The sequence below is a fragment of the Condylostylus longicornis genome, unplaced genomic scaffold, assembly GCF_029603195.1.
Source record: "Condylostylus longicornis isolate FDR11 unplaced genomic scaffold, ASM2960319v2 ptg000107l, whole genome shotgun sequence".
Taxonomy (NCBI): Eukaryota; Metazoa; Arthropoda; class Insecta; order Diptera; family Dolichopodidae; genus Condylostylus; species Condylostylus longicornis.
Window position 1 is genome coordinate 3,010,082 of NW_026578075.1, and position 144,179 is coordinate 3,154,260.

The 144,179-nt window shown below is 24.7% G+C and overlaps 3 protein-coding genes across 5 annotated transcripts; 1 reads left to right on the forward strand and 2 right to left on the reverse strand.

The window, feature by feature from the left end:
- Positions 1-15,562: 15,562 nt before the first annotated feature.
- On the reverse strand, positions 15,563-100,154 carry LOC129614271 (cytoplasmic polyadenylation element-binding protein). 3 transcript variants are annotated; one of them, XM_055528800.1, is made up of 13 exons: positions 99,518-100,154; positions 95,067-95,471; positions 30,620-30,761; positions 18,499-18,671; positions 18,261-18,403; positions 17,635-18,196; positions 17,487-17,574; positions 17,273-17,426; positions 17,041-17,221; positions 16,815-16,980; positions 16,530-16,749; positions 16,329-16,450; positions 15,563-16,274 (listed from the first exon to the last, which is right to left on the reverse strand). In XM_055528800.1, the coding sequence occupies exons 2-13, from the start codon at positions 95,082-95,084 to the stop codon at positions 16,099-16,101; spliced, it is 2,145 nt and encodes a 714-aa protein (XP_055384775.1). In that variant the 5' UTR covers positions 95,085-95,471; positions 99,518-100,154; the 3' UTR covers positions 15,563-16,098. The 3 variants fall into 3 exon arrangements, with proteins under 3 accessions (XP_055384775.1, XP_055384774.1, XP_055384773.1); XM_055528799.1 differs by having other exon boundaries at positions 15,564-16,450; positions 99,518-99,727; positions 99,811-100,154; XM_055528798.1 differs by having other exon boundaries at positions 15,564-16,450.
- A 2,273-nt stretch (positions 100,155-102,427) lies between these two features.
- LOC129614351 (cell division cycle protein 16 homolog) lies at positions 102,428-105,252 on the reverse strand. The gene is made up of 10 exons (XM_055528924.1): positions 105,014-105,252; positions 104,644-104,952; positions 104,425-104,587; positions 104,251-104,366; positions 104,035-104,195; positions 103,726-103,983; positions 103,587-103,666; positions 103,133-103,532; positions 102,904-103,072; positions 102,428-102,816 (listed from the first exon to the last, which is right to left on the reverse strand). Exons 1-10 carry the CDS (start codon positions 105,110-105,112, stop codon positions 102,472-102,474), a joined length of 2,100 nt encoding a protein of 699 aa, XP_055384899.1. The 5' UTR covers positions 105,113-105,252; the 3' UTR covers positions 102,428-102,471.
- Positions 105,253-106,189: 937 nt separating this feature from the next.
- Positions 106,190-106,932, forward strand: LOC129614413 (thioredoxin-2-like). Its single transcript, XM_055529002.1, has 2 exons — positions 106,190-106,345; positions 106,738-106,932. Exons 1-2 carry the CDS (start codon positions 106,190-106,192, stop codon positions 106,930-106,932), a joined length of 351 nt encoding a protein of 116 aa, XP_055384977.1.
- Positions 106,933-144,179: the final 37,247 nt, after the last annotated feature.

Here is a 144,179-nt window from a genome sequence, read left to right on the forward strand (position 1 = left end):
TGGGATGCGTGTGGGATAATTTTTATTGATTATCTTCAGAAGGGAAAAACAATCAACGGCGAGTATTATGCAAACTTATTGCAGCATTTAAGTGAAGAAATCAAAGTAAAACGTCCACATTTGTCGAAGAAAAAAGTATTGTTTCATCAAGACAATGCACCAGTTCACACATGTGCAATCGCCATGGCAAAAATTAATGAATTGAAGTTTTTTTATTCACCAGATTTAGCCTCCTCAGATTACTTTCTAAAAATGGCTTGGTGGAAAAAGATTTTTTACACATGAAGAGGTAGAGTTTGGCGTTGATGGCTATTTTGCAGAGTTTCCCAGTTCTTACTATAAAAATGGTATCGAATCAATTCAACACCGCTGGCAAAAGTGTATCAACATAAAAGGGGACTATGTTGAGAAATAAAAATAAATTTTATCAATATTTTTGTGTTTTCTTGGTTAGGCTACTTAATTCTGGAACAGCCCTCGTAGATTTACAAAAATTTCAAAATAGAAATGACATTTCGAGTAGATAATTTTACTTAAGCTTATATAAGTTAATTCATGACAACTCAAATGTCAGAATTGAGTTTTAGATGAAAGTAAAAAATGTGTACTAAAAGTTTTTTTTTTTTGATTATAAAAGGAAGAAAGAGGTAAATGTGATAAACTCATTTGTGTCTATGAAAGGTTCTTACTCATAAGCAATATAAGCGTGAAAATTACAAAAAAAAAGTGGAAAAAATAAAAGTTCAAATTTTTTTATGCTAATAGTGGATTTTTGCTGTTATGCAAGTTGCTTATATACTGACGCGACTGTATTTATTTTGCAACTTTTAATTATGCTTAAACATATGCTATATGTGATTGTAACAAATTTATGTTCTATAAAATTTCATATTTTAATCGTAATTTTTAGTTCACTTTAATAGGAGTCTGACCAAGTCAAACAATTTCGTAACGAAAGAACATGAAAGAAGATTTCTTGAGAACTTCATATGTTTAATTAAATGTCTAAATAATTGCGTATTTTACCACATTTTGTTTATTCTTTAAGTAATTTTAACTTAAGAAAAAAATGTTTTAAGTCAGAAAAACATCATAAAAGGTAAATGTCAGACTTTGAGAACATAACAAATCTTCAAAAATAAAATATTTAATATTTGCAAATTTGCAATTATACGAAAAGATTTTTAAGATTTAAATTAAAAATTCAAAGACATACTCAAATTATCAAAAACCGCCAAAGAAGATCCCTTGGACTTTCAGTAATTATCACTGCAATTTCATCAAACTTTTTATAGAACAACAAGTTGAAGACCTCATAAATTGAGTACTTTTAATTTGGCAACAAAAAATGTAATAAAACAATAATTAAATTAATTTCATTTTCCTATTCGGAAGTATATGCCTGTAAACTCTTCACATCCGTTGTTCTTTACTTACCTCAACTTAATTTCATTAATCAATTAAAAATATAAAAATAATTTTACCTTTACACATTATTTATACCACCCACATATATAAATATACATTTTTCATCCATACATACAAAAGCTTTTGAATATAACACGTACTGTACAACTTAGTAATTCCTGTTATTCGATCTGAATTCCGTTAAGCATTATATTACCTTTTGTTTGGTTTTTTTTTTTTCAATTGAAATCAAAACGTAATTTATAAATATGGCTAAAAAAGAAACATAGGTAGGTCAGAATACAAAGACAAAAAAAAAATAAATATGATGAAAATCATAATAAGGCAACAATTTGATTGCAATTGAGTACATTGAAAGTGTAAGTGATTTCTAGTATAGAAAAAAAAAGCATAAAAGTACAAATTTTTATAAGCATTTTTGGTATAGGCCAATAATATTTTTTATTATTTATAAAATTATCGTTGACCATAGATTCATCAAAAGATTCTACTTTCTACACAGTAACGTTCATATATAGCAACATGAACTTCAATATGAAATAGAAATCCAAAAATAATTTTTAAAGAATTTGTATTGTGACAAAAAAAAAATTAAGATTTCATTCGAGAAAGTTAAATTTTAATAAATATTTTCTTTTTAAATTGAAATAATTTTTAATTTATGGTTTAGAACTATATTGTACATTAAATAAATATGGAGCAATTTTTAAAATATGGCATCTTATTATAAATGTAATTTATATCTTAAAATAGGAAAGATAGATTATATTTAACCGGATGCAAACTGACCTTTCTGTAAAAATTAGTTCACTATACTTAAATAAATATTTAAATATTAAGTGACGAAAATTAAATTATTAAAAGTGTGGCCTACATTAGTGCAAATAATTAGTACACGATTTCATCTAGCAACTTAACATCCAGGGGAATCTAATATAATTTAATGCACTAAAGCGTACTAATTTCTATTTAAAATATAATATAAGATACTATTTTGTGTGTAATTTAATAAATTTGCCCTTTATTTTTAGTAATTAGTAGTGCATTATTCATATATTGGAATTATAAGGCCTTTTTTTCATAAATGCAGTATATTGCGATATATAGTGAAAACTACGCTATATTTGTGTTCATAAACAATTGTTGCTAATCAAGTTTGTTCATAAACATTGCTAAAATATCACAAAAATATATCTACATATATAATTATTATTTAAAAAAAAGAATAGCGCAGTTAAATCAGCTTAATTTTAAGATGTCTGACTCTGATCCGATTGAAATTCAATTAAGGTAAAAAAACGTAATTACAATGAAATTTAATTTTCATTTGAAATAGAATTTTCAACTATTTGGCCAAAAATAAATAAATTTTTTTTTGTTAACGACATTTTTTTTTTCATGAACACAATACTGCAAATTCAAAATGAAAAAGTTTTTATACAACTGTCAAAAACATATTGCGTATTTATCACATTATTGTGTTTATGAAAATGCCTATACTTTTATCGCTTCAAATAATTGCAAGTTAGGTTGAAAATTTTCAAATTTAATTATAAATAAAGTTGGAAACAAAATGGTTTGCATACATTTCGGATGGGCCATAAATTATTGCATACATTTGGGATGGGACACAAAAAAAAAATTGAAAGAAGTGTTAGCATAATGGTCGAATTCAGGCGTTGAGTGAGTTAAGATAAATAATTATATTTTTTAATAGCATTGTATTTTCTATTAGCTTCCTTCATTCATAGAAATTTGGAAAAGCTTGTAGTTTCTAAAATCTAAGGTGCCAATAATTCAAATTTAATTATTTTCTAACGAAATAAACTATTATTAGTATTCAAAGACTTAGAATACGGTTAATTTTAGAAGCCATTTTGTCGTTTCCATAATCAAGTATGCTACGCCGCAGTATAACAGTTTGCACTGTAGATTTAAATAAAAAAAAATACAATATTAAAACAACAAAATATGGTTTTTGTTTAAAAACAATAATTATATTTATTGTTATTTTTAGAATAATGTTTTCATGTAATTCATAATATGTTAATACATAATTTAAGCAATTTTTTTTTTTTCAATAATTTAATTAAGTTTTTCATTTTCCTTAAAATTTTTTTTATTTTTCCTTTATATTTTGTTCTTCAATATTTTCGACTTGATCGATTTTTGATTTTTTTTTTTACCTTTTTCCATTTAATATTGTTTTTTTAATAATTGTTTAATGTTTATTTCAACTAAATTTACATAATTTTGTTTTTGTTTTAAATGCTAAATACAGTTTTGAATTTACGGAACCTATTGTTTTTTTTTTGTTTTTTTTTCTTGCTCTTGTTTTAAACGTTTATTAATTTTTTTGTTTTTTTGGGTTTTTTTTTTGTCTATAAGAATAATGATTAATGAAAAATGAATTTTTAGGAAATGAATATTAGTTTATTCAAATTCCAAATTTTATAGTTTTAGTTATATAAGTATATAGTTAAATTTAATATAAGTAATTCCTTGATACAGTCGAAACCAATAATATTTTATTTATTTTATTTAATTTTTTTCTTTTAGTATCGAATATTATTCTTTTCTTTTTTAAGTACATTTTTTTTTATTTTATTGTTCTTATTACAATTCATTACACATTATTACAAATTTTGAACTATTGAAGTATAACAAAGGATGAAACCTATACATTTAATGTATAGATTAAATAAAAAGGTTTGTATTTAAATATTAAAAAAAAATTATTAAGTAATTCATTAAATATAAAATTCAAATTAATTTAATATTTTATTAAGAATTTTTAATTGATAATAAGAGATTTTCTAAATAAATAACCTATATGTAATTTCAATTATTTATTATCAAAATTCATTCAGCACATCTACTAGACGACACATTAAAATGTGTGAGGTGACAAATTTGTTATTTAACTAGACCCGCGTCTCAATATTTGTTACAAAAAGCGTTGTTTTTGTTACATTTAGTCGCATTTAGTCGAAATGAAGAAATTGTAAATATAATTAGATATTTTAATAGCAATATTAATATTAGTTTTGTTAATTTTAGTGTAAAAATCATTTTATTTATTTTCTTTAATAGTCTCGATTCTTCTATCACCTCACATGTTTCGTCTAGTAGAATACAAAACAAAATGCGATGTGCAAAAAAAAAAATTTTAAGGTCTAGCAGAATAAGGCTGATTAAAAGATTGTATTAATATATTGTTGACCGGAAATTTTACTGAAAATTTATCTTATATCATCGGCTATTATTTTGTAATTAGATGTGGAATTAAAACAATAAAAATTAACTTTAATAAATTTTATTTCATCATCTTTTTAAAATTTTATAAATTATTAATTAATATTTTTTACAACAAAAGATTTGGCGGGTCTTATAAGTGAGAAAAACAGATTGTGTTATACTGATCAACAATTCAGAAAAAGAGAAAACAACAGCGCGTGCGAAAAAAAAAACGCATCACAAGTTTACTCGTTGCCGATCAACAACGTTCGGCCATAAAAAAATGAGTTAACTCGTGACCAGTTAACAATGTGTTAACCTGTTAAGAAATTATGTCGTATATGTGCGTCAATTTTAAAAGTTCATTTTTAGTTAATGTCGAAAATGCATTTTAAAAGAAAATTACATTTGCTATGAAATACGCGTCTTCGCTTGAAATTAATTCAGCACAGTAAATCGAGCTGTTTAAGAAAAACTAATCGCTTAACAGATTAATAATTTTTGTCATTAATAAACTTCTAAATTGATTTTATATGAACAGTGACTATCATAAAAAAAAATTCGTTTTTGAGTATTTTGAGTGTAAAATTAGTTTTGATAAAATTAACACTTTTCTTGAAATTAGAATAATAGTAGTTTTCAATTGTAATATAAAATTTAGTAACTTGAAAATTAAAGAATTAAATTTTATTGAAATGTGTATTAAATTTCAATGTATTTTTCTTGTTTTCATTTTTAAATTTAGTCTAATTTTGCATAATTACCGCGTTTTGTTAATTATACGTTTTGTTTATTTGTTTTTTTTTTTTTTTGTCGGTTTTCATTCTTACAAAATATTTAATTTAGTTGTAATATACTCTGTTTTACATATACATATAATATATAATATATTATTTTTATATAATATTTAAATAATATAATATGTATACAATACTGTATATATAATTTTGTTTTTATAATAAATAATATATTTTGATAATTGGTCGATTGAATAATTTTGTTGTATATTTTTTTTTTTTTGTTTTTTTTTTTTTAATATTTACCCTTATTATTTTTTTGTATATAATTTTTTTTTTTCTTATAACAAATTTTCATTAAAACTGTTTTATATATATACATATATATATTTGTATATATATTTATATATTATATTTATATATTTCATTAAAATCAAATTAAAACAAATGTTTTTCTTTTATTAAAATTACATTTTTTACCATACGAATTTTTTGTTTTTTTTTTTTTTTATTTTGTAAAATGTATTTTCTTAATTTTATTATTTAAAATCAAAGTAAAATTTTTTGTGTTTTTTTTTTTATTCCACCCTCATGATTTTATTGAATAATTATAATTTTTTTTTTTTAATTTCAAAGGTGATTTCTTATAAAAGAATTAAAAAAAATTCTAAAATTAATAAAATGAAATTCTTAAATATTAATTAAATAATTTATAAGAAAAATTTTGTTAAGAAAAAGTACTGAAATTTTGCTTAGTTTTTTTCTTTTGCGGGGGGGGGATATTGAATACATACAATTAAATAATAAATAATATATAATTAAATAAATATTACAAAAAAATAAATAAATAATACGATTTTTGTATAAATCAATATAATATTAATTAAATTTGGGGATTTTCGATAATACAGGCATGCACTGAAAGTTCTGAAACAATCACATACAAATCTGCACAAAACTTAATATTTTACTTTTGCAAATCGGTAACATACTCGAGTAATTCTTTAACACTAATCATACCAAGACTTAATAATATATACCTATTTCTACCATAGCGGATCAAATGACCCGTTGTGGTAGATATCGGTATACAACAAGAATTACTCAGAATAAACAAAACAAAACAAACAAAAAAAAATTGTTATAACTGTACATTAAAATACTTAGAAAAAGTCATGAAGTCAAATGTGCAAACGCAATAAAATTATACGTGCATTTTCAATGCAAAAGTTCAAAATGGGTCATTTGACCTAATATCTAATAATATTTTTTTGCTGTAGTTATAAAAAAATTTTTTTTTTTACAAATTCTTTAAGAATTTTAAATACAACAGTCTTGTGTTCGAACATGGTATGTTTGCATGTTGGATTTATCGAAAATGCTGCGTATTAAGGCCTAAATTAGAAATGAATTATCGAAAAACCTCTTCTCCCATTTTTTTTAATTAACAGAGGAGAGTTTTAATTAAATTTAGTAGTTAAATGAATAAAATAATAAATAAAATTAATTTTAGAATTAAAAAAATAATTTTATATGAAAAAACCTTTGAAACGCATACATAAAATTAATTTTTTTTTTTTAAATTTAAATTTCGATTAGAGTTCTTTCAAATTTTTAATTTTAATTTAAAATTTCAATTTATATTTATGTATTTTATTAATTTATTTAATTTTGTTTTTGTTTTCTTTTTTTTTTTTTTTGTGAATAAAACCTTGTTTTTTGTTTAAAATTTGAATTTCAAAATTCGTATATTGTAGAAAAAATTTTTGTATGTATTTTTTTTTTTTTTTGCTTCCTTTTAAATTTTTTTTTGTTTTAGAATAAAAAAGAGTTAAAATTTTAAATTAGCAGGAATATAGAAATAGAATTTAAGTTAAAAATTTTTGTTTTTGGATTATTTGAGCTAAAAACTTTCTTAAGATTTTTAATGTTATTTTTTTTTTTTTTGTTTTTTAGTTTCTTAGAGTTTTTGTTTTGTTATTTTATTTTTGTTTGATTTGTTATTCAACAATGTAAAAATATAATACATAAATTTATTAATTTAATCTTAAGTGATATTTAAAGTTCATTTGTTTTTTTTAATTTTATTTTTTTTTTAATTTCTGTTTATTAAAGGAGATTAATTTTTAAACGAACACGGCAAGTTAAAAAATATAGTTTTTCAAGATAAGCAAGTTAAGGTTATGTTTTTCATTTTTTTTTTGTTTTTTGGTATTATTTTCCAAAGATATTTATAATAAATTTATTCAAGATTTGAATTTTTATTGAATACAATCAAGAAATATTATGTAAAAATGACGCGAAAAATGATTGTTATGATAATGATTTAGATGATATTGATAATGATAGTTTGATGATTATTTTTTTTTTTTGTTTTATAACATTAAATAATAATTACATACATACATTTTTTTTATCTAATTTTAAAAACACAATTATATTTAATTAAATTAATTATTATAAACTATTGTCTTATATAATATCTACGATTCTATAATAATACACTAAATGAATAATATTTCAATAACAAAATGATTTTATATAAATTTATAATTTAAATGTACAGCTTTTGCCCGCCTGTTTAATCATTCAATTATTCTTGATCTTTGCTGAAAATTTACTTAAATGTTGCAAAATATGTTCATAAATTTGAAACAATCAAAATGACTGTATAATTTTTTTTTTCAAAAATTATTCTTTCCATAAATTTTTTTATTTTGTCTTCTGTTAAATATTAATCCAGAACTGTTAATATAATTTAAATATATATTAAATAAAATTTATACAACATAGCTCTTTCTTTAATAAAAATCAAAAAACAAAATTGTTGACAATGAATTTGAATGAAATTTTTTCTTAAAGAAATTTTGAAAAAAATTATTAAAGTTTGTCAAACAAAATTTAATATTTTTTAGAATAGGAACTTTTTAGTAATCTTAGTATTTAATAGTATACGTAAAATGCATTTTAAATAGAAATTTCCAAAAACATTTGGAAAATATTGTATTCCGAAATATAAATAAATATTTTAGAAGTGTTATACATTTAAGTTACAGTTTAAATTAAATTGAAAATTAAAAATTATTATCAAATTAAATATTATCAAATAAAATTTTAAAATAAAATAAAAAAAATCAAAAAAAAATTTATATTTTTAACAGAGGACTTTAAAAATATTTTGAATTTACAATAATTTGTATTAAGAAATGTATGTACATAAAAAACTTTTTTTTTTAAAACAAAATTAATATTTTTGCTTGTTATTAATTTTTTTTTTTATTAAATTATAATTTTTTTTTTCTTTTTTTTTTTTTTTGATTTTGAGATTCTATGTATATATATATATGATTATTGTAGTTGAATTAAAATCTATATTATATTTATATATATATATATATATATAATAATATTTTAAAACTATTCCATTGTAGTTCTATAAATTAGACCTATTTACTATCCCTGTTATGTTAAATTTGACAATTATGCTACAAATGCTCAAATATTAATTTTCTTACTTATTTTATTTCATTAAATCAAATTTCAAAAACAAAAACCAGAATAGAATAAATTGAATAATCATAATTATTTATTTGTGTTTTAAAGTAAAAGTAAATGCTAAATAAATTTAAATTAAAAATATTTTAATGATAATACAAAATAAAATAAAAAGAAAATTTAGAAAAGCTTAGATTTTTTACTTCTTTTTTTTTTAAATTTAGCGAGTATGATAGTTCAATGAGATTTTTCTTTTTTTTTAAGATACATTTATATTAAGCTAAGTATTAATTTTCGCATATAACTTTCATCTTAATTTTTTTTTTATTGATATATAATATTTGTATTATTTTTAATTTAATATAATATTTTTATTGTGTAATTTTCTCAATATTATTATTTCTTTATTATATAATTATTTTATTTTAAATACATATAATTATTGCTAAAGCACCAATTTTATTATTATATTTTTTTGCTTACAAATTTTTTATACATTTCTAAAAATCAACAAAATATTTCTTTACATACCTATCATGTGTATGTAATTATACTGAGTATATATTATACGTGTATATATTTTAATATATTATTTTTGTTAGTATTGATATTATTTTCAAAAAAAAAGAATTAAGAACATTTACAAGAAAAATTTGATTTATTTTATAAGTTAGTAGAAATTTTTTTACGTATAAAGTCAAATAAAATGCTAAATATTAATTTATTTTTTAATCTGATTTAGAAAATCAATTCAAAAATGGACATAAGTCATAAGAGACGAAATTATTAACATATTTTAAAAATGTAATATAATTTAGCTTAATTTCTACCTTTTAAACTAGCTGTAATCTAATCCTATTGTAATTTAATTATCTCAAAATTAAATTGTTATACATTTTAACTTTTAAGAAATCTATGTAATTTATAATACCAGCAAAGAAGACTTCTCTAACATCAACACTTGATCCATGAAATAATTATAAAAAAAAAATTTTAAATTAATAATAATTCTAATTTTCTCTTGTAAATGAAATTAATTTTTCTTTTTTTTTCTTTATTTTTTCTTTTTAAAAAGAGTGCTGTGCTCACCTGTAATGTTTGTACTTTTGAGCTTAAAATCTTTTGTTTTTCATCCTATAGTTTTCTCTCCATTTCAAATACATATTTATATAATTTTTAAGCATATTTAGAGTGCTATATTGTTTTTTTTTTCTAAATTTTTTATTCTTTTCAATATTTTTTGTATTTTAAATGCCATCGCTAAACAAATGAAAAAATAAACAAACTAGGCACCAATGATAAGATTCTTATTATCTTTTATTAACAGCTTTTGCAATTTTTCTAAGCAGTCATTTTTTATAAATTTTATTTATAAACAAATAGAGAGAGTCATCGTTAACACTTAATTTGATAAAATTTCATTTGCAAATATCATGATTTTATATGCAATTAATAAAATGTTATTTAACAATTTTAAATTTTATTGAAATGATTTATATAAAAGATGTATAACAGAATACATATAATGAGAAAGTTATTTAAACACAATATAATTATTCAAGTTTGTTATTATAATAGGAGTACATTTTTTAATTATATTAACAAAATAATGTGTACCGAATAAAAATAAAAATAGTTTTTCTAATTATAAAGCATTTTAAAATTTTGAAAATTTTGTATGCTTATTAATGTTATATTGATGAAATTAACGATTTATTAATGCATATAAAATAGATTTGATACAAAACAAACAAAAAATTATCTTATTTAAAGTGCACTATTAAGATTTTTAAACATTATTATAATATTATTATAATCATAATATGAAACTGTTCTAAATAGAACAATTAATTACGGTTATATTTGATTATACCGTTAAGTAAAATATTAAGCGAAATTTGCATTTTTTTTTTTTTTAAATTTTATTTAATACACAAAAATATAACGCATATATGTGTTTATTTATTTTTATGTATATATGCATTAATCTTAAACATTACAATATTTTTACTTACAAATATATTCTTAATCGTAAAGTTAATTTTTATTAGGCTTTAATATTATTTTATTTTGAATTATTCCTTTTTTTTTTTTTATTGTTACAATAAGTATAAGTAACATATAAAACAAAAACGTCTAAAAATCGCATATTATATTGACTATAAAAAATATATTTTATTTTATTTTTTTTTTGTATTTTTATTTGTTTTTTTTTTCTAATCATTTATTATTTAATTGAACAATATTTATTTTATGTAAAATTTAATTTATTTTTATATTATATATGTATTAATATATATAATAATATTGTAACGTTTTATATTGTCCAAATAAATTTCGTATACGCACATAGTTCAATTTATTTTCTTTTATATTTAATTAATATTTAATGTTAGTTATTTACGCATATATAATTTGTGTATAAAACATGTAAAGCATAAAGCGTAAAATATTTTCAGGTATATTTTGGGATTTTTAAAAATGTTTTTTTTTTTATTTTGTTTCAATTACAATTATTGGTAAAGTATATTCAAAATGAAAGCAAAAACAAAAAAAAATTTTTGGAAGCTCATAATTACTTTTTAAATAATTTAATGTTTACAATAGAAAATAATAATTAAGCAAAATGGAAATAACAAAGCCTATTTAAATCTAATATATTTTGTATTATACTATAAATAAACAGAAACAGGAACAAGAAACGAAGCTTTGTAAAAAATTTTACATTAATAAATTAAGGTTTTAAATGTCTTTCAAATATATTCTTAAATTTCTCTTAAGATTTTTGAGAACAGTAATCCGAAACTGAAATATTTAGAATAAAGGATATCTCTTTAGTTAGGAATTAAATTTGCTTATCAACAAGTTCATAAATAATGTATTGTTCAAATAATGTTTATGTATTATAAAGTATTTTTCAATTCGAAATTGTTTTTAGACTCATAATCAAATCTCTTTTAAAGGAAAATAATTTTAAATTTCAATTTAATTGATATTCAATTCTTTAATTTTCATTAATATGCAGAAATATCTCCATTTTATTTTTAAATTTATGGTATATTTTAAGGCACGGGGCAACAATAAAAAAAAAAACTTAAAAATAAAAAACAAATAAGTTTTTTTTTTTTTCTTTTCAAAACAAAAATATTATTTATTCATATTATAATTTTCTAATTCAATAAAAAACAAAAAAAAATGGAATTTTGTATTTCAAATACTGTAAAATAAAATTATAAAAATCATGCTCTAAAACTAAAATCAATAATATTATAGGTATATAAATAAAAAAAAAATATAAAATTTTTAATAAACAAAATGTCATTTTGCTAAAAAAATAAATAAAAAATTTATATATATATATATTTTATATATTATATTATATTATTATTCATATTGTCTTCAAAATTAAAATAGATTTCTATAAAACTCATTAAAATTTTTTTTTGTTTTTAAATCTTAAAGAGAAAATAATTCAATTATGAATTCAGAAAAGAACCTAAAATATTTTATTTTAAAATATAAAATATTTAAAATTTTGAAGTTAAAATGTTTTTTTTTTTCCTAAAAATTAAAATAACGTATACAGTAAACTTTTTGTTTTTTGTTTTTTTTTTGGTATAATATGATAAAATTAAGAAATAGTTTACAGTCGAATATAAAAAAAAAAAAACAATTAATTTTTTAACATCACTGAATAATTAAAAAACAAAATTGCAATACTTTGTCAAACTGAATAAAAAAATTCTGAAAAAATTTTGCATTATTAATCTTAATTAAGTTTTTTGTTTTTTTTTTATTTAATTCATATTATTTGATCATACTTTTTTCATTTATGTTAACGATATGCAAATAAAAAATATTATAATTTTTAATATAAATTTTCTTTCTTATGATTTTAATTAGGTCGTGTAATTCGCCGAAATATTTCTAATGCAAAATATTTTTTTTTTTGCGAGAAATTCAAATAATTGTTTAATAAATTCAAAATTTTGAGTAATTTATAAAAATATTATATTTTTTTTTTTATATTATTCAAATTTTTCGTCTTCTTAATAAACAATTGAAAGTTATTATCGTGTTATCGCCGACTTCAATAGCGGTATAATGAAGTTACAAATTAAAAAAAAAATTATATATAATTAAAAAAATTTTACTTCATACGAATCTAAAATTTTTTTTTGTTCTAATTTTATTTTTTTTTTTTGTCAATTAAATCTTTCAAAATTGTTCAATAATTAAAAGAAGGAAATGAAAAATTTTTTTCAACTTTTTGCTGAGTTTTCTTTACGCCCTAATATAATTCAGTTTTGTCTATGTTAAATAGTACACTTAATTTAACTAATTTAAGTACAATACATGATATTAAACAAAATGAATTTTTAATTTATTGTGCAAAAAGAAAAAATTGTTTTAACAATCTCTGATGTTGTAGCAAAAACAAATGTTTTTTTCAAAGAAAAAAAAAAAGCCTATTATTTTATGTCATGATATTTATGACATGATTCCAATTTCAAATTATTTTCTGATTAATCAAAATCCAAAATGTTGGTGAAATAATAATTCTATATTAACATTTTTCGGCTGTCTCTCTTTTTTTTTTTTAAGTTTATTTATTTTAGCGAGATTATTTTTAAATATGCTTAATACTTTTAATAATAATTAAGCATTCACTATTGTCATTTTTATTTTAGCATTTATTATATTTTGTATAATAGGTACTTTTTTTTTTTAATTACATTTTATACGGTTATACGTTTTAATTTTATTTCAATAAAACTCTTTTCCATTTCTTTTTTTAACTCTATATTTCTGTGCTGCTTCAAATTAATAATTGAATAATGAATGATTTTTCATCAAAGATGTTAATGTTTTCGACAGATTAAAATAATTTTTTTTTTATTTCTTAAAGCAATTTTGAACAATAAATATGAATCTTTGAAAAATGGTTATTAATTTGAATTCAAATATTAAAAATTTATCTTAAAAACTATGTGATATTAGCCAATAATTTTAGCATGTTTTATGCACATTGAAAAAACAAATTATATTTATGGATTTTAAATAGGATATTTAATGAAATTCGTTTAAGGAGCTAAATTTTTTTAAAATATTCAACTTTTCGCTTCAAGTTCAAAAAATACTAATAATGGGTAATCTGTCAAAAACAAGAAATCTTTTTGCAGTTAATTCAATTATGCCCATTTAATTTAAATCATTTGCGATAATAATTTCAGTTTTTTTGTAAAATCTGGAATTAAAGATTTTGCTTTTGAAATAACATATATAAAATGATGTGTTATTCGAAATTAATAACTAAAAAATCATATTTTTCTTATTCAATATAGAATAACTAAATTAAAATTAATAAAAATTTTTTAAACAAAATAATTTCTTTTAAATGTGTACAAATATAAATCGTTTTCTTTTTTTTTTTATTTCAAACTTAATATAACAACAAAAAATAACATAAAATTTTCTTTTTTTTTTGTTTTTTTTTTTTGAAATTTAATATAACAAAAATTATATAAAGTGTTACAAAAAATTAAAAAAAGAAATATAATATCTGTATACATAATAATATAATAGAAATTTTTTTTTAAATTTTTTTTTTTACAAAATATAAAAATGTAAAACGAAAAAAAAAAAAACAAAATCCGAAAAAAAAAGAATATAACATAAAATTTTTCGTCAACAAAAAGAAAAAATAAAGTTAATTAAACTAATCAATAGTTTAATTATAGTAGCCTAATAACAATTTATTTGTAATTGTTATCAAATAAAGTTAGGCATTTTATTCATTTATTTTTTTTTTTTAATATAAATAACAAAAACAGTGAAAATATTACGATTATTGCTTAGCATAAAACACAAAAAAAAAAAAAAAAACAAATCAAAATATTGATTCAATAGTGTATGTATATATATATATATATATTCTTTTTTTGTTTATTTTAAATACTCACTAAAAAGTAATTTGGATTATTTAAAAAAAAGATAATATTTTTGCAATAATTTATATATATATATATATTTTTTTTCGAATGATATGATACTGAATACATAAAACCATATAATAGGCATATAAAACTGCATATTGTATTTAATATAAATTTATTTTTAGATGAGAATTATGTTATGATATACATATATATATATATATATATCTGTAAATATTTATATGAATTAAAAATATATAAATTAAGAAGCAGCAATGCCTTGATATGCATTTAAAAGAAAATATTATTATTTTTTTTTTTGAAATTGCGTAACGAATCACTTAAAACTAAGAACAAAATATTGAATATATATTATTTGCATATACACATATATACAAATTACATTTACATACCAATATTATACGGTTTTCCTGATATTTTATCATATGATATTTCATAAGAATAATGTTTCATTTACATATATATCTTTGATTTATAAATAATAAATTCATTAATATTATTATATATAAATGAATTCATTATATATTGTATTATAAAGTGTACATAAATGTTTTACATAGATTGTACTATTATAAATTATAAAAATTAATACTATAAATAAACATACATAAAATATTATTGCTTTTAGAAATTTATCTTGAAGAAAATTTCAAACAATTTTATGTTGAAACATATTATTTGGTATTTATATGATATTTTATTATTCATTTTGTTGACTTGAATATTTAAAACATTATGATAATATCATCTGCTAAAAAGTCAGGATTATGATAATATAACATTTGTTTTTTAAAAAAATTTTTTAAAATATTTAAATTTTTTATTTTATTTATTTTTATTTAAATAAAAAAAAAAAATAAATCTTTATTATGTATTATTCTTGCTTGACAACTTGGTGCTTTCTATTAAAATAATTAAAAAAAAAAAAAATAAAGAAAAAACAAAAAACGAAATAAATATTCTTCATTTTTTTTTTATAATTTACTTAAATTTTGATTTTTTTCTTTTTTTTTCCGTTATATTGCATTTATTAAAACTTTATATTTTTTAATAACGTATTTTTATTCACTGGGTTTTTATTTGTTAAATTTTCTACTAATGATTTTAGTATTTATTCAAATAATTTTCTACATGTATTTTATAGTCTTTATTTATTAAAATGCTGTTTTTTTTTATTCTTTATTTATTAAGTTTAAGTCTATATTTGTTTTTTATTGTTTTATATATATATATATATTTTTTTTTTAATTGAAAATTGGTGAGAAAGATACACCACAGTCATTTGTTATATTATTATTGTTATTATCGTTATTATTACAGTTATTGAACGCTTGTGGTATAAATGTTGTGGAAATATCATTATTCAATTGTTGAATAGCTGCAAGCGAATTTCGATTTGTTTGACCTGAAGATGTTAAATCTGAAATATCATTATTTTGTTGGTTAGATCCTAATAAAGATGTTGTTGAAATACCAGTTGTAGATTGTGGTCCAACACCAACTAATTGTTGTGATTTTGAATTACGTGTCATTGGTTTATGATTTTTAAAAGAAACAGATGAATGTTGCCATTGCCAGCAAGAGCGACAAAAATATCTAAAAAAAATTTTCAATAATAATTAAATAAATTTTTAACATAATATACATTTAAAAGTATAAATATTAATATATTTACCTAAAACATGATAATTCTCTGCAAAAATATGGTCCATGTTGAACACCACACACAGAGCATAAAGAATCTTCGAGATATGGATCTACTTGAACTTTTTTTGTAAATTTCATAGTTTTGATTTCGATAAAGGCAGCCGATACAGCTTTCATATAAGAACGGTTATTATTGAAAGTAACCCTACCAGATCCAATTGGATATTTATATTTATCAGTATCTATGCCTTAAATAATAATATGAAAAACAAAAACTAGGATATTAAATTGAAATCATTAAATTATTTGTTACCAGCATAAACAACTCCATCAAACAAATCGTTCATGATATTTGAAAGACCTTCAGCAGTCAATTTGCCATGAAGTGCTCCGACAAATACTGTTTTTGTTGGATCAAGCTTTTGCGATGCTGATTTAACATAATTTGAATCAGCAATTATCCAAGGGATGACTTCAACCTATAATGAAAAATAATGTTTTTTTTTTAAACGATGTTTTTTGAAATGCAGATAATTTACTTGTTTTGATTTTATTCTTTTGGAGGATATTTTAAAGTAGTAATTTCCAGCAGTAGCAGAAGACTCATCATGAAGAACGCAAGCAGATAACAAAGCTTTAACTTGTTTTTCTGATTCAAATACAACATAAACATAACCTTTAGGTTGTGTAGCTTGTTGTTCTTTTCCGGGCCATTCGACTCTACAACAAACTTTCATATTAAATAATATATTATTAACTATATTTTTTTACCTTATTGGACCAAATGGTTTAAATATTTGTATCAAAGATTGTTCATTTATGTCCCATGGAATACCGCCAAGGAAAACTTTTGGAGAATAGTTAACAATCTTATGGGTTCGAAGAGGTAAAACACCTCTCCAAGTACATGTTGCATCATAAAGTGCTTCAAAAAATTAATTAAAATATGTATATTGACATTAAAAAATTCTGAGTATTTAATTACCAGCGGAACTCCGATGGAATCTAGCCACACGATCTAAATGTGCATCATTGCTTCCAGTTTGAGTTCTTTGAATTTGCCAATTTTTTATCTGAAAAATAAATTGAATATTTTAATTATAAAATTTTTGAACCCAAACATTGTGGATTACCTGATTTGAATTACAATTTTGAAGGTATTGACTTATTCCAAGTATTGGCACTGGTACAGATGATTGTGATTGAGCTTGTACCTGTGCTTGTGCCAATTTCAGAACACAAGCTTGTAAATTTTGTAGTTTAGCCAACTGTAAATCAGTTGATGTAATATTATTGGTGTTGTTGTTGTTATTATTGTTTATTATATTTTGATTGTTAACATTTGGGATATGTAAATTCGTCTGGTTTGCATGAAGTTGTTGTTGCTGTTGTTGCTGTGGTTGTTGTAAATTGCTTATAGACGATTGCAATTGATGTTGGGGGAAATTTTGATTTGAAAATTGTTGAGACAAATTTAAATATAATTGCTGTTGTTGTTGTTGTTGCTGTTGTCTTTTAATTTGATTATTTGGTTGTTCCTGTTGTTGATTTAATGTCATATAATTCATAATATCAATAATACTGATCTTTTCCAGGTTCGATTGGTTACTCTTATCACTTTCTGGTGAATTTGATCTGCTTGAAGTAATTACAGCATGATTACGATCAGAAACTCCTGAGCTGCTACTTGATTCACTGTAATATTAATTAAAGAAATTAACATTTTTCTAAATTTTTTAGTATCAAATTATTTTATTACTCATTAAATTGCGTTTGTGGAGAACTATGAAATGATCGATTATATATAGATGTTGGTGTACCCGGTGACATTGGTGCTGAACAATCAAAGCTAATATTCCTTTGTAATGCGGACAAAGGTGAGTTCTGCCCAATATTGTCGAACTGAAAATTTAATAGAAATAAAGATTTTGAACATATTTTTACAATCATTTTCATTTGATTACAAATTTAATTGAAAAATTATAATGAATACTTACATGAAAGCTCTCGAAATTTCTTCCTAAGCTATTTCCAGGTGACATTGAAGATTGTGTTGAGCTTGGTGTAAGAGGTGTGTATGCAGGTAAAGGAGATATTGATTCTGAATGTGAACCAATCACAGAATCTCTAGAATTTGCCGAGAGTCCAAGTAAATCAATTATTGTCTCCCCTGAAAAAAAAATCAAACGAAATCAAAAATCAAATCAAAATTAATGTGAAGAATGTAATTGTAAAATTATAAATGTGATCGTAAAAGAAACACATTTACTATATGAGCTTTTAAAGTATAAATTCAGTTGCATATCCATTTAATAAATCAAAATGAATTCTTAATATGAGCAAAATTTCAAAAAAATTAAATAATAGATAATTAAGGATGCGGAGTAAAAAAAACCCTAATTTTTTTTAATATCGAATCCGCAGTGGGATTTGCCGTCAAATTTGAAATTTTGTACAAAATCACGAAAAAATAATGAAAAGTCGCAAATATTTAAATCAAAATTTCACCTTCTTGGTTTTGGGAGCAATGTTAATTTTTTAAAAAATTAGATTAGAGCCTATAATTTACGAAATTTTATGAAAGAATTTTCTGGTTCTTTTTTTTTTTGAAGGGAAACGGAAATTAACAATTTGACTGACAACAAATTATGTTTATTAACACTGGTGTTCCATTGTAAAATTTTCATTTAAAATGTAATTTTTTTTTCGTATATGAATAACCCATTTTTTTGTAAAAATTCTTAATTTTCTTCTTTCGCGTACTAAAAATTTATTCTTCAAAAATTTATCAAGTTTACATGAATTTGACTTCATTTTGACAATATGATACTCTAGTAAAATCAATTCTTCCTTACCTACGTTAGATTCTACCAAAAATTCAAATTAGCCAAATAGACGTCAAATCTTTTAATTTGGTAGACGCTCTAATTTTATAACTTTTTCGATAAAATAAACGTGTTGTATTCAAAATTAAGATTTATATATTTTTAAATTAATTCACAATTAAAATTAAAATAATTTAGTGTTTATTGATAACTTATTTTGTTGAAAAGAATTTCTTATATTCTTACTGAATTATTTGTAAAACTGTACAATTTTAAAGAAATTATAGCATATAGTCGGCCATTTCCGTCGGTAATGGCCGACTATATGCTATAATTTCGGTAATTATTAAAATAATTAATATTTTGGCTATTTATCAATTTTTATGACAACAATTTATTTATTAAACCTTTGTCAATTTATGAAAATTGGGTTCATCTGGATTCGGGTAAAAATTGTTTAAAAAATTTTGCGGATGGTACTTCTTTTTTTCTATAAAATATTATTGAAATGTAATTAAAGTAAAATTTTTCTAAATTATTATTATTTTTACCCTATAATTATAAAAAATTCAAACAAGAATATGAAATCCTCTATTAAAAAATATGATTTTATCAAATTTTTTCTTCCCCATTTTTAAATTTCATTGGAATTGAATTTATAACTTGTTTTAAAAATATTTTTCTATACGCATTAAAAATAAAATAAAATAACTGCAATAATATGATAAATTAGCATCTCATCGCATAGGTTTTCAAAAAGTTCTCAATTACAACAAGAAAAGCTATATACTTATGATTTCTTTAACCCCAAAAAATATTAAGAAAAATTTTGGCAAATGCAAAATATGATTTGTTTTTTATTTTTGTTATTGTTATGGCACTTTAAATGATCTATGAAGGCATTAATCATTACCAATTGCTATTTTTTATAGTCATAAAAATATTAGCGAATTTTATTTACTTAGTTACATAATGTAAATATATAAATACAATATTCTAAATTAAGTAATAACTCTTTTCTGCAGTTCTTAACTATATTGTCAAAATTAATGTTATTGCTACAATAAAGAGAGAAAAAAAAGAAAAATAATAAGAATAAGAAATCTTAAATTCAAACTTTTTTTTTTCTTCTTCAAACTTAAAAAAAAAATTTTAAACACAGAAATGCTTTTTTCCCTCTTTGTGTAAGAGATGTTTGGAGGCCTTTTTTTTTGTGAAAAGAAAAAAAAAAACAAATATAAAGCATGAAATAAAATTTTTTTTTAGTTTCAATAATTGTTATTATATAAGTACATACTTTAAATATTTTTATGTAATTACATACATACTGTTATTATATATGAAAAGAAATTTAAAGATGAATTTTAATTTAATGATAAGCTCATAACAATAAAAAATCTGATGTGATCGGGATATAACCGACCGAAAGTGGTTCAGAAGATTATAAAAACGCGTTTTAAACACTCCTTTAATTGTAAATTTGGCTCTTTCATTTTATGTTACCCGAACTCCCTGAAAAGCTCGGTAATTAGTTTTGGTAATAATCAGAACTCAAATATAAAGTTCCAAGAAATTTTATCAATCCGTTCCGTAAATGTAAATTTGGTCCCCAGATCCGTTTCCGAGCCCTGGTCTTTTCAAAAAAAGACCGGCTGACTGGCCGACAGACCAACATTTTTCTAAAAATAGTTTATTTACGCTACTATAGAGAAGTGCGTTCTCACTGAAAACTCGACATCCAAAATTTGAAGACATCACATAACCTATACAATACGATGCGGTCGGTAAAAAGTTGATGCTGACAATTTTTTTCATGATGCCAAATGTATTGTAATTTTATTTAAAAAACCAAATCATTGATGAAATAGGAATAGTTCTTTAAATTGTAATAACATTGCGCATAAACCTTAGCGATGCAATGAGCTATACAATTTAATTAAATTTTGTTGTTAAACAAACAAATTATACTTTAAAATTAAAAATTTCATATGTTCACACAATGTTTTCGAATTAAAAAATCAAATTATTCTGTGCGCAATATGGATAATTTTTTTAATAATAAATAAATTTTAATATTATATAATAATTTTAAACATTTTTTTATTTTACATTTTACAATATTTGAAGAAAGAGCCTCTTATAATTGCAATATTTAATAACAATTTTGAAATTTTGAATTTTAGTGTGAATAAATTTTATAAATGAAAAAATTAAATTTTGACTTATGAGTTTTAAATTATGGAAAAGTGTTTTCACTATACAAGAATGAATTTACTAAATTAGGAACAAACAAAATATTTTTGATAATTGAAAGTGTGGCGCGAATAATGTTCTAAATAACAAATGTTAAATATTACAGGAGGAAGAAAAAACTGTTTTAAGCAGTTCAAATTTTAAATTGTATTAAAACATTAATTGAAATGAATAAATTAAATGAATTTTTTAATTTTTTGCTTTAAAAATAATTAAGTATTATAAAAATTCCGATGATCTTTTGTTACATAGTCAGACATAGCTTTAAGAACATTAATATTTTCCTCTGAGGTTCTTTTAAATCAATTAAAAAAGTCAAATATATAGTTTTTTCATTATGATTCATATTGTAGAGTTTAGTGAACAGAGAATTTAGTTTGCGGCACTTAAATTGACATTTACAAGTGGCCAAATAATTTTATTAAATTTAATAAATATTAATAATACGACAGAAATTACAGTTAGAAGATTTTTCCAGGAACCTGTTCAGTAGCTTTTTGATGAAACAACATGACCTTTTCTAGTCACATAACTTTTTCCACCATATTGCTTTATTGCTTTTCCAATTTTAGGCATTTATTTTTCGTTTTTTGCCTCTATTGTCCTGGTTTACCAAACAATCTTCACAATTTTCGGACATGGCATTCTTACTTTAGAACGTTATTCCACAAACTGCCAGCTTTGGAGGCCAAAAACAATGTTTTAGAAGTATGGGAGACCGTTATAATGTTTGAGAGAAATATTTTTCTATTAAAACATAACATTCGAAATTTTGTAATTTATAACGTTATTCGCGCCGCACATTCAATTGTAGCTTTACTGTGGGAGTTATGCAAAGAATAACCTGTAAATATTTTATAATTCCAAATTTCTCCGCTTTTACTTATATTAGTTCTAAATTACTTTAATATTAAATATAAAATATATTTTATGGCTAATTAAATAAAATACTTTACTGATCGGCTTTTAAAGTTTTAAGTATTAACATTTTTCATTCAAAAATCTTAAAAACGAATGACGTCTTAGCAAATGTTTTAATGAAATATTGACGTAAAACTATAGAACATACTAAATAACAATAACAACATAAAAATAAAAAATGAAAAGAAATGCTACCAAATGTCCTTTCTTATAAAAATAAATAATAAAAAAAAAATTTAATTGCAATTCGTTATTTTTTTGTGATTTTTTTTTTTTTGTTTTTCTTATATTGTTTTTATCTTTGTGTTTAGAAGGGAAAAGTTTTATTGTAGCTTGTTCTTTTTCTCATAAATAAACGAGTATGAGATGAGATAAGAACTTTAAAAGTAAAAACACCATATTTCGCTTTTCACTTTTTACATGCTGCGAATATTTATTAAGCGATATGTTACGAAATATGTGATTCTTTCAATATAATTTACGTTTTTCTTCTTCTTATTTTTGTTTTATTTTTCTGTTTCTTGTTTATTTGTTGGTTAGTTTTATATCATCTTAGTTTCTGGATGGACGGAGAATAGGAGTAAAAAAAAAAAATAAAGGAAAACTCTGAAAATTTCATTTCTGCAATATTTTTTTTCTACCCTTCTCACCCACTTTATGTCCTTAAGCTAAAGAAATTATTTTTCATGTTTCAATTTTTTTTTTTTATTGCTTCTTAAGTTCAAAATTTTCCCACCAAAAAATTTATAAATTTTTTTTTATTATTAGTTTACTGTTAGCAGACACTTTCATTTGAATCGGGACACATTGAAAAAAAATCGCTTTTAATCGGCGTACAGCCTCGAAAAATCTCTAAGGAAATAAAATTTTTTAAAAATTTATTTTTAATATTGAAATTTTGTTTTATTAAGATTTTAATATTTAACGAAAAATGAACACGTTTTGTGTGAAACTGATTTCTTACACGTTATAGAAAACAAAATTCCGAATTGTATTTCTTTGTAGGAGACAACCTTACTGATTCTTTTTTTCCGAAAAATTTTTTAAGTACTTATTTATATTTCAGTGTATAAGAACATTGAACAGCAAAATAAGAACTAATTTTGAGTTTCTTGTTTCTTAAAATTAAGATGTTAGAAGATAATTTTTGACTTCTTTGTTCACTACTCCTATTCATAAGTATATTAATGACTAGCTTTCTGATTTGAATATGAGAACAAATAACCGTTTATTAAAGCAAATAATTTTACACTAAACATTTAGAAACTTTTATTATAAAAAAACAAGTGAAATAGTTACATTAATGAGAACCGTAGTAGTTTTAAAGCATTAAATATATGTTAGAACAAATTTTACAGTTTCAATAATAAATTTCACGCTGTTGAATTCAATTATTTGTTTGTTCAGAATTTAATGAGAAAGATATACTGCATTTACGAAGTTTCAATTATCAACTTCCGATTGTACTCCTTTTTATATTTTGACACATTAAATTTATTGATACCTTAAGGTTTTTTAGATTAAGATATTTATATATAAACGTACAAATAAATTATGATCAAATTCGAATATGAAGCCGCTTTTTTTAAATAATAATACAAACTGCACGAAAAATGAACACATTTTGTGTGAAACTGATTTCTAACACGTTAAAGAAAACAAAAATAACTTTGTGGAACAAATTAAGTTTCTGGAGGCTGATTTATGGAAAAAAGGGCTACCGCATATTTGTCCTTGTTAAAAATATTCAGTTTTTTACGTTTATCAATAGCACGAAAAGCTAAACTTCTGTTATAACTAAATATCTGAAATTTAGTTTAAACATAATTTGGTTTGCCTAATTTTGTAACGACTTGGTTTAACTTACTTTCCTTATTGCATGTAATATACTGCGTGTAGTACATGTAATATGAGTGCAAAAACTACGTCTGTCAATAATTATTTAAAGTATTTTATACACCAGTGTTTTTCTTTTAGAAAAAAGTGATACTATTCAAGTTATAGGTATTGTGTACACCCAAGACAAATTAGATATATTAAATTTTATAGTTGTATGTTTTATAGGGAATAAGTTTATTAGCAGTATGTTGTCGTTGTGGTAGGAAAAGCCAATAATGATAGTTTAGAAATTTTGGAAAAACTTTTTCTCTTTTGTTCCATATTTTTATATATTTTTAGCAAATTTTAACAACAATTATAAAAGCGATATTGAACAATTGTGATGATTAAAATTCTTGATTGATGTTTGGTTTCAAACAAAAAAATTTTTTTTTTTGTTTCATAAAAATAAAATCTATTACGATATTAAGATAACAATCAAATAAAATTGTAAATAAAAAGATATTATTGCTAATGATTTGTAATTTAATAATTTTATTTAAGAATTCAATTAAGCATAAGACGCTCCCGCGCTGCACTGCACTGTGTCTTATGCGTAAACAATATTTCAATAATATTTTAATATGTAGGATAAATAACTGTTATAAAATAAAAACCTATTAATAAATAACAAGAAGTTTTTGTTTACAAAGAATTTTTTTTTGAATTATTCTTATTGGAAACGTAATTTAACAAATTCAGCTGAATATTATAGCATTTACAACGTCACTAACAAAAAATCATATAATCGTTCTACATTTTTTTATGATAGGAACTCAGTTTACAATTTGTTTTCGACCATAGTTGTTTTATGATCGGAACTCAGTTTACAATTTGTTTTCGACTTTAGTTGTTTTATGATCGGAACTCAGTTTACAATTTGTTTTCGACTTTAGTTGTCGAAAACAAATTGTAAACTGAGTTCCGATCATAAAAAAATGTAGAACGATTATACGATTTTTTGTTAGTGACATTGTAAAAGCAATTTTTGTATTAGCACATTATGAGACAATTTTAGGAGAATTGGCAGCAATATATAAAGAAATATAAGGCAAAATTTTTTTAATTATTGACATTGGTTCAATAAAGCAAATTGCATTTTTCATAATTCCGATCATATTCCAAAAACATCAACACTTCAAAAATTACTTCCAACAGACTAATCTGAGGGGCAAAAGCATAAAGAACATGTACTAAGGTTAGACTATAACATTTAAAATATTAAATATTATGAATTGTCGGTAATTTTCAAAACTTATAATATTAAGTCAAAATTTACAATTGCGAGGAATGTCTTAAGTTCGTGAATTCAAATCTAAACTTGTCAGTCAATTTTAATAATTTATAAATTGCTTAATAAAGAAGCTTTCGAACTAGTTTTCAATTTAGGTAAATAATCAAATTATAACAGAAATGTGTCAAAGATTTACAAGACAATTTGATTAACAAAGAAAAAAATTAAAGAATCTGTATATAATTAATTTATAAATCATAGAACTTGAATCATATTAGTAGATTTTTGGAAAAATTTCAAACTTTTCATAAATAAATTAATTTATATATGTATATGAACAAAATAGATTAATGCGGAATATTATTTATTTTTGAACAATAATTCTTAAAATATGTTAAAAAACCAATTTATTTTACATGAATAATAAAATATGGACGTATACATATATACCCATATGTATAATGTTATATATAAAATGAAAATAAATTGTATGTATAGATATCCCGATGTGGGACAGAATTACTAAATATATTTGTATAAAGATATTAATTTTAATAGTGCATCACATATAATTATGAAATTATTTCAGAATACATGCATAGTTCTATTATAGGAAAATAAATTTTTTTTTTGTTGTTGTTCAAGTTATTCACATTATTGTTATTATTATTAAAGACTGTCGAAAAGATTCCAACCAATCAAATTGCATTTTATAAATAATATTATGAAAAAATAAGAACGAAAAAAACAAAATTGGAAAAATAAGATTTGTTGGATTTTTAATGGGCGACGAAGATATTTTTTTTTTATATAAAATACAATATAAAAAAAAAAAATTTGAAAATTGTACATTGATGTATAAAACATGAAATATTTTTTATGATTATATAGTTTTAAATTTTGCTGATATTTGTGTATTCGATACAAATACAATAATAATAAGAAATAAAAAATATGTTAGCCAACAACTATTTACAAAAGATTTCACAATTACTGAGTGCATTATTCAACCATTTAAGAAAATAAATTATAAGATTTTAGCACATAAAAATGGTTTATTGCTCTTTTAGAACGAAAAAAATAAAACTAAAATCAGAAAAAGAAAAAAACATGAAATTCTTTTATTCCTCAAATCGGGAAGCAAAATTCTTTAAAAATTATAAGAAAAAAAATATAAGTTCGCAGAAGTAAAGGACATAATTTTATTTATTTAGTCCTTCCTCTCTACTTACAACAACATATATTATGTACATATCAATGTACTATATGTATATGAACCTATAATACATTAGAAAAAAAAAATTGTCATAATATTCTAAAGTTCTTAGAGTACAATTTATATACAGGGTGACTCAGAAAGGTAACAACAACTACATATACCATTGATTAAAAGATCAAAAATGGGTAAAACGTTTGTTCAGAACTAGGACTCAAATGTCAAGTGTTTACGAATTACAGGGATTTTAATGAATTTTCACAAAATTTTTATTTGCTCAAATTTTTGGCTTATAATTTCAGTTCTGAAAAAGATGAGGGTTTCAAAAAAACAATTTTTGAAAGGCATGTTATAGGGTTTAAAATCAACATGTTGATTTTGTATTTTGTGTACTTCCGGATTACGAAACATTCAAACTTGAAGCTTTCAGAAAAAATCAAGCTTTTCCTCTGTTTTATTTTTGTAGTTTCATCTAATCCGATTAATTTCGTGCGGAGTTTTTTGTAATTTTCAAATATTTTTGCTCAGCTCCTGACTATTAATTTAAGTTCTCAACGTAAATCTTCTATAATGCAGAAGATATAGCACAAAAACCATTCTAATCTCAACATTTCAAAGGCCTTAGTAAAATGTAGAAACTTAAAAAACTGTCACAATTTTTGGTTTTGTAGTGATATTATGTGCTGTAATTATTAACTATTTATAATTGTTTTTGTTTGAAGCTCCTATCTTTTTCAAAACGAAAATTATAAGCAAAAAGAATAAGCAGAAGTTTCGTGAAAATTCGTTAAAATTTCTGTGACTCGAAAGCCCTTGAGATTTGGCACTTAGTCCGGAACAAAAGTTTTACCCATATTTGGCCCTCTAATGAATGATGTACATATGTTGATGTACACTTTTCTGAATCACCCTGTATATCCATATATTTATTATATATGTACATGTTTTGCAAATGTATACTTGTAGGCTAAAAAAAAAACCCACATCCATATACAATTACAGGGCGATTCTGTGAATCGTACTTATAATTCGTGGAATTAAGAATGAATAAAACATTTTGTTTACAAATAGATTTTGAAAATTTTAATAAATACCTGGCTCATATTTTCAGAAAATAAAAATATTTACGTGTTAAAATTTTTAATATACCTAAAACTATTTTCTTTCCAAAAGAAATAGGTCTTTTATACAACAGGTTTTAAAAAATTGTTTAGAAAGGCATTAAAGGTTTCGCAATTTTGTGTTGCATTTGCTTTTAAGATGGTTGGGGCTAAAAGTTCTGAAAAATTGAGAAATTTCTTCTCGATTTCAGAAATTCACCAGGAATGCAATTTCAAAAATTAATGTAAAGTACAAATATTGTAAATTTAGTGAAATAAAGAGCTTCAAAACTCTAATTCTAAGCAAAAATTTCAACCATTTTTTGATTATAATACTCGTACTTGTACTCTTTTACGAAATCACCCTAGATATACATTTTTTCCGCCGATTATCTTTACAAATATTCTATAATCGAGCATAAACATACCCATATATAATTTTATTGTATTTTAATATCTTTTCAAATATAAAAATTGAATATTTTTTTTTTATTTTATTCTGTTAAACATTTATTGTATACTCGTATAATATATAAAATTACAATTTTTTTTTTCTTTAAAATAAATATACATAAATCCATGTGCATATATACATATTCGTATATTTAGGACATAAATTTAATATAGACCCAGGGAAAACTGATTTTTTATTAGTTTCGTTAAAACGCTTTTGAAATCAGCATTGTCCATTTTACATCCATTAAACTGGTAAAACGTTTAATATAAATGTATATATGGTAATGAAAGATACAAGAGAAGACTAAGTAGTGTGATGAATACGAGAATAAGATTTTTTTTTTATTTTAATCCGTATAATTTAAAATGAGAAAAAATAGTTAGTAAATTGCACTCATTGCTCCTTTTAAAATCATTTTTAACTAATACACAATTTATGGAAAATTTCTTTATTCTAAAAATAAAGCACAATTTACTACACGTTCTCATTGCTTTTCCTTCATCTTTTAATATAAGGATTTTACACCGCAGTAATAATTTGATTCATCTTTGTTTTTTCTTTTCTCATTTTTTTATGTTTTTGTTTTCTCAAGTAAAACTACTAGTTATTCTATATTCAATAGAAAGAATTTTATATAAAATAAGAAGAAAGATATAAAAATTACTTAGAAGGTTTTTTTTTTACTATAAAATATAATAATGAGAAAATTAGAAAAAAAAAATAATAAAAATAAAAAAAAAAGGATAAAAATTATTTATGATATTGTAATTACTTTTCCTCCTCCTGTTCTACAAATATATAAGAAGGTGATTAAATACTAAGTAATTAAATAAGCTAGGAAAATTTTATGCTATGCTGAAAATGAAGAAAATTTTCTAATAATCTACAACCAAACTAAAAATTTTTTTGATAAAATGCAGGATATTTGGATTAAGAATTGTGATTAAAATAACAAAAAAAAATATTCGTAGTAATTATAATTTATCGCATCCCTGCAGCAAAGGTGTATATACTCCAAAAATGGGATTTTTAGGGTTTCAATATAATTAAAAACTTCAAATATTAATTTATCAGTTGTATAAAATGCGTTGAGAGAAACAACCAGACATGCAGGGCGACTATGCTCAGAATATTCCGGTCATATGTGAAAACAGTTCTGATATATGGTACATAAAAAGATAACGGACAGAGGCTCAAAATAGTATGCTAAATATTCTGGGCAAAAACTATTACTAATGAAGAGCTCTGGATAATAATAGGCGAGAAGCTTGTCGTCAAAAAAATACGAAGGAAAAACACTTTAAGGAAACCCATATTACCCGAATTACCTTAAAGCATAGGGCTAGACTCGAAATACCCTCAAATGTGCCATATCGTAATTATAAAAAACTAAAAAAAGAGGCATGTTTTTAACATCTTTGCGAACAACTGGCTCTATTTCAAACCAGAAATTTCGGCCAAGCGAAAACGACAGAGCTATAGAATTAGCATAGAAAACTAAATAACTTCAATTTACAAAGATTCCTTTGGAAAACTGATTGCCTTAGATGGGTTACCAATAATCGTTGAATACAACAATGAAGTGTTTCTCTTAGTAGCAAAATTAGTGCAATACTACTAATTAGATGTTACACTAATGATTACTATATGATATAGATCCTGCCTTCAAACATTCAAGATCTATACTACTCTAAAAGTTTTATATTTATTTATAAAAATATTCAGTTTTTACAACACGCAATATATAGGCAATCCAAATAAAAAGTGTCGTTCTCATTCGAATCCATAATATTATAATCGAGAAAAACTATATTGATTGTTAACGTTAATATACACATTATTTACAAGAATTTTATAAAAATTTCAATCTTGCTTATCTATATTAATAAATTTTTTCCAATTTTATTGTCTTTTTTTTCATATAATATAAAATACAACTCTACCTTTAATTCTCTTGTGGCTTTGAGCGTCTTGTGACACAAAATTCAATTTCATGGTTTAATTGAAAAATATCAGAAAAGAAATATAAAAATTCTTTAACTAAAAACACAAGTCTTGAATAAAATAGTTTTAACAAGAAAAAAAAAATAATGAGAATTTTTTGTTTTTAATATTATAAAAACCACCATCTTATATATTTAGAAAAAAAAATCACTACCAAGAATAGAATACAAAAAAAACAATAGGAAAAAATGACAAAAAAAAGAAAAATTTTTTTTTTTGTTTTGCCTTACCTTCTGTGGGGGATGAAAATCTTCCATTTCTATTAATTAAGTCATGCTGTTGTTCTAATAATGAATTAATTGAAAGTCTGTGGAGAATGTCTGCACCAGTAAGTGATCGAACATCAGAACTTTGGCAATCATTTTGATTGAACTAAAAATATACAAATAAAATGAAAAAGTTTATTTTTTATATATTATTATAAAAAAAAAAATTAAAGATTTATTTTTGCTTAATATTTGCTTAATAACGTTTTTATATTAAGTAATTTTTTTAAATATCTTAGAAAATACAGAAAAATTCAATATGATTTTGGATGAGTGGCGAATTTTTTAATAAAACACGCTTCAATGAACGTTTCAGGTTTATTGCTTATAGAAAATTTCTGAATAAACAACCCAAGTTACCCTTACAAATTGAATTTATTTTGAAAAGCTTTATGTGAATCTATCCAGAACATTTAATACTGAGTTTTTGGGTGTTAAATGAATTTTATATGAAAATTGTAAAAACATACTTTATTCAATTAGCGAAGTTGTTCAAAAATTTTTAAGGATTTTTATATTATTATTACAACAAAATAATCAGGGCTTGTAAGTTTAACATAGATAACGAATGTGACAGTTTGGTGTTATGAATGGCGAATTCGCCAGTTACTTTGCGAATTTCACAAAATCTACAGAATGAAAATATGCTTTGTCAAGTGATCAATTTTGTCAAAACTAGAAAATTAAATGTATTTTGACTACTATTTCGTAAAAAAAAAATTGCGAATATATCTATTCGCCATACATAGTACAAAATGTTCATAAATTCACAAACTCAAAAGAAAAACAGAAATTAGCGGCGAATTCGAAATAAAAAACAAGCCATACTACAATTAATGTGAAATTTTATGATGCAAGTATTATATGTTCTCCTATAAGTATGCAATAAATTATTAACATGTACACATTTCATTGAAATACCCGTAAATATTTTTTTTACATTAACAACTATTTAAAAATTTTTAATTGTTACATTTTTTTTTTATTCGTTCCCTATTTCCGTCAAATTAATTTGAGTTCTATACAAAATTGCCCCAGTTTTTCATTAAAAAAATATTCTTAAATATTTTAATTTTTACATTCTATATATTTACAAAAAGTTAATGATAATTTATATAAAAGTGAATCACATATAAAATTAGTCGTGATTGTTACGATGAAATGAGGGTCAAGTAGGTTTTATTTTCACTAGAATATTATATACAGTGTATAGTGATGATAATATTGTCAATAATTATAATGAGAGAAAGAGAACAAAATACACATAAGTGACAATTACCTGTTCTATTCAAATTGAATTGCAATTGTAAAACAAAAAAAAAAAACAAATAAAAACAAAATATTTTTTTTTTTATATTTAATTTCCATATGACATACGAAGGTAAAAATCACTATACAATCGAAAGTATTTACAATTTACACATATAGAATATTATTTGTAATGTGTAAAAATTAAGAAGATTTGATTTCTGTTATTTCTCCTTCAATAAAAAAATATTGATTTTCAGGAGCACAAAAACAAAATGAACAAGAAAGCAGTAATGATTCTAAATAGAATACAATACCTTTCTAGTTAATTTCCTTGAATTATAAACATGCATTTGAAAAATATTAAAAAAAATAATGGTAAAAATTAAAAACAATAGAATCTAAATATATGCACTCATTTCCCCCCTTGTACAAATTTACAACCTACTCTTATATTATACTGAAAGAGATGACCTTAATTCAAGTCAATGATTAAGAACTAAAAAATTAAGTGTGCATTGAAAATATTAATATGAATTTGTTTTTTATTTTTATTTTTAACATGCAAATTCATAGTGCAATTTTTAACATTTTATTTTTAAATTTATTTACAAAAAAAAAAAAAGATGATGAAAATTTTCACAAGAAAAATAAATAGGAAAAATTTGTTGCATTTAATGTAAAATTATTGAATTTAAATAAATTATGTTTTGTATATTTTGGAAGTTATTTAATAATTTTTATATTTGCAGATAACAAAATGTGAATTACAATAATTTCCGATTGACTACTTATCCTGTTGATAAAATTTGGGCAGCTACGAAAGTACCAAATTTTTAATTGATCCTGTTATAATTGAGCTATAACAAACAATTATGTATAATATTTTGTAAACCCATACACTTGACATACAAAAAATTATTCTAATTCAAAAAAAAAATTCGAACAATAACAAAACACAAAGACTATATTGAAAGGGTGAACATTAATTGGACTATATTTGTAGACACGATATTCCTGAAACTTTTGGAAATATTTTGTGGAGAAATAAAAGTAATGCAAAAGTCTTTCATTTTGGAAAAGAAAAGGTACATGTTAATAAAGCACAATACTGCGTAATAAAGATTAAAAAAGTTTGTTTTTGCTTAAAAAGTACTTTGTTTTAGTTAATTTTCTAAGGTTTTGACCGCAGTTTTCGCTTGATAGACATGTTATTTCTAAAATTTTTATGTTATATCAAATTGAAGGGCAGAATATGGGGCTCCTTTTCCTGTGAAAAAAACGATATGTTAATATTATGGAATTATCAGTAAATGACGGTTAAACGAAAATGTAGAAAACAAATTTTTAACAAATTTTGACTTTGCACTTGAATATCTCTGAAACTAAAAACATCTTTGCAACCGCTAGTAAACCATTAGAATGAGGATTTCACTAGCTTTAAAATGTGTACAAGATTGGATTTAGCTGTTACATTTCCTGAGTTATAAATAAAAATGTGAAAATCAGACGGTTTTTGCATGTTTCAACTTTGAGGCGCCATATCTCGAGAACAAGGGCCAAAAAAGAAAAATGTCATTAGGTGTTTTTTGTTCGTCTGCATGCATTCTATCACCTTGCTTCGGGAATACCACTGAGTCCCGGAAACCCTGTATATTATCATTGTGTATATAATGTATAGTCCTATACAGAAGACAATTTTTATAATTAAACAACAAACAACTTTTTTGAGGGTCGCTAGTAATTATAAATTTTTTAATTTAAAACAGCGCTTACTCAAAAAAAGTAGTTATATTGTGTAATTAGAAGTTGCCTTCTGTATAGCATACTATAAAATTATGTATGCATGTATGCATGAATGTGACATTAAATGTCAAATTTCTGTGTTTTATTTAACGCTTTCTTATTGTCATAATATCTTCTTTACACAGAATTTTCAATTATTTCTCAAAAATCTTTTTATGTATTTTCGGGAAAAAGATGCCGAAATATTGAAAATAATCGGATTGCAACTTTGAATTCGCATATAAAACGGGATGTTTTGATCGCATATTTCCTTGACATATTAAGAAGACGCTAAAGCTGGTTTTCTAATTAAATTCATAATATTTAGTATAGTGATTAATCTATAAAACACAACACAAAAATTTAAAAATGGGGGAGGTTTTTAATGAAATTCATTAACCTTATCCTTTTTGAATGAATAAATCTAATTTTATACATAGATGGTCATCAAAAGATCATTTTATTTAACATACTTTTTTGTGTTTTTAAATCTTAAACATTCTTAAATTTTGTTTTTATTTTACGTTACTTTCAACATATGCTGTATAGGCTGAACGTGTGCCTATAAAAGCTAAGCACATAAAGGTTAAAATTTTGTGTCTGCTCAAAAATAAAATTTCGTAACAGTTAGCTTCGTATAACTATAAATTTGATTTATTTGACAAAGTAAATCAATTTATAGTTATAGTTAAAGCGTGCTTATTTGACTATAAAAAAAAAACAAATATATAGGGGAAAAATAGTGATCGCGTTATTTTGCGGAAATTTTATTTTTAACAGTTAATTTTTTAAATGTATTTAATTGTACTATATGTTTTCTTCTGCTTCTTTCTAACTAGAATGTCGGAAGTAGAAGCAAAAGTTCGTTTTAATTAATTTTTAACGAGCGCTATAAACTCATTTATAAAAAAAAAATATTGCAATTGTAAATTATGAATTTTTGTATATGTTTTCATATACCATGAAGAATTATTTTTTACTCTTTATAAAATCAAAATATTAAATCAAATTTAACAGTAAGATGGTGGTGTACAAAAAGGTATTGAAGCGTTTATTTCTTACATTAACTTTTTATTTAATTCTTTTCTTTTTTCTATAATGCAAAATAATCTCTTCTAAAATATTTGTTATTTTTATATGTGCTCATAGAAAGAAAATAAATTTGTGCAAATACTGTAATTTAATTAGATCACGATCAATGTTTCAATGTTATGAAGATTTACAATATATATATACATATATATATATATGTATATATACATTATATATATATATATAATGTGAATGTGTATACAAAATTTGTTCATTTTAACACAATATACTAGCTAATAAAAAGTACAGAGTAATTAACAGACTTCTTGGTCTATAACATTTCATTCATTAATTAAAGCGTGCGTGACATTACGGATATATGGGGTGCATATAAAATTACAAAAAAAAAGAAAATAATCTGCCTTAATTCAGTATATTTTTATAGTATAGTTCTGTGAGCTATATAATATTTAATATTATTTATACATGATACACCTATAAATTAATTGACGCTTCTTTAAGGTGCTATGAGCTTATTTGCAACATGATCAATGCAAATTATTAAGCATTCAGTTTATCAAATGCCATACAATCTAATATACAACTTATACAAAATAATATAGTTCATAAATAATATTAAAATTAGAGATTTAGTAAGAAAATTATGATTGTAATCGTCTTTCACGAAATTTCACGGTTAATAATTCACCCATATATTTAAGAAAAAAAAAATTAAAAAAAAAAAAACCGTTATATTTATTAAATTATTAATTTATAACTGTTTATTTTCATATTTAACAGTTTGATAATTAGAAACGATGAAAAATGGTGAACGTATTCTTATTTTTCAATTATAGTACATATATGTGTGTAATGTATGTATACTTTTCTTCAATTTTCATTATTTTATCTATGTTAAAAATACTAAAGTTTTCCATAAATATTTGAAAATTTTAAGATGTTGTAGATTTTGTATGCTTACATTTCTAAAAAATAACTTTAACATTACAGGAAATTTTGTTTGAATCAAAAAGCGTTGAATCAAACCAGTGTTTTGTGAAGTAACACTTTTCCCTAGAACAGGTGAAAATATTTAAAATCTAGCTATTATTTAAATTCTTTTCTTAATATAAAATTATTGCATACATTCAGGATTAGGAAAAGGGTTATTGCATACATTTAGGATTAGGATAAAATAAAAGCGAATTAAAATAACTAATTGCATTTCATTCAGAATCCAAATACATTTCGTCCAATAGTGTATATTTTTTGTAAGAACTATGACGCAGACGTTTGAAAATTTGGAGAAAATCTGAAATTTTACCATGAAAGGGTTCCCGATTCTAAGAAAGTATTAAAAATTTTTATATGAAACAATTTTAAACAGGTTTAAGCTATTTAATATTGAAATGATAAGCAATTAATAATATTAGAGCTTGAATTTCAAAAAAATTTTGATATACATACAATTTTTATTTGCTTTTAAGTCAAAATTCTCCGTTTTTCAATTACCGACTTTTGCATTTTTTCTCAAACTATCGACTGAACGTCCCACTTTCAAAAACAAAGTGAATATATTTTGTATACATTTTAGAAGAAAAGGAGATACAAAATACCGAATAATTCTTCTCACTATGAGATATAATAGAGACAGTACTCAAATATATGATAATTACTCAAACTCTTCTCACTTACCAAGTAAAATAGCGAAATAGACGATCAGGCCCATAATTATTTAAATTAAACCAATTTTTAAATTCACAAAATATACTCGTATTAATTTAATATTGAGGGTTCATATTACGAGTATTTCAATGAGAATAAAAAGTTAAAATAAAATTGCGATCATTGGTGGATCATCTTCCGAAAACTCTAACGTTTCTATGCAATCTGATTTACAAAATCATTCTTACTTAAACGCATTTTTTATCAGATTATTAATTTTAATTTTGATATTGAAAACAAATCTGGGATTGAAGGAGAAAATATTTATCCGATTTAAATCTTGCTCAAATCATAATATCCAACACATACGCATAGGTCTATTTTTATAAAATAGGCTTTATTTTTTATTTTAATAAAATATTTTTTTTTTTAAATAAAATTCAATTTATTTTTTATTTTTCCATTCTTATTTTTTTTCCGGAAAAGAAGAAAAAATCCTTTCACTTCATCTATTCTGATTATCTTCGGTTTTTCCTTTAATATTATTATTTTGCCTTTTTGAGATAACACTAAACATCAACACCAGAAAATATTTTCAATCCAAAAAAAAAAAAAAACAGAGGAAATATATAATTGGAAGAGTACCTATACTTCATATATTTTAACCATAAGTGCAAAAGAGAGATAAATATTGTAGAAAAAAAATCCAATTTCAAGACTATTTGGAAAATCTTTAATTACATTACATCACATGACAACTTAATATAAAAGAATTGAATTCCAAGGATTTTTGGACATATTCTTGTGTCTTGACTTTTCTACTCAATCTTTCAGCAATTTTATTTTATTTTTTTTTTTTTACAATATAACATTATATAACAGCTACATAGTAGACTAGATAGGAAGGGAAACAATTTTTCAGCTCATATGCATGTAAACCGTAGGAAATTTTTTTCTTTTTCTAAATTTTGTTTTTATTTTTTTTTTTTCAATTTTTTATCAGTGTCGTTTCACACAATTTCTATATATGGTGCATTTTATTTAAATATTGAATTTAATAGCAGCAGTTTTACATTTACAGTTTATAAAGGAAGCAATAATTAAATTTAAATTAACTCTAATTATGGTATTGGAAAGGAAACTAAACATATCGTTTATATAGAATTATATCGGGAATGTTAAAATGAAACAGCGTAATATACTAAATTTATTATATGAATATAAAAATGTGAACTTTTGTTGACTAAACGACTTAATACTCATATAACCATTTAAAGAGGGAACAAAATTTTTAAAACCAAACCAAATAATGTAACGTCGTATATCCACTGATTATTCTCATATTGGGACCTCAGAATACTGTACAGAATCAATTTTCAAGCATATCACTAAGTAAATGTTGCAAAGTTTTAGAACACATTTTCAGCTATATATCATACAATATTTTCAAAAAAAATTTTCGAACAAATATTATAAGACTCTTTTCTTCGATTTGCAATGGAAAAAATATATATTTCTGAATTTGATTACGTTCAATAAGAAACTTGCAGCTAGTTTTGTTATGAAATGCTCCTTACTCAACGGTTTGCATTTGTTGAAGGTTCCTGTTTCATTCAAAAACCTACGTAAAATTTAGGTTTATAATTTTCACAACAGTTTCAGCAAATTGTGTACGAATTTTTATGTTAAGAGCTACTACACTGTTTTATTTTATTGTCATCCAAAAAAAAAAAGAGAAAATCGTAACCAAAAGAACCCCGATGTATATACATATATTCTTTTACCTACATATATATATATATATATATATATATATATATATATATATTTGTATGCTTGTATTTATATATATATATATATATATAAATACAAGCATATTCATAGAAGTGCATTTATTACATTTTCCAGCAAACAACTGTATTTTTTCTCATTTTAAACACATTTTATAGTGCATGCATAACTTCAAGAATAATTTGGGAAAGAGAGAAAAAAAAAATATTCTCATTTTTGTATACCTTTTCGTTTCATTTTATTTCAATATCGGTTGCATAATAGTTGTAATACGAATACGAATTTTCTCGGGTTTCAGTTGACTCTGTTGAATTTTTGTTTTTTTTTTTTCTTGTATTTTTGTTTTTATGTGCAGTAGCAAATTCTATTCGAGAATTTTCTTCGTTTTTTTATGATTCTTGATTTTCGTTTTTTTTTTAGTTTGCGGAACACAATAGTAAGACGATTTTCTTAAAAAAAAAAATAGTAATGATAATAATAATAATAATGAAATAATAGGAAGAAAATGTACATATTTGTTATATGAAGACCATAATATGAAGGATATATACGAAAGGATACAAGGAATGTATATGCTGAAGAAGTTGGCTCTCGCTGGATAGCTAAATGGCTCGTTGGTATAGTTCATTCATTTTTTATAATTTTTTTTTTGTTATTTTTTTTTGTTGGTTTAATATTTGGATTGTAATTTCTTTTTGTTACTGGGCTTTTGTTTGTTATATATTCTTGTATACCAATGATGATGATCACCAAAAAACCAAAAAAAAAAGAAATAAAAACAAAATGTAAACAAACATAAAAAATAATAATAATGATAAAAAAATATGTCCTCTTTTATACTGAATTTGAAAACTTCTGTTAAGAAGGATAATGATAATAGTAAATACAAAATAATGAAAAAGAAACAAAAATTTTTAAAGAAAGAGATTAGGAATACCGTATCAACTTATTGAAGCAACTGTTCTCTAATAATAATAATAAAAAAATTAAAATTAACAGTTGATTTTCTTGGGTACTTTCTTACCCACATTTATAATTTTATAATGAAACATGCATTTATAAATAATTTAACAAGATAATTGAACAGTTGTTTTTTTAATCATTGAAAGCTATTAAATAAAATATTAATAATTTAGAATAAAATTTTGATATTAATTAGGCTATAATGAAATTAGATGATAAGGTAGCAGTTTAAGGAGCAAAATACTCTCGAAAAATAGACTCGTTAGACAATTTAGCTTCTTATTTATATATAGATCGGAATCGTACAACTCTAATAGTAATATTTTTGGCTAGTGATAATGGAAACCTTTTAGCGAAAAATTAGGCGACAACGATTTACAGGAAGAATTAGACAAAATTGAAGACACCTTAAAAAAATAATTATTAATTGATTAACGCCAAGAAGAAGCAGGCAATTTTCACCCAAATCAAATTTGAAATTATAAATCAGATCTGATTCAAGACTTAAAAAAATATTTGTTGTCTGTTGCCTAGATTTTTAACCCAACTTATTTTTACACAAGAAAATTACTAATGTTGTTAGAAATATGCTAGAATTCAACAAAAACAAATTGTTATTTTTATTCAAATCCGATCATTTTCAACATTGTAAGAAAACTTAAATCTACTCTTTCGTAATTGTAAATTGGAGGGGGGAAGCACTAGCACATAATAGCAGGAAAATTAATTTCGTACATATTCGGTTCTTCGGATTACCTAGATCTATTCCTAATCTTAATATATTAGAAATTTTTAAGAAAATTTGACGAAAATAAAATAATTTGTTAAGTTTTTAAGACAAATTAAAATTTAAATAAAAAATAAATAACACCGGCAGCACTGTTTTTGCATTCAATAAACTAAATGAGAATGTTTCTTAATATGAGAATGTTTTTTAACAAAGAGAAGAAGAGAATATAAAAGAATAGTAACGGAGACAAAATGTAAATGTGTAATACAAAAAAAAAAAAAAAAATGTACTCATGAACGTTTGAAAAATTCAATGAGGCTTTTCTTTCCTTCTTTATTTCGATTATTTTTCTTTTTTTTTTCTTCTCTTCTACTTGAATGCTAAATAATTTTTCCTTTTTCATTTTGTAATCAACAAAAAAATGAAAGAAAATCGCAAAAAAAAAGGAGACAGATTCTTAAGGAAGCATTCTTTTTCTAATAGTTAAAAACGCTATATTATAATAGGTTGTCAAACGATTATTCTACATTAATACATTAAAAAAAAAAAAAAAAGAAGTAAGCTGTATGTGAATACGAAAGAGCAAAAAAAAAAAGAAGAAAAAATATAAAAATTTTCTGAATCTTGGGGGTGTATGATATTGAAAATGGCAATGATGACAATCACATCTTTGCTTTTTTTTCTTCTCTTTTTTTTAGATTTTTAAATATTTTGTTAGCTATCTATATCTATGTATATATATATAAGTACATGTTAGGGATAAATGATGTACCCACCATAAAGAAAACATATAATGTACATAGGTAAGTATATATACATATATATAGGGTATATACTGAAGTACTTATTATCTATACATGAGAAGGATCATGAGAACATCCTGAACCATCTAAAAATTGTTTTTTGATAGTGAGCTCAATGTTCATAGAAATTTAGTTGAATTTTAAAATCCGCTGCCGACTATATTCAACTGTTGTTTATTGTGTTTGGTTTTTTTATTTTTATGCATTTTTTTTATGCATTTCTACATTATTTTGCTTTAATTTTTTTTCTTCTTTTCTTTTTTTTTTGCCTAGATATTTCCAAACTATGTTTCCTTTTTATTTCGTTCTTTTTGTTTTTTTTTGCTGTTGTCGTTTTTTACTAGACTTTTTATTTTCTACCCGTTGACTATGAAGTTACCATGTAATAGAGTTCTGCTGGTCTTTTAGTACGAAAAAAAAAAAGAGGCATTATTTTCATCATTTCGATTTTGTTTTTGATTTTTTCTGTTTTTCCTCTCCGTTTTTTTGTTGTTCTTTTCTGTTAATAGACTCACTTTTTCGATTACACAATGAATTTGTTATATATGAACAAATTTGTGTATATAAGAGCTTGTATACCGTTATACACAAGTATTATTAAATGCACTAATATATTTAAAAAAAAAATATGGTTTAAAGTTTTTATTGTAAAAAAAGTAAGTATATTACCAAGTATGTGTATTATATTTACATACATACATTTGTACATATATAATGCATATATTCAATTTTTTTTTTTATTATTAAATTACTTTTCTCTTTTTAATTTTTCGCCTTGTTTTTTCTTTGTGCCTTTTTCGTTATTAAGAGCTTTTCACGTTATCTTTTCTTATCCCGTATAAAAACACTTTTCGTTTTCCAATTCTTATATGCGAATTGTTTTCGTTTTCATTTTTGATTTTTGATATGAAAAAATTTTTAAATTAAAATAAGATTTAGCTTATTTTATTAACAATATAGGTAAAATCTTATTTAAAAATTTTCTTTATAAAATTGTCAATTTTTACTACAAATGTATTAATGTGGTTGTTTACGAACATTCGAATCGGATATTTATTATACAAGTGTGGACATTTTAGAATTTATTTTTGTTGTAAATAACAAGACAAATTATATAATAAGCTGCATTAAATTAATGATGAACTTTTATAAATTAACCATAGTAGTTTAATTTGCGTAAAATACGATTTCCTTATTCTTTTTTCTTGCTTCTTCTGTTGTAAATGCGGCGGCCCAGACAAAATTTTTGAAATAGGAGAAGAAAAGAACAAAAAAAAAATTTTTTTTTTTTTCAGGATTATATTAAATGCCCATAAGGTATTTAAGGTATTATAAAAAATAATCCATAAGGTATTACAAAAAAAAAAAAGGAAAAAATTTAATTATTGTTAGACAATTTTTTTTTTTTTTTTAACTTATGTAAGTCTAAAAAAATTAAAATTTATTAAAGATGATTTTTGGTGAATAAAAGATTTTTTTAATGTACTTAAATATTAGTTTAAACAATTTAATAATACGCTTTGTAAATACATTTAGAAAATATTTCAGAACAAATTAGAATTTCAGTTGATTAAGCATTGTACATATTATTTAAGGAATATTGAGTGTTCTCTATGTGCAATATTTATGTTCTCTTTATTAAATTCGAAAACCATTTGTAAATCATAGGTTTTTTGAAAATAATTTCAGCACTTGCAATGCTTGTATTCTTGCCTTATTAATTTGTGAATTTTAACGAAAGTAAAAAAGTATTCAATACAGAATCAGTTGAAAGGATTAAAAATATATTTCTTTTCTTTTATGGTTTTTAGTCTTATTAATTAAATTAATATAATATTAATTAAATGACATAGATTCAGAATATTGTTAAAACACAAAAATTCAATCGAAATTTGTTCATAGAACTTTAACTTATTAGCTACATAGTTTTAAGATATGAAATTTTGACTGCTTATATAATTTTTTGATAAAATATCAAATTTGAGTCAAGTAAAATCAAGTCAGGAGAATTTTCAGGCTAATAATAGATAATAATTAATAATTTAGTATCCTTAAGCTTCGTACAAGGTTCACATTTTACAATAACAAAGAATTGCATACTTTAAGGGGCGTTTTTACTTAATATGTAATATTTCTTACGGAGTCTGTTTAATTTGCCCCCTTATGAGAGTAGGCTTCAGCTTTTGGATTTAAGGTCACTTCGTTTGCTTTTGTAGAGTGGTTCCGTATAGTTTTCATTCATCAACTTATTGTGGGTAATATCGCCGCCCCGGCTTTATTGGGTGGGGTTTCTTACAGGGAGAATCCCAGCAACTTCAGGCCGGTCGAGCTTTTCAATGTTTCGCGTCATAGTACGAATTATCAAATGCACAAACTGGTGACGAGTATGTTGCTCGAAATTAACTTGTATTCGCGTGATTTTTGTGTGACATAAGTAAGAGTGCTTAAGGCCAGACAATACAGTAGCATTGAGTTTAATTTATTCCAAGTTTATGTGATGCTTCCTACTAACTCGCCGTACAGTAGTCCTCCCCATTTTTCGTTCCTTTCCCTTTCCGTCTATAAAAGATGATGATTTTTAGTTTTAGTTACGGATAGCCACTAAGTGATAAGTTGGTTTTTTCAATTCTTCAAGTGACCTTTCAATTCTTACTGCTAAATAACGCACGGTGAAGTAGTATCCCTCTTTGTTTTACTTTGACCACCAATTCACACATTTAATAATGAGGTGCTTTTTGTATTGACAAAATTTACACAAATATAATCAGCGTCAATAGCGCAAGGCACAAATATTTTCTGCTAAAATTCTCTTCATAAACGAATTTTTAATTAGTTGGCTCTTGCCAATAGAGATTACATTTTTTTTAGCGAAAATTAATGTTGAACTTCGAAAACAAAAGTTTTAAATTAATAAAATTAATTTCGAAAATTTTGTCATACTGGTATTTGTCAGACCTATTCTAAAAAGAGAAATTAAGAACATTTTTTATTTATATCAAAATCATTCCACTCAATAAGCTTTAAGGGTATCTTTTGCAGCACTTTCTTACGAAATTTTAAATATCTATTGACCCTTAATATCCTTTTTATAACTTTCATCCTTCATCTTTTTATTTTGTACTCATTCTCTATATAACAATCGTTAACAACCGTACATGACAGGTTCTTATATATATGACAACCGTATTTAACTGCAAAAGGATTACAAAAAAAAAAATAAAATAAAATTTTTAAAGTTTCCAATCCCCCAGTTGCTGCTCTTTTTTTATTATAAGCAAAATTGAAAAAAGAAACAAATTGACTTTATGTCACAATACAAAAAATTTGATTTGTGTCAATTAAAAAAACAAAAATAGAAAAAAAAATTCTTATTTTTCTTTGTATTTTTATTTTGTAAAATGTTAGTAAACTTTTTATAAATAAAGAAATCTTAAGAATTTTTCAACATTTTCAATCGAGCTTAATAACAGAAAAACAAAAAAACAGAGAAAATTCAACAGTCGGAAAACTAAAAAACAAAAAAAAAATTAAGAAAAATTGAAAAACTAAGGAAACAAAAAAACAATCTAAGAATTATGCCTTCCTTATTAATTGCCATTCATTTTATGACATGTTGATATGCTCTATCCGCTCAGTGACACAACAACAACAATAGCAGCATGAAAGAAACTATCAAAAAGAAGAAAAATATAATTTTTTTTTTACTTGATTGCTATTTTTTTGTTATTATGGCAATTTTTTCTTTTCATGTTTTTTTTTTTTGTTGCCTCATCATCATAAGAGAAGAGCAACAATCATTTGTTGAATTTCGCTACTTTTTTTTTTCTCTTCATGTAATTTTTTTTTCTGCGTTTTTGCTTTTGTTTTTGTATTCAAAAACAATGAAATTTGGTATCCACAAAGTACATATTCAAATATGTATGCACATAAATATTTATGTATGTATGTATGAGCATCATAATTATATTTTATATACAAAAATGTATATAGATAGACACTGTTTTTTTTTTTTTTTTTGAAACAAAACAATTGCGTCCTTGTTTTCCTTATTTTTATGCATATCGCTATATTTAATAAACAACAACAAAAAAAAAAAAGCAACATATACAAAGAATAAAAAAAAAACAGAGAGAGAAGAAAGGAAAAAAAAATAGTTTACAAAATACCACAATAAATTTTGTTTAATTTCAAAATATAGAATATGAAAAAAAAAAAAATTGAGTGGGGGAAGAGCGGCAAGAAATGAGCAACAAAAAAAAAATAAAGGTTTTTCTGATGGCTTTTATAACAGTCAACAACAACATTATCATCATATTTTCTCATTTCATTTCTATATTTTGTAACTTTTAATTTTTCCTTTTTGATGTTTCTTTTTGTATATACACTTACATACATACACAGCGTATTTCGTCCTTTTCTACGTTAGTCTATTTTTTTTCACTTTGCAATATTTTTTTTTTTGTTTATTTGATTCTGTTTTAAGATACAACGCAATAATTTGTTTTAACGTTTGCAACGAGAATTTTTTTTTTTGAATTTTCTTATATTTAAAAAATATTTTTACAAAATGCTTTTAATTAATTCTATAGGAGATGAATTGAAAAATTTTATAGATTTTTCCAATCCTTTTCACATTTTTTTTAAATTTTCTCAAGTTCTACATTCTAAGAAGCGAAAACCGAGAGGTAAATCTTAAATATTCTTCGGTAACTTTTAATTATTTTTTAACACTTTTAAGCTTCAATATATCAATATAAGGCTAATGAGGCAATACGCAGGTGAAGAAGCTAAACATCTACAGGAATTTATATTTATTCTTGAAGAAAATATTTTAAATTTCAAGAAGACTGTCTAAAAATTTGCTATAACAGCTATAATAAAAACAGCTGTTTTAAGATTTGCTGATACGCAGTCAAAGTCTTACATCACCAAAAATTTCGATAGAAAACTAGAAAACTATTAATGCAATTTATGGAGCAAATTAAATTTTTAGAAAAATTTCCCTTGATCAGCGGATTTTTCTATATCATGCTCTGGTATATTCGAGACAACGGTTCAAGCTAAAGAAGAAAGTACAATAATAAATAATTTAAAAAACGAAGATCATATACAATAATAATAATCGTGATTTCCAAAATACAGTAAATATACAAATAATAAGCAGTGATCAAAATCATTTCATTCTTGATACAAATATACAAACTGTTGCCACAAATGTCATATTTAAAGTTATTATTTGGCAACAATTAAAATGTAAAAAAAATTTCATGTATATACAAAAAAAAAAATCTTCAGTTGTTCTTTATTTTCTTCCCGCAGTAACTACTGAAGTCATATATTTTGGAACAGTTTACATTGTAAAACTTCCTTTGTAAATATTATAATTGCCAGTTATACTGCATTTTGGAATTGGGGTGAATTATGCAATAAAAAGGCAGCAGAGAAAGTTTCATTTCAAATTGAGACTATTAAGCTTCTCTTATTTTTTTATGTTACCAATAATACGACTGAACAACTTAAAAAATTTTTTTTATCCTTTAATATATTTTTCTTTTATAGAAAATTTCAGACTTTCACCACATTTCCGATCTTATTTATTATGAACCAAATATTTATATATATATATATATATACACGTATATAAAATATGAATTTTATGATTATCTAGTTATTTTCAAAAAGTTTGTATACATCAACGTTTTTAAAATGTATATATACATATATAGAAAAAGTCTTCAGTATAAACATTCCTCTTATACATATAAACGCTTTTTAAGTCTAACATATTTTTTTTTAAATCTACGTTTATCATATTTTTAAGTACACAGACTGACAATAAGTATATATGCTTATATGATTACATCTACAGTACATTACCAGAAACAAATGTACATATACGGTATATACTTAAGGCTTTAAAACTTCAATAAAAAAAAATAAGTTTGGATTTAAAAAACTATTTACTTATCTATTGTTAACTTTGAAATAAAATATTATCTTTTATTAAAGGACGAGCAAAAAAAAAAAAAACAACGTAAACGTATAAAAAGGTAACCCAAAAATATAAGATATTTTGTATTATATTTCGAGTGGTAGACTTCTATTCAAGTAATTTTCTTACACTGTACATAATAATGGTTGATTGTAGTCGCATTTTATTAAAAAAAAAAAAAAGTGGGATAACAAAGACTTTGAAGGTAAGAAATTCTTTTACTTATATTGTACTATTATATCAACATTAAATATTTTCACGGACGAAATTGGTATATTATAAATTATAACAGAAAAATTAAAGTTTAGTAATAGATGAATTAAATATAGATATTGTTTTTTTTATGATTACATAAGACAACAATCTCATATTGTATAAGATTTTTTTATTTAGTGTACATTATTTTTATTTAAAGACTGTATATAATTTAATTATCTCAATATAACTTTGATAAATATTTGTGGGCATCAACAACTCAAAGAAAAATGGCGCGATACTTTTCACCAGAAAAAACTTCAGCTTTTATAATATTAAGTTGAACTTACATATCTTTTGTTCATTATAAAGAACCATAAATTTCGTTTTACCATACTAGGTATTTCTCAATGGGGCTGCCATAGAAACTCGTATAGTTCTGGTTTCCGAGAAAATACTCCAATAAATTGTTTAACCATTTAATAAGTTAAATTATTGTTTATTTTATAAAATTAGTTCCGCTCAAATAGAAAGGGCTTTTCGTGCCTAAATTTAGATTATATTACGCTTTTATTGAATTAAATCAATAAACAGAGGAATAAAAAAATCTTAAAAATTTCCAAATTGAACAATAATTTTCATATGCTTCGCAATATAGACCAAACACATATTACGCTTAAATCTTGTATTGCTCAACATTACAAACGTTTTCTGAAAATTTACAATAGCATTAAAATATAATTTGTAATGTAAGGTCACGAGTCAAAATGTTTTTTATTATCTAAATTTTTTAAGTTGGCAGAAATATTGACAGATTGTTATAACATTACAATTTGTCAATATAACAATCTTTTGATATAAAAACTAACATGTCCAATTTGTTAAATTAGATCCGTTTTTTATTTACACTGAAAAGTATATACCCTATATTTGTAAAATTATATATACATTTATATATGAAATTTTATAATCTAGAGTGAACAAACATAACTCAAATATTTATTTCTTGTTTGTTATTAAATCATGAAAATGACAAGTAAAATATTCGATAAATTTTGAAAATTATCGTAAATATATGTATATATACTTACATATATGTTACAAAATTGCATTAGGTAATTAAGAAGAAAAATCTGATATGATCAGCTCATAACCGAATGCAATGTATATTGGCTAGTTTAGCGAAAATATTACAGAAAATTATGAATATGCCTTTTGGATACTCCTTTCCAATTTGAAGAAAATTAGTAAACTTTTAGTTAAAATATCTTGAGTCATTTATTAAATTTTAAGAAATTCCATCAACTAGTTTCGTAAAAATGATAAATTTTGCCATAATTCGGTTTTCGAGCCCTGACCTTTCCAACAAAGAGTTATAGGTTAATTTTTTTACTCCCATTTAATGATTATTTCTCTTTAAAAATTGTTTATTTACTCTTCCTTACCATGTGCGTTCCCACCGAAAACTCCATATCCGAATATATTTGTGGATTACCCTGTCTTACACGCCAAAAACAATATTACCCATTTAATAAAAATGAAAAATAAATTCGACAAAAAAAACGCCATTATTGAGGTTCGATTTTGTGAGTTTTGACTTAAAGAGCAGCCCCTAGTTATATGCAATTTTTATTATACAAACAAAACGTTTTTGCACGGGTAAAATAATTTGGAACAGTTTACTGCACTGATTAACGTCAAATTTTTCAAATTATTTAAAAAAGATATTGAATTCCGTATTTTATACCTCAAATCAAGCCTACGTTAAATGTTATCCGTTTCGACAAGTCAATCTTGATATTTTATAATTCCAAACTGTGCACAATAGAACAGTCGACCCTTATGCTCGAATAAAGATAGTGAAATCAATTAAATAAAGACTCAATTTTGAGCAAGCACACATAGTTTAATTAATTAATAAAGTTGGGTCAAACCAATGGTTTGTATTGTAGCACTTTTCCCTTTAACAAGTGAAAATTCTGCTTTTAAATACAGTCTATGTATACCTATTACACTATTAAAATTATTTTCATTCATATACAAAACTATTTCTAGGATTGCATATATTTAGGATGAACCATTTATGCAATCTTTGAAATAAAGCAAAAATTAATATAAACAGGGGTTAACATAATGCTCGATTTTAAGGGTTAATTGTGTGAGTTAAGAAAAATAATTATATTTTTTAATGTCATGGAATTTACCGTTAACTTTTTGCGTTTATAGAAATTTGAAAAAGCTTGCGGTTTCAGAAATATAAGGTGTCAAAAATTCAAATTTTACAAATTTCAAGAGGCCATAACTTGAGAGGGGGTGGAGATGGAAAAAAATTTTCTTTTAACGAAATAAACTACTTTTTAATGTCTAAAAGCCCCTAAAATTTCAAGCTTCTACGGGCTGGGGTCTAGAAGAAAAGCGACATCAAAAATTTCGAAAAAAAGGACTGTAGATAACGGTAAATTTGAACGGCCATTTTGTTTTTCTAAAGTTTAACTATAGTATACCGCGATAGGGGAAGCAAGCAACTGCCTTTCTGCGTTTGTAAAATTTCAAAAATGCTTATGGTTTCATTGCAACAAATAGTTAAAATAGGCCATTTTTAGTGCTTTGGGGGGGTATAACTTCTATAGGGGGGAGATAGGTAAAAATTTTTTTCTACGAAAATAAGTTTCTAGTAAAGATCTATGTACGTATTAAATTTCAGCTTTCTATGTTTAAGAATGTAGAAGTTTTGTAAACAGACACACGGACAGACGGACGGACGGACGGACGGACGGACGGACGGACGGACGGACGGACGGACGGACGGCCGGACGGACAGAGTGAAACTAATAAGCACTTTTTTTCAAAAAATTCTTGGAAAAGTGCTAAAAATTAAGAAACAACGTCGACACCAATAATCAGATTAAATAGCGCTCGCAGAACTAACTTTTGTGATGTCTATCTGAGCAATTGTGAATTTCTGATTTCTGTATCTCATTTTCAATTCAGTACATGGATTACACATATATGAGTTTAATTGGAGAAGTGCTTGAGTTTTTTAAATGGTGAATAGCTTAACATAAGCTTAGGATCATGAATTATTTTTTTAAGGGGTAATTTTTTAATATTTTCGGCCAAGTTCAAGGCAATAATCAATGGAATTTCTCAATCATTTTTAGAATTATTTTTTAATCGCGTGGAGAATGACGTAATGAGCTTTAGTACGAAAATCTAATTTGTAATTTTAGAAATATTTTAATAAATAAAATGATTTTCGCCGATATTACACAATGCGATCGGTGGTCAATCATACATCGTGGATCATGTGTTGTTAACTGCATCAAATAATCATACTACACCTGATGATAATAAAAAATAGCTTAATACTTTCCTTTTTTCTACATTAAAATAATTGTTTAGTGAAATATTTTTGCCTTTAAATCAGTATGATTCAAATGTCTTTTGAAACAAGTACATATTCATTTTTGGCAATATAGACTTATAGATGACTCTTATTCTATTTTTATATTTAAAAATTAACACAAGATAATGTTAAATTATTATGTTAAATGTATTTTGCATTAAGAAAAACATTTAAAATAAAATTTTTAAAAATATTATTTTTGGAATAGAGCCATATAGCAAAATCTACTCAATTATTCTGTGAACATACAAAAAAAAAACAAGAGAATTAAAATTTTACCAAAAAATCTAATAAATATAATTCTTATTATATAATAGAGTAAACTACATAATATATAAAAGTATTTTTAAGCTTACTCTTTTCTTTAAGGGCTAACGAAAACTAAAATACTTATACTAGCTAATAAAGAGAAACGGAAAAGAAAAATAATTATTCAAAATGTAATTAATTCTATCTGTTTGACACTGACTCTTGTATCCTTGCTCACGTACACTGTTTACATAATAAGTATATATGTATAGATATATATACATACATTTGTATATATGTATATGTATATGAATATTAAAGTTAAAAAGTAAAAATATCATTTTTTCCGCATATATTTCACCACAATACTTGTTATCCTTAAAAGCGAATAAAACAAAAAAAAAAAAAACACAAAATAAAGAAAACTGAATAAAAAAAAACATCATGAATAAAATGAGAATAGAGAGTATGAAAAAAAAAAACAACGAGTACTTAGTCCTTTTTTTTTCTCTATCTTTCTGCATTTCTTTCGCAATGTCTTTTTTTTTTTCTTTTGTGTATGATTCTCTTTGTTTTTTCTCTTATTTCTGCGTTAGTTTATATATGGAATTTATGTGGTTCCACAAAAACAGCAAGACAAAAAAAAAAATGTTCTTTTTGTACAATATTCCATAGTCAGTTCGAGCGAATAGAAGAGAATATGAAAAATTTATTGCACAACATAAGTAGGTATATGGCATTTACGATGTGCAATAATAATTCCTCGAACAGATGCATGAATTTTTGTTTCGCTTTTTTTTTTTTAATTCAGAATAATTATTAAATGAAAGGAAGAGAAGAAAAATGGGATGATTATTTCATAGATGTAATGTAGAGGATTAGAGTAAAGGTAGAAGAATGGTGAAGAAAAGAAATCCGTAATAATAAAAAAAAAAAAATATTAAAATAAGAAAAAGGTGAAGTTCTTCTTGGCTCTTTTTCTTCTTCTCCGTTTTTTTTTTATTCTTTAATTTTTCTTCATTTTTTCATTTACTATTTTTTTTGTTTGTTATTTTTTTTTTTCCTTCACATTTTCACTTCTTACATATTTCTTATATGTTTATGAACAAAATGAAAACCCAAACAAAAAAAAAAACAAAAAAACAAAATATTGTGCATGAAGACACAAAAACAAAAAATTAAACAAAAAGTTAAAAAAAAAATAGAGTAGAAAAAAAAGTAACAATTTGGAACTTAGAAGAGTTACTTTAAAATGTAATTAATAATTTGAGTGGTTGGTTTATTACTTTTAATTGTTATTTCGAAACAAGCTCAACCATAAAATAAAATGAAAAAAAAAGAGAAAACAATAGCATAAATGAAGCTGACAAGCATAATTAAGCAAAAAGTTTTTACTTTATCTATACACATACAGTACTTTCCATATAATGTAAGTGTGTTACTATAATTTCACACTCGTCATATACGTATTGTGTGTGTCTATGATTATGTATACGCTCTTTATATGATAAGAGTAACTAAAAAAAAAAACAAAAAAGTGAAAGAATATTAAATGTTTAACATCGCTCCAATTATCACTTCATGACAAGTTGACAATTTACAAAATTCATAAAAAAAAAACGGGAAGAAAATCGATTTGAGGTAAAGGAGAGCAGCACATAATCGACCTCAAAATATTCTTCTGGAATAATATTAGAAAAATCCCTGTTACTTTATTATTATTGGTTTGACCAAAAGGTTACACAACAGTATGAAAATGTCCTTTGAACACATATTTTTAAAATAATAACTTTAAATAAAATTATAACTTTTGAATTACTTTATGTTAGCTCCAAATATGTAAAATTAAGTACAGATAATTTTTATGAAAAATTTTTTAATTAGTGCCGTTATCAAGTAGAGCCCATATATTCATATACCGAGAAATTTCCTCGATTATTTACTTATATATAGTTAAATATGTTAAATTTGGGCCTAATGAACGTTCAATGTTCCGAACTCTTTATATTTCTGAAAGTATCGGCAAATGTAAATTTAATACGTAGTAAAAATTTAATTATGCATGAGCACCTGATTTCTCCGAAAAGCTTCCTGTCTATTCATATTGTTAAATAGAGATTACATAATATACAATGCATATAAAAAAATTTGTTAATTATTTTACTAAAAGTTAAAGCAAATACCCTAGATTCAGTTCTTGAGGTTTGACTTGTCCCAAAACTTGATCACTCCGGTACATGGAAAAAGCAAATTAATAAATTTCCTTTAAAATTGATTTGTCGAATTTACTTTTCTCTATTACATAAAAATGCATTCTAATCGAAAAAACTTTTTATATTTCATTTCGTGGACATTAAAGGACTTTGCGTAATTGATATTTTCTATAGGTTCCAAAAGAAACTTCTGAGAATACCAACTGAAAAAATGCCAAATGAATAAAAATCATTTCGTTTCTTCTAGGTCTCCATAACGATGGAATAGTTATGGTATTTAAAATAAAATATCAATAATTTGTAAGTTTCCAGAGAAACTTAATTTCATCATTATCAAAATCATTATGCTCGCACTACTGTTTTATAGACTTTTTAATGATGATTTGAAATTAATTTTCACTAATATTTTCTATATTCTCTATAAACATTTCAATGACAGAACATAATTACTGTTATTACTAATTAGACCAGTAAAAATAGTAATTAAAATAATGTTCTTTTACTGTTATTTATGATTATCTTGTTGAAAAAATTAAGTGATAAGCGTTTATTATGCTTCACATTTGTTACAATAACATTTTGCTGGCAATAAGTCTAAATAAGCATTGTGATTAAGAAGAAATTAAATAATGGAATTTCAGATGTGACAACTTGACAACCTTCTATTAGATGCATATGTAATAAAGCACTTAAGTTTATTATATAAATTACGATTACTAACAGGTATAAGGTTTAACTGTTTTAAGGTTGTTTCGAACAACTCGTTAGGAAGAAAATTTTTACATTTGTACCTTAAAAGATCTGAGTTGGTGTGAATTGCTATATATAGACTATAGGCTTTTGCTGACAGATTTGGAATGAAGACGATCTATCAAATTGAGGTATCGATATCGAATATCATCGATTCTCAATTTCTACCTCAGAAAATTTAATTTAAGAAAAATTCGAGAAATTAATTACACAGCCGATCGATTTGGAGATCAATAAAAGTTTTTAATGTTACTCTGCAATAGTCAACGAAAAAGTTGAGCCTATTTATTATTTTATGTATAACTGTATAAGAAAATGTTGTCGTTTTGATGTGGTAATAAAACCTAGTAAGAATTTGATTGTTCACTTTAGATTTTATACTGGAACTGTAGAATCGCAAAATACAAAGCACAATTTTTCAATTCTTCCTCAAAAAAAAAAAACATTTTTATATTATACAAACTAAAACAATATTTCTATTCTAGACTTTAAAGATTATATAATTTATATTTTCATTTCCATTACAACATCCTTGAACATACGACTGCAAATAAATATATGAAAATGAATGCACCAAATTATTTATGCATTTTCTCTTATACCAAAAAAGAGCAACAAAAAAAAAATAAATCTGTTTCTTCTTAAATAATTTATAATTATATGTGAACGAACACAGTGTATAAACTTTGACATTTTTTATAAAAATTTTTTAGTATTTTATTTTTTTCTTTTCTCTTTTCCTCTATTTTTTTTTTATTTGTAAAGATACGTCATCAAATTAAATAAAGGAAAATAAAAAGCAGAAAAACAAAAAAAAAACCTCTAATAAAATTGAAAATGTATTTAATCTTCTTAACGCCAAACAAATCGTCATATGTAGCATATGATGTGGCCTGAAAACTTTCCAGCCAACAACTCTAAAGTATTAAAAAAAATTATGAAATCAAAGAACAAAACAATAAAAACAAAAAAAAAAGTTGCAGAAACAAAACAACATGAAAAACACAAGGAACAAGGAGAGAAAAAAAAATTAAACAGGAGCACTCTATTTATTGCTTTTTTTCATTAAATTCATCCTATACCTATTAAGAGTCGATATGGTGTATTAGAACAATATGACTGTGTAAACTGTTGTTTACAGCATGCCTGAACTTTTTATGTAAGAATGAGTGTGTGTGTGTACGAAGAAATCGTATATGTGGGGGAGTTATGAGTAATTCAAACGTTTTAAACTTTAACTTTTATCATATTTTTTTTTTTTTTACGTAGACTTTCAAAAATCATTTGGATTTTTCAACTGATTTTTAATATTAAATAGGTACAACTAGTTACCAAAAAAAATAAAATTATGCAGTAAATGAACTTTTCTATGATTTTTTTGTTTTCGCGTTGTTTTTTTTATTCTAAAAATGGAAATCAGTAAATTTATGATAAGATTAGCAAAAATTCATTTGAAAGTTTTTAACCTCTGCGGAATACAAGTGAACTATGATGATCATATATAAATTTTTTTGTCTTTGTTCGAAATTCATTTTAAATATTAAAATCATTAAATATAGATTTGAATGAAGAAGAGAAAATAAAAAAGATTAACACGGATGCTCAATACATAAATTTAACTATGAAATTTTTTTAATTCAAAACACACGGCACTAGGGGCCTTACTTATATAATTCGATTTTCGTGAAACGATTTGGAAAAGTAGTACTTACACTATAAACACTGACTGGTGTTATCTTACCATTTTTGTGAATATAAAAATCGAATTACATATAATAAGGCCCCAGAGCACAAAGAAGAACTTGAATGTTTTATTCAAGTTAAAGAAATTTCTTTCAGAAACCGATGTGTTTAAATTATCTTTTAATTTGTCTTCACTTTCTTTCAAGTGCAACTTTTCAACCAGGCAAAATTAATTGACAAATTTCATTTTCAATTTTAATTGAAACTTTACAATGGAATGAAAACAACTACCATACGCTTAAAACTTTTCCTATTCTTAAAAGAGTTTATTACATTTAATATGTAAACCATTTTGAAAAATTTAACAGGTATGACGAAAAAACGAATGGTCAGAGTTCTGATAGAAAAAAGCAGTCAGATGGAATTACGGGAAAATAGTTGCAATGCAGAGACTAGCAGTCGAACGGAAAAACAAACGATATGACGAATGAACTAGCAGGCAACAAAAAAAGAAAAGGAACAGTCGGACGGAACGATGAACTGGCAGGTGCCAGATTACATAAACAAAATTGTTTATAAATCAGATCATTATTTCTCGGTCTTTCAGCTCTAAGGATTCATTTATAGTATCTCGTTCAGTTTTTCGTGCTAAATCAGTTCACCACGAATATGAGAATGACAACTTGCATTTGACATTTTTTCTTATTATGAAACTTCACATATTCTTATAAAATTGCTCTGTTTTTCTAAAATTGAAAATTATTTGAAAAAAAAAAAAATTAAATTTTCTTAGAGATGAGAGAGTAAAAATCAATTTCACGACCTTGATTTTTATTTTATCGAAATTTTAACCCACATTTACATTTTTTCCGCATTTTTTTGGATAACTTTCTTTCTTATTTTATATTTTAAGCATATAATTTTCAATTTTTTTTCTTTCCCCAAAAAACAAAATTCAAAATTGTGTAAAATGACGCAATTTAATGTAATCGAAGTTTAAAACAAAATCAATTAAAATATTTTCGGAATTGACAATGCTTCCAATGCATCAAGGCTATTTTTGATTTATTTTCGTAGACAAAACAGTTTTAAACTTTAAATTAATTTAATTTATTTATTTGTATTCCTTATGTATGAATCTTCTAATTAATAACGCACAGACAGATGGCGTAAGTGTAGATCTAGATTTTATATTGATAGTCCATTATAATTTTAATTAGGTTTCATGCGAAAATCTTTTGGCAAAAATTCAAAAATTTAAAAAAAAACATTTTCTTACATTTATTTTTTATAACTTGAATATTACGTTTTACTTTTAAATCTAATATTTTAATTTATTTACTGGAATACTTAATAATTATTGGTGTAGTCACATTAAACCTATATGAAATTAATTTTATGATAGTTTTAAATTATATAGCAACAAGTGCCTAAACATTAACCTGTAATTAACCATGAGATTATAAAAATTAACAAATTTAATTTCTCAATCCTGGATAACAAACCTAATGAAGTTATGATTGCTATATTTTAGAAATGTTCAATGAAACAGTCGATATTTCGAACTCGAATTAAATTTTATCATTTATAGAAAAATTTAAATACAAATTCGGTATTCTCAAAATGTGTTTGGAATTGACAAAACATAATTAAAGACAAGTCTGTTATGGTACTGAAAATTTAATAAAATATTTTTTACAGAAATTGTAATGGAAAACGGCGTGATACACAATAAATCACTAATTTATAAGTTTTTATAAAATAAAAATCAGACCTCTCTAAAGTATTTACACTTTTTATAAAATTTAAAAAAAAAAAAAGTTAATAAGCGTATAATGCGTATAAAAATTTAATTATTAACAATTTCCTAATAATCTTTCGTCACAAAAAATCAATTTAATCTCAAATATTTATTATTTTTTTATTCCCCATTTTTTTTTTATTGTTTTTTTTTCATGTAGTACTTTATTCTCAATAATTGGAAATCACTAACAATGGGAAAAAAAAAATTATTTCAACTTGCATATTATTTTATTTTATAAATAAAAATTGTCACTCCTACTTGTATTTTTAAGGGGGTTGCCGAATCACAATATCAATGCTATATAATTTTTATACAAAATTACATGAAATCAATTCACAAAACATTTGCGTCTTTAAATTTTCAAAATAAGATTTTTTTAAATTATATAACTATTTAAACACTACTGCAGAAAATGTATTCCAAAATACAAGTGCATTACCATAAAGAGCATATTGTATATATTTTGAACAAAGTCCAATAAGCGTATCAAACTGTGGGAAAATTACTTAGCGTGTAGTTTTCTTAGAAATGTTAAAAATTGTAAAACCAGCTCAGAACCTGACATGCCCCAAAAATTAACTTAAAAATAATTTTCTTTTAAAATCGATTTAATCAAAACTAAATATAGGAATGACAGATGGACAGACAAAAGTAAATAATTTCTCGGTACATAACTTTATACGTACATTCAATGTTGGTATAACGCAAAAATTATAAAATATCAAGCATCCCACAAATAATTTCAAAAAAAAAACATAACATTAATTTTAAAAAATTGGGTAACCCTAATGTTTTACACACCCACATACATTAAAATTTACACTTGTACTTATTATTTATATGCAAATTAAAAATTTTAATAAGTGCAATACACACATGTATATATATATATACATATAAATACTGTAATATATAGTTGTCTCTTTTAAAAGCTCAGGGATGATGGCAGATAATTTTTAAAATTAAATTTAAAAACTGGGAAGTGCAAAGTAATAGTAATAATAATAAAATAAAAGGTAAAAAAAAAAAAAAAATAAGGACTTTGACAATAACAACAACAACAACAACGAATGTTACAACACATACTTTTCAAACAAAAACCGGAAAACTTCATTTTTACAAGCATTTTATCTTAGTTTGAAACTTATAGACGACAATATTTTTTTTTCTTCGTTGTTCATTTTGAATTTTTTGTTCATTTTGTTGCTGTCGTCGTTCTAATTGTTGACATTGTTGTTGTAGTTGTTTCCTATTCCAATTTTTTTGTTCTTTACTTTCCTATTATTTCCCATTTATTGTTTTGTTTATTTTCCATATTCAACATATTCAATTAAAACATTGTCACAAGCAATGCAATCAAAAATGCATCCTAACATATGAATAACGTATACATAAGCTGCTTTAAAAGGAATAAAACAGAAGAGTAATAAAAAAAAAAAAAAAAGAAAACAGAAAATCAAAGGCACAACACAAAATTATGAAAAATTCATTTAGTGAAACCCCTGATTTACTCTGTTCTTTTATTTTTTTATTTTCATAAAAATTTAAAGAAAATTACATTATCAAATTTAAGTGTCTGTCTGTCTATAGTCGTTTGGTAATCATCATGCGATTTTTGACTGTTCAGGGTAGTAAACAAAAATGTAAATAGAATTAATGCGACATTAAACTTACAATTTATAAATTTCTAACAGTTTTTGATTGAGTCGACCATTGAAATTAAAATAAATGCAATTTTGCTAGTTTATCCTGAATTCGTTATTAATCTTTCACTGAATATTTATTAGATCACAACAATAAATAAGAGTTCGTTTATAATAATTATTATATTGCCATTTATTTTTGATTTTTTTGATTATTGTTTTAAAAGCTCACAGAAATTCAAGAAACAAGTTCACAGAAACTTGTTGATATTTTTTTTTGTAGAAATGAGCAATGATTTCAAAATATCTCTTAAAAAATGTTATTGCTGGTTCCTGACAATTGATTAATAGCATCATTTTCACAAAATAAACCCAGATATAAGTTCATAAAAAAAGGCGAAAGGTCTATTTCTAACTTGTGTAGCCTAAGTCAAGAATACCCTATAACTGGTGCTTACGTTTCTCTAATATGCAGAAGTGTACTTTCAATAAAAACTCAACAAGTATATTTTGGTCCGATCACAATGCCTTCCGTAGTATATTCAATGTGATTCGTAAACTTAAGATATAAATATTTTAATGTTGTTTAATACCAAATAATGTAGAAAAATGAAAAGATGAAATGTACTTTTTTCAAACCCTCTACTAAATTTTTAAGATGTTTTCTTAATAGTAATAATGATGGTGGTAATATCAATGGTGGCAATATGGTGATGAGAATATTTGAAATAGATTGATGTAACTAGAAATAGAACACAAAAAACAAAAACAGAAAAATAATGGATAAAAAAAAAGTAAAGAGAATAGAAAATTTTCTCCTCTATTTAAAAACTATGAAGCTATGAAGGCAATATATTTTGTAAATCTCTATATACACCAACATTGCCTTATAGCCTTTAAAAATACGTGTATTTGCATATACGCACATATGTGTATGTATTTGTATATAAAAGTATATGATGTCATACGAACACAAAATTTTAAATATCTATCAGCATGTGTGTAGATCCTTTAACTCGTACTCTAGCTACAAAAACACATACACATATATATTTAAACACACACATATTTATGTACATAAGTTGATAATCAAACTCTCTGAAATCATACTGAATGACGTGGCGATGAATGAATGTAAAAGGAACTCTTCAAAAAAAAAAAAAAAAAAATAATAATAATGAAAAACAAAAAAGTAATAATAAAGCACACACGACAAAGTAAAAGTTGAAGCAAAGTAGCAGAAAAAAATAATGTTTAAATTTTTTGCTTTGTTTTTAATGTTTTGCTTTTTTTTTTTACTGCTTTGGATGAGAGGATGTTGAAAAGTATTGTTTGTCGTTAACTTTCATAGCTCGGTTCCTATTTCTAATTTTTTTTTTTGCACTTGTTTTCATTTTCCTCTTTAAATCTTTCTCATTTTTTTTTATATTCCTTTTTTTTTGCTCTCGTTTTACTCATTTGCCATTGTCAACAACTAAATTTTCTGTTACTATGAAACTCCCACCATTACCATTACTATCATCGTTATTATTATCATTGTGTCACCACTACACAATCATCAACCAACCCCCTATTATCATCATTCCCATATAACATAACCATCATTGTCATCATTTAGACTCTTTAGTATACATTTATCTGTATGATGATATTCTTTTTTGCTTTTTTTATAATGTGGTAACATAAAAACAGAGGAAATATAGAAAAAAAAAAATAGAAAAAAAAAAATAAATAAAGTAAAAATGCTTGACAGGAAAATACAATTCAACAGGTAGGAAAAAGTATATGCTATGAATATATTTTAGTTTTTTACACTAAAAAAGTAATCTGTACTTATTGTATACATGTATAATATGTAGGTATTGCATGGAGCAAAAAAGTTAGGATGTGCATTTGTATATACACAGGACAACTGAGTAAAATATACACCTACAATATTAATATTAGATATCGTATAATACCGTTGAAGCAAATAAGTGCATAGTAAAAAAAAATTTGCGGTTGAAGAGAGCCCAAAACTCTAATCACTTGGGGTTCTCTTTTTTTGATTTAAATCTCAAAATTTTAATCATTTTGAGATTTGAATCAAAAAAATAAAACTGTTAAAAAATTTTATCGCAACTGTATATTCAACGGATCTTCTTCACACATTCTAATGCATTCTTTAAAAAAAGACCTGTACTATGTCTTCATTCCATAGTCTCCAGTGCCCATTTGCCTTAAACACATACATATATGTAAGCTTCATGTAAGTAACTACAATAAACTCAAGAATGAACGCAAGGATGAGTTTTATTTTATTTTGAAAAAAGTTATAATTTCCAATGTTACCGCAAAATTATGACAAATTTTAAATCGAGGTCCTTTTGTTTTGTTTATAATTTTTTTATGAATAATAACACATCAGCGAATCAATTCAAACCATATTATTCAAAATTTATGACCATATTATTCAAAACAAAATACAAGGGTTACAAATTAAAAAAGTAAAATCAATTTCGAATGACAACTAATTGCATGAGTTTCTTTTCTTCGAAATATTATGCAACTCCTTTTATTCGAATCACTGTGAAATAGCCAATATGAGTTTTATATGAGGGAACTTGGAATATAAAATGTTTGCGAACATCAAATAAATAAAAAATAAATTCACGTTATAGAAAGTTCAAGTAATAAGAGTTTCACTGTATATCTATTTCAAATAATTTTTTTCAAGTACATTTTTTAACTTGTTAACCTTTTCGTGCCTTTTAAGTAAAATTTAGATCCTAAAATCTTTTATTTTTCAGAATTCAAAATTTTATCAATTTATTTTTTTTTTCGTTCAAATATCGTTTAGTTTCTGAACAATCTGTACAGCAAAACTAATTGGGTTGAAAATAAATACCAAAAAGATCGGTCAAAATTAAAATTAGAAAAATTTCAAAAGAGAATAAATTCTTCATTGTTTATGATGTAATTCAGAATTTGTTATAGCTGGCAATCATAAATACTATACAATATTCTCAAAGCTATCGATATTGAAGACATACCTAGATAATAATAATCGAGAAGTATAGAGGAACGTTAATAAACTATTTTTAGAGAGATGTCTGTATGTGGTCGATCTGTCTGTGAAAATTTGTACCCTAAGTTTTGCTCAGCCGATTTCCACGAAAATTTATATCTGAGTTTATTTCGATGATGTCAAGTCTTAGGAACTGAACAATTTGTACAGTTCAGTTTTACATTTTTCATCATTTTTAAAGATATATTCAACAGATTAACTTGAAATTTTATATAAATATAAAATTCGTTTGACAATTGACGAGCTGTCTAATTTTTGGCGGAAATCAAATGCCACGAAATCGATTCCAACTTCGGGCCAAATTTACATATTTCCCTATGTGTAAAGGAATAATCACCCAATTTACTTAAAATTAATATTTAAATTCAATGAACTTATAAATATTTTAAGAAATATCACTAAAGGCCGATTTTATGTTTTTTTTTTATATCTGAAGCTAATAGTCAAAATTTCAAGAAAATTAATATATGTCTTTTTTGGTGCCGGGACCAGCTAACCAACATACCAGGGAATTTGAATACACAATACGAGTGCTAGGATTTGAAGATTATTTTGATAATTCTATGCAACATTTTGGCTAAACTAGACAGTACCTTTCACTTGGTTATGTACTGTTGTCATTAGAATTTTTAGTTTTTTTTTGTTCATTCTCATTATGTGAAAATTTACCACGCATTCATGAATAGAGTACACACTGTACACTTATTATCTAAGAAGTGTGAAACTAAATGGTTTTATGTACGATTTTGCTTTAAATTCGAATAAAATAATACAAAAAAAATTTAATTGTTTAATAAATTTAAAAATTTAAAATCAATAGAATTATTGAAATAAAGTATAAATATAGCCTTGCTACGTATAACTATAAAATATTATTAAAAAGTTTCATTAATAAAAGAATTCAATATTATTTAAATGATATCGACAATATAAGACAAAAACTTTTGTCATTTTAAATTTTTTTTATTTCAATAAACCTATACATAACACGATTTCTTCTTTGTTTTAACAATTTCGAATATATTTCAATAATAACTTTAATCAATTAAATTTTAATAACATTAATGTAGATATAATTAATTTTTCTTTTTTTTGTTTTATTGAAAAATACAAATTGTTTATATGTTTTCTCTAAAAGGATTATGCAATATATATATATATAAAAATTTTTAATTAATAATTTAATTTTTAATACTGTTGCAGTTCGGCTCAATAGAGTAAAACTTCGTTTTTTATGTATTTAATCCATTAATAATCATATTTTATTAAATTAAATGGGACTTTTGTTTGTTTTATTAATCAATTCATACGGATATTGTTTTATTAATTGCCAGTTGACGGGATCTATTTGGAAATTGTTCTTATGCGAGTTAAATGTTATGTACGTACAACAAAAATAATAATTAGATACAAGTAAAACATAAGAAAATAATTATAATTTTAAGCTTACCCATAATTTCGCTTTGGTAAAGGTTTTGTGAAAATCCTTTGCCAAAGCATTTTTAGTTGCGGTATTTATGGCAACCTAATATGTTTTATTACACAAAAAAAGAAGGTTATTGTTCGCAACATTCCTGAACATTATACAGTCGCATCTAGGTGCAACAGTTAGGCACATTGTACTGGGTGAAATATTTTAACGTTGACCTAGGCGCTACAAAATCGAGGAGTTGAAGAAAACAGAAGGGTTGATGAGCTGGGTCTTAGGGGGCGACGGCTCCATTTGTCGAGTATGAGCCGTGCTTAGGAATGCCGAGGATGATAGTACTCTAGGCCCTTAATGGCTGGGTTAACGAGTAGTAGCCATGATTGAATGGTGGAGTCGTTACAAAAGAATAGCGCTCTCCAAGAATTTAATATAGACTTTCGTTCATATAGTCCTTCAGACTTGAGGCTGGTGTTTGGAGTACTCACTAGAGATTATCTTTCTATTGTTTTCCTGAAAAGAATGATGTGTCGCTTGTGCGTGGAAGATGATGAAACATTAGACCATCAGGAGTCTAAAGAGCTTTCAACGGTGCCTTGCGAAGGTGTCACCAGTTCCAGCAGACGTTATACTGAGATTTCTCACAAGTTTAGAAATAATGCTATGTAAGTGGACCACAAATCACAAAAGATTCTATGGGTCAAGGTGAGAAGGGCCATCAACCCAGTTGCCTGATGAACAAGAACAATATTGTAAAAAGTGAAAGAGTAAATTAGCTCGATTTTATATTACTTGTGTGAAATCTTAACTTTCTTAAAACTTAACTTTCTTAAAACTTAACTTTCGTGTTGAATGTTATTAAAACACTATTTTAAATTTATAATATATACAGAGTGTATAATTAAGAAATGGAAAATGTGCATATTAAAAAAAAAAAGAATGAACAATGTATTGCCACAATTCACGAAACTATTTAAATATTTGACGAAGGCGATTATTAAAATGATGCGATTGTTTGGAAATTGTCTCAAATCCAATGAATTACTAGTTAACTAATTTTAACTTTTAATTGAAAAACTTACACAATTGAACTATGAAGTTTCTAATTGCAGAATCGAGTGAACCTGTCAGCCCGACTTAATGGTGATTCAAACATTCAACACCCCCATACACATTTACATTTATATTTGTATAGTAACACATTCTTTTGTTTTCTTTTTGTTTAATAAAAAGTATTTTACAACTATACTTTACATGTGCCGTGTAGTAGGATATTTGTTAAAATGTTGAATATCCTTTCGGCTTCATTTAAAATTTTAACAATTGTTGTATATGAAGATGTCATTATTAAAGAATGTAAAAAAAAAAGAGTTTAACATTGCTCCCACAGTTATAGAAACAGAAAAAATAACTCACTTCTTCTACACCTGAAGTTTTGCAAGTGGTTCAACACAAAAAAAAGCCAACATTTTTGTTTTTGTTTTTTGGAAATATATGAAAGAAAATTAATAATGAAAATAGGGAGGAATTTTTTTTTATATCTCAAAGTGAAAATTGTTACGATTAAAACAACAAAAAGACAAGTATTTATTGCTACAGCCTTGAGCGAAATATTAAGGGTGATGCGTGCTTTTTTATTCATTTAACTGTTTCATAACAGTGCATTTAATTTTTTTCCCCGTTTCGTTGTAATCAAAAAGTTAACAGTTTCAAGAGCGTTTTGAAATTGTGAATTGACACTTCGATGTTTTTTTTTTATTTATTGTTTTAATAAAATTGTTCACGATTTATGGAAGGTATAGTTTAACCGAGAAAAATAATTGATTTTAATTTCACTTCAATTAAATTTTAAGTATACTTTTATTATCTAAGTATTGAGTAACATTTGAAAGCATTTTCAACCACTCGATCAGGAACTTATTAATTTAGTACAAACTTTAATTTGTACAATTTCGGGCTATGCATCCTTGGATTTTTGAAATCGAAATTAAGCAGTGTTAACATATAATTTTTGATATACAAAAGTGATGACTAATACAGCAAGAACAACCCTTTTTAGCTTACCAAATTGTAACGATTCGAATATACTTTTATTTCACATTAAATGAATCCGTAGATAGATATTAAAAAATTGTAATCAAAAAAATTCCTAAGGACAGAAAATTCTAGTCAAATACAAATTTAATTTTTGTATTTATTTGGAATTTTTTATCCTTTAACACAGACACTTATCACACAAATTTCATATAAAAGTTAAACTATTTTAACAGGTCTATGCATTTTTTATTTTTTCATAATAAATCGTGACTAAAATTTCAAAAATTTTATATTTTGTTTGCCAACGCGTAAAAACAACTTACTCAATAAAACTTATAAACATCATGTTCATTAAATTATTATGAATTATAAATATTTTCACTGAAAGTAAATATTAAAGACACCTTATAGATAATATGTAAAGCGGAAATAGACCTAAAAGTATGGGATTGCTAGAAAATTAATTAGAAAAGTTTATTTTCAATACACTAATCGTAATATTGTAATAGGTGAATAGCCTAGTATAAAATTATAAAATCTAAATTTTAAAATACATAAATACATATACATAGAATTAAATGATTACGTAATATACATGATTCTAAATAATATGCACACGTTTTGATTACTTAACTTCGGTTCTGAGATTATACTGAATAAGCATTATTTGAACTAAGCTCTTTTAGGTAATTTTATAATGTTTGCAATACTTTTTCATATTAATATTGACTCTACTCAGTCACAAAGAAATAATCAACTTTATTTTACTACTAATCAAATGGCAGTAGTCACAATAGAATTTTCTTAGAGAAATAAATATATTGGAGGGTATATTTCTTAACCCTTTGCACTCCAGCCTAGTAATGCATAGAGACTAAAGGAATGTCGGTTCCCGTAATATTACCGCATACATCGCCGCCTACAAATGGTGTATCTTTGTCCTCTAAATCAGATTCAATAATTGAAATTCTTCTTTTTTTTCTAACTACTATTAGAAAATTTCTAACGTTATCTGTCAAATTTCAAATTGCTATCTGTCTCTAAATGATATTCTAATTCTTTTCGAGTTTCGAATAAATCGAGTTCATGTTCACAACTAACGTCAAAATTTTTTTTCATCTTCACTACACTAACGATTATAACGTTATGAATGTAACGAAGTAAACTTAAATAGAGCACTTTCTACTCTTATTACAATCTAAGCATAATAAACGTATCATAAATACTATAAGATAAGTACAGACTATATTGTTTACCTAAATGTTAAGGGTGCCGAGGCAACAACACAACCATGTCGGAAGACAGCGGATTTACTGTTAGCTTTTTAATGTCGCAAATACGGTGACAACGGAGCGCAAAGGGTTAAATAAATTAAAATCTTTTAAATTCAAGGAAGTAAGAACAAAATATTCTAACCTTATTTTGAATTTTCCTTTTTTTTTTGTTCGTTTTTCAAAATCCAAATTCTTAAAATCAAAAAAATTCTTGAAAAAATAATGTTTTACTTCTTTTTAGCTTAATCCCTTAAACTTAGCAGATTATATTGGAATAATTAGAATTTATATAGTGAACAAAATAAACATTATCGTAGAGCTTTCCTTATATTCAATATTTGAAAAAATCGCTATTGCACAAAAAAATTCTTACATTTTTATTACATTTTATTTAGAAAAAATTAATATGTTCTTATTAATATCAAATTTTGTATACATACATATATATATACATATAAGTATTATTGAAATCTTAATTTTTCTTTCAATATTTTCAATACACGTATATATACAAATATATTGTAATGTATATAAGTAATATGATATTGTTATAATAATATTGGAAATAAATATTTGGAAACAAAAAATTTAAGTATATCCTTGAAAATTTTCTACACGATGAATTTTTTTTTTTCTTCAGTATATTCAGAAACAAAATAAGATAAGTATGTATATATATCAATATGTATATATATTTTGTATGTTTATATGAATAAAAAAATTAAAAAAAAAAATGCATTATACTTGCATATACACACACATTTAAATCTGTAAAATATTTTACTATGAATGAATATGAATAAAAAAAAATGAAAACTTTTTGGAGAAAAAAAATTTGATGTCCTTACAAAATAAAATAATACAGGATATATGTAAGTATGTATACATATGTAAATTTAAGTATAGGAGATTTGCTTTACTAATTTTGTTTTGTTTTTCCTTTTTTCAATGTTTTACAAATACATTTTTTGCATTTTATTGGTACAATCTTCGTGTTTTTTTTTTGTTTTTTTTTTTTACACCATAAGTGTATTCAATGAAAATATCAAAATGTATGTATATATTTTCTAATAAAACATATGTATGCATATGTAAATGAATGATTATTATATATTGAAAAAATTTTAGAAAAATTATGAACACAAAGTTACTTTTAAGTTTAAAAAAACAAAACAAAAAAAAAAAAGCGCACCATTGTTTTCACATTTTTAAACAAAATCTTGTATCTATTAATATACTTGTAATATTGTGAACAAATATGTAAGCATTATGTGTATGTACAAATGTGCAACTAATAATTTACATTATAAAATTATAGTATAACAAGGCATGGTACCCAAAAGAACAAAAGGAAAAGTAATATAGTGTAAGAAAAAAAAAAATTAACAAAGGATAATGTAAACAAACAAATAAAATGAATTACAAAACAAAAAAAAAAAAATATGACAAAATAAAAGTTATTTAACTTGTAATAAACTTTTTCATCAATTCAATATTTACACAAGGATTCAATATTTTCGTGATCCTACATGATTTTTATTATTTATTTTTTGTTAATGCATAAAAATCTCAACTTATTTTCTATTCTTTTTTTTTTCTATTATTATTTTTTTTTTTTTTTTGTTATTATTATCATTTTGTTTAATGACATTTTTAAATCTATAGTAGAAATAAACACAAAAAAAAAATGAGAAAGTAAAAATTTCATTCACTTTTAAGATTACTACTATACCACCACTATAATTCTTATATATCAGGATCAGGATAATAGATATACTTCATCTTCTTCTGTTTTATTCTTGCTCTTTTCTTTTAATTTTTGTTATAATTTTTTTTTCTCTATTTTTCTTCTTTCTATATTTTATTATTATATGTAGTTATATTTTTTACAAGTACAAGTAACTTTTTTCATTATAATTCTTTTTATTTAAATCATAGTTTAAATAAACAAAATATATAAAAAAAAAATGAAATAAATAGAAAAAAAAAATTACAAAAACTGAACAATCATCTTCATGCAGACTGATCAAGAATACAAAAAAGGCAGTAAAGCACAATATATACAAAAAAAAAAAATAGAAATGCGAAAAAAAAACCTTTTATTTTTGTTGTTTCGCTTTCATTTTTCTTTATTTTACGAGGATACCTACCCTATATTACAGAGGTGATTAAATTTTATATTTTTTTCCCTCTCATCAAAGTAAAATGGTTTCAATTTAAATAAAAAAAAAAATATTTTTATACAAAAAAATTGATAGTAACAAGACGCTTTTTATTAAAAACAAAAACCAAAAATCGTAATTAAATTTTAATTTTTTTGAAAAGTGGGCGTTTTTCTTGCAAAACTATAAGTACAAAATATTTGTGTGTACAATTAAAAAAAATATAAATTAGAAATTTTAAATATAAAAATGTTGGGAAATTAAAATAAAGCTGTAAGTAGAAATAGTTTCTATTTTTTTGCGACAGTTACTTCAACCGCTTCACTGCCTAAATACACCTAAATTGATCCTAGACAAAATGTGTAAATAAGGATTTACAAGCTATTAAAAAAAAAAACCACATTGATGACGAGCGCATTGAAATTATGATGATTGAAAATTTTAAACTTATAAAAATAATATTGAAAAAGCTTTAAAAAAAACAATAATGCTGAAACAGCTACTGCTGCATTTAAACCGCATTTAAGCCTGGTCAGTTGAAAAGTCAAAACTGGCTCTATTTCAAAGAAACATGCGGACAACTTAATTTATGTACATTTCTTTAGCACAAACAAACATGAAATAATTATCTTTTGTATAACAAAAACTTTAAGAATTTAAGAATTTAATGAGAATTTTATGATTTCTGAATTCTGAACTGTTTGAAAATTGAAAAAAATATTTTTATTTTCAATTAAAAGTTTTAATATAATCTCCATTAATATAAACTCCAATAATAATTAAATTCCTATATTATACAAATAAGTAAATTCTATTTTCTATTAAATAAGTAAAAATTTCTATTCGAATATCTTTGTCATAACGAAACAGATTACAGAAGGCTCGGACTTTAATGAACGAAGAAAAAACAAAATGGCGTTCAAACAAGTCAACAGCTCATGGAAGTGAACGTAGACTGTTATTGATTTTGTCTTGAAACTTTATTTTTATGAGGACGCAACCTGTACATTTTCTTTTTTTAGTTTGTATACTTATAAGCTTAATTAAACGTATTGCAGATTAGAATATTAATTAAAGATAATTTATAGGAAATTACAGATTAAAAGAAGAATATACAAATGTTGTCAACATGTATAAAAGTGAAAGTGCATTCATATAAAAGAGATGTTAAAAAAAAAGTGCCCCTGAAAGTATGCAATTTTTAGGAATTTTTTAATTTTTTTATTGAAAATTGATTTTATGGTCGAAAATAGTTTTTATACATTAATTCAAATAATATTGTAAAATTGTCATAATTTACCTTAGGGCTGGCACAACGAATAAATTTATATTACAATATTTCTATGTTTAATTCCCTTTTATGAGCACTCTTTCCTATATTCAATCAAAATTTCATTAATCGAAGTTTGTTCCCCTCGTATTTAAATTTGAGCTATGATACACAACTCTTTGGGTTTTCTTGATTTTTTCTTTTTATTTAATTCTTCTGCCTGCTTGTTTTGTTTTTTTTTTTTGATACTCATGAATTAAGGATAAAGCTTTGCGCCGATAATGCAAAAACTTTTTTTTTGTTTCGTTGAAGAAAAAATAAATGTGAATAAGGAAGAAAAACTATACAATAAACAACAACAAAAATTACAAAATAGAATGAAAAGTACCTTGTTTTAATCTTTATGTAAAGTTACCTACTTAAAATGAAAATAAATACATGAGATTTCATTTTTTTAAGAGATTTTTTTTTTATAATTATTGTTTGTTGTTGTTTCTTTTTGTTAAAATCGCAAAATAAGATTCAAGAAAGTAGAGGCAATGGAGGTTTCTTTTTTTTTATGCTCGCTAAGTTTTATTTTGAAAAATTTATGTACAGTGAAGACGAATTTCAGATTCTTCTCTTGTAATTGTAAAAAAAAATATTGATTAAAAAAGAAAAGGCACAGTTCATAATAAAAAAAAAATAAGCACAATGAAAAGTTACGGAAAAGTCCTTAAAATGTCATTAAAAATTGGTTTTTTTTTTTTGGACGCATTTGTAATAAATTGAAAAGAAAAAGAAATAAAAAATTAAATTTCATGGTTGATACAAAATAGTATTTTTGAGAGGTAAGACCGAAAAAACGTCTTGAAGTAGAATAGGCGATTAAAATTCAAGCCGATGAACTACAAATAGAACTGTACTGAGTGTTATCATTTTCCCTTATTGTCCTCTCGAAAGCTTAGGTAAAATTAAAAGGAAAGAGAAAAGATAGAGTTGACCGTGATACTCGTACGAATGAATAATTTTAAGTGCTGTGTGTTAATTGATACACTCTTCCATAAGTACTCCTGGCTCAATTATTTTCATAATATAGTTGTATGGCAGCCACTCGAATCACTGTCTCGATCACATCCAATTTGAATAGGATTCTGGTATTTACTTTTATAAACATTTTTGAAAACTTGGTTAGCTTAGCTCAATTAGCTTTTGAGTTATCGTTGGGACGAAGGGGCACACGGATGGATAATGTTAAATCGACTTGGAATTCGACGCTGATCAAAAGCATTATATCTACAGTGACTCACAGAGAAAATGGTCCACTTCAAAACAAATATTAAATCATTAAAAAAAACGAATAATATATGAAATCAAGAAAATTTGAGTACAAAAGTTTGAGTGTTTACTACATAAATTTATTTGTAACAAAAAAAAATTTCAATATGATGAAACAAACTAAATAACAATTCATAAAAGTTTGGCTGCTAAAAGTTTTAGATCACAATCAAAATGTTTAACTTATTAAATGTGTTAAAAAGTATCACTATACTGCATTTTTGAGTTTTAATATTTAGAAACAGAAGCTCTTGCTTTAATTCTGGAGTTTCTATTGCTTTTGTTGTCCTGGTAATATGAAATGTATAACTACTTCCTAGTTTATTAGCACTTTGTTTTAAATTATTTTTTAATATGTCTCGATATTGATATTTCTTCATATTTACCTTAATAAAATGTAAATTACCAACCCCAGATGCTGAACAAGCACTCAAAACAATTATATGACCACCACCGTGTTTTACTGTGGTTTCAGATCTTTATTTACTTTTCTCCAAACTTTAACCTTTCTATCCAATTTAAAAATATTAAATTTACTTTCATCGGTAAATAACATATCTTTCCAGAACGAAAACTCTTTCAAAATGAATCGATCTTCTTGTTTTTATTACTAATGAATGGCTTCTTTCTATGCAGTTCTACCGTGTAAATCAGCGTTTCGCAGGACTCTTCTAATTATTTAAACATTACATTTTATTTTGTTATCGAATAATCTTAGTTGCGCTTAATTTAGGATAAGTTTTCATTTTTTCAACTCTCCATCTCTCATGGCGTGAAAATTTTTTTTTGGAACTCTTTCTAGGCTTATCCAATTTTCTTTATTATATCTCTTTATTATATTTTGAACTGTCGTACGTGTTCTACCTATAATTTTTCTTATTTCTATTTGGCTTTTGCCAATATTTAATAAGCAATTCTCGAATGTCTGTAAAGGTATGACGGCCCATATTGTATAACTTTTATCAGATAAAATTCTACGAGTACTACGTTGGAAGGTGAAAAATAATAATAATAGGCACTTGCAACTGCAGTTGGTGTTTAGGTGACGGCGAACATCAAAAAATTTATGTTGAAATTAGTTTTGTCGGGGTGGATCGTTTTGAGTATGAGGTAATTTTTATACAACATCTTGAAATTTTCTCTTTTTTCATTTAAAAAGTGAATGATTTATTTATTATTCTATATTAATACTAATTACTAATTAATTAGGATGCTTAAAAAGAATGTATTAATTTAGCCAAATTTATGAATATTAATTAGATAATTAGATAATATTTCTTGAAATAAAGAAAAAGTATAATATTTTAATTAAAATTTTTGAGAAAAATCTTCATTCATAATGCCGTTTTTCTTAAATTTACAAAAAAAAATTGAGTGTGTACCTTATAGCATGCGCGAAGCCTTGAGTTCAATTTAATTTTTATATTGGTAAGCAAAATTATTTTTATATACATACATAGATATATAAAATACATTACTATTCTAAAATTAATGTACACCCTGTATATAATATAAATAATATATTTATTTATAAATTTGTTTTATTATGTATATATGCAAGTGTATGTGCGCAATGTATTATCATTTTACGGGTAAACAACAATTAAATTTTAAAGCAAATATTTTATAATCATCTGATATTTTCTTTTATATGTATGTGCATGTTATAATTATAACAATATACAAATTTAAAAATTAATGTTTATATATATATATATATGTAAAGTATGTATATGAATACATTTCTTAGAAATTTTTAGAGCACAACATAAAAGTTTACTATCTCTTGTTTAATAGAGTGAATAATAATAATTGGTTATAATTATTTTCTCTTACTGTTTATTGAAAAAAAATAACATAATTTCATAACTATCTGCAAAATGTTTAAAATACCAAAAGTAATTACATGTTAATAAAACAAATACAAGACTTTTTACATATAAATTAAATATTAACACAAACCTTAACTGAATTTGAAAAAAAAAACATTGTTTGGTGTAAAACTGCATTTAGAGTATTTGTAAAATTTTAATCTCAAGCTATCGGCTAATCCAACTATTATTTATCCTAGCAGATCTGACAGTCATCTTTTAACCAATCTAAATAATTTGCTACCTTACCTAAAGTTTTAACTTAATACTCTAAGTTAATGTAAGTTGATAGAATTATGAATAAATCTTCATATAATTCAATTAAGTTCAATTAGTAATATTCAAATTCATAAAAAATAATAAATATATTGTTAGTTTAATTTCCTGTTAGGTGTTAACTTAATGTAAAATATGAAAATGCAATCTGGAGGGCATTAGAAGTCAAAGCGATCCCACAGAAGATAATAAACATAATTAAAGCAATGTATGAGGATGCAGAAACCCAAGTGCTACATAAAGGAAGCTTAAGCAGACCTATCAACATAAGCAAGGGTGTAAGACAGGGATGCCCACTATCACCAATACTCTTCCACATGGTAATTGATGAAATTATGAGGAAAACCAACAATGAAGGTAGAAATGGTATTAACTGGGGCCTCTTCAACACACTAGACGACCTGGACTATGCTGATGACATATGCCTGTTAACACACACATATGAAAACATGAAAGAAAAACTAAACAAACTATCAAAGAATGCAGCAGAGGTCGGTCTAAACATAAATTCAAATAAAACAAAAGTAATAAGAATCAACTCCACGAATACAGCAAGACTTGAAATAGAAAACTCATTGATAGAGGAAGTGGAGAAATATAATTACCTGGGGAGTATAATTAGTACGGAGGGAGGCACACAACTGGATATTGAAGACAAACTAAACAAAGCCAGGGCAGCTTTTGCAAGTCTGTGGAAAATATGGAAATCCACACAATTATCGAGGCGAACTAAAGTTAGAGTCTTCAATGCCTGTGTGAAATCAATTATGCTATACGGGAGCGAAACCTGGTTAGGCAACAAGAAAAGCATCGAGAAGCTACAGGTATTGACGAACAAGTGCCTCCGGATCATATGTAGAGTGTTCTGGCCAAATATAATAACAAATAACAACTTATGGTCAAGATGTGAACAGGAGCCAATAGAGAAACAAATTAAGAGAAGAAAATATAGATGGCTCGGACACATTCTAAGAAGACCCGAACACTCTATAGCAAGACAGGCAATAGAATGGAACCCCCAGGAATCTAGAAGTATTGGAAGACCAAAAAATACATGGAAGAGAAGTGTGTTGAAAGAAATCGGAGAAACAGGTAAAACATGGGCCCAAATTAGAGCGCTAGCCCAAAATAGAGATAGATGGAGAGGCTTTGTGGAAGCCCTATGCTCCTAAAACCTGGAGTAATAAAGGAAAAAAAAAAGATATGGTCAGAATTATTTTTTAAGTAGTCAATTCAATTGGTCCATATTTTAGCCAGAATATCAACAATTCAAATGTTTAATTTGATGCCAAATAATTTATATGGCAATCTTGAAGCGTTAAGTGGTATATGATAATATCGATTAACAGATAAGTCAAAAACGCTAAAATAATTCTTAAATAATATTTGTTAAAAATCAATAACATGAAAACTTTGTTCTAGCCTTCCAGTTCACTTATTTACGGCTATTAAAAATTAAACTGAATCTTTTTTATTCTGATTGGCATATTGTTAATGAGTTGTCCTGCCTAATCGTTCTGCATTCGGCGAAAATCAATATCTGCAGAAATTTTAAGTCGTCAGATAAGAAAAGGTTAGAGATTCTGCTGAATAGAACTATTTCACTGTACGGCACTATGAAGTAGAAGGAAGAGGACTCTTACAGAACACACATTTAGGAAACTAACTGACGTGTCGGGATTTGGGATAATTTTCTTAAACCTCAGTTAGCCGTTCCTTCGGTGCAGGGACAAGAATTTTCAAATTCTACGAACGGGGCACAATTCTTCAGTCACTCTTTTAATTCACCTTCAAATCAGAATTTTCGTGTTTTTAATTAGATATGTCAATTTTTCCTCAAAATATCGATTGAACTTTTGGAGCTCTCACATGAAATTTTCATAATAGGAACATATAATACTCACTCACATTCCTTGAAAGTTACATAATATGAACAAGTGGTACTCTTTCATTTAAATGATAAACATTCTTCTCACTCGGCCTTAATCTCTCATTAATTAACTCGGCATTAATTCAATCTCTCAAATATGTCGCAGAATAATGTTATCTATAGAGCTTTCTCAAACACACCTCATTACGGAACTGATACCTCGTCATGCCTTATTTTAAATATTAATTATAAAATAATATAGTTAAAATTCAAATCGATAACCAACATACTTTTACTTATTTTAACTCATTAGTCTTTCATTTCTACAATTTAATTACTAAATTGTAACAAATGTTTCACAAAATTATCTACATATTATTTATTTTCTATTTTGTTAAAATTGATAATTTGCACACTTGAAGAACTCAACGAAAAAAAAAAAAATATACATATTATTTATAATGAAGACAAACACTTATATAAAGAAACAATTTATTTGAAATTATGCAGAAAAACAGCACTCCAAAAATTAATTTTTCAAAATTAAGTAAATTTGTCAAAACTCAAACTATAAATTTATTCTTTCAAGTTCTCATTTAAAACAAAAAAAAAAAATTTTTTCCCATTTGTAAATGTTAACAACTTTTTAACTAAATTATAGAATAAAAGCGATACTTGAAAGCAAACACAAAAATTTATCTGATATACAAAAATAACTAAAATGTAATTAAGAGCAATTTTCAACCAAACAACTAGAAAAGGTAAAAAAAAAAAAAATTGTTTTTTTTAAATAATTCGTAAGTTCTCAAGGAAGTTTTATATTGCACCGTCGTACATATTGCGACTTTAAATATATTTTGTTTTTGTAATTTTCTCACCTATAAAGCTTTCCTCCGAAAATAAAAAAAAACAATAAAATATTATAAAAATAATAATAAAACAATCAAAAAATAGAATGATAGTAAGTTTTTCTTATAGTGTTCTTATACTAGGTAAAATTGAACATAAAAGGAAAATTTAAACTGTAGAGAAACAAAACAAAAAATGAGAACATTTTATAGTAAAGTTTCATATAAAAATTAATTATTATTCACACATACAGGCATATTACATGTGTTTATATTAATATACAGGGTCCTTTCTTCAATAATATCGTAAATTTTGCTGGAACTTATTGCCTTAAAATAAATTTTGTTGTCACTCTTCTGTGAATGATTTTAAGCTCTAAAATATGAAAATCTAAAAGTTTTCGCCGTGACCGTCCCAATGTTAATGTCAATAACAATCTATTTATTTATTTATTTCAATCTACTGGGAAATAACCCTTACAGATTTTGGAATAAAAAATACAAAATCAGCTTAAAATTAAGTAAAGAAAAAATTAAACAAATAAAACAAAATTCATTTATGTATATAATATATAATAAAATTAAAGCTTAAGTACTATTGAAAAATTTGGTGACATCTCTTCTAACTTTATCTCTATTAGAATCAAAATCAATTTCAGAGGAACAAATATTAAATAAACGTTGAGAAGCAACTATAGGCTCGCAAAAACCATAATTAGTTCTATGCGAATCAAGATATAGAAAACGACGATTTCTGACAGCATGTGCTGGGGCGTAAATATTATATAAATTCAAAATTTCTGAGCAATTTATTCTCGCAGATAAAATATCATAAGAAAACATTACAGAAGCAACATTACGTCTACATTCAAGAGTTTGAATATCAATGAGTTTACATTTGGCAATGTATCCAGTGGTATTCAACTCCCAATTAAATTTACGCAGGCAAAACCGAACCATATTCTTCTGGACAGATTCAATACGCTTTACATGATTTTCGTAGGATGGCATCCAAATAAGAGCAGCATATTCGAGGTGAGGACGGACCAACGAGACAAATAAGCTTTTAAATGTATAGGGATCAGAAAAATGTGCAGACTGCCTCTTGATAAAGCCCAGCATAGAAAAAGCCTTTGAAATTACATGGTCGATATGAGGATTAAAAGTAAGCCTGTTATCCAGAATTATCCCCAAATCCTTTATTTCATCGACACTATCTAATATAAAATTATTCACCCTATAGCTAAAATTAATGAAATTATTTGTTCTATAGAATCTCATGACCTTACATTTTTCTACATTTAACATGAAACCATTCGAAGAACACCAGTTATAAAATTTATGAATATTTAACTGGAGCCGATGACAATCCTCCACTGATCTAATAATAGAAAACAATTTTGTGTCATCAGCGAATGATAAAAGAGAACAGTCAATATGACAAGCACAATCATTTGTGAATAAAAGAAAGAGCAAAGGACCCAAATGCGTTCCTTGAGGAAATCCAGAGGTAGCTAGAAATGAATAAGAGTTTTAAAATAATTCAAAATTCTATTAAAAAATATAAAAACTTCAAAAATATTAGATCGAAGATTTTTCCTACATACAAACCCTCGATTAAATCAAAAATTAAAAAATTACCGCTAACATTGTCTAAACAGAAATTTAAATTGCATGAAATCATGTCACTTTATCACAAAAGATCCTATATATATATATATATTATAATAATAATTATGAATGTAAACTTATAATGTTTATACACGATTTTAAATTAAATAGTTTTATAATAATGTACATAACTGAAAAAAAAAAAAACAATAACAATAATAGTAAAGTAAAAACTATAAAGAAAAACATTAAAAATTTGTAGACAAATTACCAACCATAAAATCGCTTTTCTAATATCGTCACCTCATTATTCTTCAAGTGAAAAAGTCGTTGTAGACGTCCTTATAGAATTTTAATTAGAAATGGTTTAGTTGAAGAACCCGTGATAAAATATGCATGTATACAAAGTAAACATATATACAAATGTAAAGTGATGGACAAAAAAAAAATATAAAACAAGATTTTTTTAAACAAATTTTTTTTTGTTTTCGTAAATTTTCGAATTTACTTAGTTTCATAATTTTTCGAATTGAAATTTGTATTATAAAAATTTTATTTAAGATGAATGACAGATGCTTTATTAAAATTAAAATGCTTTTCTAATAATTCAAACCCAACATTCAATATAATTTAATTTAATAACGAAAAATAATATTTTCATATCGAAATGCTAAATTAGTTTAGTCTTCAATAAAATTGAAGTTTCTTTTAGCTCAAATAATCTAAATAACAGAAATAAGTTTCAACTTATAGTAGATGAATATAGCTAGTTCGAATAATTATAAGAAAAGAATCAGTCCGACTTTTTGTAAAGTTCATTTGCCTTGAACAAGTAAAGGATTTGCCTTGAATAAGTTCACATTTCTGTAAAAGAACATTTACAAAAAAAAATTTAATATTTTTAATTAAGCTTTGCATCAAATAGCTCAAATAAATAAGTTTTTTTTAAAAAATTATTAATAATTATAGGCCTTTTCATAAACACAGTATATAAAGTGAAAACTGCGCTATATTTATATGTATATTCATAAACAAATTAATGTTGCTAATCAAGTTTGTTCATAAACATTTCTAACCTATCACAAAAATATTTATATTATCATGGCTAGCGCAGTTAAATCAGCAGTATTTTTTTTTACTAGTTTTTGCAGTTTGGTTTTACATTTTTAAAATATCTGAGTCTGATTCGATTGAAAGTCAATTAAGGTAAAAAAACGTAATTACAACGAAATTCTCTTAATTTTCATAAAAAATAAATTTCTTTTTGTTAATGATATTTTTTGTTCATGAAAACAATACTGCCAATTCAAAATAGCAAAAAATTTTATACAACTGTCAAAAATATATTGTGTTTTGCAGTATTGTGTTTATGAAAATGCCTAGCAATATTATTGAGCAGAATTATCGTGCTATTGATAGAACACTGTTAACAATTAAAATATAATAACAAACCAATTAAAATATAATTAAATACTTAAAAAATATTTGGTGCACAAAAAAATTTTTTTTTATTTTTATTGGCCACCAGTGTACAGCATATGTATAACAATTTCAAAGACAAAAAACAATAAGTTATAGAAAAAGACAATACAGAGAAATGTTGAATAACAAATAAGTGAAAAAAGGAGGGAATAAACCAACATCGGTAACTGCTGCAAACCCAAATGAAATAACTATTAACAAAAAAAGTAGTAAAGTTCTTAGTGAAGCTTCCACTAGAAACACACACTTAGGTCCTGTTTTTCAATTTTTTTTTATTATTTTTTCATTTACTATATACAACAGAAAAGGAATATTGAATTTTTATTATAGTATTGGTGTAATTATTTTTAAAATACAAATAATAGTCATTCGTATTATTGTTTTTTAGCCCAAGTTTTCAAAAAAACAAAAACAAAATCATACTAAAAGCCTACACGTTTTTATAGAGGACATACCAAAAATAATAGCATCCAAGAATTATGCAAGAAGAAAAAATTCTACTTCTTCAATTTTCAATTTTTGTTTTTTCTTGTTCTTTTGTTTTTACTCCTTTATATCTATATAGATGTATTCTTGCTTTAAAATAAGTAAGTATACTAACAATTTTGGTGATTATTCGCGTTTTCAACAAATTTTTGTATAGGGAAGTAAAAGGAAAAAAAATCTTTTGTTACATCAGTTTTTATTTATAAAATTGAAAATTTTTAAGAAATATTTAGGTAGGTAATAAAAAAATTAAATAGAAAAAAATAACTATATACTACTTTGCATTTTGTGCACATAATGTTGCTATTTATGGTATAAGGGGAAAAAATAATCAGGACATTTAATAAATTTTATAATAAAAACGGTTGTTTTCGCAGTTTTTTTTTTTTAATATTGGTATACAAAATAAAATCCAATATTTATTCAGGTAAACTATTAAAAGTAATTTAAACATCTTAAATTTAAGTATAGAAATAAAATTAAATGAAATTCTGAAGCAAATATTTTAAAATTTAGGTCAGCATGCACTTAAAAATGTTCCTAGTGTAGATAATCCAAGATCTAGTACACAAATCAGTTGTATTTTTATTAATAAACGAAATGTTTTTCGCATTAAAATTTAAAAATACCATTTCATTACAAGATAAATGAAGCAAAAGCAAGAAAATTTTAAAATAAACTTTTTCTTCAAAGGTAAATATGCGATAGGCAATAAGATGAAAGTTCTTTAACTCTGGTGAACTTTCGAGCTAGTTGCACCTATCTCCCCGAACATCAGCTATCATCAGGTAGACTAAAACAAAAAGGAGACTGGGCAGTCTACAGCATTTGGAAACAAAAAATTGTAAGAACACTGAATGAGTTTTCGATTATTGCTGATTTCTTAAATGTTTTGTTCTTAATTCTAAGATTATCGAAAGTATTATGTATAGCTAAGCAGCTTCATTTCATCAAATACAATTTTAAGTGGAATCTATAATTTAATATTGCTTGCCATATAGGTTTTATCAAGAAAACTCCGATTTTTTTTAATTCTATACATCTTCTCCCTTATATTGTCTTTGATTTAAACTGATTTAAACTTTGATTTAAATTGATTTGAAAGAATTAATAAAAATTTTGCTTAATAAAAACTCATTCAGATGTACTGGCAATTTTAAGACTTTTTATTCAAACTAACAAAACCACGGGACGTTTCCTTAAATCATTCAGAACTTACATATGATAAGATAAATAAAGATTGATTTCAAGATCTTCCTCGAAAGAGTTCATGTTTTAATTAAACCATTTGGATTATTTTGAACTTTAATTGTTTATGTGTTACTTCAGTGCACACAAGGGTACCTTCATAACAACATAATAAATATTTTTATATTCTCACAACAAAATTATCATGTAATCGAGTTCTCAAAGAAATGTTCATTGATTTTAAATGAAGATTGGTTTTTTTTTTTTATATTTAAATTGAAAAACATTTCTTGTTGTCCACTCCAAAATTATAAACTTATGAAATCTCTTATACTGTTTCCATTCTAATCCCAACCACAAAATGAAAGAATAATAAATTATAATAAAGTTTTTTTTTTTGCCTATAAATATTTCCGATATTTGTAATTATTGTTTATATGTAAGTATACTTCTATTTCTTGTTTAAAGTTCAAGAAATATAAAACGAAAAATAATACAAGAAAAATAAAGAAACAATGAAAATTGAAGCTGGAATGAATCCTTTTTATTTTTTTTGCCATTTGTTATTTGTATGAAAACATCTAATTTGAAGTTGTTGTATGAGCTTCAAACAAATAGCAAGAATAATAAAAGTTTAGCAAACTAAGAAATAAAATGAAAAATATAATAATATGCACAACAATATTGCAAAATGAGTAAAACAAAAAATAAAAGAACGCAAATATGCAACAAAATCATAACAAAAACGAAAAAAAAATCTACAACTAAAAAAATGTTTTAATATTGAAGAAAATATAAAATGTCTATAAAAAAAAAAACATACTAGCGGTACAATATAATACAAGGGCTAGAAAATAAAAACTAAAAGAAAAAGTTTTCCAACTCTCCAACCCCCAGAAACTCCAGAAAAACTAAAATGAAAACAAAATATGAAGAAAAGAACGACAATAGAAAGAAAGAAAGAAAACAAAAAAATTCTGAAAAGCACTTCTGTGTTTTAAGAAAATAATTGTGTGTAGTAGCCGGCTTGTTGCACATCATACCCACATTCATATGCATTACAAATGAAAATACAAACATAATATTATAATAAACACATAAATTTATATAAATATATGCAAGTATTAAAGAAAAAAAATAATAAAATAAAAAAAATGATAGCACATAGCATAGATTTTTTTCTTTCTTAATTCAAAAAGAGAAAGATTTGTTATGTGGTTGGTTTGTAAAAGGTGTTGTAGACACAGGACATAGGCGAAATTAAAACGTATAAAAAAAAAACAACAGCAACAACAATATTATCACAAAAATGAAAATAACAATAACAATAAAATATAAAAAGATAAAATAAAATGTTTTTAATCTAACGGCGAAACAAAGCATAGGAATTTTTGTGGTGTGACAGTAAAATGCGAAAAAGTGTAATACAAAGGATGTTCATTTTCTCTTTGTTTTTAATATTTTATTTTTTAACATTTTTTTATTTTTTTTTGTTTTTGTTGTTAATTTTCTGTGTTTTTGTACCCTATGCCGCACGAATAAATCGTATTACGTTCCCTCTCTCTTTTTTTTCATACTTAGTTAACCCACAGTTATCTAAAAATTTCACTCTATCTCGTTGTTCTTTTACTCGTAATTTCATAATTTTATTGTTTTAATTTATAGAGTTACCAATCTATCAAATCCGGCACAAATTTAATTAATTTGAATCATATACTAATACAAAATTTAATCGTAATAAAACAAAATCAGAAAATATGTCGAAAAATGCAAATTATATTTCAGAGAAAAATTTTTGTCTAAAATTACAAAATTTATATAGATTTTGTAAAATGTTCCGCCTCATTCCTTTTGAAAGATGTAAAAAGTTAGAGAAACTAAAAATTTACTATTTTGTGTTTTAAATGCATTTCTTTACTAAATATGGCAAACCGCTGTTACAAAATTTCGATTTTTACGATCTTGTATATGAAGCTTTCAAGATTAAATTTGATTTACATATTGAAAAGCGTAAATTATTTTTATATTGCTCTCTAAATATTGTAGTCTGACAATATATGAGCACATATACAAATTGGAAAGAAATACAAAAAAGTGTCAAAATATCAAATTAAGGCACTTTACAATTTCATTCGATTTAAATGAAAAATATTTTATTTTATTGGAAAATCTTTTCAGCAAATTAGAAATGAAGAATAGCCGAAAAATTGTTTTCTTAATCTTAATTCTGATCATTTGGTTAATTATGAGAAGAAGTATAATGTCAAATCAATATCAATAAGCCCTAATCAGTACTCAATTGAATGAGAAGGCTTGAAAATACTTCGATTAAAATGAAGCATTTCCAAAAAAAAACCTACATCTGGTAATGACGCGTTTATAAATAAAAATAGCTATCAAAAGTCCACGTAAATTTTTTGAAACTATTTTTTTTTTCTCATTTTTATCCATTCTTTCCATTTTCGATTGATTTTTCCTCTTGGGCTCTACACAAATTTTTAACAAATATCGTAGTTCGTATAATTTTTCTTTTATTTTTTTTTTGTCTTCAAATAAAGTTTTATGTGTTTATAAAATAATAAAAGAGTAAAAATAAAAAAAAAAAATATTGCTAAACTAAGAAATTCGAACATAAGGAGAAAAAAAAAGGAAAAGGATCATTTCTTCAAATGAAGGAATTGGTAAAGTGTTTTATCTGGTTTTTGATGGAAAATACAACTTCTTAAAACACACTTAATATAAAAATGAAATAAAATAAAAAACAAAATCTTGTTAAAAAAAAAATAAAAAGGAATTTATAAAAAATAAAAAAAAAAACAATGCAGCTACGAAAACTTTACACTAAGTTTCAATGTTCTCATTGTTTTACAAAATATAAGAGTGGAAAAATAAAAACGAAAATTTATAATAATAGTATAAAATAAGTTTAGGCATAAAGAATTCTGATTTCAAATGAAAGAAGGTGTAGAAGTTTTAACTTGGAAAAATAAATTTTTAAATACCTAAATAAATTGAAAACAATTATTGGTCAAATTCAATATTGTATAATTTAAAATTTAACACTTCTTTCATATTGGTTGTTATTAAGGGACCTATAAAATTTTAATTGAATTTTTAAAAATAGAACGAAAGATCTTCAATGAGACAAAATCACACATTTTTCAATTAAATCTTGAGACAAGAATTTATGAATTTCGAATTTATTCAGTTCTACAATAGTTCTAGCTTGTTAGTACGTTCGAAAATTCACGCTACATACACTGAAAATTACTGGCTGCAATAAAGTGCCTCTAATATAAATTTTGTCGCTGCCTCATGAAAGTTCTTTTTTTGTTTTTTTTTTAATTTAAAACTCAAAATAAAATTTAAATTTCAAAATGGCAGATTCAGATATTGAAGGGTTATCAAAGTAAGTTATCTTTAAGTCTTCAAATTTTTGTAAAATTTCTTATTTTGCAGTGAATTGGATTGTGAGAAGTATTGAGATACAATTTCGTAAACAATGTAATTTCTATTATTTTCGAACGACTGATTATTTAGAAGTTTTAGAATTTGTAGACTGCGTAAACAGTTTTTGCATACTGTTTAATGCTGCGACTTAGAAATTTTAGTTCTAATGTGTACGTTTTCAGCGCAGTGTGCATAAAGGAAAACCCGCGAACCAGGTCTGTTGTAATTGAAATGGAGGAGATGGTGATCCACTTCTTATGCAGTTTACCGGTTCTGGCAAACTGTAAGCAGATTTTTTTTGGGCTTTGCTTCATTCGGTGATGTGCAACCTTTGCGAATTATAACCGATATTTGAAGAATTTGATCTAGTTCAAGAAACAAAAGGAATAAGAGGGATATGGCGGTACCACAAGTAACCTTAATGACCTAAATATACTAAGATAATTTTTAATAAAATTTCTTTTGTACAAATATAGAAAAAAACAATTACATCGTACAAATTTTACAATATTAAAAGTACAAATTGGCGAACCACAAAGGTTTGTCGAACTATTTTTCTCAAAACCATTATCAATGCGTATTAATATCAAGAGTACGTGTTTTGTAATTCTCGTCCCCAGTAACCTTTTTTATATAATGTTTTAATTATCAATAACAATTTACCAATTACAATTTTACAAGAAGTAAAATTATCTCGAAAGGCTGCTTTTCGGTTACATTCTCTGGTAAAAGAACGATTATCATTACATTCTTCCTTTTTTGAAAACTATGGTTTGCAAACTTTCAGACTCAATACCCCGAAAGGGAAGAAAAGTTCAAAGAAATTTGTTTCTATAGTAAATTCTATGTTTTCTATAGAAATTTGCTTGATAGTTGATTTGAAATGTCATGCATTTACATCTTCACAAATTTGAGAAGCTATAACTTTAAAAGGACGAGAAGTATGTAAAATTTTATTATAGAGAAAAAATCCATTGATTGAGATCTATTTTTCTACAAAACAAAAATGGAAAGGCAGAGTGAAATTAATGAACACACTTTTTCAAAAAATTTTTAAAACGTTAAAAATTACTTGAGGAGTGAGGCTGTTATTTTATAATTTACCATTTTTAATACTTCCTCTTTTTTTATTAAAATTTTTTTTTTTGTTTCCAAATTTGATTTTTATTGAAATTCATAAATTTCTAGTATAAATTTAAAATATTTTATAATAACATAAATTTATTATTTTTATGCAATAAATTTTGTAAATCATTTAATAGTTTATTGTACTCTCTTGTTCGTAATATGAGTATGGATGTAGTTCACAACATAGCTAATATTTGAATTTACAATAAAATTTTGAATATAAATATAAATTTTAAACGACACTTTATAAAAACATTAATTAATAACCCTTTTTTTTAGACCACGAGAAAATTTTTCAAAAGAGTCTAAGCAAAATCACTATGACGTAATTAGATAATTGCCAGATCTCGCTCTCTTTATTGATCATTATTTTTAATATAGACCCCAGAATAATTGGGGGCAAGAAGTGACGTATAAATTTCAAAACTAACTTCTTTAAAAAAGTTTACTGTAAACCATAGAGCACATTTCAGGCAAAATGTAGGGAATGAATAGTTCTTTTGCAACGTAAAAACTTCATATTGAAAAGTGTATACGAGTTTTAAAATAAGAAAGAATCTGGACTTTTTACAATTAAATAACTTATCTTTTAAAAAGTTATTTTAGAAATAATCTAAATCAAACTATAAAATCAAAATTTTAAAATTTAAATGGTACCAAACAGCTTAACTAGGGTTTAACTCTTTTTTATTTTTATTAACACACTAAAATAACATTATTACCTACATAAAAAATGCCTCATAATAATAAATTTTAATACAAATATATGTACATATATATGTATACATATATTCAAAATTTAAACAGCAAAAAATTTCCATCGTTTAATAAAAAATTAACTGCAAAATTTAAGTTGCCAAATACATATTATTCACATCCTTGACATGGAAATTTTTTTTTCGCTATATTATAATAATTCCAGATTTAAAAATATTAAATTTATTTATGTTTAGAAAATTAATTTTATAAAAATAATATTACAACATAATAAAGTTAGAAAATTACTAAATATAATATTTTATTTGTACGCATGTAACAGATTTAGATGCAAATTTTTAGCAATTTTAAGAAATTACTAAATTAATAATCACCCAGTGCAATTTTTTATCACATTTCAACTAGAATCAAACTTATAACTATAGACACCCTAATTTCACAATTTCCATATCTTAATCAGAATATGTTGTTTGGCCATTTCATTATTAGATTGTTGTATAACAGAAAAATAATGAACAGTGAGTGACTAAATTCATGTTATCCTAGTAGTCAATATTCCGAAAAATAAAGATTCAACATAGGTTAATCGACAGGCTCTTTGTAAAGAAGAAACATTTTTAGTAGCTGCCGGAGTACGAGGAAGCAGAAATTGTACACATACTGCTGTTTACAAAGTATTGGTCAGTGAAATTTCATTTTATTACTTTTATTTACAACAAGGAACCATATTCCATAGTTTACAAATTTGGCGGATCACAATTCCTAGTGTTATTTTTAATTTTTGTATTTGTGAATAAAGACTAGTTTCATCACAAATTTCATTGTCACTACACTGCCTTGTCCCAGATAAACCAGATATGAAATAATAAAAAATTAACGCACGAATTCTCAAATATTTTTATATAATATAAATTTCGAATGAGAAGAATTATTCAATATTGCGTATCTCGTTTTTTTTTAAAATGTGTACAAAATTTATTCACTTTGTTTTTGAAAGTGAGACGTTCAGTCAATAATTTGAGAAAAAATCGAATTGAAAAAATGAGTAATATTATTAGAAAACTGAAATATATTGAATATTATAAAATACTGAGAATTCTGATTTGAAAGTGAATAAAAAGTAAATGAGAGTGAGCGAAATTCGCGTTCATAGGGTGTAAGAATTAAAAAAAACGTCCGTCCTTCATGAAAATAAATTCTTCAAATAAATTTAAGACAAAAAATTTTTTTCTAAACATCAAATAAACAATATAAAATTACAAATATCAAAGGCGTTAAGAATTAGTGAGACGCCCTTTTGTGCAAAGCTTCTATATATCAATGAAATCAAATAAAATTTCAATGAATTTTCGTGATTTTTAAACACTTAAACAAAACGCGTTCAATTTAAATATCTAATGTCTCCATTTTATAAGTTTGTTTGGTCCGCAAATATTTTTGTACAGTTGATCTCAGTATTATAATCAAAATTGCATAATTTCAAAAATTAAATGGAAAAAAAATCTAATCAATAATCAAAATGTCATAATCTCTTGATATAAAAACAAAACACGTTTGTTTATAACTATTTAAATGTGTATATATAGTAACAAAATACGGGATTGACATACACAATATAGGACGAATTGTCCTATATTGTGTATGTCAAAAGATACTTTGACCTTTATTGACCTATTACACGCATACATAATTACACTTTAAGTATATGTTTATATCCCTATTAAATATTATCAAATTCATTTGGAATTTTTAAATTCCATTTATATTAACAAAGCAAAAAAAAAAATTTTTTGTTTTTTATTTTACACACATTACATATATATGTATATTTGATACACATATATTCATATTGATACATATATATATACATAGATGTACATTCCACCATATCTCGGGTTTTGAATAAAATGCAAAAAAGAAAAAAAATGGAATATAAATTTTTGCCGAAAATAATTTATTTACTCTAACAAAATTTTTAATAACTATCATTTTTTTTTTTATGCACAGATATTTTAATCTTTTATATACATACATACATACATTTGTATTTTATGAAAATCATTTAAACATTATATGAATATGTATATATAAATATGGTATGTAAATGGAATATGTAGATGCAATGTAAGTAAAAAATTAAAATTAATATATAAAAGCGTGTAATGAATAAAGAGAGAAAAATATGTATAAGAATCCTTCAATAAAAGTTGCAAAAATTTTTATTTATATTTTTAATATATATATGTATATATATATTAATGTATAAGGGTATAATAGTTCCGCGCGATACTATACATACATATTATATAATATTTATTATATTGTCAGATCATCATCTCATTTATATACTTACTATAAGAGACATTTACTACACATATAACATTTAAAAACAATTTTCATTACATTTGCCTATGACATAAAAAATAAATAACAAAAAAAAAAAATATATGAAAAAAATATGTAAACATAAAAATAATAAAAATGTATGGGAAAAACAAAAAACCATGAAAATGGAAAAGGGTATAATATTAGCCTTTAATATGATGTCCTTGGACTATATGGAGAAAATGCGTTTCATTACACAAAAACAACAACAATAATATTTATAACACGGAAAGAAAATTATGTATTTTTTTTTTAAATAATATATATATATATATAAATATATGCCTTGTACATATATATTAACAAATTATATATACAATCATAAATAAATCCAATATATTAAATGTATGTATATAGAAAATAAATTTTGGGAATAAATATTGTGATGAAAGAAATAACTATCATATGACTCTAAATATATATATATATATGAACATGTATATATATGTATATATACTTAAATATACACACTTTTTGACTTAAATATATATGTATGTATGAAGAGTTTAGAATATTCTTTTTTTTCTCATATAAAATTTAGTTAGGACATTCATAAAGCAAAATAAGAACCTTCAAAAAGCCAACGAACAAATAAAAAAGTGTGCTTCCATGAATAATAAATGAGTTAACAAATTTTTGAATGTTTTAACTTCCTGGTTTTCATATAAGTGTTCCTTTTGGATTCATTTTTTTTTTTCTCTTTTCGGATTTTCTTTTTTTTTTTTTCATTTTTTTTTTGGGATTTTTCATTTTTATTGTGAAAAATGTGGTAAAAGGACATACACATTTATTTTTATATGTTCCGTTCATAAATACAGTGAAACTTTTTTTTTATTATTGTTTTTTTTTTTTAAATAAAATTTATTAAGTTTTGTATAGAAAATTTATTAAATTTATGTATGTATATGTAATTTTAATTTTTCTATGTATACATATATAAAACTATTTTGAATTATGAAATTTTATATAGTCTCATTTATTTATTTTTTCAAAAAGGAAACTATTTATGTTCTGAGGCACAAAATCATACTGTATTTGAAATCTAAAATTAGAAATGTAATATAATAGAATTTTCATTGAGCCTTCTAAAAATCAAGTATTGCTGTCCATTTCATTAGATTTCGGCTGACTGCAACAAAAATAGAACGTTTTACTGCAGTAATTGACAAATAAATAATCTTAAACATAGTAAAATTTTTTCTATACATGATTTTGTTACTTACACCTTTTTTAATACTCATAAAGCACCAAAAACCCAATAAAAATAGAATATTTTAATAAAATTCTATACGACAATACAAAAATATACCAAAGTTTCATAAAATAGAAGTATTTTTTACTGGATAACGAAAATAAAATCATATTGTTTGCAAAATTAAAACCTGTTTTTGCAATTTTTCCTAACATTTTGAAAACTGGTCTATTGTCGATTACAGTACTTTATTTAAAATAGGTGAATGTAAAAAGCGATTCAGACAATTTTTGGTTTATTATCAAAGAATTTTTTCCACGGAAATTCGGTGTTAAATTTATGTACCCTTATGCTTTGAAATTTTCATTATGAACTATTCCTAATGCGTTAACTTTACAAAACTCTACTAAACTCTAACATCAGAAATATTTTATAATTTTCATTATAAATTGAATTTTATCAATCTATTATTGGAGTGTTCAATATAACATTACAGTACTGTTTATCAAAGAAAAGCAAAAAAACAAAAAGGAAATTGTTTCTGAAGAAAGAAAAAAAAAATTTACTATGTTTTTCTATGTTTTTATATAATTCTTTTATTTTGTTTTTTTTTTTTTTATTGTTTTCTTTGTTTTATTACTTTACAGCAGCTTCGTAAGGACTTTAAATGTTTTTAAATGGATTCTATAAAATACCAAAGTTTTTATGACTATTTAATTTTTTCTTTCGTACATTTTTTTTATCTTCTTTATTGTTATTATTATTGTGCTATGTTTTTTCTTATTTTCTCAACTCGAAAAAAAAAAAAATCGGGCATATATCTGTCTGCATACATCCGGTATTATATTATATAATTAAAAGTATAAAATGTAGTACATGTACTAATAAATATATGTATAATATAAGTATATGTGTGAACATATACATAATGTCCTCATACAATAAAACAATAATGTCACGTAACTGTTAAAATGATTATTAACATATAATTCAGAATATGTATGTATATATATATGAATATATATAAATAAATATATTTAAATTCCTAAATATTTTTTATATTGCACTTATATTTAAAAATTATACAGAGTAATGCATAAATGGCTAATAAAGTTATTCTAAATTGATTAGATAGAGTTGAGAAAAATAGATATGAGAGCCATAATATTTTAATTTGTATGAGGAATGGTTGTATTCGTAAAAAAATCAAAATTTATTAACTTAATTCTTATATTTGTGTATGTAAGTAGATTAAGATTCATATTAAACAAAGTTAATTATCTAAATTATCAAAATTTTTTTTGAGCAAAAAACAAGTTTACATGAAATGTTTCATTTTACAAAAAGCTAATTTTACAAACTCATATTTTCACTAGTCGAACTACTTATTTGAAATACCGTTATTTTAAAGTTAAAAATAAAATTTGTGAAACACCATGTACATGAATATTGAACAATATCATATTAGTACAAATCTTACGGAAAACAAAAATAAAAATTTTCGCCTTAGAAATAAATCATAAGATTTTAGGATAGTCACATATTTTATGTTAAACTTAAATGAAGCGAAATAGTATATCGGTCACACAGCCAAGATTGTCTTCCATACAGTGTTTAGTTTTTCAAATAAAACTTAAATATTGATCAGAGACTTACATACATATGTGTGGATAGTAAAATGAAATATTCACAATTTTTTTTTTCATTGATAAGGAATTTAAATGATCGACAAAGTACAAATGAAAATTTTGATAGGATCAATACTATTGCCTTCATACAAAGAAACTTTCAATAAATCTACTCTTATACCATATAAGTAGTGGATCGAAAATGTGCAAAATTTTTGTTCAGAAATAGTGTTAAATCGGAACCATTTCCGACCTACAGAGATTTTAAGAAAATTTGGCGAAATTTTAAGATACTTAAGTGTTTTTGCCTATAATTACCGTTCCGGTAGAAGTTTCAAACAAATAGTTTTTAAAAAAACTTTAAGAGGGCTTTAAATAAAGATCAGCAGGTTTGGTTTTAGATATTCTTTTGAAAATACTTAGGAAAGTGAGAAAAAGGGAGTAAAAGGAAAATACTTTAGGAAAGTTTCGGTTTTACTCAATTTTTTTTATTTTACTTTTTTTGTCCCGACATTTTCTCATAAATTTTTTTGAAACTTCCAAAATTCTCTTTGCGGAACCAGTTGCTTAAGCTTTAATTTAAGTCGTTAGGTGCTTAAAAATCTGTGAAAATCGTAAAATTGAAAATTTTAAATAATAATGATTAGGAGGTGCAATCAAAGGATTTTGTCAAAATATAAACATTTTCCAAGTTTCTTCATTTTGTTTTCTTTTAGTGTCTAAGTCTAAGTTATTTAGTTCATATCTTACAGTAATAAATTATTATTCTAATACATAATCTAATTTTAATACTTATTTGTCTGAAATAGATAAATAATTTGCTTGCTTTCGCCTATAAATTTTGACCGAGTTCGTTTTGGAAAACAGACTAATAAATATGTAGTTCACAAATCATAACTTCTTAAGTGGTTCGAATAGATGCGATTGAAATAAAATCAAAATATTACTTTTTAGCACTTTTCCAAAAAAAGAAAATTAGAAAAAATATTTCACTTATTTCACTTTGTCTGTCCATCAGTCCGTCAGGTTTGGGAAGCAAAAAAGAGCAAAAGCCTCTAACTTCTCCCAAGTTGTCGCCTCAGAATCCGCAAAAAGTTGCTTAAAACTGCAAACTTTCTTAAAAATTTCTGTAAAAGTAAAAACTAAAGGAAAATGCCATGTCATCAAAAAATATATTTGATTTTAACTCCCTTACTTAACCGTCGAATTCGATCAGTACGTTAATACTTCCCTCAACTATATTTTTTACTCATCCTATATGTATGCAAATATTTGATATATGTTAGTATATAAAGGAAAGTAATAATTATCCGTTCAAGTGGAAAGTGCTACTTTGCAACCCATTGATTTACTTCAACTTTAATTAATTTTTTTTTTATTTAGCATGTCATATAATAATACTACGATTTCATGTTGTATCGAAAACACATTAGACCATGCGATTTTTTTTAATTGAGCATTTTTTGTTTACACTCATTGTAATATATCACACTGCTAAGTTTAACATTCTTGTATTGTAAATTCATATTAAGTGATTGACCGCTTTATATGTGTGATTTTTAAATTTTTATTTCATTATTTATCAGAAATGTTTTCGAAAAAAAAAAATTATACCTATTTTTCTTATATTTCTTGAAATCAATAAGTTCACATAAAGTATTATTATAAATTAATATTAAAGAATTATAATTTTTTTTTTATAATCAATTATATATATTTATTAAAAATACGTTTTTGGAATAATCGATTGCACCTACAAATAATGCTAAAGAAAGAATTGAGAAAAATTAAACATTTTTAACCACGTTTCTTACATTCACCTACGCATCAAATGAAAATGCCATATAAAATATTTGTAATTCAACTCTCATTTAGTACTGTTCCACGCTTTTCTTGTTTTTCATATTCAATAAAAGTTTTCATATTACTATTTAGATGTAGTATTTTTTCTATATACTACTATATATTTAGCGCAATGTAATAATATGGTTGTAAACATTATAGGTTTACGCACCAAAATTGTAGCACAGATTAAGTTTTTTAATTTTGATTCACATCAAATTATTTGATAATAAAATTTTCTAGACGAAAAGTTTTAGTTTTCGAGAATTTGAAGTAAATTATCTAGATAATAATTAAAATAATAAATTTATAAATAAAATTTAATTAAAAAAATATGAAATCAATCGTCCTTATAATATTAAAAACGCTCACACAATATTAAAAAAATCGGAAATATTTTGTCAGATTTACAAAATCCCATCAATGTTCGCAAGTGATGTAATCTTTTTATTTAAATATTTTACTTAGAAATATTTTTTTAAAGTATTGAAGACCTACTGCGATAGCTGCTACAAATGACTGAAAATCATTTTATAAGTAGTATAAGACGTAAATAAAAATATACAATTCTTGTATATCATTTTCAATTTCGAGATTTTTATATTTTGTTGCAAATAGGGAAAATCTAGTAAATAACTACGATTTTATTATTAATTTTATATAAACAAATTATGGTACAAGATGTATCGAAAATAATTCAATAATTATTGTGAACTATTGAACGGTATACTAGGACTGTCATTTTCAAAAGATTGCAATTGAAAAAAAATGACCACTAATGGAAAGTCTTTTTTTTTAATAGTTTAGATTTATGCTTTAGAATTCCATGAGACAGTTCAATACCCTAAAAAAATTTATCAACTATGGAACCTTATCATTTGGATTCTAAAAATTTGGCCATTTCTGAAATCGATTTAAAAGAATTTCGAACAAAAAAATTTTTCAAAAATGTTGTAAGTTTTCAAAACAAAATTTGTAACACGCTTTGATATTTTTTATAATCTCATGGAACGCATCAGATTGGAACTGGTAATTGAATTGAATATAACAATTTCAAAATTTTTTCCGGGCATGCGTGAAAGAATAAATAAAATTGATTAAGAGAATAAATACATTTAAGAATGATTTTAGACAATACACAAGGACTATCGTTGGGATTTTTAAGTAAGCACATCTTGCTTACCATCTTGCTTAATCAACTACCAAATGAAATTTCTGATTGCAGCTTTAATACTTAACAAATTTATATATTTTTGTTTTCTAAATTGACTTCCATAATTGGAAAAAATTATGTTTATCTGGTTTTAACTACAGAAATATCGTAATAATTAAGACCAATAAATTTATTTATTAGGCTGATTAGGCTTAATTTTTAAGTTTCTGATATCATGTAGTTTTCAATTTTCACATCATAAATGTGATTTTTAAATAACTATACAAATACTATACATATAACATTGTTTTTAACTAATAGACATAGAATGTAAATCAATTAATAATTTCCAAATATTTCGTGAAATATCATCATCACTCTTATACATAAATGCTACTTATATTATGTACACATATGTATTTCGATTTTATATGGCTAATAAAAATATTATATTATTAATTCAAATTTAATCACTCATAAAATTACCTATCTTTTTTCAAGATCAATTTTAATATTTCATCATTCATTAAAAAAAAAAAAAAAATCCTTTTTTTTCATTATTATTATTCATCATGTAAATACGGCTACTTTACTCATAGAGCAAGTTATAATATAAAATAACGAATAAAATAGAATGAATCAACAACAACAACAAAAAAAAAATCTAAATTGTAATATGTATATGTATATAATATGTATTTTTATATATGTATATCTTGTCACAACACTAAAACTAAAGCATATATTGAAAATTAACAAATACTTAAAGCCAAACATACCTGTTGCAACGATGGCATATTGAAAAAGTTGACAATTTTCTTTCTAATTTACTCCAAAGCAAAAAAAAATTTAACGGTTACTTATATATTTATGTATTATACATATACCAATACGTATTGAAATGTGTGAAATTTTTTTTTTAATATTTTATATATGTACGAGATTTTCTGTTATTATCCTTTTTGCAGAATCTACTATTATTGATAATACTGTAAAATTGGCTCTCTTTTTTTTTATAGCTGCTCTTTTTTTATTATTATTCTCCACTCTTTTCGCTCCTTAAACATTTATTTTTTCATATAAAAAAGAAAAACATAAAAGTACAATCGTTTCGTTCGTTTCGGTGTACACAAATGCTGCACTATGCTGCTTGTATCTCGTGTTGCTTCAAATATAGTAGAGTCCTTGTAGAATCACAAATGGTACGAATATGAAAAGAAAAACATAATAATAAAAAAAAGGAGAAAAATCAAATAAATTTTATTATTATTTTTGTTTTTTGTTTTTGTTTATTTTTATTATTTTGTTGTGCAATTCGCTGTTCTCTCTATTGTAGTTTCCTATTCAGATAAATGATACTTTTTAGTACAAAAACAAATATATAAAAAAAATATACTTTTTATATTTTTTACATAAGTATGTACATAGTTTTTTTTTTTGGAAAAAACTACGAAGGGTGTGTGCACTTGTGCAGTTATTTTTATTAAAGCGGAAAATTTTTCTACTTCTGTCAAATTTTGTTGTATTTTTACTTATATTTTTCTTTATTGTATATGTAGTTCGCAGTGTTGTAATGTAAATCGGTACGCAAAAACATAAAAATACAGAACGAATTGATTTTAAAAGAGTAAAAATACAAGATAAAGAATAGGAGACTATTCTCAGAAAAATAAAATTTAATAAATTGGGTTTCTAACAGGTACTAACAGGTTAAGAAGAAAGTTTCCTGTATATTATTTAGAGACATGTACATTCTTCCCTGATTATAAAACTTCTGTTGTTTCTTTATAGAACTCACTTAAATAATATGAATTTTTATTGTCATACAGCTCTCTCTGATATCAACGGCACAAATATAACACAAAAGAATATTGAATAAAGAATGTTCGAAAATTACATAACTTTTAATTACTAAATTCTTCTCCACGCAACAAAACATTGTCTAAGAAAACTATATCTGGTAAGGATCTTTGGCATCTTATTTTGTTAAGAATTCGAATAAAAATAACTTCTAAATGCAAATTTTGTTGGTTTCTCAGTATCCTTAAGAACTAAACCCTCAAAAAATCTCCTATTAAATTAAATAATGTTTGTATTTATATAAGGTATTTGATTTGCATATTACGTATAAAATATAAATAAAAATAATGAATGCAAACATTTTAAACAAAAAAAAAAATATCGAGAAATATTAAAAGAACTCAACTCGTTTCGAAAAAGTTGAGTGGAAGAAAATTACATTCATATACAAATAAGATTATTAAATAAGTAAAGGTTTTTAATTTTTAATTCTTTTTTCCCGCATTATTTAGAATTTGTTTTAATTAAATAATTTTTAAAGAAAAAATTGGACAGTAACTTTTATAAGTGATGAAATTGAATTGTGTGTAGCGTAAAAAAATTTTTTTCTCATACTTAATGTTAATTCTAATTTTGTATAAATTATAATATTTAAATTTTTTATTTAATTCAAAAAGAGTTGAATAGTTTCAACATAAGAAAAAATTTTCTACCTACTTTTTAAATTACTTTTAATAGACATTGAAATTTATTGTCAATATTAGTGAGCCGAAGATAACTGTTCCCCAATTTCTCAAAACCAAAGTACTTATTGACAAAATTGTAAAAAATTTTACCAAACAACCAATTTAATTTTTCATTTTTTACTCAAACAAACCGATTTCTCATAATGTTGGGATAATTATTTATTTTCATTTCAATTAAATTGTCATTTCAAACGATTAAATAATCAAATAAAAATTCTGATCATGACTTCACTAAAATGGAATCTGTACTTTAAATCTAATTTAAATTTTAAAAACTTATTATAGTTAAATTTAAAAAAATCTCAAGCAATTTTGAATTTCTTATCATATTTAAATATTATTCGATTAAAATTATTTTTTAATGAAAACATAGCTCCTATCTAACAAAAATTCAAAATCAATATTAATAAAATTTCGAAATTTCAGTTTCCATATACCTATGGGAACAGTACCCACAATTTTATTCGCGACGGAAAAACCTAATAAAAATAATGGAAATTCTAACATCAATTTGTTATCAAAGAAATTTAAGCCCATCTATCTACAACACTAACTACCTTTTTTTGTAAAAAAATTAATTCGGCATCAACACTTTAATTATTAAAAATTATGTGGCATTTTGAAAATTTATATTACTTTCCATGTCTGAAAAAAAGCAAATGAAATGACTTTGTTCAACTAAGAATTTTGAAAATAACATTCGAACATAACACTTTAAATGATGATTTTTACTCTGAATACGCAGAGTAATGACAATATACTTCCTTCCCAAATTTTTAAAGATTCCGACAATTTCAAAAAGAAGCACCTTAACCGTAAATAATAACCAGAGTCACGCTAAAACAGTTTTTTTTTGTTTAAATAGTTTTCTAGCTTCATATTTACAAGTATGAAATACTTAGAATCAAGCAATTCGATTTTGAACAAATTTACCCGACGGATACCTATGTAAAAACTAATTGTAAAACAACTGAAAAAATTTAATTTAGTATAAAAAATTTTGCAAATCCAAGCTTTGTCAATTTTAGAAATTGAATTTTTACTTTTTAAATCTGTTAGAACGAAAAATTTTTGAAATCAAATTTTGTTATGTTTACTTTTTAAGAGAATTACTGAAAAATAAATGTAATGGGAATATCTAAGCAAATTAGATTTTAATATACCCAGTTCGACTTTTATCAAGTTAGATCATTTATGATCATCTAAAAATCAAATTTTATCTTTCGTATGTAATACAAAATGCTAAATCTAACGAATTTACAATATCTAATTTAAAAAAAAACTGAAAATAATAGAATAGATATTGAACGGCCTTATTTATCATACTATTTAAATTTTCTTGAGTAAATTGTCTTTTATTAAACAGAATTTAAGTACCTACTTATATGTAAATACTTTTATACTAACGAGAATATAACATTTTAATAAAATTATGTTTCATGTACCTAGGAATACACGAACATTACCGTAATTATTTTTATTATTAGAATATAATAATAATACATACTAAAATTGTAATATATTTGCAAGTTTTAAAATTGGAAAAAAATATAAAGAATCTTCACGGTACAGAAAATATGTATCAAAAAAAATACATACAATTGCATACATTTAGGAGACCACTTTTATTTTTTAAATTTTCTTTTTCAAAAGCTTAACCGAAATGGGTTTTCCGTTCAACTATGAATTAAATGAATTACATAGGTAATTATGGTCAATTTTATATTATTTTATCTACTAAAATTCTTAATTCTTATTAAATTTCTCCTTAGATAATAAATATTAAAATATTTTAATTGGATCTAATAAGTATCTTGTGACAAAATAATCAAAAATACCATTTAATAACTAAATTTGCAGACATAAATTAAAATATTGTAACTTGTAGAAAAATTATTAATAGAAAGCTAAGCATAAGTAAGCAACAGCAGTTAAAATCTCAATGTAGAGTTAGTAATTGAATGTAAACAATTAGACAGTATGTACACTTTTGCTAGCATGAACGTGAATTGATATCTCGGCCGTTGGAACAAACAGATTCTTAATAAATGTTAGTTCGAAGACTAAATTGATCCTTTAACATTCAAAAACTTGGTCCATTGTGATTTCTTTTCCATTTTCATAATTTAAGGGTAAATTTTTCATTCAAATATACGTAAATCATATTTAACTATGAAAATAACCTCTTATCGTATGTATTTACAAGTTTTAAAGCCACATAATATTTCGATCTTAAAGAAGCACTTAAAAGACAAATTAGATGAAAAGTTACCTAAAATTAAAAAATGGAATGAACCTTTCTAGTATAAGAAATTTTAATAAAAAAAAGAATTGTATATTTTATTAAGTTTCCTATTAAACTAATATCTTACCTAAACCTATATAATCAACAATTCAATTTCTGCTATTTTGCGAACCATTTGAAAAACAAATACGAATTCTTCACTGTTCTTTTACTACAGGTTACTCTATATTCTTCAGAGAAACCACGTTGCCAATCAGATTTGTTCTCACACACAATCGTTTCATAAAAAGGGTATCTGTCGTGTGTGTAACATTTAAGGGAGTTTTTTTTTTTCTTTTTGTTTCCTTTTTCCCGACATAGAAAATTTATCAGCCGGTTTTTTTTTTCTCTTCAATATAATTATATTTAATATTTCAAAATTATGAATATAGGTACTTACTTTTACTATAGTTGAAATAATAATTTCTTATATTTTTAATATTTAGATCAATCAAAACATTTTCAAGTTTATTATTTTCTTTAATTAACTGTTCTCTCAAAATTATTGTTTTTTCTTTTGTGGCAATTAACGTTTTAGTAAAAATTTGCTATTTCCAAGAAAAAAAAACTTGTCCTTCCGTTAGATAAGGAATTTTGACAAATGTTACCACTAAAAAAAATTACAAACTTGTATTATCCACGTTTTCCCTTTTAACAATTTGTAATTCAAAAAATTTTATTCAATTTTCACACATTTTATTTCGGTTTTTTTCATAAGAAAATTCAGAGTTGATTGTTGAAATTTTCTTCTTGGATAAAGTCATCTCATGTGATTCATCCTTTTTCAAATTTTTTTTTTTTTTGTGAAAAATTAAACGATTTTCAAATTTCGTTTAAAATAATAAGCCTTCACAAAAAAAATTCTTCCCGCTCGTGTTATTTTTATTTTAAATAGATGTTAATGATTTTTCATTTTGCTTATGTTTCAATAAACCACAATATAACTATTAGAGTTTAGAATAAAAATATATATTCTGCATGTACATATAAAAAAAAAAATTAAAATGTAACAAAATTCTGATTTTTTTTTTTCCACAAATTTAACAAACTTTTTTAAACGACCATACGATAATAACTAAGCATTCGAGAGAAAAGAAAAACCCATTGGCCATGAAAATATGAAACCGGCATAATTTGTAGCTTTGCAGCGAATGCATCATTTAAAAGCTGCAGCGGCATGAAATGTAGAATAGCACTCATATGATTTTGAATTTGAAAAATAAAAAATGATGGAGTCGATGTGAAATATGAATTCATTATTGTAATTTGTATGAAAGGTTTTTAGTTAGAGACTGTAAGCATAGTTGATGTTCGTGTTATACAGAATTTTTGGCAGAAATTTGTATGAACCACATTTACATCATTCAGGTAAGCGTTTTTTCAATACACTTCATTATTTATATAAACATGTATTTTATACAATCCTATTTTAAATATATATATTTCGTATAAATGTAAATTAAATGAAACATAAAAAATAAAAAATATGGCGTTAATAAATCTTTCAAAAAATTTATAATGAAAACGAAAATAAGATGTTCAAAAAATTTTTTGTACAAATTTTGCATCCATTTAGACATTTTTGATGAAAAATCAATTTTAGTGAATTGGTTGAAAAAATTATGAGTTTATAAAAATAAAATATCCGATTCTATAAAAATAAAAAACTGAAAAAGTTTAAAAACAATTCTATCGTTAGCTATTGTTTTTGAAAAATTTTGCTACAAAACTTGTTTATTGTGCGTTTATTGTTAATTGCATCAAGCATTCGTTCAAACCATTTCGAAGAATTCAGGTTTATTAGCGAAAATCAAACCAACAGAGAATTGTCATTACCTTAATATTAATTTGCAGTCAGTTTTTTGAAGTTGAATGTAGTTCTTTAATACAAGCGTAATTTCTTTAAAGAGTAGTTGATGGAGCATGTACTTTTTGTTGGAAATTTCATACTTTGCGTTGAAGTTAAAAGAGTCACATGACCCCATGATATCAGGTTAAAGTTTAATAAATAATTAACTTCTTTTAATGTAATATTTATTAAATAATAAGTGACTTATTTTTGACAACATATAATATAATATATTAAAATTAATATCTGTCAAAAAATTAAATGATAACTGTTGGTAAACAAAACAACATATACACTTGTAAAAGCTTTTTCTTCTTTACTAATTCAACTGAGTAAAAATTTTACACGGACTCTTGAAGGGACTTATAAAAATCGTAATATAGTCTTAAATTAATCAAAGCTACAAAAATAAAAACATAATTTCAATTAATTTAATTTTTTTGACGTTTTTTTTCGACGCGCCGGTGATGCGGAAATTCGAATTATATCACGTCCATTCAGGTTCAGTAATACAAAAAGTTAAAAACTGTAGGCATACATTTTCGAACTATAAAAGTTTTTTGATTATTGCGCGTTCCACCTAAGCAGTTTTATATGCATTTTTTTGACAAGGAAGTTTGAAACATAAAAAAAAATATTAATACACGGGAATATTTCGATTGGCCAGTTTATTGTCGTTTCAACTGGTAAGAAAATTTTGCTACCGGTAATTTAAGAAACTAGTTTTACATGTTGAATAATATCGGTTTAGCATTTCAAAAAATAAAATGACATTTTTTTAATTTTACACAAAACTGCCAATAACTTGCCTATGGAAACGCTCAGTAACTTACAGAAATTTTTGCGCTCTATTCGCTTATACCGTTATTAAATATTCTTTTACTCTTAAGAAAAACTGCTTACTTTTTTATATTCAAGTGTTTTTTGAAATTAAATTTGGGAATTAAATATTCTCCAAAAAAAAATTTTTATTATATTTTTATAATTCTCAAAGACATATTTTTGAAGACGCTACCAGGTAATATTTTTTTGTTTTACAAGAATTACATGAATGTGATTCAACATTTTTTTAATAATAGTCATTTTGTGCATACTTTTATATTGAAATTTTTTTCGCTGTTCTATTTTCATTTATCATTTTTCGTTGAAATGTGGATAACTAGATTTATATAAGAGCCCTAGACAAACATTTTAAAAATTTTGCACCGCCTAGGTGTAAGCTTTAATTTTCGTAATGGTTTTAACTTTAATTAAAGTTTAATTAACCATTGCAATGAAATATAGGTCTAAAAATTAGCAGTCAATTTTGATAAAGGAAAGCTTCATTTTAGAAACTAAGACATCACACTTGACCAATAACATATAATATAAATAACTACAATAATAAACTACAATTAAAATAACTACAAACGTAATTTATAGTAAAACAAACTCGTGAGTACTTAAATTTATAAACAAATTTTCGTTATTTATATTTTATTGGCAATATTCATTTTAATACATGCTTATGTATCCATGCTTATGTCTAAAGCCTCAGCTGGTGAGCTTTCAACATCATCATATTTTAATTTCATACAATTTAATTTTAGTGGGGTCCCTGGAGTAGAAATATCACTTTCTTCACAATTCGTTTTCTCTAAATCTTTATCGCAAATGCTATCTATAATGCATTCTTGTTCCATAAGATCTTCAATGCAAGTTTTTAATATAGTTGATGTCACAACACAGTCACGAAATATTGAAAGGCTTTTATGAAAGTATTCGATTGCTTCTTCTAAATTTCCCATTAAAGCATGAATAAAACCAATGGCTGTATATGTTTCAGAGCTCGATGGTTTAAGAAGTAGAGCCTAAAATAATATTTTACACAGTACATAATAATTTTTTTACCTAGAAAAAATATTTTTAGCTTTTTTAGCTTTTGTGTTTATACTCACAAGTTGATGATACTCTAAAGCCTCCTTGTATTTTTTATTTTTTCTGCAACAATGCCCTAAATTATTAAATAAAGGCTCCCAACGTGGGGAAATCTCTTCCCTACTTTGTTTTGCTCTATTTGTTATGATTTCAGCTGTGGTTCTAAATACTTCTTCAGCGCTTTCATAACTGAAAATATAATCGTAATCAGGTATGACATTAATTTTTTTAATTTATTTGCTAACTAACTATTCATATTCATATTTTATTACACCCAATTCGTGCAAAACAAATACATCCAATGGTGCTATGGACATTGCTTGGTAGAAAAATTTTTCTGCGAGCTCCAAATTTTTTGTTAAACCACATTCAACACCAATATACAACAGAGGTAAATGGCATCCCCTCATCAACTGTGTCGCCTTAAAATACGCAGCCATTGCTTGATCGTGCTCATTTTCTTTAGCAAAGGAATGGCCATATGCAAGCCAAGCAGGTCCGTAAAGTCGGTCCAATGAAGTTGCTTTTGATAAATACCTCCTTGCAGGATCACTTTTTCCAATTAAATCATAATAGCATCCAACAGCGTACCATGATATAGCTTTTTCAGGGTAACGATCAACAAGTTTGTGTGCTATGTAAAATAATTCTAAAAGCAAAATGAATTTGAATAATGGGTCGGTAAATGCTTAAAATATCGTACTATTAGAATCTCCCAATTCTACAAGACACCCAATAAGAACTGTTAAACCATCATTATGATATGGATCCTCTTTTAATAACCTTAATATTTAGTAGTTAGTAAAATTTCTTTTAAAAATATTGAAACTACTTGGGCTTACCCGTTTAACAATTCTTGGCATTGTCTGTATTTGCAATCATAGAACAACCTTTCGGCTTGTGTTGCCATCATATCTGTACTTTTTTTTATTTTATTCATACAAAGTGAAAGTGATATAGCAGATGGATTTTCTGAGGTAATGTTGTTTTTTTGATAGGTGGAAGAATCCAAGTTGGTACGATTATTGTCGTTTAATATTGACACTCTAGATAGAGACGAATGCAGTGAATGTGGCGGTTTATTAATATCCTCAAGAACTCTAAAATAAAACTCTTTATTGAATCTTTTTAATGAAATATTGTATTTGTACTTATTAGCTGGAGATAAGAACGATAAATGTAAAGGGGAGGACACTTTTGATATATTTGGATTTATTCTGGTAGTATGCTCCTTAGCTTTATCAGTTAAAGTTTTGATTGATTTAAGAATATTGAAATTCCCAGTATTAGGCGTTTGTTCTGCGTTAGTTTGCTAAATAATTTTGTTATTTAAATTAAATTGTATAAAAATTTATAAGAATACATACAGCTCCAATAGGATCATAATATTTTTTTAATTTGCATTCATACATTTTTCTAATCAGTTTTGTATCAGATTCTGAGCATTGTAAATTAAATGGAATATGCTGAACAAGTTCTTTTTCTACGAAGATATTCATTTATTGTTATCTATGTTGTTATAGTGTTAAAAATAAATTTACCTTCCCATGCCATAAGCATTTCGTGTTGGACTAACGAGTCTAACGCTTCCGTGCAATAAATCGATTTTTGAAGAGCTTGTACATAATAATCCATTGCTAAGGATCTATTGTCCATAGCCTCAAAAATTTTGCCTTTAAGAAAACAAATCGAAGCTAATAAACACTAAAATATTAAGGACTGTTTATATCTACATATATTTGTAAATTAATTGTTTATACATTTTTGTTATCATCCATTGCAAATTCCGAATGGGACTGATTATTTAATAACATTAATTCATCCATATCGATATTGTTGATAATCGCTAGAGCTTCTGTATATTCTTTTGCTTCAAAAAGACTTTCAATAATCAAATAATAGCAATTTAGATTTGTTTTTTCTAAACCATGATTTTTAATTATATGAGCGGAACGGTGGTATTCTTTTGAAAGGAAGAGACATTGTGCTTGCCAGTATAAATCACTTGCATCATATTGACTAATTACAGCAACTTTTTCTGCCCAAAATAGTGCCGTTTGATATCGCCTCTGCAAAATAAACAATTTTTTTTTAACATTGTTAAATTAGAATACACATTAGAGTAATTACCATATCGATGAAATGTCTTACTAATTTCCTGTATTTATCTAGATCAATGTAATCATCGCCATCAATCGAATTATTCCTCATTTCACTATCGCCAGTCATTTTTTAGTAAAGTATTGTGTATATTTTTGTACTTTCACAAATTTATTTAAATTTTTTAACTTAAATTATCAAAATTATTTTTTAATTAATTGCAAATTACTTTTTTAATAAAATAAGAAAATTTGTTTTTATTTTCGGCACTATTATAGTAATCAAAACAAAAATGACATTACAGAATTTGACATTTATTAACAATTTTGTAGTTGTGCAGTCATGCAGTTGTGCTCTTTCTCAGTCGCTATAAACAGCTGTTTGCCGGCATAATTTTAAGGTTATGCTCACCATTTACAATAGTTTTTAACACGGAATATAAATTAATATAATTAAATTTTTTGGTATGTTGATATTCAAAAAGTAAAACAAGTTTTAATTATTCATCTACAATGTCAATTCATATGAGTTTAATTTAGAAAACTTTATGTGTAGAACTTTTGTTGTTAAATAAAAAAACTTCATAATGCAAATTTATTTCAATTCCATAGTTTCATATGGTTCACAAAATCGAAATGAACATTATTAGTGTTGAAGTTTCTGGTAGATGTCAGGCAAATTTATAAATTAAAGAAAAAGACACATTGTTATTTCTAAGTAGTTGCGTTCCATTTAAAAAAAGGTATATACTAGTTGATAGAAATTAACGGATCTTTTTTTTAATTTGAAAGTGATATAAATTTCGATCGGCAAAAACACTTCTAATAAGATGCAAATATTTTTGGAAGCGAAATCGGAGTTCCTTGCACCAGAATTATCAATTTAAGTTCACATCAGTATTTTCCTTGTGTGATAAAAAGTTTTCGAAGATTAAGGCGCAAAACGAAGTGTTATGAACACAGTTTACTTCGCCGTGTAATACGCCATTGGGGGTGGATTCTCTAATGTGTAGGTTAACAATAATATTTTCTTTTATTTTTAAATTAATTCTACTTATAATATAAATAAAAAAATGTAATTATTTTAATTTTATAAACTTTGCGTTAAATTTCAAAAGTACATTAATCCAATTTTTGGTGTCAATTAAAATAAGTAATAAAAATTTATTTTTAGGAAATCGATTACAAATTTTTACTTTGAAAGACTATGGCTATTCATGTTAAAAATTCACAGGAACTCAAAGAAACACTAGATAAAACAACAAATAAATTAGTAGTGTTGGATTTTTTTGCTAATTGGTGTGGACCTTGTAAAACTCTTGCCCCAAAAATTGAAGAATATGCCAAACAATTTGAATCGAATGTAAGTATGTGTGCATGATATATGAACATTTATATTCAAAATCTAGAAAGTGTTGTCTAAAATGAGAAATAATTTCAAGTATGTAGTTTAATGATCAAGTATGTATATTAACTATGTACATACTTTTATGGCAATGCAAATGTAATCTCGCTCAAAGAATCAGAGCTGCGTTCCCTAAAATTAATATTCTGAAAAGTTCGATAGGATTTGTTTTTCGGTCTAATTTTGTCGTTTTTTTACCGTTGTTCTTTTTAGCCAATACTAAATGATATAAGAATTATTAAGTACGATAATGTTGTATTGAATAGTATAACAATGTTATATTAAAATATATGTATGTAATATTTGAGTATATGAATGTTATTATATACAGCCTTTTTTTAATATTTTAGATTTTAATAATAAAAATTGATGTTGATGATTTGGAGGAGATTGCAATGGAATATGAAATTTCAAGTATGCCAACTTTAATATTCATTAAATCTGGTGAAGAATTAGAAAGGTTTTCTGGGTCAAGTACCGATACATTAGAAAAATTAATTAACCAGCATGTAGAGACTCAAAACAAAGCCGTTGAGCAGACATAATATAATTTAAAAACACTCATTCTTTAATCAGCTATTGGATCTTTACTAGTATTTAACTTTTTATGCATCTAATATTGATTAAATAAACTTTGCATATAAAATCTAAATTCGAACCGTTTGCAAAAAATTACTGTAGCTATAAAGCTCCTATAGTTTAAAATATATAAATTTGCAAGGTTAAATATAATTTTTCTGCTTCTCAAAATATTTTAAGAGCATTACGAGCACTACCTCATTAATTAACATTTTTAAATTTCTTTCCCTTTAAATTTATAATTCTTATATATGTATAAAGAGCAGTAACCTACTCACGCACATTCATTTATGATTATTGAAAAGCAATAAAGAATAGCTATTTTTTAATAATATTTGAATTATTATTAACGTATTTTTTCATTAATTTTGCCCATTTTACAATAGCATATCAGTACTTATGTATAAATTGGATGCATTAAAAGCAGTTGTAATTTAAACATTTGTAATAAAAACTATCAATTTTGATAGATATATACATAATATGTATATGTAGATCTTTCAAATCAAAATTTATCCATACTGGGATGTATTTAGAATAAAATTACAATCACAAGAGTATAAGGATGATTTTTATCATTCATCATCTATTCAACATATTGCATATTATTTCCCTCTTGTACATGTCTATTTTGTTTTATTTTAATTTCGGCTTTTTCTTAAAAGCAAATTGTATGCTGTAATTGTCCCATTAATTTGTGCAATAACCATTAATAGTAATCATTGACATTGGAAAAGCTCATCAAGTATTCTAACAAAGTTTCAATGAAATTTGCCATCAAAATAAAGTAAAAAATATATTTTAGATGTATCTTAAATTTCTATATATGTGCGCAGATGACATGAATGTACATAATTGGTCTCATCATAACGTGATTTGAATGTTTAATAAGTTTTGTACAACTTTTAACGATTTGGGGGTTTGCGTGTATTTTTATATGCCTTTTCTTTTTATATATAAGAAGGTAAATGGAAACAGGATATAAATCGAATTTAAGAATTTAGAAAAGTAAAACATTTTATTTTCCGCCACCCATATGTATGAATGTAAATATTTTATTATGTTTTCGAGGACAAGGATACGAGTATTATAAATTTGTCTGTTATAGATAGACTCATTATATTTTGAATATATTTTAGGAAACCACTAAAAATATCATGATTTCTGGTAGATTTGTTGTACAAATTTTTCAAATGATAAAAATTTCTACATTTCTATTTAAAATTAAAGGGTATAACTATTGTTACATCAACAAATCATTACAGAATATTGGTGGGTTCAAATTTAGTTCAAATTTTCACATTGTAATCAAATTCAAATTTTTGTTTTGATATAAGTTATGTTTCAGTGATATGATAAGCATATATAATCATGATATTTAACATTATATATCAAAAAAATAGGTGTGCGTTGGATTTTCAAACTTTTTCAAAATCAAATTTGTAATTTTGTTTACAATGTGTGAGTTGAGGTACGCCTATAAGAGTTGTGGACTGACACTTGTGGTTTAAGTATGCGTATAGTAAAATTGATAAATTTTAAATTTCATGAGACCGTGCAAAAAAAAGTTTAACAAATACTAAATGCTGGCCGGTTTTATTATTATATAATTAAAATTAATTAAATTTAATAGGAACTAGATTGAATTAGTGTCAAGTGGAATTTAATCGAGTATATGTCACTAATTTTGTTTATAATTAAAAATATATGAAATCCAATGTTATTGCTAATACTAATAACACATGTTTAGTGTTTAAGTTTCCCGTCGAACAAGTATAATTTTTTAAAAATAATTTCCAGTAGTCTTCTTCTTCCAATGTGTTCAGTTCGTGTTGAACTTTTGCCTTCTTCACAATCTGGCTCTAACTATCAACACCCTTTTAGGATAGTTTTCCAGTTTATGACTTCTAATTTCATTTTCAATCATTTTCTTCCCATTATCTTCCCATTACATTCGGGGTCTTCCTCTACTTCTATTTAACATTGGTTTCGCTTACTTGATTTTACTTTGGGTCTACTCGCATCTATTCTAATTATATGCTTTGCCCATCTTAAGCGCGGCAACTTACTAAATCTTATTATATCTTCGCCTTTAATTAAGTCATTGAGTTCTGCATTTGTTCTTCTTCTATATTCTAACTCTAAATTTACAGGACCAAAGATTTTCCTTAATTGTTTTCTTCTGCTAAATTTAGAGTCCATACCTCGCAATCAAATTAGTACTACCGGGCGAATAATGGTTTTATAAATTTGAATTTAAATTTGTTGTGATAGTAATCTAGATTGTATTAGTATTGCTATAAGCAAAATGGCATCATTTCCAGTAGTGGAATGTACAAAATTATAAAAACAATTAAGGAGAATCCAAGTGAATTTTATGTCTAATTTTAACAACTGTTTTGTGAAGTAAAATTATCGTAATTTGCCCTTTTATTGCATTTTAAAATTTTTCAATTAAAAGACATAAAAAATATCTTTATTTTAACAAAATTCACATGATTCTTATCACTTATGCACTTATTTGCAACGTTTACCAAATGTTTTGATATTTTATTTGTTCTTGATTAGATCTTACAAAGAAAGAAAAAGAAAGGAAGAAAACAAACAAATTTTAGTAAATTTTCGATTATCAAAAGTTTTCTTTTTTTTTGTCTTCTCTGCAACAGCTCCTCTGCATTGATAAAGTCTTATTTCTAAAATCCTTCGTCCATATAGCGCAAACATTAAAAGAGGATAATAAAAGTAATTTTTTCAATCAAGAATACAAAAAAAAAAACGTTTTGAAAAGTTTTTTTTCTGGTATCTTGCATTTTTAGAGAGAGAATAGACAAAAAAATTTAAGAAAATAAATTGCTTTGACCATTGATTGTTCTCTAAATAGTTTCAAGAGACTTTACTGTTCTTCATTTCTTTTTTTTTTGGAATTTTTAACAGGAAATATCGGAAATGTACATCGGAAGTGCATGATGGGAGTTTAACGAGTCTAAAATTTTTTTTTTGTATTTTTTATTTTATTTTTACTTTACACATTTATTTTTTAAGTTCAAACGGAAATAGATTTTCTTTTTCTTAAAAAGGAATGTGTGTGTAATCGTATGAGTAATGCATGCACATACACGAGTAAAAGTTATTTGTAATAATTTAAACGAAATTTCTGTGCTTTGAACAATTAAATATAGGCATGCAATCAAATAAGAATGTAGTGTACATTAAGTTAGATTTTTCATCTTCAATTTATAGTAGTACGTTTGTGTAATTATAAAGTGTGATTTTATGTATGTACATTTGTTTTTTCGTTATATATTACGAGAATATTATGCAATGCATCTTAAAGTATTTGAACTCAGTATACATTTGTACATCTTACCTTTCATTATATATAAATTACATATCAGGAATCAGTATGCTTCTTTTGCATATTTAACAATATATTATGGATTTATTGAGTAAATTGTGGTACTGTATTGAAAGTCGTATTACGTGAAAAGCTATTTTTATTCGAGATATAATTTTCGTTTTAATATAACTTTATGCGACGCATTTTTATACGTATGCAAGCAGTCAAAATATTTGCATTTGGTTAGTAATGGAAAGCAATTAATTGTTAGAAGCCACGAAAAATTTTGCAAAATTTAATGTGTATTACTTGCCATTGTTTTATTGGTAAATAATTGTTCTCTGCTGTAATCGCGATCAATAATTCTTTCTTTGAAAATTTGCATGATATTGTTTTAAAAAAGATGTGGTTTCATCAAAATGGTGCTATCTGCCATCTAGCGGTGATAACCATTGACTCATTCATATATCACATTCAAGAATCTGTCAAAATTCTGCAATATCATACAACTCAACTATTTTTGAAGATTAACTGGAACTAATTCTTAAATATTTCTATTTTGTTGTAAGTCGAACCATATTTTATTAAATTGTATATGTTAGATTTAGATTTAACCTAGTTGATATTCAACCCGATTCATTTATGCTATACCTGTGTTTAAAAATAATAATAAAAATTATTTACGTACCACACTCATAAAATTGTGTTGGATGACCGTGCGTCAATTTCCTTTGACCATATAATTTAGTTATAGTCGATGTAAAATAATATAGAAAATTTTTTATTTTTTTTTTAATAAAAAAAAATTGTATGGAATGCAAAAATCCTTTTTTATAATGGTAAATGATAGCATTATTATTTTGTATTATACGCCATTTAACAGAAATTTCCACATATTTTTGGTCATAAAATTTAATTAAATTTAATAATAAAATGAAAATCTAGGAAAAAATATTAAATTTAACACTTAATTTAGTATAAATGTGTACATAACACATACATCTATACACACACATAAAATTTGACATTCCGTATAATACATGTGCCATTCAAAATAATTTTGTACAAACATGCATGTATTTTTCATCAAAAATTAATGTTTTTACTATAGGACGACAAAGAAACTATAATTGAGCGGTTGAGTACATACATATAAAGTTATTATTTTTTTTCATTTTACATTAAATTTGGGTAGAGTGGTTGCATTTTTTTTATGGTTTTTTTTTTTGTCAAACGATTTTGATTTTTATTTTAATTAACCAGGAAAAAAAATTATTTTTTTTTTAAATAATTATGTATAATGTACAGCTACATTTGTGTGTATGTAAAAAATAATATTTATGTTGCATTTACGAGCATTACAAACAAAGTGTTTTTGCCATTCAATTGTTTCGTACTTCAAATCTGTTGACATATAACCACATTTTAAAGGGCTCCCTTGAACTTTGTTTTTGCTATATGACAATTTCATTTTATTATAATTTATATACTGTTATTATTTTGTGATATTTATCCCTAAATAACTAACCAATTTGAAAAAAACCCAATGTTTTCACCAATGTAAAAAGATTTTTAAGTATTATTAAAATTTTATAAAAAAAAACCGTAAGGAATCAATAAGTAGATTTGTACAAATGGGGCAACAGTATCAAGACGTATAAGGGTGTATTATACACCCCCCCTTCTCCCACCCCCTCGCTGAGTGCGGGGTATGCCATACAAAACACTCTCGAGACACAACCTCCTGACGACCTCAAGCAACTGGTTGGGCCCTGAAGACCGCACCATCATTATTAATAACTATAATTATGAACCGATAATTTAAAAAAAGGCAAGATGTTTTTTTAACAGGGATGTTATTAAGTTGTATGTAAATGAAATCGGTTTTAAGGTTCTGTTCGTAAACTATAGTCGAACGACCAATTAAGATATAGGGTTGTTTGAAATTATCCTTCCAAATTTATGCGTTTTGTTGCTTGTTATTTATGTACATATGCACAATCTCACACGTTTCTCAGCAAAATTAAAGTTGGAATATTGTTAATTTTAAAAATTATTAATAAATCTTACTTCAGATTTTAAAAATCTTAATTGACTTTACGTACTTATAAATAATTTCTTATTACAACTTTTATTTTATTTTACGGAAATATTAATGAGTAGCTACAATTTTCGATACTAAATCAAAATAAATTTTGCTAAATATTTCATTGAATTTTGAAGGATTTTAAATCACACAGAGAAAAAGCAAATCAAATAATTTTCAATTTTGAGAGCAATACAATCATGTTGAAATTTTCAAATACATACAACAAAAGAAAACCTAAAGAGACAAACAAAAAATAATTTTTTTCTAGACAATTTTGTCTCAATTTGATTGAAAAACTTTTCATTTTCTTCAAGTGGAAAACTTAATTTTTTTATTATTTTCACTTCATTGTGTTTATTTTTTCGAATTTTTCTTTTATCAACAATTTTTGTATTTAAAAAAAAAAATCGCGCTTTTTCAATGTTCGTATACGATGAATGATTAACGTGATACTTGTTAACGGATTGACAAACAATATATTTTTCTGTTATATTGAATTTCTCTACAATATTCTGGAATTTTAACTTTTACTTCAACTGTGAAATTATTTGATTTAATATTTTGTATTGGAAGAACAAAAAAAAAGGAATTTCAATGAAAAATAATGTTGATTTTATGCATTCAAATTATTGAATGCAACTATAGGGAAAAGGAGTGGAAGAGTACACCATAATATAATATATTGTATAGAAATTGCTCTTCAAAGTGTTCTCATTGGGGAAAAATCGAAAAAATAACACTTGAAATTGAAAAAATATTAAATATAAAATTACAATATTAATTGGTGCAGATACGAAGGATATACAAACCTATACACACACCTCTTTTAAATTATATATAAGCACATGTAAAATTACAGATGAAGGAATATTGAAATTGATAAAAAAAGAGAGAAGAGAAATTATTTCAAAATGATTTTGATATTTGATAGGTACACATAATTGCTTACGTCTTATTAAGTATGATACGTCTGCTATTAAGCGATACGTCTGCTACGTATTCAATCAAAATTTTTGTGTTGAAATTTATTCAATATTTTATGCAAATCATTTTAAATTACAGTGAAGAACGGATAAGTGGAATTTTTCAGAACTGAAAAATATCTTGTTCCTTTGCGATTTTACACATATATCATAAATAGTTACGCACATTAATTCCACTAGATGTTTTTTTATTTATTTTTTTATAGAAAAAAAAACGCACGCTAAATCTTCAAAATTTATATTTTAAATAATCTGCGAGCTCTGATTTTAAAAACTTAAATTTAAAGTGCCGAGATAGTACATGAATGAGTTCTATATGATGAAATTTAAATATTATTTTCAAACACGTAGAGGGCGATATAAGTATTCTCTGATTACAAAAGAGAACACAAACTTTTAGCATTGAACCCTCTAAGTTAAAAAACAATAAAAAACTCAAATTAAATCTCATAAATACAATTTAAATATTAAGAATGTTGCAGAAAATGTTTAGCCATCTACCCAGAATAAATTAACGTAAGCAACGTCTTTAATAGATTATCGTTTTTTGTTACTGCACAAAATTCGCAGCTGTTGAATTTTTATCACTCAACTCTTTTGAACCGGCTTCCGAATAGTGTATAATTAGCACATGTTTCACATGTGAGATCTATTACTTTTATATAAAACAAACTGTCTGTGATGAGAGAAGTCGTGCTAAAATTTAGTGTGCCGAACCAACTAAAAACGAAATGATAAAATAGAGAACCAAATACAATGACATTTTTATCTTTTTGGGATGTTTGGATTTTACTGGCAACACCATATGCGTACCAGCTGGGTCGAAAGAGTTAATATGTGTTTATTCGAATTAAGAACTTTGAAGAGATGCATTCTCTAAGGGATTGCAGTATAGTAACATGAAAATTCTAATTCTTATTATTAAAAAACACTGTATAGAATCCAAAATTAAATTGTTTAACTCTTTTATATTTCGACTGAATTACATAATATAGACACTTCAGAATTTCAATACTATTGGGATATTTTCTTTGAAAATCGAAACAAAATCAAAGAATAAAAAAATAATAAAGAAAATTTAAGTGTTTTTGAAAAGCTTCAATATTTTCCCACTTTGTGCTCTGTTCATAGTGATTAATGATTTTAATCGTTATAAACTTTCCGTTCCGTTTGCTAACTTATTCCATTATCTTTATAAATATTCGCGTATATATACTATGTATGTATATGCAATTATAAATATATAAAGTGTATATAATTTATTTAAAGAAAAAATGCAAGAGGAAAGAAGAAAAATTTGTTTTGGAAAAAGATTTATTGAAATAAATTTTCGTAACAGTTGCATAAAAACTGATTTTCTTTTTTCCTTTTATCAAAAAAGAAAAAACCACAGTGGTTAAATGGCAATGAATAAAAAGTAGGGAGAAAAAAAGTAGAAATTGAAATATTTTTTGTATCGAAAGACTTCAGGGAAATTTCTTAAATAATGAGAGATTTTTTAAAAATTTATTAAGGATAATAATTGTATCTAAATAAATACATACGTTTTATTTACGTATACACATATTTATTGGTACAGAGAGTGAAGAAATTTTAGGAAGGGTTTTACTGCTAGAAAATTAATCAAAACTTGGTAATTTCAAACACTACTAGAATATGGAATTCCTTGTAGCTATCATTGATTCAATTTAACAATCGGTATGGACAAGACTTTTATTTCCTTCATTCATTAGATCAGGAAAGTAAAACTGGTTTGAACCGAATAAAAGGGGTTTGAACCGAATAAATAAAAAAATAAAATTTTTAATTATATTATACAGGTCGGGATACTTACCACCAAGGAATTTCAGAGAAAATGCCAGGCCTGGGGCAATTGAGATTTAGAGACCGTGAAATTTTTCAAATACTATGCATAATGTAAAAAATATAATGAAAGCAATATTTTAATGTTAAGTTTATTTAATATAGTTTTTAATTATTCCACAAAGGCTTTACTCACTTTCATATCAGGAAATTTGATAATTATGTCCGAATAATCTGAAGAACGTTCTATTTCATAAATTAATGTTGCTTGTCCATTTAGTCTGTCCTGACATATTGTCGATTAAAGGTTTTAGTAATTCAATTTTTTTGAGTTATTGAAGGGTTAATTTGAGGCCCGGCAGATAGTGAGGTTCAGGGTAAATACACCTCCCTGTGAGTCTATAGAGCTTGCTTACTCTTACATTACCTTATTAGCTTTTTAAAAGCACGAGTTTAAGAACAAGTTGAAAATTATTGTCTATTGTGCACTTGAATACTTTTTTTACCCTTCAGGTGGTAAAATTATCTGAAAACAAAAATAAAATAGATTCAAAAATATTTCAGAAAATTTTTTTTGAATATCATAAAATAATCATATTGGTCGGATGCGATCTATAAACAGTATAGATACCACATTCTTACTAAAGATTTTCGTCACGACATCATTAACCAGTAAAAGTTAAATTCACGAGTTACATGGTTTTTTTTGTTATATAACTGTTCAATTTCCAAATGGTAGTCATTTTTAAATTCGTACCACTATACTTCGTACTATAGCTTCTCATAGATTTGTGCTGCTGCTGTAAGATTTTTGTAATTCTTGAACTAACCATTTCTTTCATATCGTTTCTATTTTAGAAAGTAATCTACACTTTATTTTCTATACTATATAATATTTATGTATATAAACTATATACATACTAAATGAAAACATAGAAAAAAATATACGAATAAATATTTTGAATTTATGGTATAAAAATATCATTTTCATTTGCCTTAATCGAAATCAGATTTATTGAAAAGTTGCAGTTGAAATGTAGAAAAAAAAATTAATTATTTTCATAAGTTCTTTGTGGATTTTACTTTTGCCATTTTTGTTTTGTATACGGCTATGGTGCTCTACAATAGTAGTAAAATCTCTATAGCAAAGACATAATTACTCGTATATTTTATACAGCTTCTAATACTTTTCCCAACTTCCCTGAAAATAAAAAATAAAAAATAAAAATTAATTTTTAAAAATTTGAAATGCTTAACTCAATCTTATAAAGAGTTTTGTAATATTGTTCTTAATTGAAATTCTTAAAATAATTATTATAAATTTTAATTTTATTATTTTTTAAAAAAGGTATAATAAAAGGAGTTTATGGCTGCCTGTTAATGATCCTTTTTCGTTTCTATTAAAAAATTATTCCCGATTTTCTTGTAATTGTTGAATGTATGTGAAATATAATGATATATGTATATAAATGTATATTAAATGTTATAACAGTAATAACTAATGACGACTACACTAAACGGCCCAATTCTGAGTTTTATCAGAGCCATAATAGGCAGGCAACAACATTTAATAAATACTAATTAATTAAATGATTTAATTAACACTTTTATTAGGCCTATGAGTAAAATTTATTTTGGACCGCTTATTAAATTTGTTAATTATTCCACTACTAGGGGCCCCTGTGGTTTGCTTATAAGCAGCATTATCTGTTGTAAAAACAGGATTGTGGCAATCAATTTTAAAATAAGTTTAGAAAAATTTGTACATATTATGGCATACATATGCAGGTATATACTTGTATATGCATAAATATCATATTGGTTTGAATACTAATGATAAATAAAAGTAATGGAAATATTTTTAATTTAATAAATTTTAAGATGTAATATGTGTCACTGTTAATTACATAGATATGATTAAAATTCAATTTAAGAATTAGTTAACAATTAAGAACGAAAAATTTCCTTATAAACAACGTTATCTGTTAAAATATTTCCATCATCGATTTTTCCCTGACGAACCGTATCTTTGACTTGAATTTTTAAAGAATTGGAGTCTATGGCTCTTGAACATGCTGTGTATAATTGCCCATGCGAAAAGCACGGCTGGGGGAGATAGAGGCCAACCTTTTCAAAAGTTTGCACTTGGGACTTATTTATAGTCATGGCATATGCAAGACGGATGGGGAACTGATGCCGAACAAAATTAAAAGGAAAGGAAATAGTACCTTTCACGCTAAACTTTAAAACCAAAGTGAATGTGAATTAATAAAAAATCAATGCCTCTTTTCTTTATACAGACCTGGCTTGGCTACTTACTCAATTGAAATTTCGCAAGCACACGAAGAATAATTGCCTTAGTACGTAACGTAACGTTATTCGTGTTCTTATATCTCTCACAATTTTTAGTTTTATTTTTTTTAATTCCATTCCATGTTAAATACAACAACAAAAAATTATTTTACTCTTACTTAACTCATTTAAAATATTTCGCTTCCTTTTGCTTTTTATTTTTGTTTATGGTAGTAAAGCAAAAAAACAAAAAAAATATTACTACTCTTTTTTATTCTCTTTCGCTTTTCGCTTTTCATTTTTTGTTTTTGCTTTACAGTATGTATAATCAATTGAGTAATGTTTCTACCCAGTATTCTCTTTTGCTATTTTCATTTTTTTGTTTTTGTTATTTATTAGATTATATGTATACCTGTTCATGAACTGGAAAAATCTTGTAAAATATAATATAGATAAGCCAAGTAATTCAAATAATTAATAAATTTGTAAATCGGTAATTCATACATATGTATAATGGTTTTTAATAGATTGCGTATTATTAATTGGTCATGCTATAAATATAGAACTAATAATTTGTGACAGTTTTTGCCTTTACATTAAAATCATAAAATTATTTAAATTTTGCATACACTTGTTTTATATAGGGTGAAATGCACTTAGACTCCTCTATACTCAGCTATATACATTCACAATTTACAGAAAAATAATAAATTTAAAATAATATGCCGACCGCATGTTTACCATAGGGATATTATAGATTAATAAAACTTTTTTTATAACATATTTTTACTAGTATGTACATATTCGTATAGAAAATTCAATGTGTATAATAGTTTCAAATCTGAAAATATATTTAGTATGTTATTTGAATTTCAAATTAATCGGCCTTATATAACAGCCCTTATTCCTTATCGTATATATATATATATATATATATATATATATATATATATATATATATATATATATATATATGAAATGTAATTCTATTATATTAATCTGATATTTTACATTCATATTATATAATGTGTATCTGTTATATCTGTTATACACATATGTATAATATTTCAAAATATGTAATGTGTGCTGTTAGAGAAAGGAACAGGAAAAAATTAAAAACATAAAATACATATGATAGTCCATAAACTTTAAAACTGGAAAAATTAATGCAGATCACAAAAGATTTTGCAAAAAAAAAAAAAAAAAAAAAAATTATATAGAAAAAAGAAAACAATTTTAAATTGCCAAATACGCATTTAACATGTGTAAAACGTTTTTATGTCAGACTTATGTTTATTTGTTTTTTGCATACGATCTACATTATTTAATGTGGGGTAAGATTATTTATATATTATTTTCGTAAGTGTAGGTATGTATGGACGATGAGTATGTGAGGTAACAATATATTAAGTAAAAGTACAATATTATGTTTTTGTCATAATTTTTCTAATACTTCCGTATATACGGAGAGGGTTGCCGTATTTCAATTTTATTAAATTTTGTTATATTATTCTATATTTTATTTAAAATTACGTAACAACCTTAGCGTATAACACTCTGGATCAGGTCTGGCAAAAATAAGAAAATATGAAGCGATTTTTGTTATACAGGGAGTTCCAGACTTTGATATGGCATCCTCGATACAGTGTAATAGAATGAGTCCAAGCGAACAAAATACGAGTAATATTAGTGGAGACATAAATTACTCAGAAAAATTCAGTCGAATATCAAAGATATATAGGTTATTGGCAAAATCAATTTTCAAATATTCAAGAATATTAACATTAAAATTAGTCTATAGATTTCATAAATCTCTTAGGAAGTTTACGTTTAATGTAATGTTATTTAAAAAAGTACAAATGACAATCCTATATTGAAATTTGCTTTTTTATTTTACATTTTCTGAATTATATGCCGAATATATACATATGAAATTTATGAATGTATAGACGTAGATATGACACATATTCTATGTATGTATAATATATCCAATGTAATTTTTTTTTTAGTTAATAATGTTTTCAGATTACCTTAAACGCATATAAACCTAAAGGAGTAAAATATTTTATGTTGTTTTAGGCCATTATCCTTTATGGTAATGTGAACCAATGTTATGTCACAGGTGTATATTGTGGGTATGTTTCATTAAATATTGCTCTCTTTCTCTTATTGTTATACACATAATATATAGGTTAACTTCTTATTTTATATTTATTATACACATATATACGTAATAGGTATAAAAAATATATGTGAGAACTGAAACAATAAAAAATAAGAAAAAAAAAGGATATAAAAAAAAATTATTATATACAGTTGCAAAAGAAGAATTTTTCTAAAAATGTATCCTTAAAAGTATTAAAAATATTTTGGTATAAAAGCAAATAAAATCAAAAGAAAACAAAAAGAAAAAAGGAATAAACAGGGAAAAGAATAACAGGAAAAAAAGAAAAATAACAGTAGTATAGAAATTTATTTAATTTTTGATTTTATTTTTTTTTTTGTTTTTGTTTTTCAAATTTTTTTTCTTTTTACTTAACTCTCTTGACTCAGTCCGTTATTGCCTTTGCTTTAACTTTTGTTAATTTTTTTAGATTTTCTGGTATTTTTCAATTCATTCTCTAAGGACAAAACATTCTTCGTTCAATTCACATGCTTGCATTTTATGTATTATTTGTATATTATGCATTTGTATATGAGTATATTTGTGTTGTATTAAAACTTTTGATATTGGGAATGTCTACAGTTACAGTCTATAAGTACTTTTGTTACATTTTGTATAAGAATTTTAAAAATTTTTGTTTTATTTGTGGTTTCTTATAGTTTTGTTATAAAAAAAGAAAATAGAAAATTTTCTTTAATAAATTCAATGTTTTCGAATACGGATAACTTCATACTATGTAGTTTATTTGTTTAAATTGAATGTATATGTATGTTTGTAAATTTATGTTCTTGAATTGATTAGAAATAAAAATTTATAACCATTTAGTGAATATTTTAAAGTAATCATAAGCGTCGATGAACATGCCAAAACAAAACACAAAAAAAAAAAAATGTATACAAAATGATTTGTTGACAATTCATTAATTTTTTTTTGCATATATTTAGGGGAATTTGAGTAAATTTTTATAGTACATATGTATTTTCGTGTTTTATGGTGTTTATTATCGTTTTGCTTGATAGAAAAAAGTTCATTTGGGTGCCGGGCCACATTGGGTACAGGACATCGTTTGAGGTTTGGCGCGTTGGGAATCTGAGATCCCTTTCGTTCGCCTCCTCCCTTTTTGCGTACTGTCAATGTTTGCTATTAGGAATAGATTTGGTGTTCTGCTTGAGGGGAATTGAATTTTCCCTGAGAGGCTACTGAGGGATGTCATCATGCGAAGCAATTTCTTCAATTTTGTTCACAGAAGTTATCTTCTGAACTTCTGAGAATGGATCCAAATCGATTTCGCGTTATTATTGACTCCTAGACTGGGCATTTGCTGGTGATTTATCACCTTCACAAATTGGACAAATCGAAACCCCTTCTGTGTAAATTCTAGCGGGAGGATGAGAAGAGGTCGTTACATATTCTGTTATACATATAGACGAAGATGGTTTAGGCGTGGCTTTCTTAGTGTTGGAGAGCTCACGTCTATCTTCCTGAGGAATGTCTACGGTTATAATAACGACCAGATTAGTTCTTGGGGTGGTGAGTTTATTTGCTCATATCTTTCTTCTATAATCTACAATGGTTTTGCTTAGGATTTGTTTTTCTAACTGAAGTAAAATTTTTTGTTTTTTTTTTTTTATTTGAAATATTTGTTGTACAAGAGCTCATATGAAGTTAAATTTTATTAATTCGATTTTGTTCTTATGAAATGGCTTTTAACATAATGCACTTATATTGCTAATAATTGGGATATGAAAAAAATATTGGAATTGATCATAAAACAGAAGATTTTTGTACGAAAATTAAGAAAACGAATGTGTAGTTCTAACCATATTACGTGGTTATAGTGCGTTAAACGTTTAATAAATTGTTTCATACCATATTTACTCTTTCCCTCTATCTTTGAGTTAATTTCGCCATTAAAATGGCGTAAGATTTCATTTAGAGAGGGGACGAATTATGTTTTTAAGGAATACAAAGAATTTCGAATAATTTTAAAAATTTTAATAAATTGCTATTCAACTCAATTCAACTCAATATGTTAAATAAAGGCAATATTGCAAGTAAAAATTACACACGTACTAATTTAGGAGCATAAGAAAACCTTAATTTGTTTACTATTAGAATTTCAAAAATTCATTGATCAATCCTAAAAAAATATTTAATGGTTTTTGTTAAATTTACCAATAATTTTTAAGATTTACCCTATATAACATTATTTTAAATATAAAAAATTTGAAGGAAAAAATTATTACTACAGCAGGGCACTATTCATATTGTCTGTATAAACGCAATATGTTTAATGTGAACAGTATTTGCTAGATACCTATATATATATGATATATATATATATGTATAACAATATCTGAATGCAACAAACATCAATATATGTATAGTAGCGTAATGTACATTCAATTAAATTTATTTATAAATTTATATATAGTATAGGTAAAATCGAAACAAGGGAAAGAAGTAAACATAATGGATGTTAAGTCACTTCATTTTTTATTGCAAAAAATTCAAAGTTAAATTACTCTATACATACATATACATATGTATATATAAAGGAGAACTTCTTTGATATTATAAATTTAACTACATTGTAATATAATGTCGTTCTATATACTCTTATATATTTACATTTATTTTTCTTTTGTAAACATAAATATTTTTATGTTCATACAATATGTATATGTATGTAATGTTTATATATATATATATATAGAAGTGTTATATTATAGATTTACAGATTTTTATATTTTCTATCAAAGGGGCTATACCCTTTATATATACATTTATATATACATTTTATTTTTTGGTATAACAATTTTATGTATGCAATGTTCGTATAAGAGGGCATGGGAATTAAATTGAAAGGAATGGACAAAATATAAAAGTATAACAAGAAATTAAATAAAATAAAGTTATTGTTCTACTATTTATTGCTATAACAGAAGTTTTCCTTATATTTATTTCGAAATTTGTCAAAAAGTTTTACTTTTTTTTGTTTTGCCCAACATTCCGTTGGTTATTACAACATTTTCACTTAAATTTGATTTCTTTTGTTTCTCAACAATTGTAATTTTACATTTTATATGTATACGTTTAAGAATTGTGTATGTGTGTATATGTGTTATAAATATAAGGATGATATTTCAATAAATTTAGAAAAAAAGAAGCAAGAATAAAAAGACAAATATAGTAAAATGTAAACAATATTAAATAAGAAACTGAAACAAAAAAATAAAACAATAAGTATAAATTTGACAGGTTAATAGGACAATAAGAAAAATTTAAGTTTATTGTACATAAAAATTTGTAACAAAAGAATTGTTACTCTAGCATTTTTAAATTGTTGTTTTTATGTTAAAAATTTTCGAAAAAATAAACAAAATGGACATTATTTATACTTTTTTTCTGTAAATTATATTCCATTAAATATAAATTTTGTAGAAAAATGTTGTAAAAATAGTAAATGCTCTTAAAAAAACACACAGAGGTACAGAGATTTTATTTTGTTATACTCAATAAGCCATGTAATTATCAATGTTAAAAATAGGAGCTTTTTAAAAAGTAATTTAAGACGAAAAGGGTTTGGTATAAATGGAAATTGTGTTACAAATTTTATTTTAGAAATTGACAAACAATGCAATTTGTTATACATGAAAAGATGTTCCGTGTACTTATTTGCCTCGTATACATACATATATGCTCCTCATATCAAATGATAATTTGATAACCTATGTCATATAGCATTGTTAATTTTAATAAATCTTAAATTTCTTAGTATTAGAAATATGAGTGACTTGCATATGAGTGTTAAACTTGGCTAGCAGCAGTGAAATTAATTATTGAAAAAATAATGTGTTATAACTAATATACAGTAGGGTATACTAATATATATTGAGAGAATTATATGAGATTTTAAATGATGAATAAGGTCTTGTTTTGTAAGATAATGATTGTGAATTTTCATATTTATTTTTCTTATAAATAACGTTGAGTTCCTATGTTATCATACCGGGTGTGTCATTATTGCATATAATTTAATTTTAAAAGTGATATTTTTGAAAGGTAATAAAAAGTGAACACGGAACTTCGCCATATTTCGATTACCAATTACTAACTAGTTTCGGTTATAGTTGGAAATCTTAATAACCCTGATCAGGTCACTATTAAAATTATATTCAATATTTTATGTTAATATAATACTTATAATAAATATAGTATATAAGTAATTTTCATATATTTATTAATAACCTTAAATATTTAATATAAAAAGAAAAAACTACGGCAGGCTAGTCACCTATCTAAAAAACTCAATGACTCAATGAAAATAGGGTATGGCTATCAATGATATCATACACAAGCCTTATGCTCCTCTTAGGAGCAAAGAAGGAAAAACAAAAAAACAAATGAATTAAGTGCATTTGGGTAATCGCTTAATTCATAATTAATTTTATTGCATAAATTTTTATTTACGAATTTAATTTGTTAGAAAGAGAGAACCTATTTGAAAATGGCTTCTAAAAAGGCTCTTAATATCTAAAACAAATATCTAAAACAAAATACAAATTTCCACGGTGCAAATATTTTCTTATATTTGTTTAAATGTCACAATTTAAATTCTACTGTTCTTTTGTTTGCCATTGCATATGTTTGGGAGGATTTATATTTATTTTTTAACTTTGATCGTTTTAAAATTTTTAGAATAAATATATTAGCTTTATTTTAGGTTTAAAATATTATATGTGCAGTAAAATTTGCCAAACATGAAATAGCAAGAGACGGGCATTTTTTTCCGGTTTAGACAGATTAGCTTTTAGTCACGGAATAGGCAGGTCTTTGTAAACTGAAACAGAAATTTTTTCACATTTTTCGATCACCATGAATTCAATCGGTCTTTTTTTCCAATTATGATAAGTTTCTGTCCCCCACAAGGTTCTGCTTTATCAGCTTTTGCTTATATATATTTGTAGACATTATAGTAGATTAATATCTGAATAAATTTGTGTGGGTATTTAATATACAATTTCATATTTTCCGTATATTATTATTGTCCTCAACATTTCGTTATTTTAATGAAATGTTTATGTATTCTTCATTTTGTCAATTTAATTTTAATATAATTTTTCGTTTTCATTTTTCTTTTACTTCTTTCTCAAAGTAAATACACTGAAAATATTGTAGAAAAAATAGAGAATATGAAACCATCTGGAAAATGTGGCACGTAATTTTTATTAATATTGAATTACATAACATGTACAAATAAAATTTTTCAAGTATACCATTGGGGGGAAAAATAACAAAAAAAAAAAAAATATACGATGATTTTTGATGAAAATATGCGGTAAATATAAGGACTGTACCGAGTATATACATAAGATTTTTATACACTTTTATATATGAAATATCTGTATATTAAATATAAAATTTAAAATTCAAGAAAATTATTTTTTAACAAGAAGATAGACGCGTAAACGTTGTCATGTATACTTACTGCTGGAATATAGTGATTTTCGTCCTAAGGTAAATTTGGTATATCAAAATCATATAAATATGAAATCGTGTTATGAATTTATGAGTTTTTTTTTTGCTCAATTTTATTTGTTATACATATACTGTTATAAATGTAGTTTAGAAATTGTTTTGTTTTAATATTGCCGATTAGAATTGCTTTGGCTAGTAGTAAATTGATAAAGAATAATTTTAAGTATGTATAGAGTTTACAATAGTTACTATATTGGGTATATATTATATTTGTTCCAAAAATTATGTTATATACCCTGAATATGACGAAAAAAGCTGCAGAAGTCAAAGAACATTATTATCACAATTATTCAGTTTCCGTTTATTGATGACAAGTTACATGCTCAGAGAAAATTCAAAATATTATTATTTGATATTGCATAGCTTTAGGGGTGGGGTGGGGATGTATATCATTTATTATGACATTTTAAAAGCGTTGATTTAGTTTTTTTAGAAAACCAGTTTCAAAAGTTTATTGAAATGAAAAGATTTCACCTAAAACGAATTAATTTAAATAATTGAAGCTCTGTTTTGAATCAAAAGAGATTTTGAAACCAAAAACAAGGAAACAGAAGGAAGGAACTATCTCCAACTTTTGGTGCAAGTTGTTATGAAACGGGAAGAATTAAGAAATTGCTTTGAAATTTAAGATAATATGAATGTGTAAATGAATTTACAATGGGTTTACAGAGCATTGGTGTTCGATGAATATAAACCCTTTTTTTTTTGTTGCCTTAGAAAACAATAATTTTAACTTTAACTTAAGTTTTCCATTTCCTATATTTGAATTTCATGTATACATACATATATATTTGTTTATTTTTATTTTTTTACATTTTTTTTTGTTAAAAATCATTAAAATGAAAATCTCTTTATAAAAGGAACGCAAACTTCCGCTCGTAATATTTTTATCACGTTATATAAGAAATAAGAAAAGAGAGAAAAAAAAAATATATTGTATATATTTTTTTTATGCGTCTCGCATCCTTAATTCTTAAATATTATACATACTAACTAATATATATATATATAAGGATATATAACACATACTTAATATAAATAGAATGGAACAATTTTATTTTCGATTTTACTTAAGGGCGTTCTTTTTCTATTTATCAAGTTATATAATAAATACCGTACATATGTATTTAACCATATATATAAATATATGATCTAAACGTTTATTATATTAGAAAAATTTTAGTATTTTGTATATTTTGTATATATATATTATGTAAAAATGTTCTATAAATATGCGAATATAAAGAGAATAACGTTGACAAGGACAATATTTACTTTGATATTTATTTTGAATGACAAATACAAAAGGATAGAAGAAAATGAATAAGAAAATAAAATAGAAAAGTAAAAAAAAAAAAGAAACATTTTCTTAATATGATTTCCGAATATATATATATATATATATGTATATACAATATATCTCCATCAATTGTTCATACAGTGTTGCGTAAAACTTTAATAACAATTTTTTTTTAGTTTAAAACCAAACTAATATTGTTTAGATTTAATCTATCTAACAAGCAAAATGCAAATTAATCGTAAACTTCATCTTGTATCATAAGATGAATGTTTAGAATATTAATGAGCAGATTTAATAATCATTATGATTGTAGGTCATACGATCGGTTCTTGTCCTGAATGACGTTTTTTTAAAATATTGTGTTTTGCTTTATAATCCTTAACTTTTTAATTTTTTCCGTTGCAGTTTTGACTATCCAAAAAGCTTTTAAAATAATTAATTGTCAATTCTATTCTGTTAGCTGTTTTATTTTGCTTCAAAATTACTTTGATTTTATTTTTCTTACAAATATTTTGATTCTAATAAACGCTTCATAAGCACTTAATTAAAATTTTTTTTATCAGCTTTAAATAATTATAATGGCGCTGGTTGGGGTACACGCTAAGAAGACCACAGGCTACGATATCGCGCCAAGCATTAGAGTGGAATCCACAAGGGAAACGTAAACAATAGACAAAGAAATCATCGAAAGCGGCAAGACCTGGGCACAAATAAAACATCTGGCCCGCAACCGAGTGAGATGGAGAGCCTATGTGGAAGCCCTATACTCCCCAAGGGAGTGAACAAAGGAGAAAAAAAAAAAAATAATTTTTTGATTAGTATAAATTACTTAATTAAAATACAAAAATTATAAGGGTCCCAAATCAAAATGTAGATTTTGAATTTTTAAAAACATCAAACACAAAAACCAATTCTGTATGATTACGAATTGAACTGCATGCCATATAGAGTTTGTTTATTATTGTGCTAAGTAAAATTGCTAAGAATAGATTGAATTAAAGGATAATGAAAAAAGTCGATACTAGTAAGCAAGAAAATCTTATAAAATTCCAAAAAATAAAAAAAAATATCGACGTTTCGCCAAAAATTACCTGAAGTAACTGGTAATCTTATAAAACAACCTTATATTTGCGATCAATTCAGATGATAAATTTTAATACCAATCTCACATACCATCTATTATTTGTGTCTGTGATTTTGTCGTTATTTTCATATAATTTCTTACTTCTAGATATATTTTGTATCTTTATACCAGTCCAGCTTCGTGATTACCAAAATCACCTTTTCGGAAACCGCGCGATAGAAGCATGCAATTTTTAAAACTCTATATATCCTGCTACAATATTTCTTATGGACAGCATTCACCGTGTTTACCTCACCTCCGCACCCATAGTATACTTTTCACTGGATGAAAAACAAGTAAACAACATGTCTCTTTAAAGGAATGGAATTGCCAATATTTACCATATTATTCTAATTAATAATCGATATGTGAATGCTGATCGTTTTCCCGATGATGAACTTCATTGAAATTTGTATTAATGCGTATTTAGTAATGAAATTAACAATATCTCGAAATAAGAAAGAACAAAAGCTGTTATGTTTGAATATTTAGTGTTGCCGTTTTATAATTAGTTATGAAAGCAAATTCAACCATAAATTTTTTTTTTTGCATTTCTATTTTGTAAACTAAATGTAAATTAATTAATCGAAGGCTATAAAATATTTTCAAAATACCAATTAGAAATGCAACATCCCATCCGTTTTGTACAGATTTGGTACAATTATTTACATATGATCCTTATTGTTTTGTATAGTACTGTATTAATATCAAAAAGAAAAAACAAAGAAAAAAATTAGAAAATTTCTTTTTGAATTGGTGTTATGAGCACTGTTAGATTAAATGCGCTATGGGACAACCCAAAGGACATTAAAGTAATATGTGATGTAACCGCACACACTTTCATTTCGTTTTGTTTTTAAAATTTTATTTTTTATTATTTGTCTTTGAAAACAAAAAAAAACTTTGTAATAATGTTGTATTATATAAAAGGAAATGTCCTTATTTTTTTCATTGTGGTTTTTATCTCTTCAAATATCCTAGAATTCTAACATTTTTCTTCTTTTTTTTCATTATTTTTCTTTTTCATATCTTTTACCATTTTGATTCCTTATTACATTTTTGAATACTCTCGTATGTGTGTATGTGCACATATATATGATTTTTTATAAGGGTAATATAATTCTATATTTGTAAATATGTACGTGTATGTATGAATGTGTACATAAGTTGTTGAATTGAGTTTGGTTTTATATTGCCATTTATTATAAAAGGAAAAAGTAAATACAAATAAGATAAGCGGTTATATTTTCTATCGCTTTTTATTACAGTTGTGTTTTAGATTGATTTAAGAATATGATTTCAGTATATATGTACGTATATAGGTATATATATCATGAGTAGTATATCGATAGAATTACAAGTATTTGTTTTCTATCAGGAAATTCAAAATAATATTAACTTATATAAATCTATTTTAATAAGCTTACATTGACGTAACGTTTACTGCAAATATATATGTATATATAGTGGCGTATATATATATATATATATATATATATAGAATTTTAAATCGGTATATTATATCACTTCTGGTTTTGATTAAAAATTTTCTTATTATACGTTAAACATGATTTTCATTGGAAAAATGAGAAATCTTACATAATTTTATTTTTAAAATCCAATAATTTGCTATTTTAAAAAAAATACGCAATATTAAATTTAACATTTTATATAATTTACTGTAATACTATATATACGTAATATTAGAACATATAACAATAATTTATTTGTAATTTAGATGTGATTTTATTTTTAAAGACTATGAATTTAAATTTAGTTGTGTAAATGGTATGTACAGTCATTTAAACTTTTAGTAGTTTGTTACTTTGGGACTTCGTCAGACCCCTGTTACTTAAGTACACATACATTAGCCGTTTACAATTGAGTATAACAAATTATCTCATTTAGACCAACCGCGTTTCATATTCTCTATCAAAATTATAAATGAAATTTTATTCACTTCTTTTATACTTGTTCAAAACACTTTATTAACATAAATGATGTGAAGCACTATATAGGGCTAAAAGACTTTGGAATATATTTAATGTAAAATATAATAAAAATTTTATTTTAAACATTAAGGGTTTTAAGAAGAACTGGATGAACTTTAGCAAAATATGAAGAGTAAGTTTACTAATAGGATAGGACGAGAGACTTCAATTCGACCATTCTTTAATTCAACATTTTTTCAACTCGACGAATGTTCTTAATAATTAAAATCTGATAATGAATATGATTATGTACCTATAATCTATATTATCAATGAATGAATTCTTAAAATTTTTTTGAAAAAAAATTTTCTAAATTTCAATAGTCGCAATTGAATATTTTTTCTTCTTGCGAACAAAATGTTGTGCTGCATTTTGAAATTGAATGGGCGGTACTTTGCTGACGGCTTATCTAAATTCATTTTTAAGTTCCTTATCCGTTTTTCGAACAGAAAAAGTGTATATTGCACTAAGAGGTGGTCTAGAAATCTTAACAGATCCTTTGCTAAAACATGCAAGTACATTTATCTATGTACAGATATTGTAATATTCCTATAAATAAAATTACAAAAAATTACCAATTATAAATTATTTTCAGCAATAAATACCCATACAAACTTATGTTTGAGTATGTGTGTGTATGAGTATGCCATGTACATGTCGATAATTTTTTTTTTTAAATTTTAAAATTTGATCTTTTCAAGCTTTTTCTATGTTTACAAATCATTGTGATCAAGAAAATATTTTTTTAAATTTTAAAAATTAAGTGTGACTTTAAAAATATTCATGTAATATATGAGTATATGTATAACAGTATACGAAAATAAAAAGAGCATAATATTATATTTATGCACAATAGCTCTAACAAATGGAACACCATTTACATATACATATGTATGTATTCATAACATTGAATATGCAATCTTATATAGACTTATACAAACATAAAGCTGATACATAGCATTGAGTAGGTATGCATTCCATAAAAATTCAAAGAAATTTTCTTCTTTATGTATGTAGGTATAAAAGAATTCCAGAAATATCTGGAGTTTCAATATTTTAGATTTAGACCACAAAATATTTGAGTATAAGAGTAAAATATTTGAGTATTGCAAGTTCTGGAGAAATTTTAAATTTTTTCTCAGTATAAAAGAAAAATTTTTTTGTATAAAAATTTTGAATCAAAAGTATTTTATGAGTGAATATGCTTATACATATGTGTGTTTGTTATTCTATGTGTATAGGAACTTAAAAATTTATATTGTGTGCATCTATGAATAATAATAAATACATATATAATAAAATTATTGGATATCTGATCTTATTATTGACTTTAGATTTATTCTTATAATTTTTTTGTGTTTTTGGATTTGCTTAGTTATGGTATATAATCTATATATTGGAGCATTTTTCATATTCAGGTTTTGTTTATGATTCACTACAATTTATAAAAGTAAAATCGACGTAGGTTGGTCTTTCATTATATAATGTAGGGAGTTTATCCTCAACACGATTTTAGCTGAACTATTTCATTTATTTTAATTTATTAAACGTTTTGTGAGCAGATATTGTCATGTTTCGACACATTGTCGTGTAATTAAATTTTTGTAGTTATGTGGAGCTGCATTCTTTCGCGTCCCACAAATTGCTTGTATACATCAGGGCCGGGTGAATCTCGACCGGGTGCTTTAAGGCCGGGCCTTGCACTCATAGAAGGGGGGGGGGGAGGAGCAATAGATAGGCACTGTTTACAATTGTGTGTTCTAAATGTTGTAAACCCCATGTTTACAATTTACAATCTACAATTGTCAACTGCACCGACTGAACGTGTAATTGGTGATATTGCGACTGAAATACTTGAAAAAGTAGCTCAAAACTTATGATTCTCCAAATTGAATACCATAGTCCATAAACATTATCGTTGTTAACTTACACTTGAAAATGTCTGATTGACGCAATCAAATTCAAGAAACAAATTCCAAAATAGCACCCAGTTTTTTATTTTTAATACACGTAGCAAATGCAATGAGACTTCATTTAATATTTCTTACTTGATTTTGTGCATAAATTTCAATGAAAAATAAAAATAAAGAAAAATTTTTCCAATAAAAGGAATAAAAATCCTTTTAGGCATTGAAATTCTACCATATTTTAAAGATGGTATTGATTGACAATTTGTATATATGTACATGCATGTCGAGAATTTTATAACACTAGAACAGAACGCATATAAAAATTGCATGAAATAAACAAAAATAGGAAATCAAATTTGAAGAAAATTTATTGATAGGAACTTACAGCAGTAAGTATTTTATTTATATACATAATATATGTGCAAATATCAGGGTTATACCAGGGTCCTATATCAGGGTGATTTTATACTTGAATTTAAATAAAAACAGAAAATTTAAATATTTATGAATTTAAATAATTATTATGCTTGCATCTGTTTTGAATTAACTTTTATAACAATATAAAATGCAAAAAGTTTGGCTCCAATTGGTTCTATATTGTGCCAAACACACAAATTGAAAAAATTTCAAAAATTTACATAAATTTAAAAATCTGTTATACTCTATATTGTTATTCTGATGATGTTTTATATTAACATTCCCAAAAATGCGGAAGCTTTGTTTCATAAGGTCGACAAAAATAAGCAGCACGCTTCGTATAGAACGCTGGTTTTAAATTCATTTTCAATTAAATATGTGCGTGTATAACAATTTCTTTCAGTATTATTGATCTTTCAATGAGTTCCTACAATCTTTTTAACTTAAAAAAATACTATTTAGGTTTATTTGAGGCACATGTATAGAAATTTATATAGACTTACAGACTCTTTTACGTTCCTATATAAATTTACTCGAATGAGATGTGCATGTCATTATAACTATTATATACTATCAAATTTCTATTGTACAAGGGATTTGTAAAACAATCTGTGTGTATTTGTGGGGTAAATAACAAAATTCTGTGAATTTGAGAACAAGTCATGTGCTTTCATTGTAAAATATCTATGTTTAATGCAATAATCTAAATTGCACATATGTATATCTAGTATGTGAATGTAAAATTTTAAAAATGAACAATGCAATTTTTTTCCTTATACTACTCGTATATACATAGCTTTGATTTGAGAAATAAAGGATAAAACCCAAAGCAAATTAGTAAAAATTGTTTATTTAAATATTTTTTTTTTATTCTATGAATTGTTCATTTGTTATTTAAAATAAGAAAAAGTAATTTGAGTTTGTTTTTTGTTTTTTGTTTTTTTCTAAATTATTATTTTTACTTAGATTTATTCAGAAACGTCCCAAATAAAAGAGGCAATGTGAAATCAAGTTTTAAATTAAAATTTAAAACAATTTAATTTATAATTATACTTTGTTTTTAAAATAAAAATTTTTAGCAATTTTATTCAATAATTAGTGTATTAAAGATTTAATTATATTATAGGGGCTTATTCTGAGTATCGAATCACTAAATGATAGTGATATTTATCGCAAAAGTTTCAAAAACTTAATCATAGACATGAATCATTTATATGAATTGGTTTGCGTTATCAATAACATCGATTTTTGTAACGATAACTTGCGTTACTCAGAACAAGCCCCTCATTATTGTGCCTGGACGAAAATGTGTAGTTCGAAAAAGTTCCCTTTCAGATAACCAAATCAGATAACTTCAGTTGACCAAATCAGTTATTAAAATTTTGACACTTTTTACAATAATACCAGAAAGTCATTAGGTGATTGGGATAGTGGTTGGAGTGGATTTAAATTTCATTTCAAAAAAGCAATTGGAACTATTGGAAACGGTTAAAATAGTAACAAAGCAACTATTTTTACAAAATGTAGTTATGGGAATTTTTTATTATTTAAAGAATTCCACAAATCTAGAAATAAAATTTCATAATAAATAGTTAAAGCTTCTCGATCTACAATATTACACCCGAAATTTTGCAAAAAAAAATTGAATAATATGAAAATATTCCAAAAAAACTTTAATCGAATTTTAGTGGAAATTGTTTGATATCTTAAGATTTTCATAAGCTATGACAATATTACTTAGAAATCAGTTGTTCAAAAAATTGTTGAAAAATACTGAAGAGAAATTCAAGTTAGTTTTAATTAAAATTATGCAGGTTTTTCTCACATTTTTTATTGGTTTTATTGCCACATTATGAGTGTTAGTTAAAACATTCAGTCGATTCGTTCATATTTTCAAGTTATTTTCATAAATTCAATATACAAGGTGTTTAGTATAAGGTGGCGAATAATTTCAGGGATGATTCTTTGATCAATTTCTAGCAAAAAATTGCTGGCCATGCGTGGGGGCGGTGTTGAGATAATTGTTTTCGAGCCTGTTGAAAATAAAGATACCAAATTTTTCCTGCATATAAATAAATGCTTATGATTTCGGAACCATGCGACATAGAGTAACCATTGGTGGCTAGTTTTCACAAATACAATTTTGTGCTGGAAATTGATCAAAAAATCATCCCTGAAATTATTTGCCACCTTATGCGAGACAGCCAATTTTTTAGTTCACTATATACATAGTCCAATCCAATCCAATTTAATTTAACTAGAGTTCTTATCTTCTATAAAATCTAATATTGTTTTAGACTTGTTATTATAAATCCAAAACAATATTAAATTTTATTTGAATCAGTAAAATTCTCAAATAGTTGTTAATAATATATAATAAGAAATGAAATTAAAAATATATTATTTTAATAATTAAATAATTGAAAATATAATAAAATGTTGAAAAAAAGGAAAAAAAAAATAAATTGTAGAATATTTCCTTTTAAATGCAAAAGGAAATTTTCAGTTTCCTTTCAACATTCATTAACTACCATATAAATTTTATGGTCGTAATTTTTTATCTGTTTTTCTTACCTGTTAATATCTTTTTCTATAACAATATATAAGATGGGTAAATACACATATACCAAAGCACCCATGAAGTAAATTTATTTATAAGAAAAGAAAAATATCTTGATTTCTTAATTTAAAAATTACGCTTTCCTTATGATATCCCTAATGGCAAATTATTTCATTATGAAACTTTTATTTCCGTTTTTTTTTCTCCAACTTTTTTTTTTGCCATTTATACACCTGTACATAGTATACATATCCTGTTATATATATAGCAAACAGCAGATTAAATAGTCCTGTGGGCTGTTATTCAACAGAAATATGTACATATGAATATTGTTATACACATATATTTTTCTTCGTTCTTTTCAAAATCAGTACAGTAAATTCAAATATATATATACATACATACACATATACATAAAACGTGTTCTAACAGATTGTAACTGTTTAGAGATAAAAATATTTTTAAGGAAAATTCTAATAGAATAGACGGAAATAATTGTGTAGAATATAAGAATGAGAAATTGTACATCTATAGAGAGGATGAAAATTTTATTATAGAAGGTTTTAGGTATGGTTTAGATTAACCAACATTTTATGGTTGTATTAATTAAAACGTTTATTACAAAAACTAATTTAATGATTATGCTTTTTATGGTTTTCAATAATATTCGAAAATTTCCACAATTATTTTAATTTATCCTATGTTTTTTGTTTGTTCTTTTGTTAATTTCTTATTAATTATAATGCCATTTTTGCTTTATTTAATTTTTCATGATTTTAATTTTATGAGAAAAAAAATTTTCTTAAAATATTAATATTAATTAAATTAAATTACAAAGATGTTTGAAATAAAACAGTTATTCTTGTGGTAGCTTTAAGTGCATTGAAATAATGATGTTAATGTAGGCATGGTACAAAACGAAATTTATTATATCCAGTAAACCAAAAAAAAATCAGTTTTAATTAATTCAAATGCAAATCCTAATCCCTTTTCTTCTACTGGTCATAGCTCAAAACCGTTATATGAAATCTGTCGTTTTACTAATATTTCCTGTACGATAATTCGGATCAATGAGTATTTTATTTTAAAATAACCTCCTTCCTTCAAGTTATTACTACACGGAGCCTGTAAATTGGTCATCTCTCGGTTTTCTTTAAATTTCATAAATAAGCATATAACATAGTTTCTTCCCTAAATTTATGCAATATTATGCGGTAGTAGGATAGTATTCCTTATTCCAAGCATCGGTGACAGATCTAAATACTCGCACAATCATGTCACAACCCAAAAAAACCTTAAAATTTATTTTTCGATAACCGTCTTGTTTGCAATGACTATGAAAATCGTCAACATTATTTTTTTTTGACAATGACAACCCTCTATGTACAAACTTTATCTTCTGAAACTAAAAATTTATTTTCGGCAAAAAATTTTATATATTTCCACTAAAACTCACTTACCAAATCTTTGAGAATAGTATAAGAAATTTTACCATATAAAAATTAGAAGTATAAGTCTTTCCATATTACATTCATATCATACGACTTTAAGCGCAAAGTGACAAGAAGTCATATTACATTAAGCTAAATTTTTTGTCACCCGTTAAATTACTGTCGGAATAAACTCTAAGATTTCAATACATTATTAGTAATTCAAGTTTATGTGAATACAAATTGAAGACTTTAATTGTTAAAAGCAGCACATTTGCTTTTTTGCAATTTAGAATCGACGAGTTTGATTGATTCCATTTTCTATATACGTATACAAAGTAGTAACCCATATGCAAACTGAAAATTTAAAAATTAAGAAATAAATCAATGTAGCTTACCACAAAGACTGCATACACTTATTTCAATGTCGTGATAAGGTCCCACTTAATAGTTTTATTTTTTTTTCTAAAATGTGAATACCTTTATTATGAAAGATTATAAAAGTGTTATGCATATCTACACACATTCATTATTATTTCATTTTAACAAAATTCACATATCAACAAATACACTTTGTAAATAAATAATAAATAATTTAGAAAATCTTTCCAAAAGAAATCTAAACATTAATCTGGATTCTCAATTTACTCTATAATACTTATATGGCACACATTTTTATCACAAAATTATATTTTCCTGTTATTATTTTCGTTTATAAAAAAAAATATACAATAACAATAATCAAAACATAAGAAATAAGAAAAAAGTAAAGAAAAAAAATTCTGGGGAATTTTAAAGAAGAAGAAAACCTGCTTCAGAACCAGAACCCATAAACAAGAAGTTTTATATTAAATTGTTAAATTGATTTGTTCTAACGATATGATATTATTGCTTTTGATATTGAAGAGTCAATTTTTTGGAATAAATGATTATGGGTCAGCCTATATTGTACATTATATGAAAACGAAAGGAAAAAAATCTGGGGAAAACCTATAACGATAACTATTACAAAATATTTCATCATGAAAATTTTTATAAGAATCTTTTAAAAAATTATTTTTTATGTAAGTAAAGCAAGTCGTACATAGTTAATGTTTTGTGAAACAATATTAAAGTCAATGGTTTTTACCATACGTAATTTTTCTTATGTACATGAAATATGAAGTTTGAGAAATTCTTTGACTTTTTGAGTTGACTTTGACTTGGTTTTTTTTTCAATATTATCAGACAATAACAACAGTCGAGAGTTGTACGCATTAGCAAAATGAAGGGCAAAATTTTTTAATTTTCCTTAAGTCTTCTCTATTTGCATTCAACGCATTACACTTCCATGATGATACGAGTATGTCCGTTTTTCGTAGACTTCGAAAATTCAATTCTATTTCTAGTTCATTTTAGCGGAAGAGTCATTTTCTTTTTAGTAAACCTTCATGGTTCATTTTATAAGATTGCGTCTGCACCTTAACTTTTTTTTACTACATTTTGTATTTATAAAAAATTTGTATATTATATTGAGCAAGCGGATAAGGAAACTTTTTTAAAAACAATTCACAATAGTTGAATAACTTTTGTAATACCTTGGAAATTGCAGTTTTTGAAGAAATTTCTATGAACCTATTTTTTTATTGAATTGTACTTTTAAAAGTTTTGGAATACGTTCAAAAATGTTTGGTTTCATGATATAGAATATTTTATATTCTGCTCATATTTTTTTAAACAAGCATTTGGAACCATATTGCTTAAACTAATTTGTTTCATAGTGAAATCCTTACTTGCCAGAAATTGCTGTAAACTTTCTTAGAGTATAGGAAAACTGTAATTAATTTAGCATATTATGTCAAAATATTCTTAAACAACGTATACATTTTGTAAATAAATGTGTATGTAAATCTACAATGGGAATTTGGAGAAACATGATAACCCCGAAGCATAAATAATTTATGGTAGTTTTCAGTGTAAAATCTTTTGATGCTAGTTTAAAATATTTTATGTTCAAACAGCATAATAAAAAGAATTCAAATTTTAAGGACATTGAATTCTGACAAATTCTCCCAGGCACGATATTTTTCCTACAATACCTTATAGTTGTTAGATTTCATTTCTTTGTATATTATTCTTAATATTTCTATTTATAGTTTTGAAATTATATAAAAACTTCTTTATATTCTGAAAGGAGCAATGGCGAAAATTTTTATTTTTGATGATTTCTTCCGGGTTTTTGGAGGCATTTAGATAAATCCCCATTATACGTGTATGTATGTATATATTTTTAAGAAAGATTGAATAAGAACATATAAAAAAACCAAACATAAAGAGAAAAGAGAAAATATATAAAAAATTAAGAGAAAAAATAAGGCACAAATCTGCAAAATTATTGTAATGTGTGTTTATGAAATATCCTTTTGATATTCTTATACCAAAAAAAAAAAAAAGATTCTCTTATTCTTTTATTATTATGATTTTGATGCTTGTTAAATGTATAGTAGAAAATTAGGGGGAAAAAGAATAAATATTCTGTATTTTAGGGATAATAAGATATTCTGTTATTGATATTTTCCAACTAAAGCATTTCTATGCTTATTCCCTTTTGCTTTTCTCCTTACATTTGAGTTATTAAATGTTTGTTCAATCATTTTATTTCTTTATCCTTCTTTATCGATCTTATTATTTATAAAATAGCAAGTATAACCTTCTAGTTACGTACTTAGAATTTTAACCATCTAATCGAATATAGGTTAGTAATTTTGATTGAAAATAAAGAAAATTTAATATGCAATTTTGAGAGCAATGATAAAATCGGGCCATTTAAGATTTGTTTTTAATGTCAACTGAGTAAAATTTTAATTTTCTACATTTTAAGCTGAAATTATGGTTTTAGATTGTAGACTTTAAAGGAATCAAATAGCGGCAATAGGATATTCTTCCCTGACCACCCCAGCCATTTTCATCTCTGTTCCCTGAAGTTTGAAGGTTGAGATATCCCCAAGGGAATTGATAAATTCCTAAGGACCGGTTATTCCCCAAAGTTGATAGAAAGCCCTTTTCGAAAAATTACTACAGCGGAATGCTAATAAAGTCAATAAAGAATCTGTACAAGCAGCAGCCCGAATTGCTGAAATCAAATTTTCCGAATGTTATTTAGAACCAAAAGAAAACTCATTATGATAGATTATGTGTCGTCCATTACGGTCGATTTTCATTTCAATAGGAAAATCACTTCTTATTATATTTGTAAATATAGAAATTCTATCAAATTTTATATCTCAATTTTTAACATTCATGCATCTATCAATAATTTAGTTCTTTTTTTTTTGTTTTGTTCTCTATTTATAGTCTATGGACTGGCGATTAGAAATTCGATACTTGCAAAATCATAATAATGAATGATGATTGAAATTGAATCAGAAAATAAAGCTGTGATAAAATTTACCATAGCCATTAGATGCGTACTAATTGAATGTTTTTTCATTGCAGCAAGGGTGTGGGTTTATGGTAAGTTTGTAATACAATTATTTCTTGTTTTGTATTCTCTGGAAATCACATCATACGTAATTTTATTTGATTTTGAAGAACCTTCAAAAAATTTTGCTTTATTCGTTTGTTTTTTTTTTTTGTCGGTTTTTCAAATAACCAAAGACTTTTAAATCGGTTTAGCTGATAAACAATAAATTCTTAATACGTTAATTTGGAAAACAATACCCTAATTCATAACTTATCTGAGATTTAGAAATATATAGAGTTGATTAGAGTGATTACAGGGTGACGACAACATAATGTAGTCGTAACTATTCAGAATTAAAGATTAATAAAATTAATTGAACTATGTAGATTATATTTTATCGGTGTTTTTATTAATTCACATGCGGTTTTTAAATGTTTTGTTTTAAAATTAATTATTTGGGAAGGAAATTTCTAGATTTTTAATACCTATACATAGATTAACAAGAAATGGTCACTAATCTTCTATAAAAAAACTTTTTGTGCATATATTGCGTTATTACCCCTAATTAATTCAATAGAACTGACTAATGATTGGTGTTTGAGTTTATTCTCCTAATTGAGTTTAGCCTCTCAATCTATTTTATAAAAAGATTCGTGTCCTTAAATCGTTGTTATCTATTTGTCTCCTTGCGATATACCATATATATAAATTAAAAGTTTAATTTGAGGATGTGCAAAGTTTAGCACGATTTGCACAAAACAAACAACACACACCAGGTTTTTGCAAACAACACACCAGTTTATTTTTTGTTTCAAAAAATAACACTTTGCTAAAATTTTGAAATATAGTAAAAAACAAAATTTTAATCACAACCATTGAAAAAATTTTATTCTCTAGTTTTATCATTAGGTTCAACACAGACCCATACATCCCATGGAACGCAACCTAAATTTTCTACGTTATCAACAAAGCCTCTGTTACCTTTCTTGGGTGGATCACCATTAGTTGGAAAATCTAAACAATCAGCTTCTACAGCATAACTTGGTTTACCAGGTTCAGGTTCAGTACAAGCCCAAAATTTATTTGGATTTTCATGTTTATGTGGTTTATATATTTCATCTCCGACACATGATGGTTTACCAACTTTTGATGTACATTTCCATGAATCAAATGGAACACAACCGGAAACTTCATTTTCTATACGAAGAAAACCACGTCCTTCTGGACAAATCATATGTTTAGGTTCTGCTCCCAAATCTTCACAATACCAATAAAAATTTGGATTAACATGAGGCCATAATTCTTCACCCTGATGTATACATTGTGGTGGTTCTGCAGTAAGTTCACCTGCTATTTGATTTGTTGTATAGCATAATATAGCTATAACTAAAAATTTTCGTAAAACTACAAAAAAAAAGACGAAAATACTTAAAAAAAATTTAAATGAATTTTATAAGTAATTTTTACCTGCCATTTCGTTGCAAATAAATTATTAGACTAAAAATTTTGACAAAATTTTCTAATTATTTATGCAACGATATTTAAATATAAGTCATACGCACACAAACACAATGTACGAAATTATTAGTAGTTATCAAATATCTTTTTAAATTATTTCTTATTAAAAGATAATTAAAATATAAAATTATGCTATTATAAACTAATTATAGTCACAATGAAATAACAATTAAGAATCATTAACGAAAGTTGCTGTAATCGTAAAAATTTAATAATAAATTCGATTAATGGTCATTTAAGAAGTATTACCGTTACGAAATTTTAGAAAATTCTGATTTTTTATATTTTACAATGAAGAATAAAAGAAGCGAGATTTGTACTCGTAAATTTTAGAATTGTCCTCTTTTTCAGTCCAATATGTAGAAATAATTTTAACAGTTTAACAGCGGAGCAATTGTCAAAGATTATTTTATCTTATAGGATTATGAATAGTCTTCCAATCAAATATCTTATTTGAGCATTCCCTTTCTCCTAAATTTAGGCAATATTTTAAATAAAAAATATTCGTATACAATTACTCATGTGGAATTAATTCAGATTGTTTTTTCTATTGCTTAGTTTTTTTTATATAAATTATTTTTAAACATTTCATGCCCCATTTGCCATCAAAATACAATCCAAAATTTTAGTACTAACTACTGACTTTAAAAGGAAATTCATTCAAGAATAAAATTTTATACTGAGAATAAATTCTAAGATTCAGGTAACACCACAGGCAAATGAATGACTACTATTTTTTCTTGTTTAATAATATGTAGTAGTGTGGTAAGTATTAGATATAGAAATGTAATTATATTGTATTTCAAGTAAACACAACGAAAACAAATGTTTTTACGATATGTTATTAAGCTATAAACAGCAAAAAAAAATTTTGTTTTCAGCTTAAGATAAAGTAATAAAAGTTTTGTTCTCTAAGGGTGTAATAAAATATTTTTAATCAATATACTATTGTTAATCAACAAATAATTTTCGTTTACGACACTCAAAATAAACGTTTGTAATCTTCTGATAAGTAAACGGTAACTGATTTATATTACCTTTTTTATAAGAAACAATTCTTAATGAAATATAATGAATTTGATTATGATTCACTTTCAGCGAATAAAATTTTTATGCGCAAATAATTTTCTATATTTACTAGTTAAACCATGTGTATTATGCAGATACTGAAGGCAGTAATACTTCCGGATGCAATAAGCATTGCAAAATTGAATGTTTAGCAAGTGACCTTTAACGAGAGGATACACAAGAATCAGAAAGATCTTAAAATTAAGATTAAGTTTTAAAATTAAAAAAAGTAAGCAAATCGAAGAATGTTGTACGGAACTGATTAGAACCTGCATTCATTTTAATCAATTCAAAATTCATAAGTTTGTACAAACCGCATGTTTGTGTTAAATATGAGAGGCATTGTATAGGAGGAATATTTAGGCCTATTTTCAAATATAATAAAAATTCAAAATTTAATGAAGCCAACTTTGCTGCTAAAATATAATGAGCAAATACCAAAATTTAAAAAAAAAAATTTTTTTGTTTTTCTTTATAACTGATGTTAAAAATCATCAAAAGACAAAGATAGGCGAACCCAATCTGTCATCAGACCTATCAATAGTGGGGGACTTTAACCCAACTTAAAACGCTGCTGGATGGTCATAAATTACTTAAAGTAGTCAAGCTGACTAACCATTGGTTTTGCTCTATCGTGTTTTTGTATCTAAAATCCTTAAAGGAAGGCACGGAAGTGCTGTCACAGACCTTCAGGCTAATTCGAGAGATCTCGCGAACAGCACAGTTCCTTATCTCTTCACTTACTTGAAGGACACCCAGATCCCTATGAATATAACTATTGCGCACATACCAGGGAGCACCCCCGTAGTTGCAAGCCTTACGTCCATATAGGCTTCATCATTTGGTTATATATCAACATCTTATTGTATGTTGACAATCCAGACCCACGAGGTAGGAACCAATAGTTTTCTCTATAGTTGTTTTATAATTCTATTATTTTCTTCTCTACATGATTTTTTCATCTGAGCTTGACATCCAAAGTCTTACCTAGGTATTTCGCTGTGTTTTGGAATGATACTTTTGCACCATTCAAACTCAACTAAGTTCACTAAATTTTTATTTGTGAAATTCAAAGATTGTAAAAATTTGCGTTCATTTAGTCCATGTATTTGCCTATTTACTTACAATTTTGCTTGCTTCCTGTAATTTTTTGCCGATTCTTCAACATTTGATCCCACTGCCAATATTGTTGTATCATCGGCAAATGTAACCAAAGTTACAACCTCTAAATCTGGCAAATCGTTTGTATAGAACACATAATATAGGACCTAGAATACTGCCTTTAAACACACCAGCCCTAATTTTCCTAAGCGTAGAGTACATGTCCTATTTGATTCAAGTAACTCCACGAATTGCAAAGGTATCATTTTATCGTGTCAAACTTTACACTAACAAAATGATGCCTTTGTCGTGTCAAACTTTATCGAATGCCTGGGCCACGTCCAGAAATATTGTCGAACATATTTGCCATTCCTCTGATGGCTTTTCCACAATATTTGGGTTTCTGTGTACTTGGTCAATTATTGCATGCTTTGTTCTAAAACCGAACTCATGGTTTGGAATCAATTTCTTATTTTCTATTATAGGCATCAGCCTTGTTAACAACAATTTTTCAAAAAGTTTTAATATTACTGGTAGTAGAGAAATCGATCTATGTGACCTTGCCTCATTCAAGGGTTTTCTATCATAATAACTTCCGCTACTTTCCATGCACTAGGAACATACCTCAAGTTAACTGATGCATTTATCGATTTTTTGAAAAATGTCATAGCCTTTCTCGGCAATTTGCTTAATATCTCAGCAGTAATGAGATCAAAACCTGAGACCTTATTTGGTTTAAGCTTCAAAATAGGTAAATTTTGCTGTGCGTTATAATAGTTTTAATTGAAAAAATCAAACTTGACATACGAAGGTGTAAAACGCCTGTTTGTTGGCAATAAAATAACGTTCACAAAATCGTTGTATAGCAATTATGTTAGGAATACTAAATTTTGTATAGCATAGTACTGAATTACGTTTTTTTTAAATTGTAGTATATTTGTTATAATTATTGTGATTATATGAATAACAAATCGTAGAATATGCAGTATAGTACAACATTACCTAACTATATAAATTTATTTCATTGTTTTACGATGTTATACTGACTTACATTATGATATAAATGAAGCACTTTTATATGTATATATTAATCCACATAAGCAACAAATTAATGGCTGCTGGAATGAATTCTATAAAATATATT

Bases quoted from the DNA above. Each gene is read 5' to 3' on its own strand.
- LOC129614271 (XM_055528799.1), bottom strand. The intron at 16,750-16,814 runs GTAACAAATAAT...TTATTATTTAAG, and splicing joins TGATGGAGTTGTTTATGCTG to GCATAGATACTGATAAATAT. The intron at 16,451-16,529 runs GTAAATATATTA...AATTTTTTTTAG, and splicing joins AGAGAATTATCATGTTTTAG to ATATTTTTGTCGCTCTTGCT.
- LOC129614351 (XM_055528924.1), bottom strand. From the start codon at position 105,112: ATGACTGGCGATAGTGAAATGAGGAATAATTCGATTGATGGCGATGAT. The intron at 104,367-104,424 runs GTAAATTTATTT...ATATCTTCGTAG, and splicing joins AATGCTTATGGCATGGGAAG to AAAAAGAACTTGTTCAGCAT. The intron at 102,817-102,903 runs GTGAGTATAAAC...ATATTATTTTAG, and splicing joins CTTTAGAGTATCATCAACTT to GCTCTACTTCTTAAACCATC.
- LOC129614413 (XM_055529002.1), top strand. From the start codon at position 106,190: ATGGCTATTCATGTTAAAAATTCACAGGAACTCAAAGAAACACTAGAT. The intron at 106,346-106,737 runs GTAAGTATGTGT...TTAATATTTTAG, and splicing joins CCAAACAATTTGAATCGAAT to ATTTTAATAATAAAAATTGA.